General features: G+C 39.9%; 6 protein-coding genes across 16 annotated transcripts; 2 read left to right on the forward strand and 4 right to left on the reverse strand.

Moving 5' to 3' along the window:
- Nucleotides 1-2183: 2183 nt before the first annotated feature.
- On the reverse strand, nucleotides 2184-9103 carry vegfd (vascular endothelial growth factor D). 2 transcript variants are annotated; one of them, XM_056380380.1, is made up of 8 exons: nucleotides 8066-9103; nucleotides 5148-5361; nucleotides 4941-5061; nucleotides 4067-4136; nucleotides 3833-3960; nucleotides 3633-3748; nucleotides 2855-3020; nucleotides 2184-2469 (listed from the first exon to the last, which is right to left on the reverse strand). In XM_056380380.1, exons 1-8 carry the CDS (start codon nucleotides 8165-8167, stop codon nucleotides 2451-2453), a joined length of 936 nt encoding a protein of 311 aa, XP_056236355.1. In that variant the 5' UTR covers nucleotides 8168-9103; the 3' UTR covers nucleotides 2184-2450. The 2 variants fall into 2 exon arrangements, with proteins under 2 accessions (XP_056236355.1, XP_056236348.1); XM_056380373.1 differs by having other exon boundaries at nucleotides 8054-9103.
- A 720-nt stretch (nucleotides 9104-9823) lies between these two features.
- pir (pirin) lies at nucleotides 9824-23375 on the reverse strand. Of its 6 annotated transcripts, none has more exons than XM_056380419.1 (10): nucleotides 23244-23375; nucleotides 22120-22238; nucleotides 21931-22023; nucleotides 18937-19017; nucleotides 16102-16308; nucleotides 13383-13467; nucleotides 11927-11971; nucleotides 10648-10730; nucleotides 10187-10253; nucleotides 9824-10065 (listed from the first exon to the last, which is right to left on the reverse strand). In XM_056380419.1, exons 2-10 carry the CDS (start codon nucleotides 22225-22227, stop codon nucleotides 9947-9949), a joined length of 888 nt encoding a protein of 295 aa, XP_056236394.1. In that variant the 5' UTR covers nucleotides 22228-22238; nucleotides 23244-23375; the 3' UTR covers nucleotides 9824-9946. The 6 variants fall into 6 exon arrangements, with proteins under 6 accessions (XP_056236394.1, XP_056236368.1, XP_056236386.1 ...); XM_056380393.1 differs by having other exon boundaries at nucleotides 23322-23369; XM_056380411.1 differs by having other exon boundaries at nucleotides 22120-22216; nucleotides 23244-23362.
- Nucleotides 23376-23815: 440 nt separating this feature from the next.
- On the reverse strand, nucleotides 23816-29071 carry zgc:113276 (uncharacterized protein LOC553748 homolog). Its single transcript, XM_056378158.1, has 10 exons — nucleotides 28981-29071; nucleotides 27907-28117; nucleotides 27134-27318; nucleotides 26801-27016; nucleotides 25990-26389; nucleotides 25602-25735; nucleotides 25256-25495; nucleotides 24450-24611; nucleotides 24249-24338; nucleotides 23816-24112 (listed from the first exon to the last, which is right to left on the reverse strand). Exons 2-10 carry the CDS (start codon nucleotides 28115-28117, stop codon nucleotides 23942-23944), a joined length of 1809 nt encoding a protein of 602 aa, XP_056234133.1. The 5' UTR covers nucleotides 28981-29071; the 3' UTR covers nucleotides 23816-23941.
- Nucleotides 29072-30781: 1710 nt separating this feature from the next.
- Nucleotides 30782-35811, forward strand: il1fma (interleukin-1 family member A). Its single transcript, XM_056374622.1, has 7 exons — nucleotides 30782-30839; nucleotides 30976-31091; nucleotides 31812-31908; nucleotides 32657-33011; nucleotides 33435-33563; nucleotides 33703-33842; nucleotides 34932-35811. The coding sequence occupies exons 1-7, from the start codon at nucleotides 30828-30830 to the stop codon at nucleotides 35151-35153; spliced, it is 1071 nt and encodes a 356-aa protein (XP_056230597.1). The 5' UTR covers nucleotides 30782-30827; the 3' UTR covers nucleotides 35154-35811.
- Nucleotides 35812-35955: 144 nt separating this feature from the next.
- On the reverse strand, nucleotides 35956-46302 carry ace2 (angiotensin I converting enzyme 2). Its single transcript, XM_056374513.1, has 18 exons — nucleotides 46114-46302; nucleotides 45825-45983; nucleotides 45545-45638; nucleotides 44673-44816; nucleotides 44114-44229; nucleotides 43501-43606; nucleotides 42574-42671; nucleotides 42277-42449; nucleotides 41299-41525; nucleotides 40465-40609; nucleotides 40198-40296; nucleotides 39638-39760; nucleotides 39231-39409; nucleotides 38573-38631; nucleotides 38344-38441; nucleotides 38139-38255; nucleotides 37296-37490; nucleotides 35956-37204 (listed from the first exon to the last, which is right to left on the reverse strand). Exons 1-18 carry the CDS (start codon nucleotides 46300-46302, stop codon nucleotides 37102-37104), a joined length of 2424 nt encoding a protein of 807 aa, XP_056230488.1. The 3' UTR covers nucleotides 35956-37101.
- Nucleotides 46303-50137: 3835 nt separating this feature from the next.
- On the forward strand, nucleotides 50138-97182 carry nhsb (Nance-Horan syndrome b (congenital cataracts and dental anomalies)). Of its 5 annotated transcripts, none has more exons than XM_056382191.1 (13): nucleotides 50138-50741; nucleotides 89579-89731; nucleotides 89825-89961; nucleotides 90276-90323; nucleotides 90577-90621; nucleotides 90726-90770; nucleotides 91112-91174; nucleotides 91405-91597; nucleotides 91887-92018; nucleotides 92168-92320; nucleotides 92654-95836; nucleotides 96066-96207; nucleotides 96393-97182. In XM_056382191.1, exons 1-13 carry the CDS (start codon nucleotides 50462-50464, stop codon nucleotides 97021-97023), a joined length of 5205 nt encoding a protein of 1734 aa, XP_056238166.1. In that variant the 5' UTR covers nucleotides 50138-50461; the 3' UTR covers nucleotides 97024-97182. The 5 variants fall into 5 exon arrangements, with proteins under 5 accessions (XP_056238166.1, XP_056238174.1, XP_056238190.1 ...); XM_056382199.1 differs by having other exon boundaries at nucleotides 96084-96207; XM_056382215.1 differs by lacking the exon at nucleotides 91112-91174.
- Nucleotides 97183-102153: the final 4971 nt, after the last annotated feature.

Genomic DNA, 102153 nt, shown 5'->3' on the forward strand with positions numbered 1-102153 from the left:
GGGAGACTCACCTGAAGGAATCACCTCCTGGGAGGTCAGTTTACTTCTACTTTACTACTTTGTCTTCTAAACACAATTCTAAATTGATGCTCAGTTGTCATTTTTTTTGACAGCTAAGGGATTAATAGCTTACTACTTGCATTAAGTACTCAGTGGATTTAATGAGATCATGGTCTTAAACATTTAGATTACTCTCTTAGTCTAATATTCATCTCTATTTCAATATAGCACTAAATAAATGCCAAACCAACATGAGTTTAAGTCATTGGACAGGTATTTAGATCCATGGTATTAGGTAGATTATAAACAATATAATATTGAATATTGAATAATATTGAATATTCTTCTCAAAATAGTTTGCAATAGTAGAAACTGTTATTTTCTCATCATGTTTCTAAGTAAAAGTGAGAACAGTGAGATGGCAGAAGGACACAAAGAGTGCAGCAAGGGGGAGACAAAACTCCTTGTAACTTCATCTTGTGTAGTATTTTGCTTCATCATGAAATCTGGAAAATGCTGTGTTCAAATAATAATTGTCATCACATGTGATATGTACTATATCATATTTTCATTTTGACATTTTTTCATTCTTCTACAACGACTACAAATGTGACAGTGGTTCTCCCTGTGGTGTCTGCCTTTTTTATTCTGACCTTGGTTACCGCCTATATGACTCCCAAAGGCACCACTGATACTCTTTAATGTTGCGAGCACCCACAGGAGAGCTTGTCACAGTCACAGACACCATTACTAATGTATCCTCTGGAGCTCTGAAACACAACATTAAAACATTTAAGGTATCTTACCATTATATGATGGGCCCCAAATCAATTGTGATGCAAACAAAAGGAGGAAGGTACACAGTATACACTTTTAATGTTTGTATTTTACACATCAGCAGCACTGCTGAAGAAATCAATAGGAATACCAGACTGGAAATCAATACATTCACCAAGCAACAACAGTAAAATAAACACATTTACTAATGACCTGGTCCTGGTTTATGAGAAACTGTGTTTACAATCCACTCTGTCTGCAAAAAAAGCTGTGTCATCTCTGCTGCAGGTCTTTAAACATTATCAGAGGAGATAGGTTTTCACCTGGAAGCTCAAAACAAATGGAGGTGAAGATTTCTGTCTTCTCTGCCACCATCTGGCTAACAAAAAAAATTGCAGCTATTGAATAGATAGCAGTGCAGCAGATCTCATCTCATGTCAGCTCTTACAGTGCTTATAAAAAGTATGTAAAATAATTTTTTTTCGCCTCACAACACTGACCAAAGTAGATTTAATGTGGCTTTATTTTTGATCAGCATGAGAAAGAAACTGTCAAAGTGGAAACAGATCTGTACAAAATGATCTAAATCAATACTTGTTTGACAGAGTATTCACCGCTTCCAAGTCAGTATTACATGCGCAGTTGGCAGCATTGTAGCCTTGGGTCTGTGTGGACAGGTCTCTATCAGCTTTGCACATGTGGAATTTTTCCCCCATTGTTCTTTGTAAAATCTGTGTTGGGCTGCACGGGGATTGAATGAACAGCCTTTTCCCCAAATCCACATGTAGACATATTCTCAACTGGATAGAGATCTGGACTCTGAGTCTGTAGCCACTTTATGGTTTATGCTTTGGGCTCATTGTTTTTGTTGGAAATCAATTGTTCTCTCAAGTTGCAGATTTCCTGCACACTGCATCACCTTTTCATTTAGCATTTTCCCCCTACAATGTTGGTGCATTGATTTTACTCTCTACTCTCAAAAGCCCTGCAGATTCAGGTGTATTTATACTCCAATCAGCTGAAAGCCTTTGACTTCTCACAGGTGATCTCCATTAAACTGATTATGTGACTTCTATTACCACTTGGTAAATTAAAGATGGTGAATACTTAGCCAAACTAGTGTTTTGTGTTTTATTATAATATGTTATTTATATGTCAATTATCTTAGATTACATTGTATAAGTCTGTTTTTACTTTGAATTTAAATGATATTTTTCTTTGTTGCCAATGAAGCATGCAGGTTTTGCACCCTTTAAAGTCAGGTTCTCCAGGCAGGTTGAGTCCTGTGCTTAATTATTTTTAATAAAAGAGGAAATAAGGATATGAAGTTTTTTTTGTTTTTTTTACGGGAATATTGGTGAAATGTTCATCTGGAGTTAAGCAATAATCCATACATTCATAGCAGATTCAAATTATAAAAATAATCTTTTAATGTAAACTATATATTCAGTGCACAAAGAACAAATGTACAAAACATAAACTTGACACATTGATTGAAACATAACGTAAACATGTTAAAATTATCAATTAACATGGTCTTGTGAGTTAATATCATCTTAATTAGTTAAAGTGATCAGCATAAATAGGACTGTAAATAAATTATGAGCCTATTCTCTCTGCCTCCAAACATCCTTGGCGAGCAGGTTGTCGTAATTTATTTCCCCAGTGGACTTCTACTTGGGCCATTTGCATCTGTGAATAAAAGAGGGATCATTTAGAAATATAAAATATGCATGAATTCAGACGCCGGAGAGCTCTAAATGTCTGTCGCTCTGTCAGCCCTCGCCGTGGATGAACCTGAACTCAGGAGCTTTAGAAACAGATCACTTTTATTCAGTTCATCTTGCATCTTCAAAATTCATTTGCTCACTTTTCCTGTTTCCCAGCAACTGTTTAATAACTTCCTCACTACATTTTCCCCTCAACATTATCATTTCACTTGTTGCTTATATGATAACGACAATTTCTGAGCATGTCTTTTGTGTGTCTGATGTCACTTTGGAGTATAGACTAGAGTAATTAAACGTGTCAGTGGGAAACAAACAGATTATCATATTAAATCCTCTGTCTGGCATACTTGCAGGAGGCTTGATCAAAACGCTGACGCTTGTGGGCGCAGATTGAAGAGTTGAGTTGGCAGCGATGGATCGCTCTTGGTTGAAGAGTTGGTGCAGGTTTGGGAAGACAGTCACAGCGCTCCACATCTATCTCACAATCGGGCATCCATGAACTGAATGGAAACTCTAAACAGGAGGTAATAATGTCAGTACATAAAATATTCTTCATTTTAGCTGAATCTCTGTATGAACATCGACAATTTGGTCATACTTTGATAATGAATTTACAGCATATTCAATTCACTTTAATATGTCAGTAAAAGAAAAAAAGAAAAAAAGGAACATATTCTCTAGATATGATATACCTGGATTTTGGATTTTGAGCTAACTGCTAACATGCTCACATGCTCATGATTACATGCTTATGTTTAGAAGATATAATGTTTGCCATGTTCGCCATCTGCATTAGGGGGGGTTAATAACATACTAATTTTTGCTAATTAGCACTAAACACAAAGTACAGCTGAGGTTTGTGGTGATGTCATTAGTTTTACATGTATTTGGTAATACACCAGAATCATTAGGATACATTATGAAGAAACTACAATTGTCTTTTCATAGTTTTATGCCAATTCATCCAACACACACACACACACACACGCACACGTGCATACGCGCGCGAACATACATACACACACACACACACACACACACACACACACACACACACACACACACACACACACACACACACACACACACACACACACACACACACACACACACACACACACACACCTGGTGTACTGGAAGGGTAAGATATGCATCTGTCAGTGGAACAATCCCAGATCAACCCACTGGCACAAAGTCTCCTGGAGTCCTCTGTCTCTGACAGCTGGCCCATTGGAGAGCACCTGCCAATGATGGATTAGACCGGATGGATTAGAAAATATCACAACAAATTCAGCTGAGAAATAAGACTAAGGTTCTGGACTCACCCACTGCTCCTGTGAGGTTGAGCATTACGTCGTATTATGGCGGGCTCCATGCACCTGCACTCTGTATGATTAGCTACTTTTATTAGCACAGGTTCTGGTACAAACTTGAACGGAATGACACTAAGGACCTGAAACACACACATACACACACACACAAAATAGTGTAAGAGTGTTTGTTCTCAAACCCTCAGAAAAAGGTTAAATAAAAATATCATCTGGGATTTGGTCACTCACAGTTTTATTCACATATACAGCAGTTGTGTTTCTGCAGGTGACGCCCTCTTGATTGCAGCAACCACTGCACCTGTCAGTAGGAAAATCATTTCACATCTGGGTAAAGTGATGTGCATGGCACAAACTTCAGTATAAAACAGTGCCATACATTCAGGGCACATACACTATGACTTTTCTCAAAGTCAGCCACAAAGAAATTACGTGCACCAAGTGCTTCACATGAAAAGTTAAAACTATTATTACTACTAGGATAAATACACAGTGACAGAGCTTAGCTGACCATAAAGACTGTAAACAGAGGGGCACAGCTAGCCTGGATCTGCCTATAGGTAGGCTAACAAAATCCTACCTCCTACCAGCTCCTCTAAGGCTCGGTTTTTTAAAAGCCAGTCTCTTTGTCATCTCAACCTCACGGTTACAAGAAGACTCCAGTAAGTTGCTGGACAGTTGCCAGGCTAGCTGTTTTCTCTCTTTTACCAATCCTTATGCTAAAAACTAAGCTAAGCTTCATATTTACTCTTCAGACATGAGAGTGGTATTGTCCTCCTCCTCCTTCATCCCCTAACTTTTGGCAGGAAAGCAAATAAGAGCCTTTCCCAAAATTTTCAACTCTTCCTTTAACAATATGATTAAAAAACATATTAAAACAGCCTCACAAATAGCTGTGAACTGATATTAAAGAGATTCGCTGTGTCATATGAAACACAAGGTGCCTGTTGTTTGAGGACCTATGCAGCCTTGTTTCAACATTTGTCAACACAATGACTGCAGACAAGTTGTGTGGCTTTGAGTGTTAGGTAGGATGCAAGGACAACACCATATATTTGAGCTTCAAGTTGTTGAAATTGTGGATCAGGCTTCATATTAAACAAACCTGTGTATGGACACACAAGGTGGCTTGAAGAACATTGAGGGGTCGGTGCCTAGCTCCTTGGCCACGTCAACGCATGTTTCCCTTGGCATACACTGAGTCCGCTGCCACTCTTCATCTATGGCTGAATGCAAGACACGCAATCTTCACAACCACATCAACACACATAAACAGGCTTGCACGTAACACATACTGTATGTTTCACCCAACCTTTAAGTATCTCCAGGCTGTAAGATTCGCCAGCGTAGCGCGTAGAGCGGTGTGACCCTACTGAAGGCGGAGAAGAGAGGGTCTCTGTCTGGGCCTCTGGCTGCTGCAGTCTCAGACGACACTTCCACAACTTCCAGTCGGGAAAGTCTGCGAGCCTCAGCAACTCATCCAGGCTGGAGGCTGACCGCACTTTGCTTTCCCACTGCTTCATTACCTGCAGGGATCACAGCCAGTCATCTTTTCATGTCTTACATTAACACAAATACATAGAAAACCCTAATTTTTGGTCTTTCATTTAATTGATATCGTTGTGCCTGTCTTTTTGGGATGTAGTGTTGATTTTGTTAACGAACACTAAGACAAAATGTGTTCATCAATACCCGTTGTTTCCATGACTAAGACAAGACGATGACGAGATGGCACTGACATCTTTAAACACTACCTGTGACTGTTTTCTTTTCAACGCAGCCGTTATGTTGACAGCACAGTGAGGAGTACCTCACGGGTAGTTAACAAGACACCAACAAGGCTCGAGTGAAAGAAGTGAGATGATATTTTGGCCCATTTTCATCACATTAAGGATGAAAAAAAAATACCAAATGCATCACTTTATCAAAGGGAAAGCAAAGTGGCCATAAAACAGCTGGTGAGACTACCACAAACCTGAGGAGACACATTAAGGCTCACCAGAAGAAAGTGAGGTAAAGTAACGAAACAAAAGCTAAATTAAGCCAACTACTGAAGGCAGTGTGGTAATATTATGTATTAGAATCTCCCAACAACAGGGGGATTGCTACATTGCTTGTAGATGGGGATTTAGTCTCACTGAAAGTCAGAAGCCCAGTCAGCTATGTTGTCTAACCTTTGACTAAAACTAGACTAAAATGTCAAGTGTTTTCGTCGACTACAGCGAGACTAAACTGTTTATGTTTTTCTTTGACTAACATGAGACTTAATGGACTAAAATTGACAAAAAATTTTAACTATCATGGACTTTTTTTATCTAAGGACTAAGACTAAATCTAAATATAGCAGACAAAATTAACTATTGGGATGGAAATGCTGTGAGCTTTCAAAATCAAACATTTATTTGAATGATTCTTTGTAAATTTATTTGAAAGCAAGTTATGAGTAGAATCACAGTCTCTTTAATGTTGAGTCTGCGTCCACAATTTTTTATTAGTGGCATTAGTGAATATTACTGAGGGCGTATTGAGAAACATGCCCGATTCCATGTTGGTTTAAGGTGAGCATGATCTGTAATCCAAAATCACTCTTTCACTCACAGACTCTTAGTTTTGTTAAACAAAACATTCAAGCAAAAGATAAGCAAGTAAAATGTTAGAAAAGCTGAACTTAATAACATTAACGATACTAAGAGCTACATTGTGCATTGTGCATCATTTTCTGCTAACGTGCTTTACACTGAGTTGATATGATGTTTGCTGTAGTGTGGAGTGACTCGGAGACTTTGGCCTTATGTCACTCCTATTAATCAAAGTGTGATTTTCAACAGCTGAAGCAGCATCTTTGTCTGCTCCGGTCTGTCTTCACGTCTCTCTGTCTCTGAATGCTGCTCATTTCTGAAGTCCCTGCTAACAAAGGACATGCATTTATATATACAAGAGGAATGAGATGAAACCAGATTTAATCCCATGACTTCGAAAATATATGGACCCTAGCCAGCTAAGCCACCAGTAAGGACTTTGAGAGGAGGCAACAGTGTCATCCACTTAAAAAGCACATGTCCGGTATGTACACATACATATACATACTGACACACAGTTTAAAGTATTAACAGAGAGGAGAAGAGATGTGATTCTGGGGTGGGAGAGAATAATAAAACCACCTGTCATGCTGCTACCACAGAGGAGCAAAGTTCCCATGGAGACATAAACCAGAACGAAATGGAAGCACAATCGATTGGATGCGGAGTCCAATACTTAAGTTTTTCTTTTTTTTCCTAATCATGAAATGTAATGTCAAGCACTGAATCCAAAATTATGTCTTATGTGAAAGATTTTTACAGCTTTGTTTTTGTTTCAACTTGTTGAAATTTTAATAGACTTTAAAGAGCCAAGGGTGTGATCTGTCTGAGTGAGAGAGGGGAGAGTTAAAATTTAGGAGCTCATTTTTGAGGCAGGAAAGTCAAAGCCTGATACCCGATGGTGGGTCTGCCACCGGGGCGTAGGCACATCTGAGCGGACAGTCATGCACTTGTCTGCGCAATGTTTGTTTCATTTACTCTGGACAACCATAATGATCCGAGCCCTCTGATGTGTTCAGTGTGTTGCAGAACAGAGGGTGGGGCAGGTTGGCTGGCTGACTGCTTCCACTTAAATCAGAGAAACAACAGAAAATAGGGAGGTTTCCCCTCTGCAATTTCTACCAGGGGATAGACCAAGTAATGAAAAGCAGAGGGGGGGGGGGGCTCAGAGAGGGATGACAGGAACTGAACGAGAGGTAAAGATGGGGAGGGTTTAAATAGAGAGGAACATAATGGAGATGAATGATGGCTTGAGAAAGAAAACCGATTTAAGTAGTAAGAGTGAAAAAGAGGGGAGAATTGGTTGAATAGTCCCTCTGACGCAGATACAATGTTGACGAGCATTTCCCCTTTTAGCCTCATGCAAGCGTGCACATGACTGCAGTGATGTCAGTTTTGATTTCAGTGGACAGAGCACAGTGAGCACATGTGAGTGTACTGCACTCTCAACAGCTGTTCAAGTGGGGATTCATGAGTGAAAAAAAGAGGCTACGCAACACCGCGAGAACAAGTGAAATCAATCCCCGAATCATCAAGTAGACGGGGAAGTTAAAGTTATACATCAGCTCCAAAAAAAAAGCAGTCAACTGCAAGAGATTATTACATACGTGAAGACATAAAGCTTTCATGCCACACTTACCCTGCTTCCTACCTCTCTGTGCATGCTGTGTCCCACGTTTATCCAGCTCAGCTCCACCACCAGAGTCACCAAGCAGGAGAGTCTGCACAGTGTCCGTTTCATTGTCATCATCATCCCTTGGCTCCGCTCGCTTTCTCTGAGCAGCACTCAGCAGTATGAACTTGTCTTCTCTTACTGCTGGCAGACAGCACTAAGAACCGACTGCCTCTCTGACTCAGTTTCCCAGACCAGCTGAGTCCCTCAGACCACACACACACTCAGTCTTCTCAGTGCAAGTATGTGCAACACAAACTCTTCCAGCTTCACAGTACAGAGAGTGTGTGTGTGCCTTAGCCAGACGTAACCTGTCACAGCAACCCAGACACCCGTGAGCCAAATGGAGAGAGGCCTTTAAAACATATAACTTTTACTGCTGAAGCTTTGATGCAGAACCTGAGGTGTCCAGTTAAATAACAACACTACTAGAAGTCAGAAGTTGAAAATTACCAAAAGAAAGAAAATGAAAGTCAAGATTCCAATGAAGACTCCTTATCAGCGAACTCTGTCCAAACGGATTGAAGGCCTGTGAGGTATCACAGGGCCTCGTGCTAGATGATCTGAACAAAGTCCTCTCTGCTCAAACTCTTTTCTTCTTTATATTCCTACCACCTGGAAGGCTGCTGGCCTCTGGTTTCCCTTAGCTGTTAATTTCAATGGTAACAATATCTGTGTGTTAAACTTTTCCCTCTGTCACTCCTCAGTTCTCTAGATCGTAGTGTCCAAAGACAAAAGGTCCTGAGGTGCAAGAATGGCCACACAATCCCTTCCTCTAAGATCTGGGCTAATTCTGACAGAGCTATTGAGAAGCTTGTATGTCTGCCTTTATGTCTCTCCTCCTCTTGCCGATCGCTCTGCCATGAAGCGTGCCTTTTTATTTGCTTGTGTGTCCCCTTGTTGCTTTCTTAATATCTGTCTGTTAAGTGATCAAGTCCTCTGGCTGTTAAATTCCCTATCAGTGTCTTCTCCTCTGCAGTTGCCAAACCGCACACAGCCAAAGAGCAGTAACATGTGTTTTAAATGTGATCCAGACGTCCGTAACGTGTGAGGGGAAATAGGATGCCAGCACCACCCCTGTCCCACCGACACCCCACCCCCCTCGCCCATCCAGGCCCATTTGACTCAGCATGTAGTGTACATAATGGATTAAATATGAGAACAGAATTTTTAATTTGTATGCCAATGAGGAACAGCAGCCTGGGCATCTGTTCTGTAAGCTGCAAAACCAATACTTATAATAATAATAATAATAATTATAGTAATAATGAAACATGCAAAAACTTTTTTTTTTTTTTTACAACATATTTATGTGGTAGGTTTTTGGTTATTGAGGTCATGTAATATGTAATAACTGGAACACTGATTCCTTTTGTTTAACAGCAGCTGGATTTAAAAAAAAGTTGATTGCTTTCAGCAGAATCTGCAGCACATGAATGTGTGCCATCAAACATCAAAACAGTGGTTGTACTGTTATACTTAATTGAAGTGCAGTATGCTAAGTTATCTTCATAACAATGTGTGAAAGCAGCTTTCAGAATTTCATAACAGCTCTGCCAAAGAGTTATTACAGAACTAAAATTTAACGAGGGAAGTGCAGAGCAGTTGGATGCAGATTTTCCCTAAAAATCTATACTTTACAAGGGAGAGGGGGTAAACTACTACTGTGCTAACAATGGGGCATGTCATTCACTCCCACATGAAGCACTGGGACATATAACAAGTTAAAACAGATGCTGGAAAGTACATACAGCATATATTTAGAAGTGTTTTCAAACATCAAACTTTTACCTTCGTTTTGTACTTAATTATCACAAACAAATATCTCTATAAATATGTTTGAGTGCAACAGCGTAGTGTTTAGACAGAATCTCTGATCTTGGATCTCCATTTTATGGCCCTTTCAAAGCCATTTCTGCCACTCTGGTAGTCCCTGATGGCCTGACTGATCTCTTCTTCTGTGGTCATTACAAATGGACCTGAAGGGCAGACAAAACTAAATTATTTCAGTGGTAGATTGAGGTCTGTTTGTGACTTCTGAAACACACCATGGATTTTTTTTCGTTCAGTGACATGGAGGGAATAACTCAAATCACGTACCGTGTTGTACCACGGGCTCTTTGAGTGGTTCTCCAGCAATTAGCACAAAATGGGAAACTTCAGAGCCCTGAGGAGGAAATAAAAGGCAGAGCTATCATCTTTGTCAGTGTGTGAAGTGGACTGACTACAGCCTTTCGTTTGTCATTTCAAAATCAGTGGTCCCAAGCCCAGGGATCAGGACCTCTTCAATAGGTCTCAATAGAGTATATCTCTTTGGTTCACATGATGATTAAAAAAAGAAAATCATATATTTCTGTTTTTAATTTTTTTTTTACTTTTGTCTAAAGCTTTTTTTCTATAAATGAAATACTGGATATTTTCTTGGGACAAGAAAAAAAAATCCCTTTTTGATTGAACGCCTCACAATAAGACCAAAACCTGTGAGGGTGAGTAGAGCAGATCGCTCATGGAAAAATGTTTGGGAGCCACTGGTCTTGATACAGAGAACTCAAGTTTCTCACCTTGTTTTCTACCTGGACACAGTCTCCATCTCCAAACACGACTGTGTGATGGGCCTCCACCCTCTGCTGCTCCTGATCCGGGCCTTGAGAAGAGGAAAACGCCAACGCTCATTCATATTGAACACTGTCTGTCTATGATGCTGTTAAGAAATAATACACACAATAAACCTGCTCTGTTTGGTATTACCATTTAATTATTCATCCAAGACCAGTTTACTTGCTGTTAATGAGCTGACAGTTGCATCAATAAAAAATAATTACTTCTGTTTGATAAATGTCGGGACACCACAGATCTTTGTAGCATAACAAAATAGAAATATAGGCACCTGCATGTTTCAGACATTCTGACCTGGTTAAGCAGTTTGTTTGCACACTGCACAACATACTGACACTAAACACTGAGAAAGCCAGACACTTCCACTTGTGGTCGACCCATTCATCAAAGCCAGCTGGTTCTGATTTAGCCAGACTACATGTAGAGTTGGAGACTTAACATTCAAATAACTTCTTTAATCTCAGCAGCCATTTTCATCCTCTCGTGTCATCCGACATCTGACAGAGATTACAACCACAGAGACAGAGAGAGATCCTGCAGTGTAATGATGGAGAATAATCAAATCACAATGAAATTTTGTGAAAGAATATCGTAAGGGGAATTCTGAACGAAAACAACAGGTTCCAACAAACCAACAAAGCCGCTGAAAATTAGTTTGCTGTCTGAAAGGGTTTGTTCTCATGCGAGGGGAATTCCCTGATCACATGTTGTCGTCCAAAACAGCAGGAAATGCAGTATTTTACAGTATAAGGTCAAACAGCAACTTACAACATGTGGGTAAGGTGATTGATATGAAGCCAAACTCTAAGATGGTCATATTTTATGCACAGTAGTGCAATGATTTTTTTCCTGTGATGTTGGGTAAATTTCAGATTGAACTGGTTTAGTCTAAAGCCTGAACACATCATAGTTTAGTGACAGTATGAATCCATCAAGCTTTAAAGTGGAACACATGGGCCTTTTGGCTGCATGCAGAAGGGAGGTTGCGATTGGACCGAGATCACACACGTTTGTAACATAGATATGACAGCGGGAAGAGCGGAGAGGGAGGTGAGGGAGTGATCAAATACACGGACAAGAGTGCACACGTCCAACTAAGACTGTTCGTAACACCATGGTTATTTGTGATTTCTTCTTATGTTAATCTGAAGTGTTAGTCAGTATGATGATCTAAAAGCTAAAGCTGAAATAAAAAGGGTGTGGAGTGAGACTTTGTTAACTCACCAAGATGAATGGATCCTGATAAAGTGTAGATGAATGTAGTCCATCCTGTCAGACACAGAGATATTTTATAACTGATATATGTGAAGTAAAGAAGTTGGTGAACCGCTTCAAAAAGAAGAGAAGAGAGAGAGGTTCAGAGCCTCTCTTCTGCTCACCGACCTGTTGTTACTTGAGCTCTTTTAGTTCTTAAACCCACAAATTTATATTCTTATGGATCAACAGTTCAAATAAAACTCAACTTTTTTTTGCCACGTGGAAGATTCAGAAGGTGTGAACATAACATTGACGTATCACCAGGTTTTAATTTGACACAGTGAGCTTGTTAGCAAACAGTTGCTTATTTACACATCCAACAGTTCCAGAGAAACATTACCACTACGTTAGCTGTTTTAGGTGTCTATCATCTCCGGAGGGAAATATCATGCTCTACAGCTACATAAATGTTCCACTGTGTTCACCAGCTGTTTGCTAAGTGGTTCTGTCTGGGCAGGTAGTGTACAGTGGATTTTTAGAGTTTTTTTTTTTTTTCCTGGAAACAGCTGCCTGCTGTAGCTGAAACTGATGCTGTGAGAGTGGTGAGAGCTTAACAGTGAGCGGAAACTTGCTATAAAGCTTCACAAAACTAAAGGGAACTGCAAATTCAGCTGATAATTCTCTGAAGGGCCATCCATTTTACACATTGTTACTATAAAAGTATAGTTTTAACCACTTTAAATGCAATTAAGCTACAAAATTAAAGTGGCACTCCAAAAATTTTAAACATGTAGCTCAGTTTAGTCAGGACAAGAAGTACTAAACCTGTGAGGAATGTTTTATAATGTCATGATTAGTAAAAGATAATATCCAGTTGCATTATTGTAAGATAATGTAGGATCTAATGTTCTTGGAGGTTGGTATCAAGTTTGTTTAATCTGTACAAAAAAACAATTATTCACACAGACTTTCTGCCAGAAATAACAGTCACATATTGAGTCAACTGAATAAAATAAAGCTGATCGGACTGAAACGCTGTCTAATGCTTTTTAAACAGAGAAGACTTTAAATTACACTTCAGGTGTAACTCAGCTTTGACTGCAGGGAGGGAATCGACAGAAATACACATTACTAATAGGTTGAGCCACAGACAAAGCAAGGCTGTAACGCCAACACCCCTGAGTGTGCTGAACTGATGAAGGGTGAGTTTCATCAGTTATAATGAAGGTAAAGAAAGTGCTATTTCTAAGCAGAGCCTGTTCTTTTCATTTCCATGTTATGTTCTTACATGTTGTGGTAAACAAGATCGTCTCATAACAAGGACACTTCAGAATACATGTATGCTTCCAGTAACAGGAAATGAAGAAAAATGAGGACGGGCGGCCTAAGGTCGGTCTTTGTGTAAGCATCATCACAGACCATTCTGGCACTTATTATTGTTATCAACCATCCATTTATAGGTAAACTGTGCTGAATCTCCTACCTGAGGGGACTGGCTGCACATGTAGGGCCCCTGTCTCCAGCCTGAAGTCCAGATACAGGGTTGGCGTCCTTGTGAAGACCTTAGACTACAGGAAAAAAGAAAGTTAGTCAGAAAATATGCACGTTCTCCAGACACACAAACAGCCACAAGAATTAAATATTTTGTACATAACAGAAAAACTCATTCAGACAAACTCTGACATAGTGGCACCAGTGACTTTCATGGTCATTTGTTTACAACTTGAGAACCGCCTACGCTGCTGTTCCCTTTAAATGGGTTGTGAACAATGACTTCAATTGGCATTGCTTTGGCTTCACAATCTGCTAATCATCCCAGAGTTTTTCAGAGATACAATGCCAGAATTTGTCATTGGTAGTTCCACAGCTCACATTTCTTCCACAGCTCAAACAGTTTTGTGTGTTATTTTTTATGTGTTTCTATTTGGATTTTATAAATGTTAGTGAGACATTGACACAGGTCCATGACCTCACTGCACATCTGCACTTAATGCTCATGACCTTAAAGAAACTCTCTGAATTGAGGTTTTGCAAAGAGGAAGCGTGGATGAGAAAGTGAGCAAAGTGAAGGAAATGAAAGCACCTGCTTTTTCTTACTAGTTCTTAGTTCCTATTTTGTGCAAGATTACTACGGATGTATCAGCAAAATTGTGCAGTTTAGGGCAAGTTACCTGGAAAACACAATGAATTAGTCATTAGAATATTACTCATCGTAAACTAAAGAGTAAAGTTTGGTTACTTTGGTTACGTGGCCCTGCTCCACTACAGATGACTTTTACAAACTCTAAGCTTTTACACATGTAGAAACACAGAAAACAAGACAATGTAGTTTGACAGTCAGTCAGTCTATGTTTTGCATGCCCAGCTAACTGATCACAGTGAAGCTGTCAGGGTCACACATCCACCAAACCAAGCCAGGAAAGAACACACAACATACTGTATAATAAGACAGCGCTCGAGTTACTGGATGCTGCATTTCTCCTCCTTTCCTCGCACCAAGCAGACAGACAGACACAGTCAGCAAATAAGTGAGGGACATAGTGGAGCATTTAGTAGCTAAAGAGCCAGATATTTCCCTCAGGAGTTAGTAGAGACCAAAGACAGAGCTAAAAGTGAGTGGCCTCAGAGAATACTCAGACCCCTTCAAAATTGTCACTTTTGTTCATCAATATACACCAAACAACTAATAATGATGAAGAGCAAACAAACCCTGAAATCAGTCCTTTACAAAAATATATTTAGACCCTCTTCTGTGACACTCTCGTGGCAAGGAGCATCCTGTTTGCTTTAATTATGCTTGAGATGCATCTAGAAGTTGATATGAGTCCACCTGAGACAATCCAAATTGTAATTGGACACAGTTTAGAAAATCATCTGTGTATATAAAGTTCCACAATTCAGACCGCATGTCAGGGCAAAAGCCATGAAGTCCGAGGAACTCTCTGTAGACTGCCGGGATAAAACTGTGGTGAGGCATAGATCGGAGCAAGGGTATTAAACCACTTCTAAAGCTTTGAGTGTTTGCAGTAACACACTGACCTCTGTCAGTGTGAAATGGAAGAAGTAGGAAATACCAGGACTGTTTCTAAAAAGGAGGCCATACTAAGTAACCTGGCAAGAAGGGCCTTGGTCAGGGAGGTGAACAGAACAGTCGCTCTGAAGGAATGTTAATGAAAGATTTCAGTTTATGATTTTAAATACAGTGACCAGTTATAATAGATATAAATAATGACACAATCTTGGTGAAAATGTACACAGTGACTTTTACCACTGGGACGTGTGTAACTTTGAAATCCTACATATAGGGACCATAAACTTTCAGTTCTTTGACCATTTATTGATTTCTTACTTTTAGGTAGGCCTGCTCAGTAAGAATTTCTCCTCTTTCTTCTGTTGTTTATTTTTTATAATCAAATACATATTGTGACTCATTCATTCTTGTCCCTACCACTTCAAACTGCAGTTAAGAGTGTCTTCTTACGACAGCAACATGTAAAGAGTGATCTGGATCAAGCTGACCTCAAACCAGTCTGTAAAGGTATTATCTGTAGAAACCCAAACCTTTGAGCATCATACAGTACAAATACAACACATGTAGTGAAATGTATGTTTGTCACTGTGATCTGCCCTGCAGTCACCCTGTACATTACACACACAACCATACTACATAACAATGCATATTTACCTTCACTCTCAACGTCAGGCCTAAGTTTGTCATCACTTCTCACTTCCTCAAACAGTTTCCACATAAACTTATAAATATATACAAACACACACAAACACACAAACCGCTGGAAAACTCACTGGGACAATCTGCTTCTCATTTGCTGTTTCCTCTTTTCAGACAGGCACTCACACTAACACTGGTCAAATTGTCTGTTTAACAGACACTCCCTCAAACACTCAAAACACACACACACACACATATATGAATGCATGCACATTTATTTCATTGTTCGTCATTTGTTCCTGTTTGCCTCGAGCGTCCAGCAAATGAGCAATCACCATGAGATCAGCAGCTACCAGGAAAGTAAACATCATGATCAGCTTCAAAGTGCCTTTCTGACTGTGGCTTGACTTAATGATGTTGTGATGATATCACCATAGGCAAATTGTGGAGATTCTCACACACACACACACACACACACACACACACACACACACACACACACACACACACACACACACACACACACACACACCTTTGCACCTAAAGCTTCTCCAGATATCACAGCGACTCTGACTCCTCCCTGGCTGGGTTTGGGGATCTCTGAGCCTTTCAGCTCCTGGTACGCTGGCTCCACCATCTTGTCTTTCCTCGGCAGGTTCACCCACAGCTGTAAGCCCACCACCGGCTCCTCCGATACGGGCATTTCGGCATGGACCACCCCCCGTCCTGCCGTCATCCACTGGTACACAAGGAGACATATTTTAAATATAGTTTCTAATAACATTGTACTTGTCCCTTTTTTTTTTTTTAAGTTGTATTAAAAATGGGAAGATTTTTATGAGATTTTCTAGTGCTTATACGTAGCACTGGGAATAGCATGACCAATCAGTTGGCTGCTCCATCACCTGGGTCCAGGGAGAAATAATTCAAAAAAAGTTGGAGGAATTGTGATGAAATTTTGTAAAGACAGAAATGTTCCTCAAGAGATGTGTTGCTGTAATTCTGGCGATCCCCTGATTTTTCATCTAGTGCCACCCGCAAGACAAAATTCATGCTTCTCCGGTGAATTGCAGTATCTCCACATCGACAAGATAGATTGGCACAAAATTTGATCCCAACATTCACAGTTGCTAAATAATGTATCCTAACTACCTTATGACCTTTCATCTTGTCTTACCATTTTGACATTTTTGGCTCAAGTTGAAATGTCCCAACAACAATTGGATATACCGTAGTGCAATCTGGTGGAGACAGTTATGTAGTTTTGTCCCCCTCAGGATGAATTCTAATAACTCTGGTGATCAAACTAACCCAGCCTCACTTTCACTTTGTGTGCGGTACTAATTAGTGTATGTCAGAGGCACGAGCACAACCCCACAGTCTTTGTCAGTGAAACACCTGCTGCTGTCATAGTGGTGCATTATAAAGTCACTGTTTGTGCCTTGATTGTGGTCTGTGGTTGTAAAAGCATGGGCAGACCAATGTTGTCACAGATTGTAGCTTATATCTTATGTGCTGGAAGTGTACGCTGAAGCGTGAAAAAATAAATATGTAATGAATGAATAATATTTAAATATAACTGCAGTTGGCTGGTGGAAAGCACCACTTTCAATGCAAGCACCTGTCACTCAGGCGTTGTCCTTTTTGGATTAAAAAAAAAAAAGATAAATTCATTGCACAAGAAGCTGAGGAAATTGCAAAAAAAAAAAAAAAAAGAAAATTCCAGAAACTCTGATAGTGAAATAAATGGAAACAACTGGCATGAAACATTAGATAAACACAGTACACAAACTTAATCCCGTTATTATATATGAATAATGTTGAGCAGTGTCATGCAGAAAATGAGATTCGTGGGGCTGCTATGCACAAACACCACTTTGGACGTCAAACTAAAGCAAGACAAAAGTGAGTTTCAGTAAAATACAGATACATTCTTCCGACAGGTTTCTGAATATAATTGAATAATAAATTCTAACACAAAAAGCCAAACCAATAAATTTGAAAGAAGAAATATTTAGCATAAAAATCTGTTTAAGGAGTGGAGTTTAAAAAAAAAAAAAAAAAAAAAAAGCATGTGTTTCAGGTAGTGAGTCGAAACACTGGATGAAAGGAAGTTTAGTTTAACTGCTTCTGCTTCTGCTTTAGGCCAGCTGGAAATTTCCACTCTCGAGCTTTGCTTTAATGCAGCTAGCCACTGATAATTCATCTGTGACTGTTCATCATGCCGTTGGGTTTCTTTTATTGCTGCGTGCTGGGTATTTACTGTGAGGAGGATCTACAGGATAATAAAACATGCAACAGAGAAGGAAGGCAGCACACAACTGTGCAGGGCTTGAAATGAAATGAATCAGTGGATCAGATAAAATCTAAAATATCTAATATTATATAATAAATATGCAGCCTAACTTGGAAATAAGCTGCCAGCTTGGGTAGATACAGTCCTGATAAAGATGGGACTATGTATGAAAATATGACGACTGTAATTCAGTAACTATTTAAGTTACAACTTGAGCTAAAATTGTTCCTTTCAGTTATGTGTCTGCGCAGACAATAGTGTGATTTTAAAATACAGATTTTCCCTCAAATGGATATACACAGCTGTGGAACTCATTCATTCATTCATTAACTGAGACCGTTTTGTCTGTTGGCACGTTGTCTTCACCACTTCCTTTAATGAAACCCTGCTTTAATCTGAGACAGTGTTTGAGCTTTCCCTAAAGGACGGGCAGGCGTCTGTTTGAGCATTTGCAGCTCCCATGTGACGTCCAAGGCTACAGAGGGTGCACATGGTGGGTTAGAGCAAATTCAGCTGAACTGACTGAGCCTCTGCTACAGATTGAAGCTGAGTCAGCAGGCTGTGTATGTGTGAGTGTGTGTGTGTGTGTCAATGTGACTTTACTACTTTAAAAACACAGGAAACAACCCACAGGGCATGATATCCAATTAGTGTGAGTGCACAACATTATAATGCATATGTAATGAGTTTGTGGGGATTTGTGCACCAAAAGGCTTAAGTCTTCTTCTGCTCTTGCAGCTTGTGAACTGAATGTTTCTGATTCAAGTGAATGACTTAGACTCATAGATAACAATGATCCCGCTGTTAGATAATATCTGAACAAAAAAGAACATATGTCCACTTTATTTTGCAATGTTATTAATGGCAAAGTGAATGGAATAGTTTGACATATTGGGAAATATGCTGAGATTTATGTCTCTGAGTCAAATATCAAACTACAGTTTGTTAGCCTTGGACAAAGTCAGGCTTCCCCCTGTTTCCAGTTATCATGCTAACCTGTAGCGTCATATTTACTGTACAATTCCAAAATGCCAAACTATTTCTTTAAAAAATAAATAAAATGAACATTACTTGCAGATCTCCGGGTTTCAGTCGTCCTGAATGGCCACAGAAGTCTTCATGGGCTGTGATCCCCTCCAAGACATATGTTACCTGTTTGATCACACACACACACACACACACACCACACACACACACACACACACACACACACACACACACACACACACACACACACACACACAGATGAAGTTATATGTTATATTTCAAAACAAATATAAAGAAGTGGTGCAATGGTTTTTCAATTTAATTTTATCAATTTTTTATTATTTTTCCACCTCTATTAGAGATTAATGAAAGTAATTTTAAATAAGTGAAATACCATGATCCAGGTTGTAAACTATGAGCTTACAAACAAGTGCTGCGTCAACACTAAAAGCATGTGTGCGCTCGTCTCACTACGCCCAAGTGGTTAGACTGGACAGGAAGAGAGGTGCTGCGTCTGGAGTCATGGGTTCAAAGGCGAACATCTGTAAGGGAGGAAAGCTCAGGCCCCTGCAGTGAGCTGCCTGTGATCTGTCTCCACAGCTGTGTGATTTCAAAAGTCATGTGAGTGTGAGCAAACACACCTGCTGAAAGGCATGCTGGGAGTGTAGGCCTAGCCCTGTCCAACCACACTGGGAGATTTAAGTTGCATCTACCAAATCAAATACACTAGGAGGAGCGTCTGGCAATCTAAGGACAATATCTGCCATGTTACCTCCACTCATCAGTGAATACAGGCAAATTTAAGAATAACTTTGGAATACCTGGTGACATTTAACTACAATTTAAAAAACACTGAACAGGCTTGTGGCGAATGGGTGTGCATTAGGCTCAAATTTAGAGGGGACATATTTATTCATGATGCCTTTTTCAAAAACAAATTTCCAACAAAGTGGCTCACAGAGTGGGAGCCAGAATAAGAGAACATTATTATATTTTCCATTCCTTTGGGCCTGAAATGAAAATGCATTTGACCACACATTGTTCCACTTCACTCAGACACACAGCAGAAACCAGTAAAGCCCAGGCAAAACCAAAAAGGCTGTCCATTTCTAAAGCTACAATAAAATGGCACATCGCTTATTGGATAAATGAGGGGCGCAACTATTCTGTAACTATTCAATTTCCAAACGGTGCTCACTTGCCATTACTAACAGCAGCTTTAACTGACTTGGCCACGTCAGCGCAGGGGAGCAAGCTATAAAAAGAACACTGACGTATGACTGACCTTATAAAGTCGTTACAGCTATTGCATTAGACATACAGACTGTTCTCGTCTGTGGTTCCCCGATGGTGGAACACAGCTAACAGATGCTATCAGAGCAGGGGCACCCCTCTCTATCTTCAAGAATCTCTTCAACACCCATCTCTTCTGAGTGCACCACCTTTCCTAACACCTCTTAACGCCCTAACATGCCTGACTAGCACTTATTATAAACTTGAACTGACTTCCTTGCACTTATTAAATAGATGTAGTACTTAGTACTTGCACCCAGGTCTCCTGCTGCACTGAAGCTTTAATGATGTCCCTCACACTTTGGATAAAAGCCTCTGCCAAATGAGGCAATGTATCACACTGAGCAAACAAGAAGCAACTTTATCATTCATCAGGAGCTGTGTTTCTGTCCATCTAACAAATTTAAGTCCAATATTCCCTCCCCTTTCAGGTCTGTTCTTGTTCTCTACCAAGAAGGAAATAGCTGCTAATGCTAATGCTCGCTGGCTATTATTGGTTATCTTTGTCTGCTGCTAGGAGGCAGCATACAGTGGGTTTGTCAATAGCCTGGTGTTGACAGACCCATTCATGTGAATGGGTCTGGAACCTCTCAGTTCACTTTGTCAAGTAAATACAATCAATTACTCATTTCCAATACTAATACTACAGTCAGACATGAATTGAAGACGACTCAATGACAAAATGAAAGGAAGGAAAGGTGAGGAATAGGGGTGTTGCAATATACCGCTACTGATGATAACTGTCATATTTAAAGATTAAATATTGAAATTGTGTTAATACTACATATGATAATATGATGATGGCTGATTTTAGGCTTTGTTGATCTTTTCTTTATCGGTTCATCTGGTTACCTTTTCGCTATCCACTCAGTGTAATTGTTGTTTTTGTATGCTTTTGTCTCTCTCTACCTCGTTGCACTTATATTATAATTCATTTGCCACAAAATACTCAAAAACACACAATATATAAAGTTAAAGATGAATTTCTATAGATATTGCAATAATATCGTTATTGTTCTTTATTTTGGCCATGACAATGTGAAAATCTGATATCATGACAAGCGTAGTGGGAAATAAAGACAGAGGGGAAGCTGGACTGTACTAACGGAGTAGGTTTTACATATGTAATTAAACACTGAAGCAGACTTCATTGTTATAAAGTATTCAAAAGTAGAGCTTCATCATCTGACAGGAGTTTGTCTTGGTTTATGGGAATAAAAGCTTCAATCTTAATATGTGTATGTACAGTAACGTGATCACATTCGACAAGTTCAAGAAGAACAAAGTGTGGAGACAAAGTACATTAGTTTCAAATGCACAGAATACTAAAAAAAAAATCCAAGGATGGTTCCACAAAAACATCAGAAGCAAGGGCAATTCCTCTCTTTCAAAATAGGGAATTTTTTTTTGTGAGTTGTCATGAATTTTTTTCTTAAAATCAAACCTTTCTCGGCTGAATATGAGTTTATACAAACGAAACAGTACAAGCTTATATCACACCTCCGATATCGCTGGCTTTCTGTATGATCTTTGAAATCTACAAACCTCAAACATCACTCATGGAAAGCAAAGTGTTAACTTGCTTTGTGGTCACTGTCCTGTTGTCGCCATCTGGTGATAAAAATAGGAATCACCCCCTCAGTAATACTTGTTGGTTGTTATGTTCCTTTTTTTTTGTTGTTTGGTTAAAGCAGCTGTAACATTTCAATACTATTATATTGTTTTGAGACAGTAAGGAACTCTAAATAGTTCAGAAAGCCTAAAATTATAGTCAAATACACTTACAGTCTCAAATCCTCTGTGAGGATGGTCTGGAAAACCTGACGGCTTGCTCACTCTAAACTCATCCAACATCAGGAAGGGATCCAGGTTCCTCAGCTGGAAATAAAAATGTACAGTATTAAACGAATTGCAAATGACTGTTAGCGTGCTGTGTTTTACAGTTGAGCTACATTAACATGCTGCATAACTTACCTCCTTTCTGCCAATGCTCCTGCGGACACGAGCGCCGACTCCCTCTGCCTGTTCCACACTCAGAACTGTCCTTTCCACTTTTCTCACGTTCATTGTGCTGGGAAACATTTGAGCAGTCACTACAAAACATCAAATACACAGTAATGTTCATCAAAATGGACATAAAAAACATGTATGGAGCCAATAAAATGGCTTATTTCTAAAAAGAAAATATATTTCTTTTGCACAAACACCCTGATAGATAAAACATACAATTATAGCTTCTTTACCAGTGTCCAGTGACATAAAACGTTTTTCTCTTCATTATCTAATAAGGGTGTTGTAGAAACATCCCAAATTAATTTCTAAGGGTACAGAAGAATATATTCTTCACATTAAAGGTCTGGAAGCAAAAAATCTTATCATCTTTATTGCAATTCATAGTGTTATTGTCAAAGTAGCCTTTGTTGTAAGTCAAAAAGGACCAAAACTGGATTGAGGAGGAGAGACCTGTCAGATGAATTTACCAAAATAAAATACTGCAGAGTAACATGATATGACAAAATAACCGGAAAGGTCACGCAATCGTTGGGTTTCCCCAGTTTCAAAATACTCTTCTCGGTGAACAGGAGGGTCTCAGCGGCCTGGATGGTGCAGTGACTGAAACACACCAACTGATCTGACATCAGCGAGCTCCTGCTGAGTGGATCAGCTGATCAGTCAGCTGAGCGGGTCAGCTGCTCATCAGCTGATCTCAGCGCTGCTGCTGCTATTGACGGATTGGTTTCTCATAACTTTCGCTACATTCATTTCAGTCACTTCCCATTAAATGTTATCGCAGCAGCTGCTCATCATTTTACCTGCTGGAAAAAACGGACCCTCTGCAGAATTATAAGAGCAGGAAGCAGTTTCTGACCGAGGTGTTTCTTAGTGCCTATTTATTAACTGCACGACTACTTAATCACATTTATTTTATGCGTGACGTGTCATATGCTCTTTACCTGAGGGTAAACTTACGAATCACCTGACGCGAACAGCACCTTTATTCTAACATTAGCTACTGCCAGCGGTAAAATGCATCGAAAAACACCTCAGAGACTAACTTAGGTGTTGAATTTCCCGATTACAGCCAAACGCCCACCCACCTGGAAGCAAAAGACATCATGTCCTGACACTGTTTTGATAGTTTTGACTGTTTTTTGCGGCGTCATTTCGAAGCCCACCTGTGTCCTGTGGTGACTGCGCCTCCTCAGGTGTGATTGCCATGCGGAAGTCAGGCAGGGGGCGTGTCTTAAGAAGATACTACCACAGTGTGAATCACTGTCTGTAGTAATCGGTGCGGATCGAAAGCCAAATTAGACTTATTTTAAACAGACGATCGATGATCCAAATGTGACAAAACGAGCTATCCCACTACCCAAGCACTGGAGTGAAGGTATCGCTCTGAGCCAGGTCAAGTTTACAGCCCAGAATTACTGATTTATCTGAGAGGGTTTTACAATATGAATAACATCAAGAACCCTTTATCCTTAGACCCTCGATTTAGATAGAGAGAAACACTCTGTATACATTTTTAATGCTACTAAATATCTGCTTACATCTGCCATATTAAACACTGATCACAGGAGCACAAAACATGCACATTTTCCATCTATGTCACTATATTTTTGTGACTATACCTGTAATTAATGTGTAAAAAAATACTGATTGGGCCCTCAAAGACGAACGTGTTTATTTGACACAGAATTGTTGTTTCACAGCATTTAATCAAGCTCATATAGTCACATCTTACATAATTATATTTAGGAAGACTGTTCACACACGTGATTTTGAGTTCCTCAAGTTAAAGCCATAAAAGGCCTTGCATCTGTTGAATATATTCTTCAGTTTTAAATTTCTCCCCACTCAGGTCAGAAGCACCTCCACTGTCCTGTTGCCGGTGACGCATGATGTCCTTGGCAATTCGCATGCTGGCAGCCTGTCCACCAGCCAGGTTTACTGCATGAGGTCCAACCTGTGTGTGTGTGTGTGTGTGTGTGTGTGTGTGTCGGGGGTGGGGGGTTGGGGGGGATACACACTCTGTAAAATGGTTGCACAGATTGTTGTTGAGACTTATTTTTGCACACCAAAACACTATAAAGTAGATCTACCTGAAGAGCGCTGTACTGCCCCATCAGATAGAGCGGACACCCTTCGGCCCACTGTAGGCTTTCTGATATACACGGCCAACCATCTATCACCTTCACCAGGGAGAAGCCGGTAATATTTTATGAATCTACTATTCTTACAACATGAAAGTAGAGCACATCAACACTATACATTTGTAAAATACATTTCTTTGTTCAACCCACCTGAATTGGGAATTCCTTTATCACCTCAGAAAGCAACGGGTCCTGCTTCGCATCAAGTTTGCAGCCGGTGGCGAGCCAGATCATATCTCCAGTCCAGTGGTCCCCAGTGCTGAGGGAAAGACTCCAGGCCTGGTTCCTGTAGCACCAACTGGCTTCACTCACCTGGACAGTTGGATGACATCCAGTTCAACTCACCTCACATTACATTATGTGACCTCACCCGACCTCTTGTTATCTCACCTAACCTACCTCTGATGTCACCTGATCTCATTTCATTTCATTTTAAGTAATCCCACTTTATTGCATTTCACCTAATTTCATCTCACCTCACCTCACATCACCTAACCCCTCATCTCACTTCACATCATATTATCTCATCTTACTTTTCCTGACCTCATCTGACTTGAACTGACCTCACCGGATCTACTTTCATCTCCCCTGACTTCACCTTATTGTATCTTCTGTACCTCGCATCATCTCGTCTAACCTAATATCAATTTTATTTCAGATCATTTGACCTAATCTCGCCTCCTCTCACTTAAGATCATGTCCCTTCACTTTACCTCATCTCATCTGACTTCCTCCTATCTCTTCTCATGTCAACTGACTGTCTCATCCTTAATGACCTCTCATTACTTCCTCTCATTTCATCTCATCTTACATGACTTCATGTCATTTTATCTCATGTCACCTCACATAACTTTACCTCATATAATCTCATCTTATTTTTATCACGTCTTGTCTCGTCTCATCTCATTCACTAAACCCTCATCTTATAACCCTGTGGGATGCACATGCACCATTACCTGACAGTATGTCTTCACATCCACCTGTCCATTCAGAATGAATGGCTGTAGGTGGATGTAGGCCTCTGGGGTGACAGCCCCACCTTTCCTTGCCTGGCGAATCATAGCCAGCCGTTTGTGAAGACTCCGTTCATTATAGAACTGCCGTAGGTACGCTTGGCCATCCATCTTGATACCGTGCTCCACATGGGAGTAACGACCCACCAGACTCTCCACGTCGCCCACATCAAACTGTTTCAACTGTAGAAGAAACAGTGAAGACTGATGTGCATGATGGAGGCAGGCAGGTATAGCTACAGTAAGTCTTTATGCTTGGTCCACATGCAGTTCCACACTGTCACTAGACCTGGAGGTGCTTCCTCATGACCCATGTCACATGGCTGGCACCTTGCTGCAGGGCAATTGAGACGACATGAGCGCTGGTCAGACCTCCACCAACTACCATTACCCTCTGCCCTGTCTCACACACTACACACAGTTCTAGACACACATAGGCATAAGGTACTTGTAAAGGAAAGTGCTGCAGTGGGGATGGGGGAATCAAACAGCCACGGACGTCTTCAAAAGCACAGAAACCTCAGGTGAAAGCAAAGTATTATACAATATTCTGACAGTTCTGGCAAATGTGCCAAAGCATCAAGGTTTGTAATGTTTTTTCTTAGCAGTACCAATTACCCGTTTGCTTTTCTGTATGATTGTGATGTTACAAAACGCTCAGAAGGAATCTGACTTACCTTGAGTGGGAAAAGCCTCTTTCTGTGTCTGACAATCTGTTTCTCTAAGTTCTTGCTTAGAATTTGTCAGATGGTGCATGAGGTGCACTGTGTGCTGCAGTCGCTCCTCTGGGTAGCTCTCTCCAATGCTTTTCACCCATGAAGGGATGTTTGCCATCTGAGCACGGGTTGGTCCTGTTGCCATAACAACCCGGTGAGCTTTTAGGATGCTGCCTTCTTGAAGTTGGACTTGAAAATACTTCACTCTCTTCCTTGCCCCATCTCCCTTCCTTTCAGTCACCCTCATGGCCTCCTTCACGCAGTCACTCTCTTCTTCCGTCTCTTCCTTGTAATCAATAACAGGGACGATGTGCTCCACTGTTCCCTTTACCAGCACTTTGCCCAAGTTGTGTCTCTCCACCTGTATATTCAGATTCATCAACTCAAACAACTCAGGAAATAGCAATGCTCAGGTTGTGGTTCTCATGCTGCTTAAAGGATAATGTCGGCATTATTCCATATAACTAGAATAATTAGACCTGATCCAAAATGCAGTCCACAACAGAGAGAGGACACCCACACTGAAAGCAGCCTGACGATTTATCCATTAATTAAATCAATTATAATAATAATGATAAGAATGTATGCATTCAGAATTAATGTAAAGTTATTGTAACTAAAATAATTCTCGTACATGCTTCAAAGATGTTAAATAAAATGAAAATGCATGCAAACAAGTTATTCATTGTCTTTAAATGTACAGTGACATGTACCATGCAAAATACACACACACACACACACACACACACACACAATATACTGTATGTCCCACCTGATCTTTAAAGAAGTCCACACTTAGTTTGGTTCCCGGCAGACTGAAGGACAAACTCTTCTTAAGCGTTGAGGTGATGTTTAGTCGTTTCTTCTCCTTCTTGCCAAGTCGCATGTCATTGAAAAATGCATTTTCGTCCAGAATATAAACCTGGTCTGGAAGACAGTGAAGCTCCGCTGATCGGTCACACTTTAAAACAAAGTCCTGCAGAGCTTTCTGTCAAGACAAACACACACACACAGACACACACACACGCACACATGATTATCTTTATTCATATTGTAGAAGCACCTTCCTCGTTTCTACTTCCGGGGAAGTTGTTTGTGTTTATACCTTATTGAGAGGGTCAGTGTGCACTAGTGTGTGTGAGCGCAGATGAGGGATGTTCAGAGCTGTGAACTGGCTCTCCCACAGAGTGGTCCACTCTCCATAGGAATCCACCACTCGGAGACTCAGCGGGGGGCAAGCAACCTTCTCTGATATCGTTGACTTTGCTGGCTGCTCCTCCAGTGTCATTCCTGCATAGAATGATGACAAACGACATATGGACTGAATTATAAGGGCAGATAGGAAGCAAAAGTCTCAGTTACTATGGTACTTCACATTGAGTAGTCACATCGAAAAAGGAGCGTTCATCAGTAAACTGAGGTAACCTGACTCCAGACTTCTCAATCACCCACATCTCAGATTTGTTCAGTGTTTCAAATGGAACGAATGAAACTAAATGCACCACGTCTGTCAAAATCTTTTTCAAAACACTTTTAAACACTTTTAAAATACTGGGTCAAGACTGAGTCAAGATTATGAGATTATATTATAGAGAATTATCTAAATTGCTAATTAGTAAATGGGGCGAGTAAAGATTATGTCACAAAATAAAAATGTTCATCACAATTTCCCAGAGCCCTGGTTCTAGGGCAAGTCTGGAATTTTTGCTTCAAAATATTTTTAAATGATCAATTGCTTTTATAAGTGATAGCAGTGGATTATTGATTAATCAACACATTTTTTCAGCTTTATTTGCAATTGTTATTGTCAAAATTATGACTTCAGATATATTGTATCTCATAATTATGATTTGGTAAGTAAAGTCAAATATACTGTACCAGTTGTTGCCCTCCTCTTCTTCTTCTTGTCACTGCAGCATCTGTTGTTGGACGTTCCTGGGTTTGTCCTCAGGGGGTCCGGGCAGGAGGGGGAGAAGGGTGGGTCATGTCTGGGGTCTGAGTTTGGGTCAGGGTCAGGATTGGTTAGCAAGCTCGCCAGGGTCAGCGCATGAGGGCCACCCCCTATTATTAACACATCCAGTATCACCATCTGAAACACACACAGACAAAAACACACAGAGAGACAATACGGGACAGTGGTAGACCTCATACAGTTAAAAACAAAGCTTGAGTTTGTCCCTTAAACTCTAATATGTTACCCTGACTGATGGGTGATTTCAAAATGATTTTATGAGGATTTATGGTGTTTTACGAGGGATTAGTACAGCATTCATTTCAAATTCAATCTCAGATGCAAACAAATGCGCTTTTTGTTCCGGTCAAACTGAATCCTGGTTCGTTTTCAACCTTGGTAGAATTCGTTTGGGCAGGTATTAAAAAAAACGAATTGCACTTGGTTGCGACCCACAACACTCGCACCGAGGCCCTTTCGAGGAGGTGGTCTCGGTCCGGTCCCAAACGAACTCTGGAGCGGTTCTTTTTTGGTGTGAAACAGGTCTGTGCTCGATCCGACCCTACTAGCAGGTGAACTCAAAAGTTTGAGCCCACACAGGACTTTCCTGCTCCCGCCAGACAATCAAATAAACGTAGTGAACGTTCTCACGTGGTTTGTAATGATGCATTTTGGTTCATTTTTCTCTGTATGAAAACAAACCAAACCGATGGGGAAAATGCTACAAGTTCACAAACTCATCAACTGAATCGGACCAGAGCAGATGAAATTTAGGTGTGAAAGCACCATAAGAGTCGAATGAACTTTGTATGAGCTGTTTCTATAACTCTGGAGAACTTCATCTGATATTTTGAATAGTTTTTACATTAGTCACAGCACTCACATCAATATTCAAGTTAGTAAAGCATTACAACACCTTCAGCTGCTACACTGATGACCTTCCTCAGATACACGTGTCGTGCAGAATCTCATGTATGTGAAGGATCAGTATGCTACAGTACCTGGTTGAATTTGGATTGTCAGCTTCTGCCAGCTTCTGAGACGGTGGAAACGTGGTCCGTATCTCAACTGTGGCATACTGCAGTGTACGATGGGAAACCTGAAATTTGGCAACAGTGGCGCGTGCCTGTCATGTAACTCAATCCACCTCAGCGTCTACAGATTTAGCTGGACTTCACTGGCCTGACTGGGAAAGCTGGAAATAGCTTCAGTGTGTGCTTGTATAAATTTAGTAACACGGCTCATCTCAGTATCAAAACAGTGAAGGTGTTGCACTAGCACTGGACTACGTTTGCAGTCGTGCACACATAACATTTTCTTTCTTTTCTTTTCCTTTATTTAACCGGATAAAAGTCTCATGGAGTTTTTATTATTTAAAAAATGTAATTATAACTATAAAAACAATATAGATAACTTTAAATAGAGTCAGATAAAAGGATTGATATCACTCTTGCGCATAAAGCTACCACCAACAGCTGGAAGAGGCTGTGCTTGGCCCAGAAAGAGTCGGGCACATAACCACCCATAAAACCACCAATTGTTGTTTTTTGTGCACATTAAACAAACAAGATGTAACATCAATGAGCTTTAGATGTCCTGTAGGTGGATTTTGTTACTGTTGGACAAAGCCAGGCCAGCTGTTACCCCTATGTACAGTCTTTATGCTAAGCTAAGCTAACCAGTAGCTCACCTGGCTGTGTCAGTCTCAAGTCCTGCTGATTGTTGTTTCCAAGGGGCAGAGGCAGCATGACAACAGGAACACTGTGGAGAATGGAGCAATGTTTAGTTATTTGGCTGATTGCCAACAAGATGAAGAAGGAGACTGATACAAATGAATGTGGATGTCAACAATGCACAATTTTAAACAAAAAATTCTCACCACAAGGTCTACTTACTATTTCCAAAGTCAAGCGTGTGCCTTCAAGCTCGGAATCTGTGTTGTCCATCCTAATTCTTCCTAATTGACTTTTATGCATACAGTATGTGGACACAGATATGGAAGAACAAGCACAGGGAGAGATTACAGTCACATAAGAGTGAACCTCTGCGTATCATAGAGTGATTGCCACACGACTACAGTAAATGAGAAGTACAGCACAGTCACGTTCAATACAATGGGACAAGATCATTTATAAAAAGCAGATCAATATAATCTGATAAAATAAAACCTCTTTAATAAAATACCATTAATGATTTCACACTGGCACAAAGAGAAAATGCAATAAATAAACTGACCATTACAGTTTGTGAAGAACGGACAATTATCGCTTCAGTTTCTAGGTGGATGGTTGATTGTAGAATCACACATAGAATAAACTTATGTTGTTTATTGTCCACTGTCATTGAGGAAGTAGTTTTCTTCCAGTTATTCCCATGTCTACTGTGACAGACTATAAAATCAAAATCAAATTTTGTGTCTTCATGCTAATGTTTGACTGTAAAAGTGCTCTGTCTTGTTATTGGTATACAAGTGAAAAAAAGGAAGTGAACATCCCGTAAAAAAAGACAAAGTCAGGCCTCTGCTGCTGTTAGTTATTGTGGTAAAATTGCCATAAAATAAGTTGCTTATATTAGTGAATTCACACATCTCTTGTTCCTCCATATTTGTTACAAGTTCTGTTTTCTAACAAAATCACACGCTGTGTCCCCTTTTTATTGAAGATTTACTAATCTTCATTTACTTCCTCTTCTGACATCAGTTCCCCATCGATGACCGTGTCAGTGGCCCTTCAGTCCTACTTCCCTTTCTAAAGCAGAAGCACAAACACACTAAAGGCTTTAAAACGGCCACTATCACTGGTATCGCCTTCAGTCTTTGGCATTATCAGGAGTGGACAATTCCAGCACCATGGATCTGGGGGTGGGTAAAAAAAAACCTAACTGTCTATAACACTGAACACTGCTAAATTTCAGATACATGTTAAAGATATGATTGTGTATATTGACTAATGCTGCTTGTTCAAAGAAAAATTTGTTTCTTTATTCCTAAATGTAAGGATTCAGTTAAGGGAGGCGTGGTCATTGTCCACCAGATCCAAGACGGAAAGCACCAGTATGAAGTTGGAAATGTGGTGAAGTACAAAAATGCAACTGGAGAAAAAATGTTTGTCAGGTATGACTCAGACACTGTTTATCCGACTTTTTGTTTTCATTGCAAACCCAAGTTTTCTCAGTGAATAATACATTTTTTTCAATGCTTGTGGAAAACGTATCCAGTCTCTGAGATTGGATAACTAATTTCTTGTGTTATACTAAAATAAAAATCAAGAATAGGAATCAATTTATTTATGGCATTTTTGAAGCCCCTCCGAAAATAAGCTAAAAAAAATCAATTAACAAATAAAAATCACAAAAAGACACAGGATTCTAAAAGAACATAAAAAGCTTTTAAAAAATGACCCTGACAATGATAATTTTAACCCCTCTCATAGAAAGGACATAGAAAAAAAACAAAAGATATGGGATTTCTAAAAGTAAATTTTTTATAAAAACAGTAAAATAATCATCTCATTGCTGTCAGTTATGGCACATAAACAAAAACAAGATCAGAGAGAACATTAAAAAAGAAACATAAACCCTTGCAGAAGAGAGGGTGAGTCAATAAAAATCTTTTGATTCATAATTCAAAGCTCAGTCAGTGCCAGCAGAACATACCACTTTCTAATAAGGCATACGTTATAATAGTGTTTATAAATAGTAAATAATGATTTTAATGATGTTAATTCGCCCTGAAATTATTAGTTGATTAATAGATTTTTTGATCAACAAAAAATTTATTGGAAACTATTTTAATATTTTGTCATTTATCATTCCGAAACCCCAAACATTGCAGGAGAGGAGACAAACTGATGCAGATAAACGGCGTAGACCTGCAGCTTCTCACACCTGAGGAGTTAGCACAGATGCTAGCTGACGGTAATCCAATGCTGGTGAGTTCATGGGCTTCCACTGTCTTGACTTTATTCTTTTCTCTATTGTATTTCGGTCTTTTAATCTGAGAAGACGTACCCTACCCAGGAGCGTGGTGGCACCTTATTTCCTCCTAAAGACCCAAGTAATGTTTGTTAATGAGTGAAACTACAATTTGTATTTTACATTACAGAGTAAGAAGAAGACTGTTCTGAGGCTGTTATCTCCTTATTACTCTTTAATCACGCAGTAACAACAAGGTTATTATGACCAGTTTTTTCAAACTTAAGTTTCATTTCCCTTTACCTTTCTCACTCTTTCTACCTCTTTCCTCTGAAAAGTCAAGTCATTACTTCCTTGTTCCCCATACTTTTGTTTTTTCTTCCACCATACCTACACTAGGTATCGGTAAGAATCTGTATGTTATTAGCAGGCTGTATTATAGTGTTATCACATGACATCAATTGTTGAGGTTTAGATTACTACGGTAACACTGTTTTTATATTAAATGATATTGCATTGCGCTGGAAGTAGGTCAACATAACATGACTTTGCACTGTCTACATGTAGGTATTGACCAGTGGAAGAACACAGTGAAGAATACAGTGCCAGTAAAAAGTTTGGACGCACTTTGTCCAAATATTTCACTGGTTCTGAATGTACTTCTGTGGTTTAAGGTGGAATTTAACACATAAAGTGTCCGACAGAAAAAGACACTGTCAATGCTCAATCTGACCCGACGTCCGTTTCTCTCTACCATCTCTTTAGAAGGTGCACAAGGCGGCCAAGGTGAAAGAGCACAATGAGCAGCCTTCCAGCGATGCAGACACTTTACATCCCGTCTCCATGGAATCCACAACTCTCAGATTCAGCACGGAGATGAGGAGGGAGGAGGAGAATGAAGTCGAGGAGGATGGGAATCTGGAGGAGGACGTTTGCGAAGGAGAAACTATGGAGAACGGAGAGAAGACGGATCTGCTTATCGTCACCATGAAGAAAACCAGCGTGTCTGTGGTGAAAGGGAGGGCCTGCAACCCCGGGAGTCCCTGTCAGGGATGTAATGGGATAGGATGTAGTTACAATGACGTCGTCATGGTGGCAGAATCCAGCACAGTGACGCTTGGTGAGGAAGTTCTCTTCTCTTCTCTTCTCTTCTCTTCTCTTCTCTTCTCTTCTCTTCTCTTCCTTTCTCTTCTCTTCTCTTCTCTTCCCTTTTCTTTTCTTCTCTTCTCTTCTCTTCTCTTCTCTTCTCTTCTCTTCTCTTCCTTTCTCTTCTCTTCTCTTTTCTTCCCTTTTCTTCTCTTCTCTTCTCTTCTCTTCTCTTCTCTTCCTTTCTCTTCTCTTACCTTCTCTTCCCTTTTAACCTGACCAGTTAATGAAATGAAACCATCTGTTGGGGAAATTTTTCTTCGGTGGAACTGAGACATTAATTATATGTCATATATATCTATATATATATCTATATATAGATATATAGATATATATCTTATATGTAATAAACTTTACTATATGCGCTCTGTTTGACTGCTCCCTGCTTCTCTTTCAGTTGCAAGAGGAAGCACCTTCAAAAAGGACAAGGTCGAGCGGGAAAATGTTTCAGTGGTACATGTGGCCACCCACCAATATCTCAGAGGTCTCTGCTCGCAGAAAACCATCTATGCTTCCCCAAATCCAGGTTAGTCATTGAGAGCAGCACGGAGCAACATGGTACGAAATAATCACCTGAATGATTTAAATGGCAGTAATCACATTTCTATTTATTTATTTGTCTGTTTGTTTGTTTGTTTATTTATATTGTGTGCATGTCTATCCAGAGAAAATCACCATCTACCACTACAAGTCAACCATTATGGGGAGGTCTTTCAAAGGAATACCAGTGGTCCTAAACTTTACCGGCTCCAACTGTTTCCTCAGGTGCTGCAAGGAAGGAGAGACGGTGTTCCTACAAGTGGAGGTAACAATTATGTTGAATTGTTGAGTATGATGAAAGAGAGATGAACCACTGACATTGAAAACACGACACTGTTGTTCTATTGCTCCATTGTGTTGAACCTCAAGAGGTTATTTAGAGTCAGTCCTACATACACTGTCCTGCTGCTGTAAATACTCACTATAACGCACCAAATGTGTACTAATCCGCCTCTGAAAATAGTCCCAACAAATGCACTATGTATAGTTACAACTAGTAACATTTGGTAAAAACTACTTTTAGGAAATTACTTTGTCCCTTTTAAAAATGATTTACAACTTCGAAGTGAAAATTAGACTAATGCATTCTTGATTTTGGGAATTTGTTGACAATAAGCTGAATAAAGAATACAAAAAAAAATTACATACATTTAAAACAGATAAAGCCTATCCACCAAGACTCAGCCATGGTTATGAACAATGTATCTGAACATTCAAAACTAATCAGCTCTCTAAAAGAGTTTCAACATTATAACCGTCATATAGGATTTATTACAGGACTGTTGTATTAGATTGCAATAACGCTACCACTACTACTTATCAAAACAACAGATTACAAAGTGCTTTACAAGAACAAAATGAAAAAGGAAACACAAAAAAGAATAAAACAACTTAACATGTTACATACAAACAATACTGTGTATTTCACGCACAAACCAACCTGCATACACATACGTTATAAAGAGTCTATTTTATAAAGAGTGCAGTCTTGAGATAACTTCTGTTATGAGTTTGTGCGATATAAATAAAATAAAATAAAATAAAAAAAAGAAGAATGCTGTGAATACACACATGCAGGAAAACTTACCCAAATTAAATAAGATTACAAGAAAGATGATTCAATTCTAAATAGGAGAGAATTTTAAAACAGTATTAAATTTGGTTAAAAGTTCATGGAACTCATCCCTGAAACCATCGAACCCTACTACTATTTCAGGGAAGTAAGAAGTACAGTATATTACTAAAACTATTGAAGTGAAATTGTTTTGTTTTCAATTTAAACGTGAGTTAAACAAGTTGATTATTAGAATTCTGATACTAGAAAGCAAAGTAATCCACACTTTTGTCGTTGTAGACGTGCGAAAAGCAGAAGCTGAAGCAGATCTCCAAGTCTGATGAGAGCACCCTCTCCTTCGTCTTCTACATGAAGACCGTCCCTTCAAATCGCACAAAGTTTGAGTCAGTGCTGCACCGCGGATGGTTCATCCAAATACTCAACACGGACTCAGTGGTGAGGATGCAAACCCTGGATGGACAGCAGGAAGAGCACACATTCCTCTTTATCATTCAGAAGTGATGGAGAGTCATTTTCTTCAGGTGCATCCACAGTTCTTAGTCAAGTCAGTTTAACATTCAAAATTCTCTTGTGAATTTTTGTTTGGGTCTTGAAGTTGATGTTAAACTTAAGAAAAACATGAGGGGAGCTCTGTGGTTTGAGATATCTGGTCCAGTAAAGGAAACCAAGGTCACTGTGTCAAATTCTGCTATTGCAGAAGTGCGTAGATATGTATCATACAACTATGTCTAATTCAAAACATTTGTGTGTATGTGTGTGTGTGTGGTCCAGACTTAGATATGTGAGATCTTTTTTTGGAAATCAGTTGTTGTTGTTTAAAGTGAAACTTTTGTTACATGCATGAATATTTTGTGTATGTAACTTTATATATTCAAAATGAGTAAAAAAAAGTTGATGTGATAATAATTTTATTTATTTAACACTTTTGAATGTACATTATTATGAGATGTGAGAAAAATTACGTGTCATATAAACTATGTACATGAATCCAATTAACACAAACATTAATTGAATTCTGAATGACTCGCTATATTAAGCTTGTACTTAGTGCTTTTGATCATATAATGTCAACATGTACAGATATATTACTGATGTATTACCACCCAAACTGTACATGCACATATTATAAATAAGAAATAAAACTGCTTCCATTGGTCAACTGTGTATTTTGTGTATGTTACAATAATTGAACGCGTTGAATCCACACACACTGTCATTACCATGTTCTTTGAAAATGCAGCATTTCAGTAATATACATGAGACTTACATTTTCAATAAACTTAGCACTGGCTATATGTGGTAACCAAATACTTTGTTTTGCCTGACTTCATTTTCTTATGCACCTATCTACCACATGTGCATTACAACATTTAATTTGAAATTTAGGACCAAGAGTGTGAAATATTATTATAAAAATGGCTGACTGTCATAGCCTTTTACTGAATACAGCAAAAAATAAGGTTGGATATTTTTGAATTATACAAACGTAATGTTCTGCAAATCACAAAATACAATTTGAAAGCAACAATAGAAAAAACAATGTACTGTCTGAAAGGACCTATATTGTTATGAGTAAAATATATTGTACTCAAAAGAATGCTATGACTTTTGTACTTTAACTTTTATTTTGACTAATTTTGCACTTAGTGTGTTCATGATATAATAATACAACTTAAAATACACTTGACAACACTTAAAAGGGCTATAGTAACGCTCTAGTAAAGTTATTAAGTTTATCGCTGTACTCGCAACGTGTCTTCTACAATGAGTAAACAGCTGTTAATGTTTACATTGGCTATGTAGCAATAGCAAAAACTTACATATAGCACCTTTAAGTAAGATTGACTGTGCTATCTTGAGATCTCATTAAGTTATAAAAATTATATTTAAATACACCCTTTTTCTTAATGCAAACATTTAATATTAATATTAATATTTCAAGTATAATGTTTTCATATGTGTTTTTTCAGTTATTCAATTTATATTAATAGCTGTTCAAAAGACATTAGTTAATTTAAATATACACAAAGTACATGGTAAAAAAAATTATTCTATTTCTACAAAAAAGTCTGATTAATTGCACTTAATGGTATATCAAACTAGAATAGTAAAATAAACTTAAGTGTAGTGAAGTATATGTTAAGCTGTACTTCTTATTATACCACAAATATTATATTAGTATATCAAAGTTGTGCAGTTTAAGTGGATTTACATGGAGGTATACCAAGTGCACTTTTTACAGGGGCATTCACTATACTATAACAATGAGAGACAAACTAAAACCTTTACACATATACACAATAAGAGATGTTGATGTTTGATGAGAGGCCATGCAGCACCGGTGGAAGAGGGAAAGGCTTTATCAGATCAAGAATTTTCGCTTTCTTATTCTTGGACAGTGACTATGAGCCTACTGTACGAGAACACCTTTCTTCTGTGCTTCGCTGAATCAGAATCCAGTTTGTTCGTCATCACTGTCCTCAAAGGCTTTGTTAGTTTGTGCTTCAACGGATGCATCGTAGGGATTCTCCATGCCTGTCTTCGCAGATTTCCTACAAAGCACAGAGAGGAACACAACATGTCTCACAGTCGTGCAAGTAATTGGTCTAACATGTTAGTGACGAGTCCGGAGACCAAACTCACATCTTGCGCTCTCTGACACCAGACACGACGAGGTAGATGCCCATTAGCACCACGATTCCCATGACCACTCCAAACACCACGAGCCACACCTCCACCGGCTGCTCCACGGGAGGGGCCAGTGTTGCTGGGATACCCAAGAATTCCAGCGTCAAGTCATCCAACTGGAAGGCGTCGTTGATTCGGCCTCGAGATAACCTGAGATCAATAATGAAAACAATGAAATGGGTTTATTATTGCTCACACTTATTAAATGTCATCAACTATAGCAGCAAGAAATTGAACTCAAATCCTTATGTTTGAAAAATATATATGTGTGTTTGTTTGTGTGTGTGTGTATAGATACAGTAAGACAATGACAGTGTTAACATGCTGCTGTTAAGTTGTTAATGTTTACCATGTTCACTATCTCAGTTTATCATAGTGACATGCTAACATTTGCTAATTAGCACTAAACTCTAAGTACAGCTGAGGCTCATGAGAATAAATTTTTCAGGTATTTGGTCATAAACCAAAGAAATGGACCTTGAGTTATTACAATTCATCTTGAGGAGGAAATTAATGTTGCAAAGTCAAGGCATCACCGAAGTCATTAGGATTCAATCTCTGGGCACCATGAGTTTTAACAAAATAGGGTAATTCATTCAATAGTTGTTGAGAAATTGGTGGACTGGAGATCGTGTGACTAAAAATCCTTCCAAATAAATATAATAAGCTAGGCTATTACAGCGGCTAAGGGGGTCTGTGAAATATACAGGGTAAAACAAAACAAGTGTGTTGCAGTGTTTGGAATATACTGTATGTAATCAAAATGCATTTGCGTGCTGAGCGAAGCTTGTGCCTCACCTGACGGCAGCCTGCACATCAGTCTTTGGGATATATGTAGAGGGATTTGCTGGGTTGGTGACCACAAAGTAGAAGGAGATTCTGGCAGTCTCTTTATATGTGAGGATGTTCTCTGCTCTGCAGGTGCAAACAGAATAACAAAAGAGTAAGGAAAACAAAAAATAAAGTGTTGTCATAGTTTTAGGTTAACGCAGTTGATACTGACGTGAAAGGAAGGCTCTCGTTCTTTTGCATGTAGTACTGCCTCAGAGCGTACGCAATGTTGGCCTTGAACAGATACAGCTCGTTGGTATTCCAGACGTACTGAAAAACATTTTAGTTCATTACTATTTGCCATGATATCAAACACACTGCAGTTCACTTTACTTTCATGTGAAATCAGATACTGTAACTCTACAGTAATAACACCTCTAATAGTGATGAATAATACTCACAGCGTTATCGCCCAAGGCAGCCTTCAGACTTAGTCTCACTTTAATGGCATACTCTGAATCTGTAAATAAATCAAATCATTTATTTGCTTTAATAAATTAATGTGATTTGATCGTGTAAATATTTGACATGAAAACACCAATGACTTAAGTTTGTGTGGTTTTTTCCACTTCCTCAAAAAAGTCCTCTGGAATTTTTTTTTAACTTCAGTTGCTAGAAGTAACATCAAGTGTTAGTCACAGTTGTTACGTAATGACGAGAGAGTTGTATGTCCACAGATACAGATTATATGCTTCTGGGGCAGCTTTTCAGATCTATCAAAAGGTGTTCAATTGACTGTTTGGTTTGGATTCAAACACTATATAAAGATGATACAACGTTATAAATACACTCAACCCAGATAGATGTGCTGTGCGGGAAAGCTTAAAGGAAGAGTTCAACATTTTGGGGAATATGCTTACTCATTTTTTAGCAAGACTTAGATGAGAATATTAATTCCACAATTTATATAAAGCTCCAGCCACAAGAGGGTTAGCTTAGCACAAATACCCATAAAACCATGTTGTTTTTGCATTTCGGTTTTTGTATGGATTAAACAAACACGATATTACTTTAAGAAAATGAATGGTAAATATGGTGGTAATAACCTTTTGTACTCACATGGATCTATTGCTGTCTCCCAGCCTACCATCCTGTTGTGTTTCTTGTTCTCTACCTTCAGCCAGTCGTGAAGTTTTTGAAAATAGTCCAACAGGGGGCGGGCGTCCATCTTAGTGTCACCGGATATCGTATCCAAAGCCCTGGTCCATGACTGGGACCGTCCCAGCTCTAACATATTCCTAGGAGAAAATATTGCTAATGATGATGTTGATGATGATAAATTACTGCTGCATTTATAACTGTGTACCACAGTGTAATTGAATGTGCTACAACAGAAACGAGATGTTATTTCTCTCTTAATTTCATGCAGGTACATGGACTATTCAAACAGAAAATGTACAGGTTTATCACATGGATGACGAAAACAACTGAACAGACGTGAAAGAGGAACTGGAAGTCGGTCGTACCTCAGCTTGGTTCCTGCTGCTGTAGAACCTGTAATGTCACATGTAGACAAGGCGTCTGTGTGGCCGGATGCCTTGCAGAGCGCTTTTTGGAACTGAAACTGGTAGATGGTTCTCGTGAAGTACCTGTATTCACAACCAGTGAGAAACGCACACACATGGGTGATGTCTCATGGCAGAACTGGGACAATTTTCTTTACAGTAAGTAGCTTTCTAGTGCAACAACTAGCATACATATAACTGACCACTGTGATAAACCTATTCTGTTATAGTAGCAAATTCTTCATGTTTTTTTAAGTGTATAAGTGTATTTGGACCTGAAACTGACTATATATACTGTATATAATGCTCTGTTTTAAATGTTAAGGATTTAAGAAATGGTTCTGCTCTAAAAACTACTACTAACTTGTTCTTTCCACCTAATTTCTCTGAGAATGTATAGACAGAACTGAAAAGATAACTCTCAGCAACACAGATTTCAAGACGATCCAGAATCAACATGGCTGGAGTTAGGTGTTATGTTTTTATTTCCGTGAAGTTTAGCTTTATAGAGGCAGCGTTACCTGATGAAAGAATAGTCTCCGGATACGTGGAACAGAGCGGGCGGGTCACAGTAAGTCTCATCTCTTGGCACTGGCTCCACCACGCCTACCAACTCCCTCCTGTCATGACAACAGAGAGTCAGCTATGGTGCAGGCTTTAAATCTGCCTGCAGTATGTCCACTTTTTATGTCATTACCATATTTGACTACAGTGATATTAGATGTCAACAGATGTTTTCTATAATTTACTACATAAATTATCTGGATCATTTATAGGTCTCTGCTTACTTCATCTCCCACCAGCGCTTCATCCATTCGTCCTTGGAGATGTTCCCTGCAAACACCTGCCACCTCCATTCGTCCAGCATGTAGGTGAATGGCAGTGTGGCCACGATGGTGAGCGCCTGTTTCAGCAGGAAGTTGATCTCCGTTTCTGAAAGGCAAAAAATAAACAAAAAGAGTTTGTGATATAGAGAGGGAAAAGATCAGAAAGCTGAAGCCGAAGCAACATTTAGGCGTTAAGCTTTGTGGTAAGGATGTTGAATGAATTTTTACGGAGGAATACTATTCTTTTTTGGGACGTTTCAGTGAGCTTACTGCAGGTCATGTTATGCAGTAAACAGGTGAATACAGGTGTGATGTGGTCTTTGTAGGTAGCCCTAACAGTGCTGAGGTTAATCTTATCCTGCATGTCATTCAAGGGCAGCGACCCAAAGACACATCAGTCAGACCTACTTTTTCAAATTCAGATTCTCTACAGTGGGGTCAAAAAGTCTTCTCATTCTGGAAAAGTGATCTCAGACCTTTCAAAATTTGATATTGTATCTCCAGTTTAGTGTTTTCCATGGGTTTCTGCCAGGTCAATTGTTCATTAATATAGTTGCTTCTCTGATTTCTAAATATGTCAACAAAGCTTTGTCATATATGAAGCTATAAAACTAGTCTGGGTTCAACTCAAAAGTTCAACCTGCAATAACTGATGTTTTGGCCACTTGGGGGCTGACTCTGGTGGAAACTGATGGGGGTGGTGCTAATTAATTAATTATTTTTTAAATAAAACTATTACTATAACTATGTTTTGGTTTGACAACTGTCAGTGTTATCTACATCCATCAGCAGTACCGTTATCATAGAAGAAGTCAGCCGGCAGGAGATCCAGGCTCTTCAGGTGTTTGGGCGTTGCAGCAGAGAGAGACATGATTTCTCCCACACCCTCGTGGAAACCCTCGTTGGCTCCGTCCCTCAGGAGGTAGGACAGGTTGCGATAAGCCATCTGGTACTGGTTGTGACCCATCTCGTGGTGCACCGTGAGGAAGTCTTCCATGTTGACCTTGGTGCACATTTTGATCCTGAAGGCATCATGGGAGAAGTGTTGCTGTCAGCAGTTATATTGTGTGATACAGACGTGGCAAGATACCATATCAGATATACTGTACCAATAAAACAGCCGTTGCAATAACATCTGATCTGATGAGTCAGATATGACACTGAAGGTTCAATAAAATGAATTATGTCCTTCTCTAAAGGGACAGGTGGAATAACATGGTTTCATGGACAATAAGTTTTATTCAGTAATTTTAACCCAAACTGACTGAAAACCTGACTGACTTTGATTTTGCATTTGTACAAACTTTATTGCTAAAGACACTGAAACCTCCTAAAGAGTTTGTGCTGGGGCAACTATATGGATTAATAATTGACAACATTAAGACTTTGTTTATCTTTATCAGCAGGAAAGAATGACTCAGAGATCAATCAGCAGCATTGTTCCAGCAAGTTCATATTTATGGCTCTGGTGTCCTGATCTACAATCAGATTACTCTTAGGACAGCACAAAAACACATGAATCATCTCAACAGCTGTCAATTGCCAATATTAAAGAATGTGAACTGCACTCATTAAATCTTGGATTATTAATAAGGTTATTAAAACTGTAAATGATTATATTGTTTTTAATGTCTTAATGTCTTAAATGTATTGTTTTATTTCTATTTATTGTCATTTCATTGTTTTTCATTTTTATTCTTTGTTCTCAAGACAGTACTTCATGTACATGTGTGTGTATTCAATAAAGTATATCATTAAAAAAAAGGATCCTACCTAAAGTCCTCTCTGTTTCCCATGTCCCAGGCTGTGGGGTGACAGACAACCTTGCGTCCATCCTCAGGCTTCACCAGCATGGAGTCATTCCAGAAGTTGTCAAACATCTTGTACAGGCCCACAGACATGAAGAACTTCTCTGCTTCTTCGAAAAGCCTACGCTCAGTCCAACCCTGAAGTTTAAAGTGACATTTGGTAGACTCAGGATTATTGTTTCTTTAACACTGCATGCATTTCTTGTCTCTTATATTATTCAATATACAAACAGAATAACAGAATCAACTTAATTGTATCTACCTCTGTCACCATAGTTTTGCTGACATCAATATCTGGTTTGTCAGGGTAGGGGACGGACAGAGAGTACAGGTTGGTCCAGAATCTCCCCCACATGTCACCTGAATAATCAGCACAAAAGGTTATTATTATTCACTTGAAGTTAAGTAGATGCAGACACAGAGAGGTTCTTCTACAGTCGATCATATACATTATATTACATCTGTTGAATTAATTTTTTCCTTCGTAATAGTGTCTATCTGTATCGTTACCTTTAAACAACCAAATTATTGAATAACATTTCCCTGAAAGTCATCTTAATATATACATGATATGAACAATTTACAGCTTTAAAATACATACTTCAAGCTTTCACAAGCTGTCACTCTGATTTTTCCATTCTGTTCAGTCTAACATAAACAAAGTGGTAGTGATGAGACCTCGACAACAGAGGGAGACATACTTCATACACATCCACGATCATTGGAAACTCTCTGCTCTGAAGCTGTACTTTTTATAATGTGACATACAATCTTTCATAACTACAGCTCTTCGATGCACTGTAAGATCATTTTGTAATGTAATTTATGATGATGTTATACTACTTTTGCACACCTGAGTTACAGTGCTCTACTGCTACACAGCAGACTGTTGTTGCGCAATTAGGTGTGGATCATGTGTGTGAGGCTACTCCCAATAAGTATTACTATCTATCTCTATATTTAGCAAAGGGATTTTCCAATCTCCTCTTCTGTTTGTGTTCTGCTTTTCTTACTTCCTCTTTTAGACTTTCAAGATAGTTGTATTCTATGGATGAAAATAAAAGTGAAGAATTTCTGTCCCAAACTCAACAGAAATCATTTTCACTACAAAAACAAGTTTATGGTCAGTGATATCAGCAGGGTTAATATTTGCGTTTGATGCACGTGACTGATCAGTTCCTCAACATACCCAGCAGGTGGGCCGGCAGAGGTCCTTTCGGATCAATGTGTCCTGGGTAGACCTCTATAAGTCTGGCTCTCACATAGGCATGCAGCTCCTTGTACAATGGCAGGATCTGTGAAAAACCCCAAAAAAACCCTTTTGTTTTATTTCTTCTTCTCCTTTTTAACCATTGTATTTATTCTGTTTTGAACCGGTGTCACACAAGCTTGGAAGTTTTTTTTAGAGTCTTTAAGAGTGGATTTTTCCAACACACACATTTGGGGTTCAGATAACAAAGATGTTCAGTGTTTTTCCTCTCAAAGTAACACACAGTAGGAAATTTACAAAGGAAGCATAACAAAGGAGCAAAGGAAGTTTAATATGAGAAACATAAAGTGCCACTGTCTTCCAAAAACCTTTGATAACAGGACAGTCCCATACACAGTGATGGAGAAATGTAAGTTCTCATTAAACACATATATTGTAAACATCTGTAATGTAAATGCCCAACTCTGCCTTTATAATTTCTTTTACATTTTTCCTCAGAACAAGGAGCCTGCTAATGTATAAATCAATAATCTTACACACAAACGTCCAACAAGGAGCCAGATCCACTGGCATGGCTGGATATTAGACGTACCTCTTTGTAAACTGAACGGACATCATCCATCAGCTGATCTCTGGTGTACTTGTACCGAATGTCATCCTCAAGGGTCTCATAGTTATATCTCCAGTAAGCACCGTAGTCTTCAAAACCTGTGTGTGTTTCAGAGAGAAAAAGAAAGTGTGAGACAGACACAGTTCAGTTTACAAAAGTCTTTGTTTTGTGTGGTTTGAAGTTCTGACAGTGATGAACCCCATGCTAGGCTACTGTGGTGGGTAATCAGCTGTTTGTTAACTGTGTTCAATGAAGTTATTGGGAGGATCCAGCCGGTACGATCACTCAACATTTTCAGCTGTGTATTTTTCCTATCAGACATTATCTTCACCCATCCACATTCTACAGTTTTATATCTGTATAGTTCCTTCATAGTCTGGATTCAAAGTATTTTCACTTGGATATATGGAAGCTTTTAAAGTTTTCATCGAGACAAACAAAAGCACCAAGACTGAGATCATCTGTAGCACATTAAAAATATATTACACATCCTCACAATAATCCCACACCAAGTGGCATATTATTCTTTTGAATGTATCACCGTTTAATTTGGCAGCTTCATTCTTCAGATCCACGTAATCTTCGTACAGAGGCCTCATTCTCTTCCCCACCTCTCTCCTCCAGCCCTCCCACACATGCAGACGCTCGGAGTAGTTTCGGCTGTTGAACATCACGTGTTCCAGGCCTGGAAACAGAAGAAGTCCGCAAGTCAGAGACGGAGAACATTCATCTCAGATAAATGTTTGTCTTTTTTTTTTTATTAACTCTGTTAAAAGAAAAAAAAACAGCGGTGGAATGTTACTAAGTACTTTCACTTAGTAGTACACTTACGAGGTATCTGTACTTTACTCAAGTTTTTAAATTTTATGATAACTGATATTTCTGTTCCACAACATTAATCTGACAACTACAGTTGCTAGTTATAAATATGATCAGTTTACAAAATATGCATTATTATAAATTAAACTACTTTTAACAATGCATTGCATTTTATAAGCTCATCAGACTGTTTTTTCATGTAGAATATTAATGTAAAAAGTATCTACAGCTGTCAGATAATTGTAGTAGAAAATATTTCAGGTGCAAGTGAAAATATTTCATTATGATATTTCACTCTAAAACGTAGTGGAGTAGAAGTATAAAAAGGAAACTACATTGCACTTATGGGTAAATGTACTTTGCTGCTTTCCACCACTGGAAACACGTCACTGTGATCCTGTATTTAATTTGTTTTTGTCCGAATTTGAAATGAAAGAACTAAACATTATAATGATCAGGATCTTGGTAAAACCTTTGTTCAAAAACTTTGATAAAATCCATTTTCCTTTTCTCAGTGTCCATGTTAATTATAAACTGCTCTAACTAACTTTGCCTGACAGCAGCAGGAACCCACGTTGCCATAACAGAGTTTACCTGGCTCCAAAGTCTGGCAGTTAAGGGGGTCGTCGATCAGACACACTGTTGCTGTGCTGTAGATTGTACTCATCTCACTCATGATCTTGCTCAGCTGCAGGCAGGTTGAAAAGAAAACACAAGGTTAAATGTGATTTGTTGATCAATACAAGTGATGGAACTAACTCAAAACTACTGTAGCAACTAGTCCAGAAGGTGCAGCTTTTATAAACATGAAAGAAATGTGCTTTTAAGACATATCTGTAAGAGAAAGACATTTAACATGGAGAAGCTGTCTTACATGTGCAGCCTTATCCTGGGACAGAGCACCAGAGCCTTTGTCTTGCAAGGAGATGAGCTGTAATTTGATTTCTGGATTCTTGATCTGGTCGATGGGGAATTTCAGGGACTCTTCTGACATCTGGGTGTAGAAATTGCCCCAAATTTGCCCCTGCTCTGACTGCAGAGAATGAAAACAGACACATCAAATTATGTCAATCAGTCATTTACACAACGTCTGTTTTTTTACTTCATTTAACCACATGCTCAATATCTTTAGGCACCTTTCAGATGTTTCCCCCGGTGCTTACCAGTTTGTCTGAGTTCTCCTTTGTGATGTTGGTGTTGTAGGCCCATGATGCCAGAGAGTACTGGTACATACGTGCAGTGGCCTCCTCGTCGAACCTCTGCAGAAACTCCTTCGCCTTGAGCTCTAGGTCTGACTGAGCAGACACAGCGCAGGACACAGCCAGCAACGTTACAAGAATCCTAGCAGACATCTTGGCTGCTTCAGCACCATCCACACACACAAACTAACTCTGAGAAGGAGGAACACTGTGCAGTTATACAGTCTCAATAACCTTCTGTGCTGCCTTGGCCTTTGGACAGCAGAGCCATAACTGTGGGTGTATCTGAGTTTTCATGTACAGATAGAACAGTGAACGTCACCGTGGGAGTCTATGTTATAGTTTGATAGATTATCAGTCGCAAAATAGACAAAGGTGTACAGTTAGTTACATTTGTGCATAGTGAGTGAATACGCTCCTCTGACAAGGCGTCTGTTGGCTTTCAGCCTGTCAACATGAGAATGCAAATCAAAATCTTTTGGCATAAAATGAAAAGTCAGATGTTATAAATATGAAAGCAAGATGACTAATGTATAAATTACAATGAATGTTGTAAATGAATCAAGTGGGAACTAATTTCTATCATGGCATTTTACTAAAAATTTCTGCACCTTTACATGAAAGACACCAAAAATATTATATGACGAGCTTTTATATCTCCTCTTGAAACCAATTTTAATCTTAAGGCTTTTTCTCAACTGGTGGAATTTGTTGTGATTGTTTTCCTTGTTCTGTTTCTTGTTTTATCTTTTATGTTCAGATTTAATTTAGTTTTTATTCCTTCTTTTATTCCTTATTTTTGAAAGGTTCGCTACAAATAAAGTTATTATCATCTCTATAATTAACGGAGGAACTATATAGCATTAGACGAGCCTCCAACTTTCTTATCGTGTGGCGGTGGATTTCCGAGCACAAAACAAAATGCAAGTCACGCACCACAGTGTTGATAAGAAATCAGCTGTGAGGGCAAGGTTTATTATTATTTAGATTTATTACCGTCACTAATAGATTACTCAGTACAATCTCTTCCTCTGCTACAAACAAATCAATAATCTACTAAAATATCAATAAAATAAAAACATAAAAAATAATCAGAATTGTTTTTGTATCCGCAGCAGCAGCAGCAGCAGCAGCAGCAGCAACGTAACATCAGTTCAGGAAATCTTTCAACACTCGGGCCTCAGTTTACCACTCTATCACGGCTTGTTCTTGGAAGCATTTATCTGTTAATTTGTGCTTTTAGTGCCATCATCCTCGTTCTCATTGATCATGTTTCTATCAGAGCTGGAAATACACTCAGAGCACCTGCATTGCCTCCCTGAACATTAACTTGAATGCAACAGTGCCTTCCTGTGGAAACAGCTGGAATAATCAATCTCCATAAAGTTCACATTTTTTTTCAAATCAAATTTGTTGTTGATCCCTGTTGAAATTAACTGCACTTACAAAGTTCTGATTATAAGCCTCCACTTGTTGTTAGTATAAACTGTACATGACGCTATTTGCGTGGAGCCATTTTGATGAATTTCACCAGATGAAGGTCAGAGGATTGAAACGTTGTGAACAGAGAATACAATGACAGATTTTTACCTTTTGTTCACTAAAATAATGGAAGGAAAAATTATGATTCTTCAGAGTTATTTCCCACAGTCGAGGAACAAGTGCTCAGATCCTTTATTTAAGTAAAAATAGCACTGTAATAAAACAATTTAGACATACTTCATTAGAGATCAAAATCTTACTTTGGTAAAAGTACCAAAGTATTATCAAAAAAAATGTAGTTAAAGTTACAACAATAAAAGTACTCACTATGCTGAACAACAGGTTGAAATATTCCCCCAAGATGGCAGTTTTTTGTGTTTTTCTTTCACTTTTCATAAAAGAATAAAGTGACTTTGAATAAAGTGACTTGATCAGGTTTTTTTTTCCACTGAAGAACGCCTAACATTTCAAAAGCTCATCATGATTCTTTTTACGAGAAATTATATGCAAAATAAGTGCAACTATCACATAAATGTAGTGGAGTTAGAAGTAAAGCCCGGGGTCTGCCTTTGGAAACATGAAGTAACATCAATACTCAAGTAAAGAACAAGTACCTCAAATTTGTACCTAACAGTACTTGAGTAATTTTACTTTGTTACTTCCCAGTACTGCTGAGCTCACTTGACATCTTTTTGATATTAACATGTCACTTGGTGAACATGCCTCACGTTTAAAGGGAGGGCAATGTTCAAGTTATATAGAAAAATGTAAAGCCATGGAGAATTTCACACAGTCACAATATGGTTCATTCCCACTAGCATCAGTTTTCCTTTGCTTGTTTTAAATGATCACTGTATGATTTATTTTCTGGGACGCATACATTTACAATGATGTGTTCTTGGCAGCTCAGAGTGAGGTCCATGATGGGTTACTGTCAATCTGCGCTGCCTCAAATTTGCTGCAACAGCAAGTTTACTGCCGACATGTCTATATACAGACTCAGCCTAGAGGCTATAGGCTAATCACCGTGAATGGATGAGACAACAGCCGGGCTTAGCATTCTGGAAACTGACATTCAGCAAAAAAAAAAAAAAAAAACAAACAAACTGGACATCGTTCAGCTACAGTATAGGTCCCTGCGGTAGGTGAGCTGCTCTGAGAAGTTTACAGTTTAACTATTTAGAGCCACAGTGTTTGACCATACATATACTGTACAGTGAAGTGTGCATTGCATCATATTCTGATGGTTTATTCTGTATGTGTTGCATTAAATTCTATTTTGTACTGTACTGCTTTTTAGTCTTCTACTAGAAAGGAAGGAAACAGGAAGGAAACAGATTTGACAGAAATTTACAATCATGGATTTTCTTTTTTTCTTAAATCTCTTTTTATACCAGAAAATTGAAACATAATTATATGCACACTACATGTAGCTGCTAGGCTGTTGGAAACACTGGATTGTGTCTTTACTCCCACTCTTTGGTACTGATCTGTTTTTTTTTTATTATTATTATTGTGTTTTCATTGTGTAATTCTTCAGTTGTTAATTACTTCAAGATCTTAATCATGGTTGGACGGTTAACAGCACCTGTCACCATAGAGTCCATCAGATTGTGACCATTTTTAAACAACACAGTTTTGTGGTTTGGGGTCAGTATGCAGGCTGGTTAAGAAGCCCAGGCGTCTCCAGGAGCCCAAACAGAATATTTCTATTAGTGAACGGCCTCAGAAACATTATGTTTGCAGATCATACTGGATAATTTAATCCGATAGACTTGTTGTGATACAGTGACAATTTCAATATTAGGTTTAGCTGTGTGAAATTCCAAAGTTGAAGGTGATGAAGGTGTGCTGCTTGGAGGTCAGCTCCTATGATATTGCAAAGATTGACTATATAGAGCTGAACTGAACCTCCATTCTCAGTCCAGGGGTTGTTGTATCATGTGCAACAGTTTGATATTGAAAATGAAGTGAAATGAACATCCTCAGTGTTACTTTATCACCCACACCAAGGTCAAATAGAAAAAGTCTGAACTGAAATGAGTCTGTCGTCTTGTTATGAAACGCTCCTGTCCGGGTGTCCTGCTGTCATGATGCAAAAGTTACAAGTTGATGTTCAGGACCGTTCCTTGTCCACACGTGTCCACAGCTCCGGGTTTTACCTCAGTCTTCTCTCTCATCCTCTCAGCCAGCACACTGCTCAGGCCACAGAGACAGGCTGCAACAATCCCCAGAAAAATGACCACAATAAGATCGGAAAGGCAAAGACAGATTTGAAAAATAAAAGATTAAGGTGCGCAGACTGGGTACGAAACAATATTGGCGTATTTAAAGCTGAGCCACTTAGCGATATTCTGTATGTTGTTGTTTTATGTTTTGTCATCGACAATCAATTTTAGAGACCCCTCCTCCTTCACCGTTTATAGTTCCACTTGGTCCAGGTTCTTATTTTGAAAGATTTGAGCGGTGTTTCCTTTTCGTTCTGGCTGGTTTGACGCAGCACGGAGGCAACCCATGATCGCAGACTCAACACGCATCCTCACACCGCTGACCTGAGCTTAGCTGTGTCCTGCATGTGTGTGCATGTGTGTGCGTGTGTGAGCGGGAGTGTGAGTGATCCCCTGAAACCAGCAGCAGGATGGAGGATCTCAAGGAGAATCTGGGAACTTTGGATTGACGCCCGGGGATAACGCGCGGTCGGCCTGAACCTCATCGGGTTTCTCGTGGATTTATATATTTGGATGTTGTCTGTTTCCCCCTTCTCCCTTTTTCTTCTAGGCAGTGGGATTTTACACTTGGCTTACAACTCCTATTATTTCTGGCGTGCAAGATGCCATTCGCCAAAAGGATTGTGGAGCCGCAGCTTCTGTGCAGGCACCAGATCCCTAACGATGAAGGTCTGCTTTTCGAGGACCTGTGTGCCATCAGTAACGTGGTTCTGTCCCGGACCTTGCGACAGCTGTCCGACCTGGCCCGGCACGCCTGCTCCTTATTTCAGGAGCTGGAAAACGACATCATTACCACCAACCAACGGGTCTGGGTCCTCCAGAACAAAATAGGCCAGATTCAGCAGACTGCCAGTGCCCTAGACCCTAAAAAGGAGGCAGTGCGTAAGTAGACCACCCCAAGTGCTATATACCCCCTCTCAAAAAAGAAATCACCTTATGATATGCACCTGAGCAATGTGTGATTTTATCCATTCATACCCTACATGTGTGCCTTCAACCTTCGAAGGGCGCCCACCTCAAAATTATTTTTACCCAGCTGCACGCACGCACGCCCGCCGTAGACGCGGCCGCGCTCTCATCCCCCATTGAAATGTGTCACACGGTTGCATTTGCACAGTGGACCATCCAGCAACATCGAGACGCATTTTCACAGCGCAGGATGTGTTGACTGCTCATTCATTTGGCGGTCCAGACTCGGATGTGTGTTTGCGCGCGCGAGCGAGCGTGTGTGTGTGTCCGTCGACGAGGGGGGGGGGTGGGGGGGGGGTGTCGGTGTGTGTGCTCACAGGCAGGCAGGCAGCGCGGAGCGGAGGGGCGTGTGTTGCCGCTGCATTGGCTCAGCATCGCAGTCTCGTTACTGCGGGTAGCGCACACCTGAAGCATGTTCAGGCGGTGTTTTTTTCGGGGCCACGAAGGTCCGCCTCGTTCATTTTATATGAAGTTCGGGGTCGAGTATCTATTAAATGGGTTTTGAGGTGTGTGTGTGTGTGTGTGTGTGTTGTGTGTGTGTGTGTGTGTGTGTGTGTGTGTGTTGGGGTTTTCACAGGCGACTCCCCGTGCGCCAAACCCACCCTTTCCACATGCAGCGGCACCAACACAGCATCAATAATGAATCCCGATGTCCGTGTTGCAGGGTAAATATGAACTGATCATGACAAGATATTCAGGTGTCGCTATAATTGCAGTGCATGCGGCTGTGAACGGATCACATAAAATAAGCCTGATTGGCATCAACGAAAGACTCTGCAATTCAGTGTAACAGCGCGTTCTGTACAGCAGCTACATATTATTTATGTCCTCTGCAGTCCCTTCAGTATAAGGCTTTTGATTTTAGACGATCCCTGTAGGGATTTTAGTCCAGTTTTGTGCATCATCACTGCTGTAATCATAATCTGGGACAATCAAAGAAGAGCATGTTGGGGCCTAAAGCTACTGTAGGCTCATGAACTCCCTCTTTAGATTTACCCCCCCAAACCGCCAACAACACACACACACACACACACACACACACACACACACACATCAGAGCATATGTGTCAGGCGATGTCTTTATAACAGAACAGTCTTATACTGTATTGCTCTGTTTACTCCTGTTTGCTTTGGATTCGGATGAATGGGGCTCTGATGTCGAAGAATACATGGGGTCTCTTGGAATTAAACTGTGTGAGAAAGACCGTGTGCACGTTGTTGTCTAACAGAGAGGGACAGTCCTTGCACAGTGCAGCACTCAAAACACACAACAGAACCCTTACACCTCACTATGCTAAACTCCTTCAAACCTGTCGGCAACTCAGAACCAGAAACCTGTCTGAAACCTGTTGTGCTCAGAAAACCCTGAAATATTGATTTGTTGAGTGGATTGTGCACCTATATCCCTCCAGCCAGTCAAAACACACAAGATAAGCATTACTTATAGCACACGCTTTTCCAAAGATGCAGCACTGTCAGAGTTTTGTGAATCTCCAATCCAAGAATGCCACAGTGAGCTAATGTAACTCTGGACCTGTGGTTCCCAATGTTGGAGTCGGGACCCCTACAAGGGTTCACAAGATAAATCTAGTGGGTTTCACAGATAGAAATTAGAGAAAACTAAATTCTCTTACATAAATGTATGTTCATTTTTCAGAATTTTCTCTGATCTTTACTTCGCTGTTGTGAAAAGCTGTAGTTTAACCCTTTCAGGCTTCTGAATAGAACTCATTTTGGGTTGTTGATTTTGGGCTATCCCAGACAAACGTTCACACCTCTGACAGAAATGTGTGAAATCTTTGGTTTTCAATCAAAATAATGGTCTTAGATCCTCAACACTGGTCAACTTAAAGCTTTCTTGACCCAAAGCCTGCATCAAAACTCGGGCAGTGTAAGAATTTGGAACCAAATTCTCCCAATGTGACTGCTGGTATGACCCGCTTCTACAAACACGCCAATCACGATACAGCTTAAATTGATGCGGACTACACTGGCAAGCTAAGGTATTGCTACTGCTAAAAAAAAGTATCACAAACGCCGTTGTCGAAAATAGGAATTTGATGTTGCCGCGTTACAGCTGGCGTTATGGTCTCCGCCTCTTCCTCTTTTGATTTTTTTTGATGCATAGAAGTGTCAGTGCTATACAGCAAAAGCTTGGCAAAACAGGCAGATGTGATGCAATGACACGTCTTTTCCTGCATCTGCCTTTTTTTTCGGTTTAGATTGTAACAGTAAAATTCACCATATATCCATCGCACAATACGATATGCCTCAAAATTGATCACATAAACTGTTTATGACCAAGACTTTATTAGTCCTGTCTTGCACAGTGTGATATCTTATGAACACAGTCTACAGGCGCCTTTTTATAGATATGTTACCACTGTTTGGATGTGTTATGTATTGTTTTTACTGTGAATCTGGGATCTTTATTCATCCTTCTCTATTTTGGTCATGAGGTATTTCATTCAACACATTTTGGAGGGAAAAAGCAACACAAAATAACCTAAGAAAAAAATACACTTTGACTGTCTGTGTGGGACTTCAGTTTGGTTGTGGGGAGAGTTTGAGTCCTCTGTAGGCCAATGCTTATACTTGGATGCCCACCAAAGTTTTGCTATTTTTATTCAGTTTTCAAAAGGGCTATTATCTTCCCTCTTTCTCCCAAATGGCAGCAATAACCCCGAGGAGCTGAATATCTCTGTGTACACACAGACAGAGATTCAGTGTCAGTGACAATAGAGTTTCCTCATGTGATTGTGGAGCGTATCAAGATTCAAGGCGGCCAATATGGTGCTAACTTGGACTGATCCTGAACATGGCAGTAAGAAGTGTTCAGATGGCGTTCAGACAGTCTGTGTCTGTCGCAATCATGGGAAACAATATGTCGTGTGGGACGTTTATCAGTGGTGAAGCAGTCTGTACTAGTAGTCACACGTTAGCACTAACAATAGTAGCCATCCATTTACACACGGTGTTAACTGTCAAAAAGTCAACTATAGTACAACTTTCAGCTTGTTTGATGATTTGTTTTAATTGACTGATTTGCACTGTCATTGCACTATTTCTGTCTTGGATGACACAAGAAAAATAGAAGGTTCTCCCTACACAGGACACACAAGTATTACGTAATGTTTTTCAGTAGTCCATCTCACGTGTCTGACCGAAAAGATTCGCTTGTTTTTTAATCGATCCAGGTGTCTACACAGTCCACTCCACGTAACGGCTTGAGATTGACCTGATCGCCCTACGTGTAAATGTGACCCAAACCATATTTTTGGGCTTCAGGTCTTTTTTGTTTTATGTGTGGAACTAGAGAAATTACATGTTGGGCTCTAAGTGCTACCAATATTTGGGTGACTTACACTCAATTCAGTGCCTGAACGCCTCATGTGCAGACATGGGCCCTATTTGGAACATCCACTTGCCCATTATATATTAGCCATTTTGTAGTGCTATTCAAATTTAGACAATTGATCGAACTAGACCATCGTCCATTGCGTCATCTCGCTAACAGGTTAGACGCTAATGTTAGCTGCTAGCTAATGTGATTTTATTAGCTGTTGAGAGTGCCTAGCCTTGCATGATACTCCTCAGACGTCTTGACCGAGCAGTGGCTCGTGTCCTTTTCTGTCTGTCAAAAAATTATTATTAAAACGCCTGTCAGAACACATACTGACAAAAACAGTAAAGACTGCTCTGTAGATGCAAATTAAAGCATAAAAGATAGTGTGTATTTTAATGTACTTCACGTGATGCAGATGCTCTGGCGTTTGTTTATGCAATGGAGATAATAATTACAAATATCCAGCGCATAATTATGTAGCAATTTAACATCCAAATAATAGAGTCTGAAATGCATCAACTGCTGCCTGCACTTACAGTATACCCCAGTGAGTCTTCTACGTAGCTAACACTATACAGCGGGTAAGTGAGTGAACAAGTGGACAATCTGAACACAGCAATCATGCAGCGGGAGAGAACTGAGGATTGCCTGTTGTAGTTTTCTGGAGCCCAGAGCGCTGTATGCCATGTCCAACTAGCTTCTTTAATTTGGGGATAAAGCCAGCGAACATTTGACATTTTAAAGATAATGGGAATTCATCAATTATTAAAATAGTCGCAGATTAGTTTCCTGTCAGTCGATGGGTTAACTGGTCGACTAATTGTCTCAGCTTGATCTTTCCTTAAGACTAATTTAATTTTGTTGTCAATGCTATGTGCAGTGCAGTGATATTGATGCTGCCTGTATGTACATTATTATTATTCTCCTCTTTGGTTTTCACCTTATGTATGAGCAGTTGTATGAATTTTGTTTTAAGTGAAAAGCATCAGTCTCAGAAATTTAAGTGCTGATGATAAAGGTCGCTCTTCAAAAAGTTACAGTCTTTCATGCCCACAACAACTAAAAGAAGTACTTCATGCATTAAGGTTAGGCTTTTCTACAGCCTGAGAGGAAGACTCAAGGTGTAGCAGAAAATGTCACGTCTTTAAAGCTCCACCGATCAATATGTTTTGTATAAACAACGAATCAAATGACTATGTGTAACGTGAGAGGGGGTTGTTTGCAGCTTATGTGAACGCACAGCAAATTATCAGCCAGTTCTGCAGCTTTTAGCTCACTGTTTTGATTTTACTGTCCAAAACACGACTCTATGGTTGAGTCTTACTCTTCTCATCAGTCCCCTACCAGCTCAGCACCAGACTGCAGCCTGAGCAGAAGAACTACAAATGTAACTATAACTAGTAAAAGAATTCAAATAATATCCAATATTGACACAAAAACAATCATTTCAGCTATTTAAAAAAAACAAGCCATACACTGTTGTTGGTCTCGGTTGTTAATGAACCACTACAAATATGTAACACAACGAGAAAAATAACAAATGTAGTCATAACTTTGCTTATATCTGGTGGGACTACAAGGCTAGAAATCAGGAAAAACCTGGAATAATGCATGAACGTGCCCAAGTCAGACCAACAGAGGGTTTACTTTGAATCATTCATTTAGTATTTGGGCTTGTTTTTCACTGTTATAATATGAATGACTTGAGTGTAAAACACTCACTGTAGAGTTACACGTTTGGGTTCAGGAGCAGAATCGGTAGCAATCCACAGCATACACTCTGCAGGCACTGAACACACACACACATGCACACACACACACACACACACACACACACACACACACACACGGTGGAAGGGATTTTAATGTGAAAATATTGGTCTGTAGCAAATATATTATACTGCTCTGGCAACACTGGTTTCTTCCTGGTATGCCATTAAAGCAAATTTGACTTTGAATTTGAATTTGAGATAGTATGGCCTGTGGCAGCGGGGGACTGCTCTATCTCGCTAGTCTGCATAGTAACAGGACAGAGAGGGAGGCCTGCTTTAACCTTTTAGCTGAGTCAATCTCTCTCTCTCTCTCTCTCTCTCCCTCTCTCTCTAGCTGGTCGTACATTTTTACTCACTATCTTTTGTAGTACAACTAGCAGCAGTTCTGAACCACAGATCATGTTGTTGAAACAGTTTGTTAAGGACAAAATGAAGGAGAGAGAAGCGCAGAGAGAGAGACGGAGAGCTAAAAAGTACAGTGTGTGATTCTCAGTGGTCTGGAAGTAAATGTGTTTCTTTTTTCTGTTTCTCACTCGCAAACACACACACACACACACACACACACACAAATCCTACAGTGAAAAGAGAAATAGAGACATATTTACCAACTTCATTCTGTGCTACTGGCCAACAGGCTTAATCTGTACTGTGTGTGGTTCAGGGATCTGATTTCAAACGCACAAGGCAGGTTAGGATACACTCTGTCCAGGCACATCTTGTCTGTCTCACACCTCAGACACACACACACATGCACACGCACACCTCACACACACACACACACACACACACACACGCACACCTCACACTAAGAGCATCAATTCAGATGTTTCCAGAATCCAATTTGTGTGATGATTTATGTGCTCTTGTTTCTCTCTCACAGCATCTTCAGTGTCTTTGTCTCTGCCTCCATCTGTCCTTCCCTCCATCTTTGCATATTTGTGTCCATTCTCCTACCCCCCCCCCCCCCCTTTCTATACCTCTTCCCTCACTGCCCTACTTTCCCCATCATCATCAGCATGGAGAGACTTCTGCCTCTTGACAGCATATTTAATGTTTAATGCACTTTGATTTCCACCCAGACACTTACAAGCCAGAGAGGAGAGGAGAGAAGAAGAGAGGAGAGGAGAAGAGAGGAGAGGAGAAGAGAGGAGAAGAGAGGAGAGGAGAGGAGAGGAGAAGAGAGGAGAGGAGAGGAGAGGGGAGGAGAGGAGAAGAGAGAGAGGAGAGGAGAGGAGAAGAGAGGAGAGGAGAAGAGAGGAGAGGAGAGGAGAAGAGAGGAGAGGAGAGGAGAAGAGAGGAGAGGAGAAGAGAGGAGAGGAGAGGAGAAGAGAGGGGAGGAGAGGAGAAGAGAGGAGAGGAGAAGAGAGGAGAAGAGAGGAGAGGAGAAGAGAGGAGAGGAGAGGAGAGGAGACAGAGTTAAACGGAGAGACAGAGAAAGACAAGGGAAGGCCATAGTTGTGCAGGGAATAGCTTGTGATGTGAGAGGCATGTGGGCAGGAATGTATTTTAGTGTGTGGAGGGATTGCCCTGGATACGTGCACATGCATGATGTGTAGTAACGTTTAGTATATTAATGTTTAAATGACATTTTCTGTAGTTAAATCAGAACCTTGTGTGGAAATAATATCACAGCAGGATAAACAGTATGGTCTCTATGATGGAGGATAATTTACCCCGCAACAAGCTAAGCTGCTGCTGACTCATCAAAACTGAAAAAGAGAGAGAGAAAAAAATCTAATGTACAGGCTAAACACGTATGGGCTGACTGATGCTTACTTTGAGCTGTTTTATTCAACATGTTATGAACAATAGGTCACGTTTCATATACTCTATATGTCCACCTTGCCTGTCCTCAGAATCAGCAGCTGTCAGCGTTAGTTTTTATCTCCTGACCTCCACAGGCTGAGAGCGGGTTAGTTGCTGTTTTGTGCTCACAAGAGGACATGGTGGCAAAAATAAGACAACACTGGATTTAGAAGAAAAAATGCTCCAGGAAGCATAAAAACTAAAGTAAATTCTGTATAGATGCACCTGTGGATGTGCAGATAATATAAAGCCTCACACTCACTACACTTTTTTCCACAGAGCTTTTGTTTTAGTTGGTTTTGGACTGTTTCAAGAATTTAAAATGTTATATTTTTTCTGCACCTTTTATTTTGCTATGGTCACTTATGTTCTGGCAGCTCCTCTGAGCTCTTAGCTGATGTGACAGCATGCAGATATGTCAGGATACTGAGGTAGAAAACTACCTTGTACTGAGGTAGAATAACATATCCTCACACAACTGAATAGAAACTAAATAAAATTATTTGAAAGGGTCAAATGATATTCCCACTCTGCAGCCCCCACAGCACCCTCTTCCCACGCTACTGGTGAAAAGACAGAAAGAAACAATATGAAACATACAATATCAATAAACATGGCAATAGCAAGTGTGGATAAGACCCATTTTAACTTGAAGATGCACACTTCACATATACAAACAACACTGCAACCATTATAATAAAATAAATCAAAAATTGCTCTTTCAGATTTCACTATGAGAATCATTAGGTGTAATACAGTATCTTTCCTTCATTAGGCCGTCAGCCAATCAGAGGCATCAAAAGACACTGATCTGTGTGTGCACTGGATGAGCAGCTTTAACTGAAATAAACAGTCCACCTTATTTAATGTTTAATACATGCATGGAGGCATCCAAGTGAAAATGGCACATCATCTGGTGAGAATGAATGTACTCATTTGATGCAATTAAATGACTGTATTAACAGAGCACATTAGTTTTGATAATTTTGTGTTCAAGGGGAAACTGACATTTCCATCATTAGCGTGAAGATCAAAATGCAGAGGGTGAAGGCAAGAGTGGAAAGGCTCAGAGAAGAGAGGACTTAATCTGTAGATCCTTTTTAAAATGATCTTAATTATATTGTGAAGAGCAGACTTGAAGCAATCTCTCCTTCTTTCTCTGTTTTTCTTTCCTGTGTATTGTGTCTCTTTGTGTGTGTGTCTCTCTTACTTGCTTTCCTACGCTGCCGTACACAAACATAAACACAACAAAAACTACCACAACTAAATCAAAGCATATGGTCAGCATATGTCCACTCATGTTACCACAGAAACATGTGGCCATGACATGGAAGGTCACAAGAGAGGGATGTGATGGTATTGCATGTTGTACACTTTGTTATTATTATGTGCACAAGACAACAGAGCAGCAGCAGCTGCAGCACTGCTTGACTTACACACACACGCACGCACACACGCACGCACGCACACACACACACACACACACACACACACACACAACCCGCTGAACTCTGCAAGCCTCTTCTTTCTGTATCTCATGTTATCATTTGAAATTCTGCTTTAAGTGCCTCGGTCTCTGGTGCTGTTGCAGCGTGCAATAAAACATGCATGTAGAACTTCTTGGTCTGTACATCACAGCACTTGGCCGGCTGGATGGCTGGCACACTGGCTTTCTGGAGATTATTCCTTGTCTGTGCAAACTGGCCTCTGGCTTTTTTATGTTTGTTATAGTTCTGCTTATAGCTGAGCAGTTACACCAAAAATAAACAAAACTATCCCAAACTGGTTCATTGGCTCACATCATCAAGGAGAGAAAATTGGCTCTATAAAACACAGACTAAAGCAAATAGTTGCTCACAGGTGTAAAGTGTATGCTAAATTTGACTGACATGTGAACTTGACTAAGTATTCATGTGGTATTGGTGAATTTTTATGATTATTTCTTAGTTTATAGTTCATCCTAACTACTTTTTTCTTCATATTTGAATGTCTAATATTGAGTAATAATAGTTTTATTTAAATATGTTCATGTCTCTTTAAGACAGATCGTCGATTTTATGTCACTTAAAAGGTAGAGTAAGCAATTGTAATCTAATACACTTTTTAAAAACAAATTCAGTTGATATCTCCTCATGATTCGCTAGCTGTTTGTTGTGTGTGTGCTGAAAAAAATTGAGCACACAATACTACTGAGAGGAGTTTTGATGGGATTGATTGGGGGATTGCAGACAAGGGATTGGTGCGTAGACTGGAGCTGAAGGCTATGATCAGGCAAGGGGGAAGAACCGCGTTAACGTTGATGTTTGTATGTTGAGGTTTTCCAGCAGTGGAGACTGCACGGTCAGACTGGGAAAGAAATTCAGATTTGGACTAATCTGCTACGACTGGCCCGCACCACAAATGACAGAGAGATGGAGGGGACAGAGAGTAAAACAAAAATTACTGACTTTAAAAACTTTATGAATGTTTTGCCGGTACACCGGCCGGTCGATGTGGCAGCGCACTTGATACCGACCTACTGCTGTCGTGATGGGAAGTCCAACTATGGTGGAGAGAAAAGCATTTGGTTTATTTTCTAATTTGCCAAACATGTTGTTGGTGTGACGTTAGCTGTGGTAGCAGGAGAGTTGTGAGTATCACTGTCTGCAGCTGGTGTGATGGCTTTGGGAAACTATCTCGTCCTTTCTGCTCTTAGCTTTGCAGCAGCAACTGTCCCCTCTGTTGTCTCGTTGTTTGCTCTGTATCACGTTATTTATCTGTATAAAACACAAAAGAAACTGTGTGTGAACTGTGTTTTGGACTTCTATGCAGACATAGGGTGGCACTGGATTATTTTTTAATTTTATCAAGTGTATTTTGTATGAGGAACATCCATATGCTTTCAGGTGTGTGTGTATAGGATATGAAACTGAGTTAAACTACCACAGGAATTCAGCACATCATCTTGAGATAGTGATGACAAATGTACTTTAAAGTTATAAACACAGGTGCAGACTACAGATTCTTGCACAACAGACTTGTATATAAGTCACAAGCAGTGACAGCTTTGTTGCATTACAGTTCTGTTTTCTAGTAAAGCTTGAGGCGGTGTGAATGTGTCTCTGTGTGTGTCTGTTTGTGTCTCTAATGCATAAATGTCCCCCTGATGTGTGTGTGTGTGTGTGTGTGTACACATTTGCGTGTCAGCCTCCTGTGACATGCTAAACTGAACTGTCCTGAACTGCAGTCATCTCTGCCTGGAGACCCCATCATCATCACCATTCCCCCAAAATCTTTGACAGATGGCTGGGGACCAAAAAAAAATGCACACGCTCAGCGATCTCTCTGGGTCAGCGTGTGTGTGCGTGTGCGTGTGTGTGCGTGCGTGCGTGCGCGTGCGTGTGTCAGTGTCTGTGCACTGAGTGGACATCTCTGGAATCTAGTGACTCCAGCATACAGCAGTGTACAGTGCTGCAATTCCACAAGCACCAATGAGTAACTTTTTTTCTTTGTGTACCATTACATAACAACAGACTTCAATAGACTCTGAAGTCACTTCACCCAGATGTTGTTGGTTACAGAGTCACTAATCATTCGAAGCAGGAGATTGTGGAAAGGAAACATACAGTATCTAGTGTGTAAACAACGAATGAACCGCTTGTGATCACGACCTCTTCTCTGTTAGCATTTCGAAGTACAGCTTTACATGCACTATGAACACGGTTTACCCATGTTTTGGAATGACAATAGTATTGAGGTGAGCTGAAAAGATTAGTTGATCATAAAAAAAACTGACAGGAAACTATTTTGATAATCAGAAATACTTTTTAAACAAAAAAAAAAACTGGTTTCAGCCTCTAAAATGTGAATATTTTCTGGTTTTCTTGGTCTTGTAAACATTATATCTTATTGGACAAACAACACATTTTAAGACCTTGGACTGTGAGAACTTGAGATTGTTGAGAATAATGATCAAAAGAAGATTCATCAGCAAGAGTCACTTAATCGAAAATTATAAATGTTTATGGGGCTGTGGTTCAGGATGCAACATAACACAAAGATTCAACATAAAACTGTGTTAAGTTGCTGTTTAGCTCCTAATAAATAACATTTATGGATGTGTTTTTACAAACCTATTTGGTGAAAGAGATGTAGTCATGTAGATAACTATTTTAACGATTTCTGACTAAGCTTTTAAAATTAATACGAAATTTAAAATATGAATGTCACAGAAGGCTAATGTCTTTGACGTGACTGTTACAGACACAACTGTCTGTCCACATGACGGCAGTTTGTTGCAGCTTTAACCTTAAAATTAACTCCATAGAGCAGAAAGATGATACTGTTAATCTGCATGATGAACTTCAGTTGAAAGCTTATAAATCATAATTCCACATATTTTTCTCGTTTATCTTCAAAAGCTTCTCTCTGTATAAAAATATACATCATGTTTGAACGAGACTTATTGACAGTATTTTGGAGGGACAAACACGTATAGTAGACAGATGGATAGATTCTCTTTCATTCTCTTTCTCTCTATCTCTCACTCACTCAGTGATTTCCTCTCAGCATCACAAGAAAGTCCCACGCAGAGGCTCTCACAGACGGGTGTTTTTGTACTTTGCAGGGGTGCTGTTGGCAAAGAGCAGTCATGTTACAACAGACAGAGATAAAAAAAAAAAAAAAAGGAGAGAAAAAAGAAACTGAAGAAAAATAAAACTGGACTTAATGATGAGTGAGCATGAAAAGGACCATTTCTGGTTCATCTTAACACAAGACACATTAATTTTACAACGATATGATGATGAGTTTTTAAACCGAGTCATTTTTGACCACTCTTTGAATTTAAAACCAATTATCTAAATTTCATTGTGAGAGATTAGTTAAATCTACTGGGACTTGCACCTACAGGTTTTGGAGCTATGGTTCCTTCTTCCTTGGCTGTTACTATACTAACCTATCATTGGAATCACCAGAGCTGTCAGTTGTTGTCGCCTGGTATTAGCAGGTGACAAAAATAGGATAGGGAGCCAATTATATCAATAATGTTGTGACCATGTGCTTGAGCTGGGTTCAGAATATGGACAGCAGAGATTATGAGTATCAACTGGGGATTTAGGGGCAAAGCGTGGGCAGTTGAGATGATTTTCAATGGAAGAGCTTCTGGATGGACTTAGTAAACTATCAGCGTAAGATGGAAACAGATGGAGTCAGAAAAAGCTTAGGAGAGGTTGTCTGCTGCTTGTTTTAAGGACTGAGCTTCTCTTAAGGAGTTCCTTAGAAACAGATTGCCTTTGTAAGAACCTTAGCACGCCGTAAAGAAGAGCCAACCTAATTGGACTAGTAGCAACCCCTGCCTTGAAACATGCTCACCATACTGTGAAGACATATGTGTGTGTGTGTGTGTGTGTGTGTGTTTGAGTGAGAGAAAGAGAGGGAGAGAGAGATACTGCTCTACAGTTCCCAACAACATTAAAGTGTGTGACCACACATTATAGATTAAACTAAATTTTAGTTTAGTCTCTTTCCAAAGCAGCAACAAATCTGTGCTCATTAAACAAGCGTCCTATTGGTTGCTGATACACTGTGTTACGGCGAGGTAAATTAATCCAATTTCACAGCGGGCTGGTGAGAGGTGAGGACAGCCGAGCCGAGGCTGCACTAATTAGCCATATATCTGTCACTATTGATTGTATCAGAGAGCCTACCAAAGCCTACCACTTTCTTATGCATCAAACACAAACAGACACATACACACCATGTACAGACACAGACACACACTCATGCACTCCTCACAACTACAACCCGTTTTCCATCACAAACAGGCACTCCCTTTTTTAGGAACCTCTGATAACAGGAAGTCCAATTTATTTTCATACCTGAGCCACGCAAACGGTGCAGTGAGAAGTGACAATATAAGCAGAAGAGTGTGAGTATGCATTGTGGGGAGGCTGTGCATGCGTGTTGTATGCTCTGTGTCCTGCTTGATGAGTGCACCAATGTACCTCCGGATGACAGGCCGGAGATGCGTTAACTAAACGCTGCAGGCATCCACAGCTGTTACAGAGGAGAGGAGAGGAGAGGAAAGGTGAGGATATAAGAGGGAAAAAAAACACTAAAGACTGGAAGAAATTGTTGAGCTGTGCGGTAAGAACACGAGAAGAAGAGGACGAAGACTTAGGAACAGTGGTGCTTTGAGCGAAAAGCTAACAGTGACAATGCTAGCAGGCTAATGTTAAGTAGGTTTAACATTTACTATGTTTGCCATCTTACTTTAGCATGTTAGCGTGACAGCTGGTATTTATTTGCAGATGCTTGGTGACAACAGATGAAAAGTTAAGAGATCACCAAAGATTATACAATTCATCCTGAGGAGAACATTAATGTTTGGACTAAATTTCATGGAAATCACTTTAATAACTATCAAGAATTTTTACTCAAAATTCCCATTGTCGACCTTGTGACACTAGAGCAAAAGTTGAGGAGTTATCGGTCATTAGGATTCATCCTGTGGGCACTATGGATATCTGTACTAAAGTTTATGACAATCCATCTAATGTTGTTGAGATCTTTCAGTCTGGACCAAAAAGTGGGAGAATTATATCAGAGGTGAGGGACAAAGAGTTGTTTATCCAATATTATACAGTACTAATACTGCAGATACAACATGTGTAAAATAATTACAGTATCCTGACAGATTCTGCTCCCATTCTATGATAGTAATTATCACCACAGAGTCGAATAATTACAGTAGCAAGAAATTACAATTAACCGATTGTGTGACTTACTGGGGACTCCCCATCACTATTGTGCATATGTGTGTGTGTGTGTGTGTGTGTGTGTGTGTTTGAGCCTTACCCAGCAGATTACTCCACTGAGGCCAAGTCCCTACAGATGACATGTGATAGCAGATTAATAGCCTAACATATTAAAGTCACAAACCCTATTATTTCCCCTTGTATCACTGCTTAATCAGTTAATATCTAACAGCTGAGGACTTCAACAGTCAGAGCTCCTCTGCGCCACCTTCAGCGTCATCTAAAATTAATCACACTGAATTGGTCTATGGTTCATCTTTTATGTACAATTGTTTACCTGTTAAGGACATAATGTAACTAAATGTGAGGACTGTGCAACTGATTATGACGAAAACAAAAATCAAAGGACGTTGATTGCACTGACTTGCAAAATATCTAATAGACACTAAACCCTTGACAATTAATTCATTTTACTAATTTTATAGTTGTTTTTATTTTATATTTGCTAAAGTCAGGGAAAATGTTGAGATAAAGATATAGATTTTCGGCAAAGTAGGGAATAGTGTGATGTTGTTATAGAGCCATAAACACCACAGAGAGGTTGGATGGATCAATAATGTGTGGATGGATTTTGTGCCTAAAACGAACTAATCATTAACCACAGAATATCAGAAATCAGTTTTATTTTTGCAAAAGTAACAATTTTGGAAAGCACTGACAAATGGTGTTTGCTGAAAAGGGGCAACAGATTAGAAAACACTTGAATGTGTTGTGGCGGAGGAACTAAGAGTTGCCAGATTGGGCAGTTTTCCATCCAACTGGGCTGTGTTTTATTTGATTTGGGAGGCTGTGATAATTTGAGCTACTGTTCGTACCATTTGGACGCTTTCCTCCAATTAAAAGTTACAGGCTATATTTCACACTGCTGTGTCCAGTCTGCCTAAACTTTAAGAAAAAGAGGAGCAGTTGAGTTCAGTGTCCTCTCAATCTCAGCATCCAATATCAGAGGACCGACGACAAAACCAGAAGTGATTCCAGTTAATGACAAAAAGGTTGAAAGTTTTTTTTTTTTTTTTTAAATCATATTCAGTTTCAGGTCAAAACTGTTACAACAGCTGTAAGAAAGCTTCAATCTGTTCATATATGTGAAGACTGTTTTTAATGTAACATTATCCAAAAGTCTTGGTGGGGCTTGTTTTAAACAGTAATCATGGCTTTGGCTTCACCCACACTAATAATCATATGATACAAAATGGCCCCAAAACACTTGTAGTCAGCCACTGAACATATTGTGAGATTCTCAGTCCCAACAACACAGGACAAACCTAATAACGGCTATATTGATATAAGTATGTGATAAAACTGTGTGTGTGTGTGTGTGTGTGTGTGTATATGTTTGTATATGTTTTAACAAAATATTATCCTACCCAACTTATGCATTATATCATACACACAAAACCCTCTCTCTGATTAAAAAAAAAAAAAAAAGCAAAGAAACAAGTTATCATGGGCGGTTCTGAGGTTGTGATTGACAGTTTGGTGTTAGTTAAAACTGACAACACTGACCACAAAGTCCCACATTCTAGTTAAAAGCCCGGCTGCCATATTTCAGAACAAAATAAAGCACTGCACATACAGTAATACTGACAGACTCAAACCAAGTGTCTGTGGCCAAGCAAACCAGACCTTTAATCCATGCGTGTTAAAGTGAAGCGGGGCCATATGGTTTGCAGTGGATCAGAAGCAGTGATCCTGAGGATGATACGGCCCCAGCTGAACCTTTGTGCAGCGCATTTACACCATCTGATGTTTATCGTTGTAGCGTGGTCACAGCCCTGATAGAACCGATCTCATACGATCACATCGCTCATTATCACATATGGCAAAAGGCTTATGCATGTTAATGTAGCTTTGGCAATTTGGTGCCTGTACCATTTACACTACTGAGAGTAGTTTCCCATTTCACAAGGTGAGATCTCACACAAGAGGAGATCAAATGCTTTCTTTTCTCTGCAGCCAGATGTATAAAAGATTTCATACACACACACACTCAAGCCTCTGCATGAATGTATGTACAGTATGCACAAACGCTCGTACGACACACTCAAACACACAGATGCACCATGACCAACACTTGGATGTCCCACAGAAACTGGGCGTCCTCTCATCCTCGGGATAAAAGGGGAGATAATGCATTATACATTGTCTCCTCTCTTCAACTGCTCATTATAGTACAGTCAGAGCTTCTGCCTAAAAACAGGTCGTTTCTAATGAGACGAGGCTGGATACATAATCCCATCATTTTCATCCAAGTGTAATTCTGTAGTGATTTTCTGGGTGTGTTGCTGCCTTCTTGCCCCATCTCGTACAGATGCCAGTGATGTTCAGTCAAAATGACCAAATGGTTTATTGCAGTTGTTTGAGAGCTTTTTGTTCCCTGTGTATTCGGCTCCTGTAATTTCAGATTAATATTTATGACTGCAGTGAACAGTGCACTCATTATTTAAACCACATTACAGTTGAGTCCATATGCTGTCAGGAGTGCTGTCTCGATCCATGGCCTGCACTGATGAGGTGAATCCAGGTAAAAGTCAGTAATCCTAAGTCTATACCCATCACAGATGCAGATAAAGAGAAGTTGATGAATTAGAGAATTTTAAACTTTAGGATTATTAAAATGTAGATTATGTGAAAGGGGGCTGCTGCTCAGTACCAGGAATATATTATTCAGTTCTCAAGCATAGTTAAGTACTTTTTCATTCTACTTTGTCACCTTGCCCCTTCAAGATGTTGATGAAGCCTTGCCAACATTGTACAGTGGCTGGGAAGCTTAAGCAGGTCATGACATGGCTGTTAAATTGGAAACCTGGAGCTGAGGTGTAGAGAGAGTCCGACTATTAGCATATTGAGACTTAGAGCATGTCTGTCCCTACTGCTGTTCAGAACTTGATCCAGATTTCTCTTCTGGGTGCGAATGTCTGTCTGAAATTCTCAAATTGTGCCTCTTGTAGACACCTTAGTTAAGTTAGTTAAGAGAGTTAAGAAGCTGTAGACAGATCAACTGTATGTCTATTATAATAATCTGTTGTATTTCTATTGTCTATGACTCCTCATTATGACTTGCTTTTCTTTATTAGTTTATGTTGGTTTATGCTCATCTATTCTTTGTGAATGCTTAGACCAACGAAATATATGCCTCCGAATGCTGTTTACGACTAGACTCCATATTTTGGTATTATACTAAGTAAATATTCTTAAAGCCACGGTGATATGTAGTCAGGGCTGTGGTTTCAAAGCCTTTGAACAGATTTAGACAGTAAATACCTTGCTTAACCCCACAGTAAACCGATAGATAGGATAGGACTGACACTGATCTCGTTATGTTGTGTCCTTTTGTAAGAGAAGCAAGATTGAGCGCAGGATTGAGCTTAGAGCTCGTTAATATAGCTGCATGACCCTGCCTGGGTCCGGTCATTGAGGGCTGAAACTTGGCTGTGACCGGCCAGTGATCCCAGTCATGGAAAACACAAACAGCATGTTCTCATGCACACCCTGAATGACAGGTACACAGATGGCCAGCAGAGATAGTGACAGGGCTGGTAAAACCTTAATGGATTTTTTGACAGTCCAATGTGGCGGTCCACCATGATTTGTCCCATTATGCCCGAAGGCCAGTCCAAACCTGCTGCTTTTTGTGTAATTTGGACTCATTGCTGTTATTGTCTCCTAGTCATTTGGCATTTCTACTGCTGTCATATCACTTCTTGATTTTGCTTTAGATAGCCTACAGGTTAATCTTTTAAAAGAGTAATGAAGCATAAATAGCTTTATTTCCACTCAATACTTGAACCCTGTACTCTTCAGGCCTGAAAGGCCAAATACCTTAAATACTTGAAAACCTTTATATATTTAGGCAACTGAACTTCACTCGAACTTCCTGGCACTATTTGTTTTTTGGAAAACTGGTTTGCTTTACTATCTACACAAATACAGTGTTTTCCTTTCATTTCTGTACTTACTTTAAGCCCTACCAAATCATACATCCATCCAACTTGCAGACTGTTACACTGCCAGACTGCATGAATGCCTGCATAAATTTGTGAGTCTGCATACTTATGTGGTTAAAAGTCATCATGTGAGATTGTGCTTGTTAGAGAAATTGGTCCAGTCAGCTCCCATTGTCTTATTCAACATAGAGGAAGAGGATCACATTACTGTTCAAAAGTCCAGATCGGAGCCTGGTCTTCATTAAAGAAGAACAGACAGACGAAAGTAAACAACAGCTTCATGGACTGAAACATTTTTCTGTGAGAAAAGGCTCCTCTGCCATCAAATGTTCAGTACAGAGCCAAGTTTGTCTCCAAGCAGATGAAGAGGGTTAGAACTTCAGTGTGGTGGAAGTGTGTTTCACAGCGAATACAAAGGATTAAGACATTAACTGATAAATAAATATTAAATAAATACACAACCAAGATGTTTGCGGTAAACAGTATATAGTTTCCAGAAATCCTTACTATTTCTCTCTCTGTCTTTGACATTACATGCCACATGGAAACTGTGTTTTTACTTACTGCTTTCACATAGTGATATTTTCAAGTCAGATATTTGAATTACTTTAATATTTTTTTAGACTGAAAGTTTATTCTTGATGTGGGAAATTGAAGATAAAAAAATCTCACCACAAGGTCCATTTAGTAGCAGTTATGGGGCTTATCATCCGTCCAGTTGTGTGATATTATCGTACACACCACCTACTAAATTGACCTTGTAGAAAGATTGTTTTGTCAAAGCCTGTTTCCAAAGTCAAAAATGAACTTTCATTCTTAAATTAAAATTAACAATGACAAGAAATTATCAGAAAACTGAATCTGAACACCTGCAATTAAGTGACATGGCAATTTCATGTGCTGTGATCCGACTGAAAGCTCCAGAACAGCTACTACATGGACCTTGTAGTGAGACTGTTTTATCAAAACACACACATTTCACTCTGCTGAAATCTACTTGAAATCTGTGAGGATTAAATGCAAGTGAAATCCCCTCGTGGGGTTTAAAATCTGTGTTTTTGTATCTCCAACTCCTCCAAAGCTGTCAGAATCGTTCAGTAGATTCAGGAAGTGATTATCCATGCGGCCATCCTCTGCCAGCTCTTCCTAGATTCAAAGTGCACACTTTTGTTTTCATCTGAACTCAGAGGAAAAAACTAAATCTTTAAACACTCTTTAAACAATTTATCTAATAAGACTGACATGGACAAGACATTAATGACCAGTTTTTCAGACATTATGTGCTTTTGGTAACACTGTATTATCGTTCTATGTGCTTCCTCCTCTTCTTCTGCTTGTTTGGACATCTGATTGCTTAATAGCCGGTCAGCTAAATTTACTAAAAAGTTAGTTACCTCTGCAGCTTGCAATAGTGTTGAATAAGACATCTGGTAATCCTATCACTAAGTTTCTGTTACCCACTTAACTGGACCTTAATCTTGATTGAAAGATTAACAAAATGTGAATTGTATAATCACAAGTAGTTGCTCTCAGAACAGCTAAAGTAAACCTACAGTTTTTAGGGAAAAGAAATATATTAGATGGTTGGTTCCCCCAATAAAAAATAATTATTTTCTTCCACTTTAAGGGGGATTTATAGGTGTGTGTTAAGAGGTTACGGCATAGCCACATGTGTAGTTGCTGTCGGTTACAAAACGCCTACCACGCCAAGAAAACAGGGAAACACCCAAGAAAAATCCAAGAAAATGCAAAAAAAACCAAACAAACAAACAAACAAACAAACAAACAAACAAAAAAACACAATGTTCATTTTCATTAAAATTTGTAATTTTTAGTGTGTAGGTTGCTAGCTTGGTTGTTGTTGTTTCCAGCAACAGGCACATAGCGAAAGGGGAGGAAAATGTGGCATGTTTACACTCACAGTCTACATCCAGTGAGTCATTGGGCTACAGAGATACCAAGTGGAGACCGCAAGAACTGTGATTGGTCAGCTTCAGTTGCTTGTCTTTTCTCCTATATGTTTCTGATGACAGTGAAGTGTGTGGACAGTAAATACAACATTAAGCGAGTCACAGTAATGAAGAACAAAATAGAAGTTACTTGGATGTAACTCAAGTTATATAAGTAAATCTCTATTGTAAATGCTCAGAGAGTCTTCTTCTAGAGTAACAAGGACAGCTGTTTCTGGATAGATTCTAGATGTCGCCTTTAAATCGTAAGATATCTCTTTAAAAAATCGAGAGGAAACTGTCTGTGTAGCTTGTAGCTTTCACTTGTAATGAGTTCCTGAACCAGTAGCTCCCCTCAGCTTTACGGAGCTTTATAGTAAGTAACTCATTGCTTAGCTGTTCGGCTGCAACTTCTCTGTTTTGGTTCACTCTCATCTCTCTCAGTGTCATACAAATGCAGTTCATTACAAGCTGCTTAGTACAGCTGAGAATTTATCAGTTAAAGAGACAGAGACAGGAGTTGGTAGAGACCAAAAACAGAGCTAATAGGAAGTGAATACTAGACTTAGGCCTACATTCATCAGACACAAACACCACTCCAAATGAATGATGCTGTTGCTCTGTAACTGATGGATGTGTAAATAAGCAACTATTTGCTAACAAGTTTTCCATAAGAAGAAAGCCACTTGGAAAAGAGTGCCTACGTGCATCGATGCGTAGAATCAGAGAACACACGGTTTGAGCATTAAGATTCACTCTTGACGATCGGAACACACATCTGTGATAAAATGCTCCGAAATCAAGGTACATTTACTTGATTTTCTGATGCTTTTGACAAGGACAGCAACCGACGGTTACTTTCTTTACTGATCATCCGATCATGCAATTGCTTCAGCTATACTTTCAACAATATCCCATGGTATTCCTCAGCAAAAGAAACTTGTTCGGGTGTAATCATGTGAGCTAAGAACAGAGACAGCAATAATCTCTTTTCCCATATGCAATTATCTGTTGCCACATGACTGACGATGAAACCTGAGCTAGTACCATTTGCTGACAGGTGAAACTACAAAGTGAACCTGCGGTTTATAATATTGCATCACACAAGCATTACGGTCATCATCAACATCTTTCCTCCTGTTTGAATTCTTTCAGTAAAGGTTGTGATGGTTTGGATGCTGATTGGCTAATTACCATCAGTATCTGGTCAGCTGAGGAGGTGGAGCAGAGACAATACGATCATTACAGTTGGTTGGCCTCCGGGATGCAGCCGTGGTTGAAGTGTAGAAGGAAGAAGAAGGGGCGAAGGAATAAAGAAGGAGTGGTGAAGGGAACAAGAGATAAAAGGACGACGGGGGGAAGAAGATGACAGAAGGAGATAGAAGGAAAAGGAAGGAAACTGTAACCATTGTACAGTGCAGAGTGTGTGCGTGTGTGACAGTGAGAGATGTTATGTGTGTGCGGGGGCAGTGTGTAACAGAAGAGCAATAAGGCCGGGGTTCTTCGAGGAGACTCACTCTCACTGTCACATCAATCAGACTACAGCATCACACACACTCACGCACCCAACACCCCGGCTCTGTCTGTGCTCTCATTAGTGCCGTTGTGGAAAATACAGCATGGAAGTAAAGCCATGAGGCTGATTTTAATTTAATCGTTTATTTTAGAATTTACTTAAAAGAAGAGTTTGACATTTTGGGAAATACGTTTATTTGCTTTCTTGCTGAGACTTAGATCAGAAGATTGACATCACTTTCATATCAGTGCTGAAATATGAAACTAAAGCCAAGCAGCTTGTTAGCTTAGCTTCGCATGAAGACTAGAAGCAGGGGGAAACAGCCGTGCCAGCTCTCTCCGAAAGGCTGCGGAGTTATCAACATATCTGTCCTGCTCTTCAGCTGGCTGCAGAGATTTAATGTACTGAAGAAGAATAACACAGTTGTGGACAACAGAAACTGTAAGAAACAGCCATATTCATTTATTGATCTATACAGACTGCCTTACTGGAGTTCTCGCCATGATCACATTAAACTTTAATTGTATTATGCCGTTTTAAACACATCTACTGTTTTTTCTTCTGTGTTTAATTAAATCTATTTATATGTTCAGGATTCTTCTGTAATTGTGGTGTAAGTATTTAGTTCGCTTTTGTTGACAAAATCACCAAATTACTGTAAAAGCTGCGTGTATTCTCAGAGCAAAATGCACTGCCTCAGCTAAACTCAGCTCCCAAACTGTTTGTGCTTCTCCTCTCACCGGTGTGCCAGTGCACTCACTGGCTGTGAATGTCATGGTCAAGAAAATACCAAGCTGCTGGAGCACTGCTTGTGCTGGTTGTAGCACATCCATGAAAAACTGTACTTAAGTTTAAAGCGGAGAAAATAAGCCCCAATCCATGGGTGGGGTGCGGAACAAAAAAATAAATTAAAAAATCTAATTCCAGGCACTCAACTGCAAGATTTAAAAACAAAAAGGTAAAATCAGTATAGGCTATACTGCATTATAAAAATATTATTTATTATTATTTTTGTTATCATCGTGTATTTGCACTTAACACTTTCATTTCTGTACAGATCAAACAAACAATATACAATGTTAAATTTAGTGAGATTTAAAGGTGGTAGTAGGTGGATTTTGTCACCTTTGGACAGAGCTGTGCTAACTGTTTCCAGTCTTTACGCTAAGCTAAGACTGCAGCCTTATATTGAACAGACAGATTGGTATTGACATTCTCATTATACTCTCAGCAAGACAGTATGTACGTGAATTTCCCAAAATGTCAAACTACTCCTTTAAGATAATTTAGCCAACCTCGTTCCTCTTCCCACTAAAGCATCAAATTTAAAGATTCACACAGGTACACAAACTTCTGCAAAAACTGCAGAGGTGCAAGTGTTATTTATAATGCAATGACAATATGGGTACAGAATATATTATAGTTGTTGCCTTTCTGCATCGGCTCCTGGGAGGAGATTTAAAAATGGGGCAGAGGAGATGTAAAATATAGGAGGCTTGAATTTCTGGTTGAAAGGAAATATCTGGTCTTTCAAATATGTCCACAAACTATATACATAATCACAAAGCATAGACATTAATATTATTGGCACTGGCGCACGCACACACACACGCACACACACACACACACACACACACACACACACACACACACACACACACACACACACACACACACACACACACACACACACACACACAGGGCTACAGGGTGTGCCCAGCATCAGCCAGAGTACTCTCTGTGCCTGCTCTCTTACTCCTGGTGCCCTTATTGGTTCCTGCCCAATCCGGCCGTCCAATCACATCAGGCAGAGCGAGTCTGTGCATAGACTTGCAAATAATCTGCAGTTTTACAATAACACCCCACAACCACCACCATTATCTCTTGTTTCTTTCTACATTCGTATCTGATTCTGTTGTCCTCCAAAAAATGATGAATGTCACGTGGTGAATGTGAATTACCTGCCAACTTAACTCATCCTCCTTTTACAAGGCGCGTCTGTCCTGCTTTTGTAAACTATATATATTCTACCTTACATACAGTACATCCTATATTGTAAGTGCACCTTATTCTATTTATGTGGCGTCGCAAAATGCATCTGTAAAAACTGTTGTTGTTTTCCTGAGCCTGTCGTTTAGTAGAGTAGAGGCTTATAAAGCTGTAGTGAATTATTAAGCAGGGTGAATTATGGGGCTGGAGCGAGAGACAGAAAGAGAGAGGAGGGGAGAGAGAGAGAAAGAGAGAGAGAGAGGTCTGGACAAAAATAGGTCAACCTAGCAGTGGCAACCCAGGGAAGTAGAAATGATTCTCACTCTGAGGAGGAGCTTTGTGTGTGTAGGTGTGTGTGTGTGTGTGTGTGTGTGTGTGTGTGTGTGTGTGTGTGTGTGTCAGGGGAGGTTGCATATTTGTCAACAGCTCATAGTGTAATGCTAATTCCTACAACAAAGCAATTTAAGAGGAAAAGTTCCCTCCACATGCGATGAACAAGAGCTAAATATCAATACACATGTAGATCATGTTCAAAAAATAAATCTATTCTGGAAAGATGCAAATAATCTGAAGACTAAATTTGGATTATATATATTGATTTTTTAAGGTTTTTTTTATTCTTTTACCAAATCCCAGTGGTGCAAAGTAAAGCAACATATGATGAGCTATAAAACATATTGTTAAAAATTTTACCAGTTTTCTCACCTCTATTTGCCTCTTATGAAAAAGCCATATGTTTCAGATGTCTGCGAGTTGTTAGCGGTTCCATCACTGACACGTTTCCCCTCTAAACTTCTCAGATGGTTTTATTTCAATGATTGTTCGAAGCAAAAATAAGACAAAAAACAAAAAACAGGAAAAGGAAAAACAGAGACAATAATTATAGTCGTGTTAATGTTGTAGACAAGGGCCACATTTCAGCTTTTAAAAAAGCACAGTATTTGTCTGATTTCATCAGAAAGTGTGTGTTTTGCTTCTACATGACTGGACTGTGGCTCTGAAAGTCTTGCTTGTCCAATATTCTTTATACCTGTACTTAATCTTGTTATTTTTTTACATTTATTTCACATTGGGTTGCATTAACCAGAGTGATATGGGAGGAGACTGTGGTGTAACTATGAACCATAAACTAACTGTCAGGTTCGTACTCAGTTTGAACCAGATGTTACTAGATGTCCAGATCTTCAGATTCGTCAGCAATTAGAATCAGTCAAATCTGAGCAATGTAACGAGCATCTTATTACAGCCTATAGCAAAGGAGAAAGTCAGGTGATTTAGTATAAAGAGCAAGTCCAATTTAAGAGGAGGTCGGGGTAAAATACAGGACTTTCACACAGAAGACCGCTGTTTGTTTCCCACACGAAACCGATTATCCACGACCACTGACAAATTCCTTCAACCCAAAATATGATCTTTTCCTAAAACTAACCAAATAGTTTTGGTGCCTATTTACTGTTTATTATTGTAACCATGGTGAAGGTGATGAAGGTTCAGGCTGTAGGGGCGGGTAAGCCTGCTGCTGTATTTCAGGAGATGCTCCTATGGGTGGCATCAGAGGGCAGGGACGAACGGCCTAAATGGCTGTTCTGGTTGGAGGGCTTGTTGCATGATAAGGAGGTAGTGATGTACAGAAGTATTTTGTTTTTGTTGTTAAAATAAATGGGAAAAAAAGGTACGTAGTTGACAACGTTTAGTGGCCAAAAGTATATGGACACTTGTTTACTACTTTTACTTCCAAAACCAGAGTCTTTCAGTCTCAAGGATTTTCTCCCTTTTGTCCCAGTATTAACGAGGTCTGTCAATGATGTCTGACTCACTTTCAGAAATCAAATTCATTCTGAAGATGCAGGATGGGCTCAAGGCTCTAAACCTGAAATATTCCCCCAGACCAAAAGAACACAAATATATGTAGCTGTACTTTAAGCTATATAGTGTAATTGTGTGTAACTGTAACTGAACAGTGTCGTGAATTGATATAATGTTAAATTGTGTCTTTTTTTTTTTTTTTAAATACTCTGGGGAATTGGGACTCATGACTTCAGTATTTCTAAAATCCTGGCTACTGGCTACCCTGCTCATCAGTGTACCAGTTTCATGAAAAGAATAAGTCTCTCTTAGATCCATTACATTATTTTCTGCTCAAATCAGGTCTCAGATTTACCGTTTATATATAATCTGCTGGTTTCTATGGCTGCTGTTCACATCATAATCCTGCTTGTGCTATACTGCAGCACAGACAGAAGTAGTTCAACAAGAGTTCAGGAGGAGGCAAGAGTAGTTTTTTTGTTTCATAGTGTGATTTTACTTTGTAATCAATTTTTTATTATCGGTGGAAATATTGGCTGCAGAAGAAGAATCCCAACATCTTAAGTGCCGTCCATTCTGTGGGGAACAGATCCACCAGTTGTTACCAAACAGCCGAGAGTGTTACCACCGAGCAGAGTGTCACCCCACCCTGTGTAAGACCGAGAATGTGCATGTGTGTGTGTGTGTGTGTGTGTGTGTGTGTGTGTGTGGAGGGGAAAATTCTGTGTGTTTGTACGTGTGTTTGTGCGCGTACACCTTTGTGTGTGAACCCATGAGATGAAAATACACACATCCTTATCCGTTTTCTGCGTATGTGTGCGTCTGTGAAGGGGTGAAGAGGTTTATGTGTGTGTATGTGTGTCTGTAAAAGTGTGAGAGAGAGAGAGAGAGAGGTAGAGAGAGGAGAAGCATGACCTACATTTGGCAAAGCTCATCGTATGAGCATGAAACTGCCTAACATCACCCCAGAGCTCCTCAGCACAGAGCCACACGATTGGCTGCTTTCAGCTCCAGCCTGACAACAGCACTGGCATCACCCAGGGGGAGGGGGAGGGGAGAGAGAGGCAGAGAGAGAGGAGGGCATAGGGAGGAGGCACATACATTAAATCCAAAAGAGGAGAAGATGCAAATAAATGATTGGATAAAAAGAGAAATGAGAGAGAGCGTGTGAGAGAGAGGAAAAGGCTCCAATTAGAGACAGTGAAGCTTATGAAAGTGTGTATTACACACACTTTGGGGACAAAAACATGTTAGAGCTGGTCACATTATGAGGACTCGCGTCCATTTGGGGACAAAACCTGGTCCCCACAAAATAGACTTAAATTTTAGGGTTAAGACTTTTTAGCCATGCTAGCAGCTTGGCTCTAGGTAATGGTCTGACAGTCCACCGCCACTTTCATACAAAATGTTTCGTCAGTTATTTAATGGATTGCCATAAATCTTATAGAGACATTCGTGGTTCCCAGAGGATGTATCTTAATGACTTTGGCGATTCCCTAACTTTTCATCTAGTGCTGTAGCATCACAGTAATGTAACAGTAACGCCTTTGGTGAGCCCGTCACTTTTCGTCTTGCACCCTCATCACTTCAAAATTTCAATCTGTGCATTACAACTAATATCATTCCCATTCGTCTCATTCTGACTTTCTGTTTAGTGCTAATTAGCAAATATTAGCGTGCTACCACACCAAGATGGTAAACGCGGTAAACCTGCAAAAACATCAGCTCACTGTGAGTATGTTAATATGCTGACATCAGCATTTAGCTCAAATTATCACTGTGGTATCCTGTGGCTAAGTGCAGTCTAGCATTGTTGGAAATCCTTACGCTTGTTTTGTTAGGGGTGAAGATTGGGTTCATGTTAGGCTAAGGGTTGGGGTAGGCATAGTGTGGTTATGGTTAAGGTTACGGTTAAGGCAAGGTTGTGACCAAAAGGAAGTTTCTCCGTGCGCACACATGCTATATTTGTGTGTTTGTGCATAGATGCTGAGTTTGGTGTCTTTGGTCATGTAAGTTGCCACAATAGAGTGGGGATTTGTAGCATGGCACCCCCCCCCCCCCCCCCACCCCACACACACACACACACACACACACACACACACACACACACACACACTCCCTCCTCTGCGTTCCACTCTGTCTGTCTCTCCTTTTTCTCTCTCTCTTTCCCTGAGATCCCCAGGCACAAGGCATTATGGGAATCACTCTGGCACGGCTCTCTCTTCACAGCTTTAATCTTTAAGTTGTTTCCATAGAAACGACTACATTCACTCAGTTGATAACTGTCGGATGGCTTCTGAAGCTATATAGGAGAATGCCCTCACTCAATATAAACCTCCCCCACAACCCAACAACAGAGAAACGTCTTAGTCACTGTAGAGTCACTGATCCATTGATTAGAGACAATGAAGAGTCAGTATTGATGATGGCAGCTCACGGGAGTGAGAATTATCTACTGTTGACTACAGCTACATGTTCTTAAATGGAGGATTTTAAGGAAAGTAGATAAAGGCATATCAATATTAAACGATAGCTAAGTCACGGCTCTCTACATACAGGAGGAAAGGCAGGTGATGTATCTAGTGAACTTGCTGCCCTGCTTGGGTTATTTCAGGCTGAGATAGCACCACCCACCCCTGTCGTCAGGTACAGCTTGTTGGTGTTTCCTCACTTACCTCAGAAGCCCTTACCTTCTCCTCCCTCAACCCTCTCTCTCTATATCACTGTCTGTCTCTCTCTCACACACAGCTAGAAACTGTATATATATATATATATATATATATATATATATTTGTATGAAACTGTATTTGTATATATTAAAGTAAAATGTATGCTTTTAATCTGAAAGGCAGGATTTAAAAATGAGGTCCACCCAAAAACAATTAATAGACTAACATACACACACATAGATGCAAACGTTCCTATAAACACACACACACACACACACACACACACTATGACCAACGAACGGTAGGAGTCTTCCTCAACACATGCACAGCAGGAGATCACCCCCTCCCTGCATATGTGCCGGTTTCCATGGAGACACGCAGTTAAAAATAACATGGGCGATGGCTTGTCTTGTGCCATTCCACCAACATGGCTGAAGTATTCACGAACACACACACACACACACACACTCTCACTCTCTCGCTCTCTCTCTCTTTCTCTCTCTCTCACACACACACACACACACATACAAAACACACACGTACACTCACAGTGGCAGAATAATAAATCTTCTGTAGGTGGTCTGTAGGTGGTCAGTCAGGACATAATGGGACAGGAAATCAAATTATATTCTACCACACAATTATGTCATGATATCTCATTTGTCATAATTTTTCTTTCCTGATAAATAGTTTGCTGTTTCTTTCCCCCTCATCCCGGAATAAAATAGAAATGAAAATTTTGTTGGTTGATCTGCCTCATGGACGTTGTGTTAGATCGGTATTACAGCATGATGATATTATGATGTTCTAAGGGGCAAAAAAAAAACTGTTAAAGGTGGCATGTCCCACACAGGAAGCTGCCATGTTGAAAAAAATCCAGAAAAGACAGTGTTAACAAAATCAGCTGGCGTGAAGCGTCAGCCCAAACATCACAGAGCAGGCAGAGGATGCCATTTATCTGATTTGTGGTCTTAAGCAGTTGTTAGGGAAGCTAGAACCAAAGGATTTGTTTGTTCTATTCTATCCATTGGGGTTATTCACTAAAATCCATGCTAAGTAACTTATGCAAGCAGACGAATGTACAGTGTGGCACTTACCAGGCATAACATTTAATCCAAACCCAAAGACCCCTGGTGACCCCTGTGACACAGTGTGTGTGTGTGTGTGTGTGTGTGTGTGTGTGTGTGTGTGTGTGTGTGTGTGTGTGTGTGTGTGTGTGTGTGTGAGTAAATTCCTGCTAATTTCTCTGCATGTTACCAAACTAATACAATGTTTTGACAAAAGATATAGGAATAAGTATTGACTAAACAGAATACAATATAAGCATTTTTCCTCCTCTAGTTTACACTACTCTATTATTTTCTCCATCTTTCCTTCCCTGGTTACTGCCTCTTTAGGAACAATGCTGCAATATTGATGAGGATTGGGGAATACAGAAGCCTCAGAAAGGTTGAGCAAGGAGAGGAGGCCCGACAACAACATGAGATAATAAAACATTGAACTCCTGCTGCTGCTTTCTCAGCCACCATGTGTCTACTGACACAGAAATGCATTGCAAATGTTTATGTTTTTTTAAAACTCCTCCAAATATTTTGTTTCTTAAATTAAATTGAGGATCTAAGGATAAAAAGTTTGCATTATTGTTTTTTTTATTTTTTTTTGAAAAGCTAGAGGAGAAGATGCTTTTTATCTCATATTTATACAAAAAAACATGAAGCTGGAGGCAACAGCCATTTAGCTTAGCTTAGCATAAAGACTAGAAAAAGAGGGAAACAGCTATCCTAGCTCTGTTCAAAGTTAACACCATCCCCCTACCAGCTAATCCAAAGCTCAGTAATTAACTCACTGTTAACCAAAGGCCAAATTTACAGTTTTTGTGCTCAGCTAAACTAACTGCCTTCTGTCTGCAGCTTCATATTAAAACACTGACATGTTTTAAAAATGTCAAAGTACTCCATATAAGTATGGAGCTAGAGCCAGGAGGTGATTAGCTCAGCTTAGCATAAAGAGTAGAAACAGGGATAACAGCTATAAGGCTCTAACCAAAGTTTAAAAAAAAAAAAATTGCCTTCTAGTAACTCTCAAAATAGTTAAACCACAAACCAATAAACAGTAATAGCCCAAACTTAAGTGTTTGTGTACGAATTAAAGGAACGAGAAACAACATATTGATCAGGGAGTTTTAGAGCTGTTGACACACGCACTTGACAGAGAGCAGTAACAACTGTCTCATCTAACTTTAAAAAGAAAGAGAAAATGTCGAACAGAAAATGGAGAACAGACGCCTAGTAATAATGTGTAGCACAATGGTTCCCAGAATTTAACTGAGAAAATGTTGCGCTTCACAGGACAGTGACCTTATTTTCACCATTAAGATGTATGTACATGTACAACGGTGCAGTATGGACACTTGATGATGGCTTATTTTGTTTTTGAGTTGGATCATCTCTTTGGTAAATCTTTCACTCTAAACCTTTACATACAGCTTATGGTGTTGACATATAGAAACCATATGAAAACCGTATGGCAGCACTTGCAAATCCACCCTGCATTTCACTGATGTTGCCTTCACGCCACACACCCTGTGACTCTGTGCAGTGTTCATGCTGTGCCACTGAGGGGCAGTACAGGAGCACTTTCAGTGGAGTCTGTTAATATTGGGTAAACAGTGTGTGCAGAGCCAGGAAATAATCCCTTGAACATTTAACCTGCTGTTATGTTGTTGATATTTTCTCTGGCTCATCTGGCTCACTGTGACGTGGCGGCTGCTATAAATAAAACTTTTGTCTTTATTGTCAGACACTGTGATTCACCTCTGCTAGCCCTTACAGACAAGCCTCAAACCTTTATAGAAACATGCATCCCCTATTATACCACGAGTGTTGTGCAGGTTAGAGGGGCAGAACAGAGGGGTTGAGGAGGAGTGGGGAGGCTGAACAATAGTGCAGGTGTGCAGCTGGGAGAAGGGATGGGAAGAGGGAATGGGGGTAGAATGATTTATTCATTTTGTGTGGAAGGAGGATCGAGACAAACATATACAAACATAGAGAGAAACTGAAAGGTAACAGAAAAAGAGGTAGCCTATTTTATAAATATTTATTTATCATCAACACTACTTCTGATGAGGTTCATAAGCACCAAACCAAGAGAAATCAAACAGAAGAATAAAATGGCAACTGAGCGTGATCACCACATAAAAGCAAGTCTGTAAAAGTGTGTTTTAAGTGACTTAAAAGACGATACTGATTAAGTGATTTGGCCTAAGCTCCTCAGGCAGGACAAGCCATTAGGGCCCTATTCAAGAAGCTCAGGTTACGATGCAGTTCACAAGCAGTAGAAAGGTCTTTGATCCTGCCCTGATGTTTCATAGATCACTCAATGCCACAACTGACAAAAAACCCCAGGGACGACAAGCTATTAAAGACCTCCCAGCAGTCCTGTTTAGCAGATCTGTTGCAATTGAGGCAAGCCACAAGAAACATCTGCACATTTAATATTTGTAACTTCCTGTTTGTGGTGATGTTGACCACTGCAGCGAAGCATGTGCAGACACGTGGTGGGTTCTCGCATGTGTGTTCAGATATTTTTGGTGTCTGTGTGTTGTTCCCGGCCACGGTGGGAGGCTGAAAGCTACTCGAGCGCACAGCCAGCTCCACCAGCTCTACTCCAAAGTCAGTGAACTGCCAGAGCACCAGATTACAGCAGATTACCAGGCAGGGTGCTCATATACTCTCTCTGTCTCTGTATGTGTGTGTGTCATGCTGTTTATTTTGCAACCGCATGGGGATGTTGACTCCTCAGAATCAGTGTAGACAAAGACGAAGTTTCCATGAGGTGGACTCTGAGTGATTTAACATTTGTTTGCGCTCATCATTTTAAAGTATGGTGAAAACTTTCATTTCATTTCATTTCTGCCTCATTGCTGTAACGTTTGTCAATTATTTGATTGTAAAAATGAACGCTTGTACACCAGCAGTCAGGTGTTCTCTCACACACACGTACTCTTAGATCATCACTATTTGGTGGCAGCAATAGAAGGATTGAGCACGTGATACATTTTCCCAGCATGTGGTGGATTAATACATTAATACTTTGTGGATGAACCCCCCCCCACCCGCCCTCCACATATTACTGCATCATAAAGAGATTACGGTCAGGGACAGGCCATGCCCAGACGGGGTCCTACCATCTGACACCAGCAGACAGGGGTGAATCCTAGCCACAACAGAGAGGGGACAGAGAAGTGTTTGAGTTTGTGATGAGGCGTAGGTGCATCATCCCTCATGAGGGCCATGTAGCTCTCCGCGGGGCCAAAGTAAAGGGTCCACATGTCCCCGTGGACAAAGAAGAAATATGTATTTTTCAGTGACGGTGGTGGGTCAGCTGAAGCGAGGAGAGAGCAGGGACAGCAGGTGGGTGGGTGAGGAGGTGGAGGGGGAGGGTCTACATCTGCAGATGTTACTAGGCTGGATGTTGGACTTGCACAGGAATGTTTTAGCAGGAATAAATAAGGTGCTGTTATTGAGAGACAGATGACAGGGAGTCTGCAAGAGAAAGGGAGGAGCGACAGAAAAAGACAAAAAAGAGGAAAAGAAGAAGAGAGAGTAGACAGCTGCTGACCATGGCTTTGGCTTGTCTCGGTTTAGGTTGTGTCCCTGTGCGATCCAAAGGTACTGTCTATAACTATATCGCTGTGTTCCTTAAAACCAGTTAATAACTAATAGTTCCTGTTTACATTGTTTATATTCCTTTTAATTAATACAGGAATGTGGTTATAGTGTGACAGAGTTACAACATCAACTCACTGTCATCTACAAGGAAAAGCTCTCATCATCCTGTCTGTATTACACTGTTCTAGACTTAATCACAACAGTCAGTGAATTTTCAACAAGATGCTATTTTAGCCTCTTGTAATCACTGTTATCTCACTGTATGTGGACACTATGCTTTTGTGGGTATGAGGTTGTTTCATTATAACTTACTTTGTGTATGATGAAAAGATATCAGGCTGTTCGGCTGAATTTTAGAAAACTTTGTAGAAAAGTATGTAGAATATCATTTGATCAAAAAGGGCATTTCATGAAAAAAGTGTTCAGGTTGAAAATGTCATTCATAGTTTGAATAGTTCATTTCACGATGTAAACAAGGGCTGAAATGATTATAATCAATTAATCCATAACTATGTGAACGATTTTGATGACCAAATTATTTTAAATATGAACATTTTCTGGTTTTCTTAGTCACATAATAGCAAACTGAATATATTTGGGTTTTGGACTGTTGGTCGGCCAAAAAAGATGTCACCTTGTGTTCTGGCACCTTGTGTTCTGGCACCTTGCGATGGGCTTTTCTTTCACTATTTTGTGTCATGTTAATGACAAAACAATTGACAAATGAATCAGGGAAGTAATCATCAGATTAACTGATCATGAAAATAGCAGTTAGTTGCATACCTCTAAGTATTATACATATAGCTTGAATGAAAAGTTAACAAGACGAAGCAAAATATACATGACTCTGTCACAGAGTGTGGAAAAGATAGATGTTAACTTAAAATATTTTAATTTAATTATGATGCATTTCATCAGCAGCTGTATTCCACTATGAATGATCAGCCAGTGCAGATTAAATTTGTTAATTTAAAACTATTATTCTTGGAAATTAAAGTGCTGTTCTTGCAAAAGTTGCATCACTTTGGCTGAAACAAACCGCTGATATCAATATAAAAAAATAATATTACCACTAGTGATGAGATGAGACGGTGCGTGGTGCGACTGCTCAGCCATCGTAGGTGCAATAACAGTGCACTGTCTTTCCTCTGCAGAACTGGGCAGCTAGTGTTTCTTATATAACAGCTGTCTACTATGACAAGATTCTGCAGCTACTGCCATAGGGAGTGTGCTGCCTGACCCAGATACACCCTAATACATTCTCTACTAACGACTTACATTCACTCACATCTGGACCAGAGAGAGAGAGAGAGCAAGTCAGAGAGACGGATACAAAGTCATATAGCTGTGCCAGAGAGAGAAAGAGCAACATTACGGCAGTGACATGTGACAAATATCATTGATGATTGTGCCTGACTGTGATGTTTTTTTGTTTTTTTATATATATATATATACTTTGTTGGCACAGCTCTTTTTTTAACACTATAGTGTTTCCTCTGTGCAAAAGAGCCGGAGCTGTTCACCGGCTTGCTGTGATCTACTACTGACTCTCATACTGTGATTTCATCTTGTGCTCATGATTCAAGCACAAAATTATGGAATCTTCTAGTTACTGTCAGGATTTATTATAGTTCTTATTCTCTGTCTCCTCCAAAAAACCCACATCAGCCAAACCTTCCACGTGTTTAAAAAAAAAAAAACTCATCCCCTACTCAGGTAATAAAAATTGGACTCATTAGCCTGATGAGGCTGAAGCGGCGCCATAAAAAACACTTTTAGCCAATAACTCTGCATCTGTAAATCACACATTTAAAACCTTTGCGTTGACAGACAGTTGCTAGCTCTGATGACTCCTGACAGCTCAACATAAAATTCCACAAATTTTTATCCATCAGACTTTATTGATTTTGCAGCGCTTAAGCAGAAAAATACTAAGGCCTGGTGAATGACTGATCGCAGTCAGATTGTTCTGTCAGTGACAGTGTGAGTCTGTCTTGGTCAAAGTTTATATGAAGCATATTTATTTCAAATATGATATATTTGACAATATGTTTTCCTATGAGACGACGATATGTTACCAGTGAGTTTTCTACACTTGTGTATCTAAGATTAGGTGGATTGACATAATTTCAGCAGCTCATAAAGTCTGAAGTGTGTCGTAAATCTTCAAACTCACTGCCAACAGTGAGTCCATCTTTCTGTTGATTAATCCACCTGTACATCTATCCGCCAGCCTTTCCCAGTGCAGAAAAAGCAGCAGCGCAGTGAGTTGCTGCTCTTTAGATGGTCAGCTAAGTCTCTCAGCGTTAGGTTGTGTTCTGGCTCTGTTTGCACCTGTAGACCTGCGCTGGTGTGTGCTAATAATGAGCTTCCTGTTCGCAGCACTCAGGCTAGTTTTAGTGTTGCACTCAGCTATTTCTATCACTTCTCATGTGAACAAATGTGTAAAGAATGAAAAATGAGAACTAAGGGGAAAAATTCAAACAACGCCTACTTTTTCATATCCACACGTGGACATGAATGTCAGGCATCCAACAAACACTTGGTTTGGAACATACTGGAGCCTTTAAACGTCATAGATGATTCACAGAGCTAGGGTTCTCCAACATAGTGCAGATTCTAGCTTGTTGATATAAAATAAAATTCCTTCTTTTCTTTTTCCATCCATCCTTCTGTTTCCTCCCATCATTCCTCCCATTTGTATCATTCAATAATTCTGTTGATGTCACTGTTTTCTATATATGTATATAGAGTTGTATTCATTGCAAATTGTCTTCTCACTTAGATCCACCCCTTAATCACACACGTGACCGTAAACAAACATTTGCGTTGCTCCTGTGTAATCTTTGAATCACTGTTTTAAGACTGCTTGGACATTTTAAATTGCTGCATTACTCTCCGTTATATTGCTATATACATTTATATTTATATATATATATATATATTTTTACTGTACCTCCTCTCTTGGTGCTGTTGGCATGCAGGTCCTGGTGATGCCACTGCAAGTTGCTGACACTGCACCTGCAGATTTCAGGATGAGGGGGAAACGGAGATGGAGGAATAGAGTAAGGAGGAGAGGGATGATGGGGAAAAGACAGAAAGAGAGCAAAACAGACAGAGTGTGCATTAGGTGAGTTTGTAATGTGTGCTCAGCCATGTCTTAGCTGGTCCTGGATGTTAGCAATGAGTAACTTCTTCTTCAATCAAATGCAGGACAATGCAGGTAGGGAAGAGAGGTGAAACTCTGATTTTGATTTTGTTAGATGCTGCTTATCACTTTCTGGGAATAAGTTTTAGAAGTGATTGGTGTGTTAACTCTGAATTCAGTCTTTTTGTGGCTCTGAGTTGCACCACAGGGAAGGTTGTCACGGTACTGCTCAAGAGGGAAACACTGGCACGCTCCGTGTAGACCAGTCTAGTGTTGAACGCTTATCTTTTACATGTTTGTTCAGTGAAGTTGTTTGTGCAGCCTGATAATGGACTTTTAAGCTACATCTGATGAAACTTCGCTGATGTTTTGTTTGCTGTGCAGTAGTAATATTCTTTTACTTCACAGATCTATGTCCATGTTCACCTCAACTCAAAATCTGACTTTGCTGCAGTGTGCAACACTGACGCTCTGAGTGCGGAGTTTGACACTCTTATTTTAGTAGCTGAAAGCAGGAAGTTTCTTTGTGCTCACCTTAAATTTCAGGTATGAGCAGGATTTGCTAGTTTGGAAGCCGGTTGTGGTCAAACATGCAACTTACATAGATGTGATGAGGGAAGAGGAAACCTCCTTTTTATTTTCCTCCTTCTACTTTTCAGTGAAGTGGGAAATGTTTTGTGACCAGCGATTAATTTTTGAAAAGAACAGTTCTTGCAAATTAATATATTCTGAATTTTCAATAAGGGAGGAGTAGATGTGATTTTAAGAACTTTTAACCAGTTGATTGAATCATATATCTGGAGGGGATTTCTAAGTGATGAAATCATCTTTGTGTGAGTTTTTTTGATGACATAGAGAATAAAAACAGCAGGGGACGTGCTGCCGAGTAGTGCAGTCTGAACAAGAGCACAATTTGATGATTATGATGAGAGGGCTGCAACAAAAGAGCAAGAAAAACAGAGTAAAAAAAAGACGGAAAGGACGATGAAAAGAAAGATCAGGGAAATATGTGGGATGGCAGGGAATAAAACAGTAACAAATCCACTAATTTAACTGTGTCACAACAACTAGGTCAGCACCCTTTTACAGACTGTTCTCAGTGAAACACCTTTGTTCCAATACTCCACTTCTCTGTCCTTATTTTCTTTCACTGTATTGAGGGAAATTACTACTCACATCCAGGAATGATAACGTAGCAAGGCATGATTGTTTTTGCAGATTTTGCAGATCTGTCAGTTTAATGAGAAAACAACTACAACAAAGGCTCTCCCAGAATTTACTTTAACATCCCATCAATCCAGCTTTTCGAGAAAGTGATAAACACCTTTATGGAAAAATTATTCTTAAAACGTCTCAATTTGTCTTAAAATCAAGTCGCTATTTTACTACAATTCAAACAAATTTCATCTGCCAAGTGAGTTTGTATAGCTGCAGAGTCCTTTGGTTGTATTCAATAATTATTACCTTCATGAATGTTAAAGACACAAAATGTGATATGCAAAACAAGAAAATAACTTTATCTGTGTGACAGCATTTAGAGCAGAGAGCTGTGTAATATTTAGGGTGAATAAGCTGTCCCTCTGTGCTTCTTTAACCTTGCAGTTTAAATCGGCCGAATGCTGCTGATTCGAGCTCGCTGATTTAATTGCATCCTAATACGAGCCTTGATGAGCAATGAAAGGTTGCCTGGCTACAGATGTACAGTGTGGCTTTCAAGGACACAATTGCATTTTGAATTCGGAGTTAAAAGAGGAGAAATAGGATTCATAATAAAGGCTAAAGGGGCTCTGAGAGCAGATAAGAGAGATGGATAATCACAGTTCTCTCTCTTTGATAATCAACCGTTCAAATCTTTGGAAATGAAAGTTATAGATTCTCAGTTGTACATCATTCATGATAGTAGGGTTTTTGTGTTGTATGATAATAATAAATTGTGGCAATGATGGCAATAAACATGCAGGACCGTGAGAAATTTACAGTGGTCTGCTGGTGTGTGCAGAGTTGCAGGAGTGAGGTGGGTTTAGCTGCCACCTGCTGGCAGGTCATCGCCTTGTCTTGTGTTTTAATGTACAACCCAGAAAGACTGAGGATTGTGACATTCTTTACATCAAGGTTTCTAAATAGATTTGTGCATATTAACTTATAACATTATTTATCTTTATTTTGTGTATTTTATTCATATGTTGCCTGGCTTTAATGTGTGGCCTCTGACTGTTGGTGGTTAATTGTAAAACCTGGCCTGGATCTCAGCTCACTGCAGTTTTCTTTCAGTGCTATTTTCTCTCTGATGCTGGTGGAGTAGGCACCGTCATACAAATGTCCTATCTTAAGACCCATATCATTAAAGCGACAATAACATGTTAACGTATTATTTTAACATATTATTTTACTGTACTCGTACTGTAATTTTATATATATATATATATGTGTGTGTGTGTGTGTGTGTGTGTGTGTGTGTTATAAGTATGTTAATGATTCGTGGTAATTTGATTAATTGTAGTTTAATTGAATCTACCACTACAGCACTATATGAACAAAAGGCCTTGAGGTGGAAACTGCATCACTGCTCTCATCACACTCAAACTGTGTCACTGTCTTGTAGAGGGCTCCTATGTCAAAATGTAGTTTTAACACTTCTATTGTTTAAGATGTAACTGTGTCTTGCGTTGAATCAAACTAGCTGACATTCAGTGTACCTATAGGGGCAAGTATTGTTACAACACATGGGTACGACACATGGGCTCTGGTAAAGATATAAATTGCCATGTGTAATATGCTGTGTGCTCTTTATACTTGAGTTCTTGAAGGCAACATACTATGTATAGGATAAAAAGAAAGCAAGAGGAATGGGGGTCAGCTCTAGCCCACTGCTCATTTTTTTCCCACAGGTTTGCTACATGGTCATATGACCTATAAGGTCAAAACTTAAACACACACAAAGGTTTTGAAGTCTGGAAGTTTTGCAAGCTCCTCTATCTATTGATGCAAGTTTTAATCAGCAACATCTGGCTCAGTTAAACACCCATGAAGAGAGAAAGAAAAGCATGCTTTACTGTTCATATACACACAAGAAAACACTTTTCCTTAAATCAGATAATCAAGACAAAAAAATTACCCATAAGCCAGTTACCAACTATACAGAACCACACAGGTCTTAAAATAGGCCATAGCCCAAGATAGTCTAGATATACATACACACATTTTGGTCAAAACTATTAAAAAAAATTGTAAAACAACTCATCAACAACTTTGTTTATGTGCAGACCAGTTTGTTATCTCTTTTATGCTCATTACAGAGATTCCCTTTAACATCGTCTCTCTTCTCTCTTTCTTAGCGGTGTCAAACCTGGATATAGAGAGTAAGCTGTCAGTTCACTATCAAGCTCCATGGCACCAGCAGCACAATGTGTTTCATCCTTGTACCCGATCACCATGTCTAGAGGAGCTGCACAGAAACGCTCAACTGAGTCTCAGAGCCCTGCACCGAGGTGAGAGAGGCTGATCCCGTCTGCACAGTTGCATTATACTGAGAACAAATTGCATAGATTGTGAGTTTTCATGTGTGTGTTTGGATTTCACAGACGAACAACAGCGCCAGCGGTCCACAAGTCGGGAGAGAAACAGGGTGACAATCTCTATCTCAGTGGCGCCCCCAATGCCCACCTTCCCCTCGCCACACACCATTCGCCGGCAACAGAGGAGTCGCCTGGCACGAGCTGTAAGGACAACACACTGTTCACAAGTGAAAATATATCTCACCAACCAACCAGGGGGCAGTTATCCAATAATGGTTTTGGTTTTTTTTTTAAATCGCACAAACTAAGTGAATGACTGGAGACTTGAATGTTGAAAGAGGTATGGGACAGGGAGGAAGACATGAAGGTCACATTCAGAAGAACATCAGGGAAACACATTTTTTCCTATTCATTTTTCTTAATTGAATATTTTTTGTGCTTTTTGACAACTTTTATTCCTATTAAATATGTGTTACAATAAACTGACACAATATCTCATTCTGATGTTGCCATGCAGCAAGAGAGAGCAGAGAGGGAGCGAGAGTTAGACTATCAACCCAGGAAGGTAAAACAGAAATTTGTCTGTGTATCTGTTAATGTCTAACATGTAGGTGCTTGCTGTAAGATGTGTGTTTTTTCCACTTGTGTGTACAGTTCCTGTTGTGTGTCTGGGGTTTCATGACACATAAGACTACAGTACATTAGATTCCAATTTACATTTTTTTCACTTTTATCATGTGGTTGTATTGGTACTTTTTACTGTATATCAGTATATAACTAACTTTACCGTCATTTCTCTCTGTCTGAATCTTCTGCAGGAGAGGACCATGAGAGAAACAGAGATCCAGACCATACAGCGAAAAGTACGAAAATTTACTGACACACGGTCAGAAAAATACAAAAATGTTATCTTAACTGTGTTGCACACAATAATTGTTTGTATGTGTGTGTTTTCCTGATGCCACAGGAGAGGCCAGGGAGAGAAGCAGATATTCCAACGATCCAAAGAAAGGTAAGGAAGATGCTTGAATAGCAAACTGTCAGCTAAACCTTAAGCTAAAATTTAGTTATTAAAAAGACATTGTCAATAAGGAAAGATTTGAAAAAAAAGTATCCACACATGTAATTTTAACAAAAAACAAATGAGGTTTTAGGCTATAAGGTGAACAATAGGACAATGTGAGATTTTTTAACTGTTTGAGAGAGGAAATTGAATAAATTAAACATTACATTGTCTGTCTCATTCATCCCTCACCTTTTGACTTTCCTTTAATCTTTTTATTTAAAGTCTTTTGGATTATTTATGTCATGTCATCTGTTCTTTTGTTTTTTTGTCGTATTTTATGTTCATAGTTTGAGTGCTTTTACTCACTTCACCCAATTGAAAGTTGCATCTTCATCCCATGGAGTAGAAAGGTATCAAGCAATTGTGTTGTTTTAACTTTCTGTTTAACCTATAATCACTTAAATGTTCAGTAGCTCATTTTGTATTTGCTTGTTGATTACTTCACTCCTAGTGGCTATTTCATGCTACACATCGGCATTGTAAATAATTACTTTTAGTCTGTCCAACCAAGTAACTTATACTAAAACTGTGCGGAGCATCAGAACCCAGCTTATGTAATGTTGCTCCTTGCTTCTTCCAGGCTACCACGACAGGGGAAGGCGAAGGTGGTGAGGTCTTGGGAGGCCACAGAGCCAAGGCCTCAGCCTCCAATGCCTCCTCAACCCAGGATAAACAGACAAACTGGTCAAAGGAAAACCTCCCACCATCAGATCAGAAGACAACTGCCGATTCTCACGCCATCTCCTCCTGTATCATCCCCATCAACGTCACAGGTAAGAAAAAGAGGAAGAACATGAAAATTGAAAAAGAGCTAGGTTAGCCCTGGTGAGGATCAAACCAGGAATCTTTTAACTGTGAAGCAACTGTGCTAACAATTGACCAAACAGCAATCAAACACAGACTGCTTGTATAAAAACTATGAATCATTACCACAAAACTATGAGGGAATGAGCAATAAGATGATAAGACTATTAGAAATAAACAATATAGTGTGCAGTGTTAACCTCTATTGTACTAAAATTCTATATCAAATATGGCTTATAGCCTCTGCTGTTATTGCAGGAGTTGGGTTTGACAGGGAAGCAAGTGCTCGTTGCTCTCTAGTCCATTCTCAGTCGGTTCTTCAGAGGAGAAGGAAGCTGAGGAGGAGGAAGACTATCACAGGAATACCCAAAAGAGTACATCAGGACATGGGTATGTTAACGAGCACATCTGCTTATTGACAGAAAAATTTGTGTATGAGTCTTAATTTTGTAGCTTTTCCTCATATTTCCCTTATATCCTCTGAAGAAATGGTTTGTATATGATATGACATGTAACATGCTTTGTCTTTTTGCATCCAGACTCAGATGAATCACCCGTAGCAAGAGAGCGCACAGTGATCGTCCATGCCAACCCGCACCAACTCTCTCTCTGTCAGGAAGATCTCTCGATCAGTGGTCGCCTCCATCACACTCGGGACTCTGGCTGCCAGACAGATGATTTCCTTATAGCATGTAGGTTTCTGAGTTCTTTATTGGTGTTCTTTTTTTCATCTTTCAGGCATCTTTTAGGAGTTTGTTTAACTTCCTGCTAAATGACAAATGTTTGCAATGGAAATGTTTATTGCAATGATGTGTAGCTGCCATTGCTAAGTTTGAACAGGACAACCATCTAAAAGCTGCCAATATTATCAAACTAGTATACTTTCATCCTCAAACGAGATCCATCAAACACGAATTCAATTTATTTATGGTAACTTGGTATAGTCCATATGGGCAACATCCACATGAATTAAAAAATGCCTCTTTCTGTTCTCCTCTCTCTCTCTTCTGTCCTTACATCTTCAGGTACAGCTGCTCCCTCCAGAAGGCGCATCAGAGCTCAACGTGGCCATCAGGGAATCCCTGCATCTCTGTCCCATTCAACAGGCAACATTTCTTCCCTGGGTGACCAGTCAGACTCCACATATACCAGTGCTGCAGCCCACGGTGGACGCTTGCGCTCTCGTAGCCTCCCGCGAGAGGGTGGACGTCTGATGGACAGTGACGAGGATGACGATGACAATTATGATGACGATGATGAAGATGAGGAGTTGTCACCATATGAAGCAGAGGACTTTATTCCACCTGGCCCTAGTCCAAGAATGAAGATGATGATGATGAAGGATGAAGAGGAGAGCACAGATGACCAGGCAGCTCCTGAACCACTGCAACTTGGAAGCCTAAAAAGGTTACAGCGATCTGGGGATAGAGACAGAGGGGGTGGAGGAGGAGGGAGCCCAGAGCATAGCTGGATGGAGAGAGGCCGTTCTCGCTTGCCCCGCAAAGCTGACATGGGCAGTTGTGAGATCTCATCAAGTTCAGATACTTTTAGTAGCCCTATTCACTCGGTGTCTACAACAGGAGTCCTAGGCAGCCATGTGGACCACAAGGAGGACCACCAGTCATCAAGTGGGAACTGGAGTGGTTCCAGCTCCACCTGTCCCTCTCAGACATCTGAAACTATCCCCCCGCCCTCTTCTCCACCACTGACAGGCTCATCCCACTGCGACTCAGAGCTGTCACTCAACACTGTGCCCAATGCCATGGATGAGGGATTTTCCCTGGATCCCTCATACCACTCTGACCTCAGACCCCAGGGCCAGGGCCACAGGTCAAGCTCGTTCACATCCTCAGCCACAGACCAGCTGGACGATGCAGGGGTCAGTACGGCCAGTGAGGGGGAGTGGACATACCCTCCAGACCAAGACCAGACTGATCCAGACCAAGACCCTGACCAGACCCAAAACCTGAGCCAGAGCCATGGGTTAGCCCAGGAGTACAGCTCCAAACAAGGTCTAGAAGACCAAACATGTTTTAGTGACAATAAGACCAGCAACACTGAAAAAGAGCCTGGCTCTCATTACCCATCTGATACAGAGGGTTTCTACTCCTCTTCTGTGCATTTTGGGGAGTGTAATCAGAGTTACAGAGGATACATGTATAACTATGCAGACCCAGGACCTGACTGTAGTCAATCCAACACTGTGGCAGCACCACTATCCCATGGAGTTTACCCCCAGCCCTCAACTGACTTCCGAGCAGGTACTATGACCCTGGGGAGGGCCTGTCGTCCACTGAGGAAACCGAAAGTCAAACCTCCACCACCCAAACGGACTTCGTCACTGAAGGAGACCAGTAGTAGTGTTGATGTTGGAACGGACACACAGGCAGATCAGGATCAACCAAAGACGGTTAGTGAACAAGAGCTTACCTTGTCTTCCACAGATATGAAACTGGAACTGGAGCTTGAACTTGGAGGTGCTCCAGAACCACTACAAACATCTTGTCTAGTGGCAGAGCCTTTGGGAAGTTGGGGAATGGGACTGGGTGAAACCGTGGACATAGTAGAGCCCATGTCCTTTAGCTCAGCAGATACACACTCATTTAAGGATGAAGGTGCTGTGCAATCTGACTATGCAGACCTGTGGCTTCACAACACTGAGCTGAAGTCCAACAATGGTGAGTACACATCTATGTCCAACTCAAGCACAGCCACAGGAACTACTGTCATGGAGTGTATCAAGTCACCAGACAGCTCTTCCTCCTCCACAGAAACCCAAACCCAGGCCCATGCCCAGGCTTCAGAGACCAGGGCAACTAGTCCACCTCTCCCACCTGGAGACTTCAAACTTGGGTCCCCTGAGAAGTTGGCCGGCCTGGCATCACCATCAAGTGGCTATTCCAGCCAATCTGAGACTCCAACATCAACCTTGCCTTCATCTTCAGCAGCGTTCTTCCCAGGACCTCTGTCTCCCTCAACTGGCAAGAGAAAGCCCAAAGTGCCCGAGAGGAAGTCTTCTCTCTCTTCCCTGCAGCACTTCCCCAGAGATGGAGTTTCCATTTCCTCTGGCTATAAGAGAGACCCAGACTTCCCACCTCCACCATCTCAACTTGATCTCAATGTTCTTCATGGTGGCTATGTCAGACACACGCTATCTCATCGGACGCACCACATGCACACGCTCCACCACAGCAAACACAGAGTTGCAAATGTTTTAACCACTGGAACAAAATTGTTGGCCCCTGAGACTACAAGTACCAACCCCCCACCAAGTTCAAGTTCTGCTTCAATAATTCCCAGCTCCAATCTTTTGGCGATAACTCCATCTGCTCTTCGTTCAGTGCAGCTCCATTCTGTTAGCCAATCTACAGATAGTGCTACCACTACAGACCAGGAAACAGCAAGTGGACTAGAGACCGCTACAAGACCCAAATGTCCTAGTAGTTCTACACTTGCCCCACCACCTATTAGCACTAGGCCTCTCCCTCCTCGTAGACCACCTCCCAGACCCCCAGCTCATGACCATACCTCATCCCCTGAACACTCGCAACCACCTCCACCTGGCCGGCACCCTGATGGGCCTCCATCCTATGAAAGCCTGCTGCTCAGACAGGACCGCTATGGACCTGGAACCTTCTGGGCTATGACAGCCTTCAGAGCCCGGATGGACCCATCATCAGAACTCTCTGAGGATAGCTCACCTTTGCATCGGCCTGTGCCACGTGCTCCCCACCCTTCGCCTGTGGATCTACACACACATATCCACTCACACACAGAGTTCAGAGGGCTCACACATTCAACTCATGCACACTCTGAATTTAGGGTTTTGGGGGAGCGCTCGTTCTCCCAGGATGATGATGACGATGAAGACGACGAGGAAGAAGAGGAAGAGCAGGTGAAAGAGCCACAGAGGGCTGCATGTTCCAGAGGAGGCATGAGATCGGACCACCCTCCACCCCCAGCGTATGAGTTTGCTGGGGGATCCCACTCAGACTCAGGGCCCTGGGCTAGTCCAGTCAAAGTGCCTGGTACCACAATGGAGACATCGCATCCTTACCTAATCAGCGATGCAAGGAAAGGAGGACAAGTCGAGCAGGAAGATGAGGAGGAAGTGACATCAGGTGCTACCAGAAGTGCCCATCAGCAGCAGCCACAGGAGAGCAAAGATGACTCCACCACTCCTGACACAGAGGATTACTTCAGTAAAGGTAGGCTTTCAAACCAATTCAACTAGCAGAAGTAGTACTTTTGTAAAAATGATTGAAAAGACCAAAATAACATGCCATTAATTTATGTAAAAAAAAAAAGCAAATAGCTGCAACAATAGCTGGTTAATCATGTAGTAACCTTTAATCATAAATGAAAAGGAAGGTTTAAAGGATGGTTATTTCACCAACTGTATACCAAATGATCAGACAACCAGATGACATGTGATAGGGATTTTGTGTACTGCAGATTCCACGCCCAGTGATAACTCCCTCTCCCCTCTGACGGATGACACCAAAGTGGATGATGACATTATTATCACGTCACCCAATAAGACCCGTACAACTGAGGACCTGTTTGCCATGATACACAGGTGCTGTAAATTTTGCATTGTTGTTCAATCTGTTTGACTCTATCTTCAGTGTCTATGTACTGCATGCAATGTATAGTTATTTGTCAGGTTTTGATTATAAACCAGCTGTTATTTTGTCTATCCCTGTACCTTATCATCCACTGTCTGAGTATTAATTAGGACTATACTATGATTTCCTCATTCAGATCCAAAAGAAAGGTCCTGGGCCGTAAAGATTCTGGAGACTTAAATGTGAAGTCTCGTCTCTGCCCTACAGCAGTGACCGCTGGCAATGTCGCCACGGTCATAATCCCGCCAGCCCCTCCTCTCAACATCCCAGCCACCTTAGCCAATGCTGCTGGCTCACAACGAGCCCCTGTGCCAATCTACCGCAGCGCCAAGAAATCCACCACATCCAATGAGGAATTCAAACTCCTGCTGCTGAAGAAAGGTAGCAGGTCTGATTCCAGCTACCGCATGTCAGCCACAGAGATTCTGAAGAGCCCTATCACCCCTAAAATCCCAGGGGAGTCCCTTCAGGAGGGGCCCATCAGGCAAGCTGAGGAGCTACCCTCGACACTCCAAGAGCCCCCCATTTCTAGCCTGGACCCAATCCAGATACCAGGCCTTTTTCCCAGGGCCAACTCTGAGAGTTTCACACCCAAAACCCTGCCTATGTCAGCTGCATCTCGTCAGGGACGTTCTCGGATCCCCCCTGTAGCCAACAGCAGTCGCTATAGTACACGAAGCCGCCTCTACACAGCCCCCATGCAAGCCATTTCTGAAGGGGAGACAGAGAATTCAGATGGGAGCCCCCATGATGACAGATCATCCTAAAACCACCCAATGAGAGATGTCCTCTATTCTTAGCTGTGTCCTATATTTGAAGTGACCCCTACTACTTTTCTAATCTTGGATAGGTGTGTCATCAAGGCCAATAGTGTAATTCTTGCGACACACAAAATCTGAACATTAAAAAAAAAAAAAAAAAACTAACTAACTGAATTTTAGCATTTGCTAAAATGCACAGTTTTGGATCTATTGTTCAATTTAGGGGTGTCACACTGAGTGTTGTGAGATACTGAATCACAAAGGGATAATTATGAGAACTTTGAAGATTTATCTAAATACTGTATTATCAAAAGAATAGCTCCCTCATAATTAAAAGAGCAAGACTTAAGACCTATTTTGATTGACTTTGTCTTTTTAAAAACAAAAACAAAAACATTAAAAAAAACAGTACAAAATGTTTGGTAAATAATGATAAATGATAAGAAAAGAAATTTTGTGGAATATGGACAATGTGCGTGTGCATGAACAAGCACATGCAACATCCACTGATATTTCTACTTCTTGTGTTTTGAATGGTGTGGGTGCGTGTGTGTCACTGAGGAACTGCTTTCTTATCAAAATTAAAAATTCTTATGAAATTTAATATTCTTTGAACTTTTGGTGCCCAAAGCATCGGCCTGAATTCCCAGAGTCCATACTCAATATTCCTGCCAACAAGCAAGAGTTGTTTCGTTGTGAAAGTTACTAACAACATCTCAACACAGCACCAACTTATCTATTATAGTTCCATCTGCAGACCTGGCATAGAGAGTATATCACACAGAGCCAATCATATATTTCTTCACATAAATTATATCCAAAAAGATAACATGATGCATGTATTTTTGTAAAATTGCGCCACAGAACATGATGATAAAGTTTCACCATGTTGCATGACCCTATATGGAAACATCCCCTGGATCCTGGTTTCTGTCGACATTTTTGTGGTTCCTTTGTATTATAAGAATAAATCTTTCACTGCGAAAGATTTTAGTGACATTTGTACCACATTTCCAGTGATCTAAATTGATTTGTCTTGGATTTGAGTGTCTAACAACAAGGAGCAAGGGCTTGCGCCTAGATGGGGCCCATTTCTCAAAGATACCGGCTAATTTTGGACAATCGCACAGTGGCCTTTCTCTACTAGAGGTGGTTGTAAGCAGGGCATTTATAAGTCTCGGCACATATGCATGGACTTGTGCCATGTTCCACCAGAATTCAATCACATACTTATTTAAATCCAACCTTGACATCTAGTATGTTTAGACTGATTAAAGCTTTTCCAGCTACCGGCCAGTCTTGATGTGCTGACTTGAAGTGGAAAAGGTGCATTTCAAAGCAGTTTTAATGATACCATTGAGTGCAGACGGTGAAAATGCTTTAGAAGGTCCTCAATCGGTTTGACTAGAGGTGAATTTGGAAATGTTTCCATGAACCAACCTCGCTTTTGCACTTGATGATTCAAGAATATTCCTTGAAAAGAAAATATATCTTATAATGAAATTGCATATGTATATTTGTACTGAATATAAAAAGTCATATCTATATAAAACAACAAGCAGAAATTTTATAGGGAATTCAACTTGAGTGTAGCAAAGAAGAACAGGTTTCACTGACATCACACATGAATCTTAACAATGAACACTGTTCTCCTCTCCTTGTTGCCTCTCCTTCATTTGCACTGACCCAGTAGCATTAGACAGGTGAAAGCTCAACCCAGTGGCTGGTGTATGCCATTTTGTCTTACCCTCCTCTAACTTTATCACAAAATCTGAGAGAGAGGCGGCAACAGGAGGACTACATACCACCGATATTTAAAAGTCAGCAATGCATCCACTGCATTGCTCCAGCCTTTTCTATCCAACACCGGAGTTAGAGTATGCTGTAAAATCTTTCATCCTTCCAATAAATATTACACATGTATAGTATCGAGTGTGTTACAGAAGCAAAATATCATCAGTGGAAAGTTTGAACTCTCACCTGTCTACCACAGCAAACGCAACACATATACTTATTACATTCAGAGACCGTACTTCAATAGAAACCATTCACTGTATTCTGTGAATACCTCAGCAAGCATATTACTGTTTTATTGTAAATGCTATAGATAGATAGATAGATAGATAGATAGATAGATAGATAGATAGATAGATAGATAGATAGATAGATAGATAGATAACAAAAACACAACTGTTTGATACTCAGCGAATCTGAATTGCAGAACTGACACTGTGTAAGATGGAGAGAGTACAAAGCTGTGAACTGATTATAAGAATTTTACATTCATCATACCCATATTGCTGAAGCGCACTTGTTCCTACTCATTGTTTTATTTGTTGTGTTTTCTATCGCATGCAATAAGTAACGAAAAAAAGAAGAAAAGGATACCACCATATCATTATTTTTATCTGAGGGATGTCTCCATACCACGAGAAAAGATTTTGTATTTTCCATTCAAATGTCAAGTTCAATAGTGTGTTGTATAGATGTACAAACTGTCTGGCTAATTCTGTTCTGTATAGTCGTGATCACAAACAGGGGTTTATCTTGTACTGTATATCTACTCACTGGACAATCATACGTATAAGAGACTGTAAAGAAAATGATATTGAATCTGTCAGGAGGGAGAATCTGAACACTTTTGGTGCTGGGTCCTAGTCTTGCTGGAGCTGTGGAAGTTTGGGAATGACAGAAATATTTTCAAGGAGAAACTACTGATTCAGTTTAACGTGCATATCCGGACAAGCAGTTTTGGATAAAATGTACGAAAAAAAAAAACAAAAACAAAAAAAAACACAGAAATGGAAAAAAATATCCATTCATAGACCCAAAAACTAATTTAATCTGGTCAGAAAGTCATTGTCTTTATTTTTGACTCGTAACAGATTTTTTTTTTTAATCCCACAAAACATTATTACTGAATAACTAAAATAAACAAATCTGTAGAGTTGATGCAGTATTATATGAAAAGTGGAAAAATGCAATGTGACTCTGTGAAATGCCATTTAAAGTTTAAAAACAAAATATTTAACAATTAGTTTAGTGTGATTTTTCCGTACTGTACCTGTGCTGGCAGTGATGCTATAGAGGTATCTAAAGACTGTTTCCTTTAGTTGTAAAAGCAGTGGACAGATGATTGATTGACACAATGTGATTAGAAAGAGAAACTGTGGTTGCCATGCAAACTCTAGTTTAACACTCCTTTAGCCCTCTTAAAGCTCAGTCCTCAACAGCTTGGGAATATAACAAAACAAGAATCTATAACCTTGAGATAGATATAGATTCTTTTGTTTCCATTTTCCAATGTCTGCACACAATTTTGCCCTAAAGGGAAGTGTGACAACAACCACTTGATATTTTTTTCAAGGGTGTACAGTATGGAATAACACTAAACTTGACTTGACTTTAAAATATGTACCAGAGAACAGAAAAAATACAGATGTTGAAGACAAAGTGTAACTACTTAAAAGAAGCTCCATGTTTAAAAGTAGCTAGGACTTAACAGATTTGAATCACTTTTGTATTTTTGTATAAACCTGTAAATAAGTTTTTAAAGAAAAAAATCTTGCAAAGTCTTTCTTTTGTAAAATAAACCAATAAAAGATTAAAAACAAAAAAGTTTTTTTTTTCAAAGTTTACATGATTATTTCCAAGCCTTTGTATATTTTGGAGCTGTGCAACACCTTCAGTCTTGTATTTATTTTTTGGGGGGGTTACAACATTGTGAAAATTCCATTATTCTATATCTAATTCATTTTAACAGCTCATCAGGCTGCTTAGTAACTGTGCATAGAAAAAAAGCCAATAAATGTGATTGCATTGAAACAGAAGGCCTTTTGTGTGACACTTCCTTTCCTCCCCATCAGAACCAAGTGCACTGAGAAGATCTCTCCACTAGGTGGCAATGTTTTAATGTCAGCTAGTTTCAGTCTCTACAGTATTGCTCCTTGAGCCGCCTGAATTTGAAGCTGCTGGCCAGATTCTTAAAAAAATGTTACTTCTAAACAAGGCGGTAGATTTGAGTCAAGTAGTCAGAATAAGAGAAAACCCAAGACTTAACTGCTCTGAGACTTAACTTACTCTCTAAAAACTTAAAATATGATTTTGTTCTCAATTTTGGATCTGGTAAAGTTGCAGAGAAAAAAAACACATCTTGGCACTACAGTCTCAGTCTATGGTCTCAACTGTGCAAAAATCTCTATTGACAGGGCTCAAGGTTCAAATGCAAATTCCTTTTAATGGAAATCGGAGACCATACAAGACTTGCAAACATCTTAACTCAAGGTCCACATACTAGCTTTTTCCACAGCTTTCAACTACAGCTTGCGGCCTTCTTTCAGTCACTGAAGTTTCATACTAGTTGATGTTACGGCAGCTTGGGTCCATATTTATCATACGTTTACGAATTACATTTAAAAAAGCTTAAAGTACCAACTTTACAGATAAAAAGGTTCTTGTCTGAGTTAGCTGAGCTCATACTTACAGCAAAGTGTAAAAGTAACTTTTAAGACGAACTATCAGGTGATCACATAATTGATCACATGGCTGCGCAGAGAGGAAATAGACAATCAGTTATAGATTGACCATACATCTGGAATATTGTTTATTTAAAAAAAAAAATAACTTACTATTTATTCTTTGGTATGTTATTCTGCTAGAATATATAAAATCAGAATTTCTTAAAAAGTTCATTTTACTTGTGTGAAATCTTTAAATATAATTAACATGGAAAATTAACAGCAATCTAATATATTTACAATTTATGAATATATGAGTAGGGATGAAATAACTTATTGATATGTAAACTAAAAAACTTAAACATTTAGACTTAAATAACGTTATGTCATGTTAAAAGATGTGAACTTTTACCAGACACAGTAAGTTTAATGGATTCAGTGAGTTATGCTGTGGATTTGAGCGCCTATTATAACCTATGTTTATTTACATTTTGTAAAATCAAGTATGCCGAATTAAGTATTAGCAGCCCCTGCTTGCTATGTATCATTGGATGTACAGACGACTACCAATGAATTATTCTGATACTGAAGAAAACTTAAAAACGTGATGAGTCCCTGCCAAGTTCTGTGGTTACAAGGAGTGGCTTTTTGGATAATTACTAACGTTTATTTGTTACGG

This window comes from Seriola aureovittata, chromosome 1 (genome assembly GCF_021018895.1).
Source record: "Seriola aureovittata isolate HTS-2021-v1 ecotype China chromosome 1, ASM2101889v1, whole genome shotgun sequence".
NCBI classification, from domain to species: domain Eukaryota; kingdom Metazoa; phylum Chordata; class Actinopteri; order Carangiformes; family Carangidae; genus Seriola; species Seriola aureovittata.

What these genes read in the sequence shown, in the direction of transcription:
- zgc:113276 (XM_056378158.1), bottom strand. Translation starts at nt 28,117, where the DNA reads ATGGTGATACTGGATGTGTTAATAATAGGGGGTGGCCCTCATGCGCTG. An exon ending in AGAGGCTTTTCCCACTCAAG is followed by an intron (nt 25,736 to 25,989) that starts GTAAGTCAGATT and finishes ATGTGTGTCTAG; the next exon opens with AACTGTGTGTAGTGTGTGAG. An exon ending in ATGTGAAGACATACTGTCAG is followed by an intron (nt 24,612 to 25,255) that starts GTAATGGTGCAT and finishes CCAACTGTCCAG; the next exon opens with GTGAGTGAAGCCAGTTGGTG.
- pir (XM_056380393.1), bottom strand. Translation starts at nt 23,364, where the DNA reads ATGGCAATCACACCTGAGGAGGCGCAGTCACCACAGGACACAG. An exon ending in CTCACAGAGGATTTGAGACT is followed by an intron (nt 19,018 to 21,930) that starts GTAAGTGTATTT and finishes GTGATCAAACAG; the next exon opens with GTAACATATGTCTTGGAGGG. An exon ending in AGAGCCCGTGGTACAACACG is followed by an intron (nt 10,066 to 10,186) that starts GTACGTGATTTG and finishes TCTGCCCTTCAG; the next exon opens with GTCCATTTGTAATGACCACA.
- ace2 (XM_056374513.1), bottom strand. Translation starts at nt 46,302, where the DNA reads ATGTCTGCTAGGATTCTTGTAACGTTGCTGGCTGTGTCCTGCGCTGTG. An exon ending in AGGAGAACTCAGACAAACTG is followed by an intron (nt 45,984 to 46,113) that starts GTAAGCACCGGG and finishes CATTCTCTGCAG; the next exon opens with TCAGAGCAGGGGCAAATTTG. An exon ending in CCCAGGATAAGGCTGCACAT is followed by an intron (nt 45,639 to 45,824) that starts GTAAGACAGCTT and finishes ACCTGCCTGCAG; the next exon opens with CTGAGCAAGATCATGAGTGA.
- nhsb (XM_056382191.1), top strand. Translation starts at nt 50,462, where the DNA reads ATGCCATTCGCCAAAAGGATTGTGGAGCCGCAGCTTCTGTGCAGGCAC. An exon ending in AAGAGTACATCAGGACATGG is followed by an intron (nt 92,019 to 92,167) that starts GTATGTTAACGA and finishes TTTTGCATCCAG; the next exon opens with ACTCAGATGAATCACCCGTA. An exon ending in AGATGATTTCCTTATAGCAT is followed by an intron (nt 92,321 to 92,653) that starts GTAGGTTTCTGA and finishes TTACATCTTCAG; the next exon opens with GTACAGCTGCTCCCTCCAGA.
- vegfd (XM_056380373.1), bottom strand. Translation starts at nt 8,167, where the DNA reads ATGATGATGACAATGAAACGGACACTGTGCAGACTCTCCTGCTTGGTG. An exon ending in ACAGAGAGGTAGGAAGCAGG is followed by an intron (nt 5,362 to 8,053) that starts GTAAGTGTGGCA and finishes TGATCCCTGCAG; the next exon opens with GTAATGAAGCAGTGGGAAAG. An exon ending in CAACCTCACAGGAGCAGTGG is followed by an intron (nt 3,749 to 3,832) that starts GTGAGTCCAGAA and finishes CATCATTGGCAG; the next exon opens with GTGCTCTCCAATGGGCCAGC.
- il1fma (XM_056374622.1), top strand. An exon ending in GGAGAAAAAATGTTTGTCAG is followed by an intron (nt 31,092 to 31,811) that starts GTATGACTCAGA and finishes CAAACATTGCAG; the next exon opens with GAGAGGAGACAAACTGATGC. An exon ending in CGGTGTTCCTACAAGTGGAG is followed by an intron (nt 33,843 to 34,931) that starts GTAACAATTATG and finishes TTGTCGTTGTAG; the next exon opens with ACGTGCGAAAAGCAGAAGCT.